The sequence below is a fragment of the Haliotis cracherodii genome, unplaced genomic scaffold (assembly GCF_022045235.1).
Source record: "Haliotis cracherodii isolate W230 unplaced genomic scaffold, xgHalCrac1.p SCAF_4, whole genome shotgun sequence".
In the NCBI taxonomy this organism is placed as follows: domain Eukaryota; kingdom Metazoa; phylum Mollusca; class Gastropoda; order Lepetellida; family Haliotidae; genus Haliotis; species Haliotis cracherodii.
Window position 1 is genome coordinate 17,730,931 of NW_027266297.1, and position 144,179 is coordinate 17,875,109.

Sequence of the window (144,179 nt, forward strand, 5' to 3'; positions counted from 1 at the left end):
TGTAAAACCAGTTGCGAATCTCTATTAGGAATAGTTGCAATACCAGGCAAATAGTTCTTTCGTGTTCTTTTTTTCACACAACGTACATGTATCTCGCTTCTGACTTATGTATACTGAGCGTTGTTAGCACAGGTGGGCATCTTTGTGGGTTCCTGGCAGAAAAGATCCCCCGTTTCATACTCAAGCCGCCGCGACGTGAACTGTGCATGCACTACACTCTCTGATCTTTGAATAGGAAGAAAACCATCATAATGGCATGTCAGCACTCATCTTCCCGAGGCAAGTTGACTCTAAAGGTCCAATTTTTGGGCTCGATCGTAGGGCCACCAGTTGCTATTAAAAGTTATGTCACGTCTATGCCCCTCCTAATGACCTATCAGATTTCACTACTCGTATCACTTGCAATGCTTCAAACAAAATGGCGGCCGCCGGTCAAGACGATCTGAACCACGAACAAGATCTGTATTGTGATATAACGGGTCGTACCTCGGATAGTGCATCAAATCACGTGGGCAGCTTGATTTAAAACATGAAAAGAAAATATCTGGCAACGCCCAGTTGACGGGACACGGGCAAACCCTGCACGCTGAAATCCATTGAAAACCGGATGTCGATTTCGTTACTCGATTTTAATTGGACGATGCAAAGACTCGTTAGTCCAGCCAAAATATAACTCTTTAATCCCCGCCTAATTCGGCAAGGGTGGATACTGGACTTTTACAGTCAGTTAACTCCCTTGCCTCGGGAAGATGGTCAGCGCTGGTCATAAAACAGTATAACATTAATTCTTCAAAGACAAAAAAAATACTTTCAATCATTATTGTAAGGACGTGAGATTCGCTGTACATGAGTAATAGGCTAATAACTGGTGACGTTACATAGCCTGGATTAGAATACCTCCCTTGTGTGCCATGCTTGTCAAAAAAAGCATTTAAAGAGCATCGGAGTGTCAGTTCCTTGACCTGGTTAATTTCATGTCATCGTACCCCGGTAGCGTGGGCCGTTGCTAATATACTAGTTACTTCTGTTGTGTAGTATAATATCAACCACTGGTTTGTCTTGCTCATATACATAGCCCGTCCTCATATTGCCGGAATATAAAACTTCGTGGTGCGCAAAACAGCAAACTACAACGATGTTGACGCCCGATGTTCTTTTTATATTTTGATATGACATGCTTTCATTACGTTACTCGCGTTTTGTTCAGTTACTTCTGTATGTTCAGTTATTTTTGTTTGTGTAGTTTCAGAGATGTTTGTTGATCGCAAACAAACGTAATGTTGTGCCTTTTCGATAATCGTGGTACTTTCATGATCAGCAATAATAACACTCGCATGAAAAACATAGCACGGTATTTGATATGTTGAATTACGCCATGTTTACTTTCTATTTGATTGCTGTTATCACTCAGTTGATCGAAATTATCGTGGCCTTCGAAAATATAGCCCATATCGATTCTGCCCGCAATATTATTTTTTATCGTCACGAACAAGACCATTGTTTTAAAGGAAACTAAATATCCCATTGAGGTATTATGCATCTATCTGCCTCATATGTTCGGAACGAAAACAGGATTCACCAAAAAAACACTCCACTCCTTATGAATTTCAAGCACCGCTGTGGGGACACACGGTGTTCGTTATCAGGGTAAACAATTCCTTCCCTACCGGTAGTACCCTTTGTGTGTTCTGGTTATTTCTACCTTTTAATCAGTATTCCTTTTACTACTCTATAATCATCATCGGTGCTACATGAATTATACAATAACATGAATTACCAAAAATACAGTCATAGATGAACAGTGATATAGTATACATGGTAGACTATGTCACAGTTTAACATTCAAATGACTGAGGAACGTTGACAACGTTGACATATTTTGTTAAAAGCAGATACTTTACCATATGTGGTAATTAATTATATTTGGCCATTTTGACATTCCAATGACTGAGGAACGTTGACAGTTTTTTTAAAGTAGATACTTTGTGGTATTTAATTATACTCTCTTCAAAACCAGAAACGCATAGGTAGTATGTAGTTCATTGAACCTGACTACACGAAAACCCGGTATATAAATTGGTTATATGTTATTGAAAGATATTCGACACACGGTGCGTCAAAACGCAACCATTGTCGATTTGCAATGTCTTAAACGGCATTGTTTTCACACTTCTTAAAAAATGTCATGGAGGAAAACAGTAAAGCAAAATGCACGTGCAAGTAATGGCATTCGAACTCGTGGTAGTGGCTATAAAAGGCAAGAGTAAGCCAATAATTTGTTATTCAATTGTCAACATTTTTCAAATTCGAAAATGCCGAGACTCAGCGCTGCCGATCGGAACATCGCCATAGGACGTATCCAAAGAGGGGAATCGCAGTCTTCTGTTGCCGTCACTTAATCGTGCACCACAGCACCATTTGCCGCCTTTGTGACCGATACACACAGTTTAATTCCACTGTAGACAAAGAGTTACCAACCCTGCACAGGATCGCTACATTCGACTGTTCCACCTACGTCATCGCAATGTCACAGATACGGACACGGCAGGCCGCATCTCTGAGAGATCTGACTTGATTGTGGTACAGGGAAATCGCTAAATGAATTAAATTCTTCAACCTCATCTTCTTCCAATCATTCGACCCGTGATAATCCGAGGTAGACTAGGTCTTCAGCAACCCGTGCTTTCCGTAAAAGGCGACTAACGGGATCGGGTGGTCAGCCTCATTGATTTGGTTGATGCATTGCCATCGATTCCAATTGCGTGCATCAATGCTCATGATATCAATCACAGGATTGTCTGGTCCAGACTTGATTATTTTCAGACAGCCGTCATATAGCTGGAATATTGCTGAGTGCCGTGTTAAACAACAAACCAACCAAAGTAAATCTTCCAATCATTGACCGCCAGAGTGAGTTCTTTCAGCAGGAAAACGCGCCAACGCACACAGCTCGTGTCACGGTAGAGTGCCTTCATAATGCCAACATCAACGCTTTGCCCTGGCCGTCGAGATCTCCAGATCTCAACCCAATCGAACACCTCTGGGATTAACTCGATCGACGTGTACGTCAACGTCAGAACACGCCGCAGACACTCCCACAACTTACTAACGCGTTACAAGCAGAATGGCGCAGAATGACAATGAACAGTTTTCAATGCCTTTGTACAACGACAATGTGACTATCGAGCTCCAAAATTTCATATTTGTATCTATGATATTAAATTAGATATATCGATTTTATTAGATACAATAAATTTACTAAAAATCTACATGCGCGTTTCTTTTTTTGAAGAGTGTATTTGGCCATTTTGTATAGTATTCATTTATATATTCAGTGCGTAAGGTTAAATGTGAATTACATCTAAATATATAGTCACACAATGTACATATACTTTGTTCTCGTTTCGGTAGTTTGTGGTTACCAGTTCTAAAATACATACTGAGTGAAGGTTTAGAAATATGATCAGAAAGAAGCAAATTCGTTTCAAAGTATGGAAATCTTTTAAGACATACCCCACATACCTTAAATATACAGATGGAAGATTGTATCACACGAAGCAACTATGAAAACCCAGTGAATGTAAATATTAGCACTGACGTCACATAGTCAACGCAATCATTCATAATCAATCCAAATAACACTTAAACGAACCACATAACTATTTTCTTACTATTTACGGATCATTAGGTTATTTCAATAAGATGCCTATGTTAAGCTGTTGCAACACAAGTAACATATTTAACAGTATTCTCCATTAGTAAACATTCAGTCAACGTTTCACTTTTCGAAGATTTTATATAAAATGTAGTGACACTCTTTCCCCGTCGGGGTATGTATCCGTTTTTATGCAATAACATTTATGATATGGGCCCATTAGTTCAATTGAAATTTCCTTAATAACGAAAATGTCCAGTTTTTTTACACGTTCTTGTGAAGGTGTATTGTCTGAAACCTTACTTTCTAACGATAAATATTACGCCTTTACAGTCTATTCTACTCAGGAAAACATGATATCTAAAACTGTCCCCAAGCAAATTATACATGATTCACTGAATCTCATATTTCAAGCAATCTCATTTCACATGAATTCAGTTTTACGAAAATGCAGCTAGCGAGAGTCTGCTTACAGGTATGGAATGAGCAATACATTTTTGTCACAGGAATATAACAGCATTATCATGGCAGCCTGAGAATATCGAATTAATGTACAAACCAAATACATGCTAGCGTAAGAAACGATCAAAGGTCTGTTGTTTGTGTCTGACAGCAAACGCTGATCAGCGACACTAGGATAAATGTTAAGTTAAATGTAAGTTGTGCACATCAGACAATGAGTGAGTGAGGATGGTTTAACGCAGCTTTGAACAATATTTCTGTAATATCACGGCGTGTCAACTTGATCAGGGAGGAGACCCATGAGCACGGGTATGGTGCTGACAACCAACGAACTATAAACAGGGCAAAACATGGATTCAAACCCATGGTCATAGATTTCTGGCCCACCTGATCACTGGGCCACATCCAGCAAGTGATTTCAAGCTGTAACCGTCATTTTACATGTAAATATACACATGTGCTAGATTATGAGTGAGTATGGTTTCACGCCGCTTTTAGCAATATTCCAGCAATATGACGGCGGGGGACACCAGAAATGGGCTTCATACATTGTAGCCATGTCGGGAATCGAACCCGGGTCTTCGTCGTGACTAGCGAACGCTTTAACCACGAGGCTACCCGACCGTCCCAGCTAGATTATTAAAATATCAAAAGTGTAACAAACATTAAACCATTCAGAGATGCAATTTTATTTCACAAATGCTTAACTGCGTCCACATATATTGTATACACATTACATATCCACTGACGTATATATGTACACACTCGCTTTTGACCAAGACGGAGTCCGTTGCACCTTTTATATAACATTAGGACAACACTGATACAATGTTGATATGATGATTATCTAGATCGATACATGTTATCAGATATATGGTGTAATTGTGAACTGAATACTCGTTTTGGGAATAAGGTAGGCCTTGGCCACACAAAAATATGTTTCCACCCAAAACTTCAAATGGTCATGTATGTGGCTTGGATGATAAAATGTTATGGCCTTGCAGTTACGTTTCACGATCATTTTAGAATCACTGTTTGTTTACATTCAGACCCGAAACAAGTACGATTCAGCCAAACCCAACCATAAAAGATATTTCTTATGGTAAAATAGTGTCAAAAACAACTAAAGGAGAGTATTGTGAGAAACCTTAAAGTCAGGAAATGCTTCTCGGGAATCTGTGCTTCAAATAAAAATCTGCGCGTTAGCCATTTTTTGTTTTCTTTAGTTTTGAAATGTATCAGAAGTGAAAAAGCGTACTCTGTTATCACAAAAATAATATGCTTGACAACTGATATTGTGTGCCCAATTGTGTTTCTTAAAAAAATACAAAGCTGTTCCTCCCGCATCACTTTTATTTTCAATAAAACATTAAAATAAAAACCAACAGCTCTCCTTACTTTTGAGAAAAATGTGCCCGAGAACCATTTGATCTGAACGGATTTGAGATCTTGAGATTATTGCTTATGCATGTACTTTAGGTCGTGTATTAAGTATACAAGTCTACGCCTAACATATTGCATTTACACGTCAGTACTTAGCAAACTGTGTATGAAATAAATATCTTTGTACCATGATTTGTATCTGTATATTAGGATTATTTGTAGTTATGTCAACATTATTATTCCGTGTCAACCGGGTACTATATATTTGCAGTGACCTTCGTCAACAAGAATGAATTGTTATTATATACATTCTTATTGCGTGAAAAAAGTGATTATTTCTAACAATCGTGGTGATATCAATAACAAGAAAACTGGAAAATCAACATTCACAGTTAACATACATAATGATAACATTACAATAAATAGCACAATATAACAAATAACAATAGATTCCGTAAACAAAAGAAACAAAACATGTTATTATCATAGGCAAATTGTACACTTCTCCACTTATGTTTCCTTTCCATGAGGAAAATAACATTTAAGGACAACTGTATCGATATACAAGAGTTTAAACGCCATTTAAGCTGTGAAAGGACCTCCATATAAACATCACAGTTCAAGGTCTAATGTGGGTTCAACAGAGAAACACAAATACACTGACTGAACTCCCAAGGATCCTCACACATTAGTATTATATGTCAAGGTATACATTGGGATTGATGATATGCAATATTACATTGATAACATCTACTCGTCTTTAAATAAGTCAATGATAGTAGGTGAAACAGCGTAGCATGTAAACATCACAGATATGTATCCTGTTCATTCATAATAACACATCCTGACAACCGGTATATATATTAGCGAGAGAGAGAGAGTATCAACAGTAGTCCAGTTATATTACGGGTGCAGGTAAAGATGCAGGTCTTAGGCGTTGACCATTTTGGTGAAACCCACGAGCAGGGATATGGTGCTGAGAAACCTAGAAATATAATCGGGGCGAACTGGGATTCGAAGCCACGATCATAGGTTCTAGCGTGCCCAAGGGACGCAAATCTGCACAGCGAACCCGTGCCCACATACAATGATTACGAGTGCGAGAAAATATGTATGACTTACTATGCTGTTAAACAAACTTTAGTCACTAAGACAGTCTTTCCCTAATAAATACAGTAATGCAGGACATAATATCTTTTCGCTGGATCAAATTATCTTTAGCTTGCGGGTAGTGTTGTGGACACACTTCGGCCCGTGAAGTTTTGACTAATAAAGAAGGCCGACATATCCAGTTCCCGCAGCTGTTGCCTGTATGTATTCAATATATCAGTACATTGTTAAATATGAAGCTGATCGCGACTTTTTGTCAAAACAAAGAACCTTGTTTGCTTTATTTACATTCATTCCAGAAAAATAGAATCTGTATTGTGAACACCACAATATCTTAGCATGCACAGTAGACGTTGATCATGACATTAAGAACTATTGTAAGGCTGAATTTTTCATTCTGCCCTATGTGAAGCATGTCACTTACATATCCAGACCCGTGAAGATTCCGGGATAGACTAGGTCTTCAGCAACCCATACTTGCCATAAAAGGCGACTATGCTTGTCGTAAAAGGCGACTAACGGGATCGGGTGGTCAGGCTCGCTGACTTGGTTGATGCATGTCATCGATCCCAATTTCGTGGATCGATGCTCATGATATTAATCACTGGATTGTCTGGTCCAGACTCGATTATTTACAGACAACCATCAAACAACAAACCAACCAACCACCCACTTACATATCCCTACATTCATTGAACGCACGCACGCACGCACGCACGCACGCACGCACGCACGCACGCACGCACGCACGCACGCACGCACACACACACAGAGGAAAAAGACTTTTCCAAAACCTTTCAGGCTGTTTCCATTCGTTGGGAATATAGAATTGGTAAAACATTAATTTACATCTTTATGTGTGTGATTTGATACATTACGTAGTAAGAATATAGTCAGTTTTAAACGACTATTCTCCATTAACGCAAACGAAAGTCGGTGATTAAACTATCGCTCACTGACGTTTTACTTAACCCGTCAACATACATTTCTGACCTCTTAACGGCAAGGTATGTGATGCTTCATCAATACAATCAATGGGATCAAGCGTGAATAAAGTCTGTCCAATGAAGTTGAAACCCCAAGACTACACACGTTACTGACCAGGCCTCTAAGGATACTTCGTCACTTTCAATGTTGCTTCTGGCCACTGGTCTTTACCTGTTCATGAATGTAGTAATGAACAGTGACGTGTCTAATTGCGCCCTGACAATACAAGTGATACGGCTCTTGCGTCTATGCCATGTGCAATTAACGATCCTATTACGCGAAATCGACAAAAATACAAAAGTCACCTTGGTTTCACGACATCCCAAACAAAATAAGTTATATCATTCAACTAGCAAGATGTCTGAAATCCCGTTATTTTGAAATCTGATAAGGTCTTTGTGTCACTGGTTTACATTTGGAGTTTCAAGCCATTCAGCAAGCACAGAAGTATTCAGTCTTTAAAGCTTGTGAGTGTGACTTCTTCAGTGTGGCAGTTGCTGTAGTTGCTGTTAGAGAACGTCATAGTGAACGTGCCGTCACGTCGACGTGGGTTGGTTTTATACCAAGGTCTGAGGCAGCAGTAGCAAGCCAACTTGAACTCCTTGCGAAATTTTGCTGAAAGAAAAGAAGTTAATAAATAATGTAAAATAATTGTCAATTGTAAATATCTATTTTCATATTTTCGTTTTCACATTCACATGAAATAGACAATATAAGTTGTAGCAGGGCCACGAGGGGTGCATGGGGTTTCATGCGTCCCGCAGTTGGTTTTATACCACGAGCCGGGAGCGAGTGATATAAAATATAACGAGGGGCGCATAAAACCCCATGTTCGTACCCTAGTGATATTGCTACAACGAATTTATCCCACCGACATGTTTGAATATGACACTGTAAAATAATTAAAGCAAATTTGTATTGTTTGAGGCGGGGTATAAGGGATTTATTCTCCCGCTGAGAAATGTATTTCCCTCCAAGGCGAGGTTGATAGTCTTTTATCAATATCTCGTGGACAAATCCAATCTCATCATTTTGAGGTATGATTCATAGTAAAAATAAAGAAGTGCGTTTTGGGTAAGTGTCCGGAGGTATCCGGAAGGAATCCGGATACCGGAAACTGCATTTTTTTGCTGTGTTATGAACCCGAGAGAAGGTGTGGTCATATAGTTTCCAAGGGAAGGTTCGATATGATGAGTTCTGAGTATTTCCGGAAACACACGATTTAAGTGTAAACTTTTTGAACAGGAACAGACATAAGATAAGTCATTATGTTGCCATTTACAACATCTACGAGGCAAAATATTTCAGAATGCAGAAAAAAGGTTTGTGGAACGATCTTCATCATTAAACATAAAACGTAATCCAATGCCCCATGCACGCTTGTTTATCCACTAATTGGCCATCATAGGGTATTGTGGGAATAGAAATGTACACAGGGGACGAAACTTGAATACAAGTCGGATGTGAAAAAAACCAAAATGACATATCCGATGTCTTCCAATAAAGCCTCAAAATATTTAGGTTCTCCTGGTGCTAAGATGAGGTTACGTCTGATAATACTATTGATCCCGGCTTAATTGCCAGTGTGACGGATTTACGATTTTTTTCATGAGCAAATATCGCATTTGACAATTATTCCCCTATATAAAGAAACTCCTTACCAATAACAAGTTGAAACGAATGTCAAGGATTTGTTAATTTGTGATGAATTCTGGCTTGGTTCAACAATATTTATCAACAGCTCGCTCTTTCATGTTATTATTAAAACATCAGAAACATTCATTCGTTCAAAAAGTTGATTATAACAGTTTTGTCATTCTAATCGATAAAGAAACCAAAGACGTTTCCGATTCATGAAAGAGAGAAGCAAATGCCAAAATGAAATTTACATATTCCTATATCTCATATGCATTAATAAGTGAGTGAGTGAGCTCTGAACAACATTTCAGTTCCAGAGTGCATATGCATTAATAAAAGTATGACGTTGAGTTCTTAATGGTTTTTTTCTCTTTGAATGTGATATCCCTTTTCGGGCAGACACTGACATCTGTACACAGTTTGAAGTAATGGAGTATTGTCAAAAAATACATAAATCCCGTTTTAATCTGAATGTTGTATTCGTTATATTGACTCAATGAAATACACATTTCGTTCCAGCAGAATGTATTTGTTTTGTATGTATCATTATCGCAAGCACAAATGGACTCATAAAATGTTTCAATACACATATATACAATGCAAGTGTAGAACATACCGCTCATGAAGTTGTAGATAACAGGGTTTAGAGCACTGTTGAAGTATGGCAACCAATGCGACAGCTGGCTCTGGACTGCCGCTACATCATTGTTGGTGGATAACAAAATTTTGAAATACCTGAAATAAATGAACAATGCAATACAATTTTGCAAAGATGTGCTAAAAGACCATGGCCAGCCATTTCAAAATGTAACTAAGGGTGACATCTACTTTATATTTTCATTACGCAATACCTCTATCGATTATTTTAGTTCACTACGCTACACAACGTTTAAGACAACTAATTCAGATTTAGGTACGCCTGTACGCACACTTCTTGTTATATGACTACGCGACCCGTGAAGATTCCGGGCTAGAATAGGTCTTCAGCAACCCATGCTTGCCGTAAAAGGTGACTATGCTTGTCGCAAAAGGCGATTAACGGGATCGGGTGGTCAGGCTCGCTGACTTGGTTGATGCATGTCATCGATCCCAAATGCATGGGTCGATGCTCATGACATTAATCACTGGATTGTCTGGTCCAGACTCGATTATTTACAGACCGCCGTCATATAGCTGTAATATTGCTGAGTGCGGCGTTAAACAACAAACCAACCAATTATATGACGCATCGTTGTGATTAAATGAATTATGTAAGATAAGTATAAATATGATAAAAAATGAAGCTGAAGAAGAACATAAATATAACCCACGATTGCTATCAGTGTGTTTGAGTAAATAGGGTTTTACTCATATAGCTGGAATATTGGTGAGTGCGGTGTTAAATAACAAACAAAACGATCAGTTGTATCACGGGGCAGCAGCGTGATGTGGAAGGAAAGCCTTATTGTGATGCAGGTCTTAGGCGTTTACTACTTCGGTGAAACCCAGGAGCAAAGTTGTGTTGTAGACAAATCACGAACCATAAGCAGGGCGAATATGGGATCGACGGTTTCTGAAGGTCCTTTGGGACGCAACTTTGCACTCCGAATTGCGGCGCCAAAGACGATTGGGCCAACGCGCCTCTCGGCTGCTATTAGATATTCATGCCAATAATCATATAAGTACATAAGCTTATACTGTTGTTCCTAAATGGTGACAGATTGGTTATGTAAAACATGTTCTTTGACAAGATATGTGGTATCCATGTATTCCATCCAGTATTGACGAAATAGATATTGGACTTTGAAAATGGAGTATGGAAATTTTCTCAGGAAGTTCATGGTTAAATGCCAGCATGAACAATCACTGCTAGTGTCAAAGCATGTGATATCAAATACAGCAGCCAAAAGCCTCTTCAAGCTGCTTAAAACATAAAATCGATACCAAATCAATCTGAAATAAGACCAGAGATGATTAAATCCATTCAACGAGAAGTTTAAATAATGTCAATAGACGATATGATATTGTATTGATCCACGGATTTCACAATTCCACAGAAACATTCCAATAATATTTGACACTTCGTATTTAAAGTACCCTTGAAAACGGTTATGCAAATTATGATTTCATTTGTTCCACTGTCGGGCTTCCTTCAAAATGTAATAAAATTTGTCAGTAAAATATGAGAATTCGCAAAGATTCATTTACACCTTTATATACGTCATGGAAATCTACTATGGCGGAAGCCTGCTGTTTGCACATCAATAATATCAACAGCACAACAATGAAAGATTGCGCTGCCTTCACGTTCTGAATGAGTTTACTTCACCTTCGTCTATAATTTGTTGACAAAGCTAGTCATAGGCAATCTCTCTTTATTCATTGAATACAGCACTGGTACTACTGTTTCTTGTTAAAGTCTTTCAAACATTATCACATGCATCTAGTCGGGGCGGTCGGGTAGCCTAGTGGTTAAAGCGTTCGCTCGTCACGCCGAAGGCTCGGGTTCGATTCACGACATGTGTACAATGTATGAAGCCCTTTTCTGGTGTCCCCCGCCGTGATATTGCTAGAATATTGCTAAAAGCGGCGTAAAACCAAACTCACTCACTCACTCACTCACTCACTCACATGCTTCTAGTCTCAACATTTGCGTATGCCTCATATGCTACAATTACCCATACAAGTGCAATACCGCTCGTCGTTGTTTAAATTACATAGGTATGCGACATGGCTTTAGCAGTGATATTAGTGTGTATTAGCAAAGACATATATGCTTTAAAATAAGTTCAGTAGAAAACAGCTTAAACCCGGTGTCAACATCGACTTTGTCCTCATTGCGGCGTGAGGGCGCATGTTTCATTTTATCAATTCCGTTTTTATGGACCGCCTTACACGTGATTGGGATACAAATTTGAAACTGTTCTACATTTATGCTAAGATTTCATCACATTGGTCTGACCAGGATTTTCTTTGGGTAATACAAAAGTGTCTGCAGTTTCCAATCCGGAAGATTATTTCATCTCGCATCGTTACCTACTGGGAGAATTAACTTATAAAATGCATGATCGAACAAACATGGCTCACCTTAGAATGTTTAAGATGTGTACAGGCAGGTAGCAGATGGAAAACACGATGACTATTGTGATTAGCATCTTGGCCGCCTTTCTCCGAGACTGGATCTTGTCCTCCTGGCTCTTGCCTTTCCCTTCAATCATCGGTTTCTTGCCTGGCAATATCAAAACACTAACAATACTGATGCGTATGGTACACGTAACTGCATTGTAGTTTCGCAGATACTTTTCAGTGGCTCCGCGGAGTGTTTGTGTAGCTACGCAAAAGTTTTACAAACATTCTGCGGAGTTCCAAAGTAACTACGAAAACGGTTCAGAGAATTCCCGCGGAGTTTCTGCGGAAATTTTGCGGAATAAAGTAAAAAACTTTTGCGATGTAACGTATACCCTAATAATTGTCACACTGTCTCATCATGTGGATATACATCTACTGGTATTTAAATGAGATGTTTAAAGTCCTTAAATGATATGAGAATTTCTTTTATAAACGTTTAATATATTACGTTAATAATACCTCATAAGATATAGAGATTCTACCTCAAGTCTAACAAATTTATCTTGAATGTCGGAAACAAATACTTAAAGTTGAGAATAACATCGAATCTGAAATATATGCTATCACAATATAACGGTATCACATTTACAGCTTACAAATTGGTCTTGTTGGCCTATTGCCTAAAGGAGCATTATGTGCGTTGCATCTAACCTGAGTGGACATTAAAAAAGGCTTTTGTATAATTATTGCTCAGTTTTAGTACTCGTCTTCGACCACAGCATGCATTCAAAACAATCTGAGAAGATGTATTCATACGAAACCTTTTGAGTACTGCCCCATCTCCGCCTGTCCAGGGATGTCATTGCGCCAGAGTACCACTGCTATGTTGGTATACGTTAGTGCCATCAACACTAGCGGACATACGTACATGACAATTACAAGACTGATCTGGTAAATGATCTGCTTCCATTCCAACCAGGCTGGGGCACACGTGGTCAGGTAAATAGTCTGGAAGTCTCCAGGATAGTTATAGGGGTTAGTCGTAACAACGATCATTTCGGGGAGGGCCACGCCTGCAGCGACGACCCAGATGACGATGATGATGTTGCGTGCCCGGGAGAGGGTGCTTTTGAACGCAAGGGGATGGCAGATTGCGTACCATCGCTCTACAGAGATGGCGCTCAGAGTCAGGACAGACACCGATACTGACACGTTCTGAAATAAAGAATTTACTTTATGACCTTTTTCCATATTATTAACGAAGTTTTACTTTACATACGAGACATGCATGTTTGATTTGAGGTACGTGACAGTATAGATTAGATTTTTTAATTGCATTCAATTAACACATTTTACACATTAACTGTACAGTATGTTCAAAAAGTAATTATAACTTGGACGTGTTTCATTTACAAAACTTTACATGTACATTTGGATTTGAGCCAGAGAAAATGTAAAGTCTATTTATGAAAATGCTAGAAACACAACCAACCAAATGTAGCTGGTATTGCATGTCTTTTGCAAGACAAAAGGAATTTTCGAGATAAATTGCTTCAAAGGTCAGATATCCAATCTCATAGTATTGTCAAATACTTAAAGCAATCTTTGCAAGTTGACTGTTTCGATGAGATTTCACCATGTTTCGCCAAGTAAAAATGACGGATGAAGAGCCACTTGAATGCTTGAATCCGGTGCCTCGCTGTGTGACGTCGCCTGTCAATTCAAAGTCCACAGGGACACCATATAGCACGTTATCAACTGCACAAACACGTCAGAAACCTTCCCAGTAATGACCACCCACCCCCAACAACTCCTCGCCAAGTCATATGTGTTCGAACTACGTAGGTTTCAGACAACATCTCTCATAGCCCGTGCAATCCCTGGCAACAGAGGCTTATCTGATATGACTTCCAGCGACGTCTACGCATCTACGGCAACTGCGCGAGGCGCCCAGCCACACGGCAAATCCTGACGGCACAACGTCTCAAGGTCGACGTCTCCAGTTGTGCTGAAAGCACATGTGTGGGACGGCACGTCTGAGGAGAATGATCCTGTTCATTCATCCGATGGCAGGACAGGTATCTGCAGTCGTCACGTTGAGAGTTACGTCATGTATTCTAGAAGGCAATCGCGTTAGAGGCGATGCCGTTGTATGATCTGGGGTGGAATAACGGCTAGAGAAAGGACTGAAATTATTGTGATCGATGGTAATGTGAATGCTGCAACATACCGGGATGCGATTTCGAAAACGTTTTACCGATTTTGCAACTGAAAGACCATGGAGTGACGTTGCAGCACGATAACGCCAGACCACATGTTGTGGAGCAGTATCTGATTTCTTGGTTTGTCACCAATCGAATATGCATGTATGTGATGACATGAATCGATATTTGTGACACCTTCCAAATACTCCAACAGCGTTACAGGAACTTATCCTCCCTCAGATAAGGAATGTCACTCTCCAGGCCTTTTCTCAGCATATTGTGGCCTCGGTAAGGAGAAGGTGTCAGGCACGTATCAATGCATAAAGTCGATAAACTCGCTTGAGCGCTTTTCATACGTTCTTCATTAACTTATCGTTAGACATTGTTCTTTCCATGTCGGAAAATTCCATCAACGGCATTAAAAGTTTTTTAACGATTCTCTTTTTACCTCACAATAATGTGTTCCCTTGATGATATTTGTAAATGCGCATTCAGAAATACGGGTATGGTGCAGTCAATCCTAAAAACCATTTGCAGGATGAAACTGGGATTAGAACCCTCGATTTAGGATTCATGCGCGCTTAAGAGACACTGCACAGCGAGTAGAGGCATCTTAGATGACAGTACCACCAGTGCACCCTTTAAGGTGAGAAAACCTGATACTAATTTGAAGCTATATATTCATTCTAAAAAAAATATAAGCCTTTTTGAACAGAAATATCACGATGAACAGTTACATAATGTAATTGCTTTCAAATTCAGGTAGTCAGGTCTGCTTTAAATTTAATAATTTTAAGTACTGGCGAAAGTGCTGAATAAACATATATATAGTAATATGGATTGATATGAACTATTTATTACTTTGACTTTACTTCCAGACGTATTGGAGTAAAATGGAAAATCCCTGTTTCACACAATTACCACACAGGTCACCAGTGAATGTGCAAAATACCAACATTGCTAGTCAACAGGTGAATTGGAAATATAAAATGTCCTTAAATTCAGAATAAACGAAAATTTAAAATCGTATAAACATACTTCAGATGTCCAGTGTTATTAAAATTAGTTCAGTTATGTGAACATCATAATGCTACATGTAGATCATCGTCCACAGTAAATATGGAACTTGGACCATCATGAGGGTATTTTCATATCCGTGGAGAAAACTTATTTTCAATGTGTAAACATTTTCTGTTAAAATTTCATGGGGAAAACGAACGTTTCTACGTGAATAGAAGTACGAAAACTTTTCTTCCAGCTCGTCAAAAAGGTGCAGAAAACTACACTCCAAAATGGCCCAATTACGTAATACCACATCGTTTTTTATGAGAAGTAATTGTGAATGATCTTCAATGATAACGCCAGCGACTCCTGGCAATGTGAGATCGTGCAGTCCACTAATAAGATCTGGAATGTGAATGACAAACTCACGGAAAGCCGGTCAGTGATGTAAACACTGTCCATTAGCTTCATGATCCCATGGGCAATGGACCAATTGCGACTCAATTGTAATATTTACCCATGATTTAGTACACATCGTACTGTCATATTATCTTACCGAACAAATCTGCCTGGTAATGACTCTTTCATTATCAAAAATGTGTTCGTGATTCCAGTTAGCTCTGTTCAATGGTGATCATTATATGTCCTGCCATATGTTGGACTGTCCTTTAAGTATTATACGACTTGAATACACAGTTTTTTTGTGGCATTTCTACAGTATAAAGTGGTGTTTTATGTAGAGTTAATGTATTATGTTTGAGCATATAAAGAAAAAGTTATCAGCAAGTGAGTGAGTGAGGTTTCACTCCGCATTCAGCAATATCGCAGCAATTTATTGGCAGGGGACTCAAGAAATGGGCTTCACACATTGTACCCATGTGGCGAATCGCACTCGGGCCTTCGGCGTGACGAGCGACAATTTCAACGCATAGCTACAACACCGCCCTCAAATAAAATAGCCATTAATACAGGTAATGCGAGTTAACTTTTACATAATTATCTAGCGTTATATATCTTGATCTTCATGCAAACAAACCGAAGTAATCTTACAACCGTGTATCGTCATGATACATCCCTTATCTCGAGGCGGGTAGGTGGTTTAGGACAAGTGAATCTAGCGCTCGCTTGGATCTGCTCCCCTCACGAGTAGTGTGTATGTAAATTTTGTTATTTTATGTCCCCTTTCTCTACAGGGAGGCGACCGTGGAATACCACACGTGATTAGTACTTTGGGTTTCCTGGCACGACCGGTTGGACTCTGCGGAGCAAATAATACAATTCATATAATAAGTGATGCACCATCACACATACCATTCATGATATCGTTCCGACATTGGTACAATGTCTGAAGCTTATTTCGGGTGTCCCCCGCCGTCATATTGCTGGAATATTGCCAAAGGCGGCGTAAAACCTTACTCACTCACTCACTAATGACATGGTTGTAACATCTCTGAAACCTATTTCGTGACTTCATCAGTAATGTCTTTGTTTGAAAATGACAATATACCAGCTGATTTCATATCACATATTCTCTTAAGAATATCTATTAACAAAAGATTAGTAATATCGTTCCCCTAAGGAATCCCAACAGAGTTCAGACTCTTTGCATCTGAACAGCAGATTGCCATTTGACCTCAGAGACCAAGGCCGCAATAGTAAGAGTCCCAGATATATTTACTGCGGTTTCCCATGGCATTTATCACAATTACTGGCACAGACAGTCCTGTCTAGGATTACTTGTAGGAGCGCATTCCTATGGTAACCAGTCTCTCTCGCGTCTAACGGATATGCATGTGCGGCGGTCTACGAGTCAAGATGCAATCGTGCCTCTTGAAAACAAAGGTAAAGCTTACAGGAAAACCCATACAAATACTTGGAGGTTTTCTGTTATGTATTCGTGGCTTGGAAGTCACAATGCGTAAAATATCTCGTCGAGACAACATGCAAAATAGTCTCAGAAGCATATTGCGTGAAATGATCAGGTTCGGCGTGGTGTTTTTCGTAACTATGTAATGAAGCTAAAAGCGTTACGTATGATTAAGTTCATTTATGTGTTAATTCGTATTGCAGGAGGCATGTGAGACAAAACTAGAACAAACAAGTTGATGATGAGTAGTGGATATGCGTATTAAGAAGTCATTTAAGTTTAAGTTAAGTTAGTGTCCGGTGTAACCTCGCTTTTAACAGTGTTAAACCGTTTTAATGTGAGATGAGGTTTCAAGGGGACGCAGTGTACAGTACCATTGGGATTCGAAAATAAAACCAGACAGTAGACATACCAGCGGGTTGTCCCTTCGTAAGGTGATACCAGGGCGTGATCTTTTCTGAAATGCCTGATCTAGTCAGTCCAGGGTATTTCGTTGACCATTGGAGTTTGTCTCTTCTCGATCACATACAACTTAACCAGTCTTAGGCTTATAGAATGTGGAGCAGAGAACGTGTACGTACCTGGGTGGAGGAGAGACGGGGAAAGGAGAGAGTGTGTACTTGCATGGAGGAGAGACAGGCAAAGGAGAGAGCGTGTACTTGCATGGAAGAGAGACGGGCGAAGGAGAGAGCGTGTACATGGTTGGAGGAGAGAAGGGCGAAGGAGAGAGTGTGTACTTGCATGGAGGAGAGACAGGCAAAGGAGAGAGCTTGTACTTGCATGGAAGAGAGACGGGCGAATGAGAGAGCGTGTACATGGTTGGAGGAGAGAAGGGCAAAGGAAAGAGTGTGTACATGGTTGGAGGAGAGAAGGGCAACGAGAGAACGTGTACTTAGGCGAAGGAGAGACGGTCGAAGGAGAGAGAGTGTACTCGGGTGGAGGAGAGACGGGTGAATGAGAGAGTGTGTACTTGCATGGAGGAGAGACGGACGAAGGAGAGAGCGTGTACTTACATGGAGGAGAGACGGGTGAATGAGAGAGTGTGTACTTGGGTGGAGCAGAGACGGGCGAAGGAGAGAGCGTTTACTTGAATGGAGGAGAGACGGGCGAAGGAGAGAGCGTGTACTTACATGGAGGAGAGACGGGCGAAGGAGACAGTGTGTACTTGGGTGGAGCAGAGACGGGCGAAGGAGAGAGCGAGTACTTGAATGGAGGAGAGACGGGCGAAGGAGAGAGCGTGTACTTGCATGGAGGAGAGACGGGCGAAGGAGAGAGCGTGTACTTGGGTGGAGGAGAGACGGGCGAAGGAGAGAGTGTATACTTGCATGGAGGAGAGACGGGCGAAGGAGAGAGCGTGTACTTGTATGGAGGAGAGACGGGCGAAGGAGAGAGCGTGTACTTGCAGGGAGGAGAGACGGGCGAAGGAGAGAGCGTGTACTTGCATGGAGGAGAGACGGGCGAAGGAGAGAGTGTGTACTTGCATGGAGGAGAGACGGGCGAAGGAGAGAGTGTGTACTTGCATGGAGGAGAGACGGGCGAAGGAGAGAGTGTGTACTTGCATGGAGGAGAGACGGGCGAAGGAGAGAGTGTGTACTTGCATGGAGGAGAGACGGGCGAAGGAGAGAGTGTGTACTTGCATGGAGGAGAGACGGGCGAAGGAGAGAGTGTGTACTTGCATGGAGGAGAGACGGGCCAAGGAGAGAGTGTGTACCTGGGTTGAGGAGACACGGGCGAAGGAGAGAGCGTGTACTTGCATGGAGGAGAGACGGGCCAAGGAGAGAGTGTGTACCTGGGTTGAGGAGACACGGGCGAAGGAGAGAGTGTGTACTTGCATGGAGGAGAGACGGGCGAAGGAGAGAGTGTGTACTTGCATGGAGGAGAGACGGGCGAAGGAGAGAGTGTGTACTTGCATGGAGGAGAGACGGGCGAAGGAGAGAGTGTGTACTTGCATGGAGGAGAGACGGGCGAAGGAGAGAGTGTGTACTTGCATGGAGGAGAGACAGGCAAAGGAGAGAGCTTGTACTTGCATGGAAGAGAGACGGGCGAATGAGAGAGCGTGTACATGGTTGGAGGAGAGAAGGGCAAAGGAAAGAGTGTGTACATGGTTGGAGGAGAGAAGGGCAACGAGAGAACGTGTACTTAGGCGAAGGAGAGACGGTCGAAGGAGAGAGAGTGTACTCGGGTGGAGGAGAGACAGGCAAAGGAGAGAGCGTGTACTTGCATGGAAGAGAGACGGGCGAAGGAGAGAGCGTGTACATGGTTGGAGGAGAGAAGGGCGAAGGAGAGAGTGTGTACTTGCATGGAGGAGAGACAGGCAAAGGAGAGAGCTTGTACTTGCATGGAAGAGAGACGGGCGAATGAGAGAGCGTGTACATGGTTGGAGGAGAGAAGGGCAAAGGAAAGAGTGTGTACATGGTTGGAGGAGAGAAGGGCAACGAGAGAACGTGTACTTAGGCGAAGGAGAGACGGTCGAAGGAGAGAGAGTGTACTCGGGTGGAGGAGAGACGGGTGAATGAGAGAGTGTGTACTTGCATGGAGGAGAGACGGGCGAAGGAGAGAGCGTGTACTTACATGGAGGAGAGACGGGTGAATGAGAGAGTGTGTACTTGGGTGGAGCAGAGACGGGCGAAGGAGAGAGCGTTTACTTGAATGGAGGAGAGACGGGCGAAGGAGAGAGCGTGTACTTACATGGAGGAGAGACGGGCGAAGGAGAGAGTGTGTACTTGCATGGAGGAGAGACGGGCCAAGGAGAGAGTGTGTACCTGGGTTGAGGAGACACGGGCGAAGGAGAGAGCGTGTACTTGCATGGAGGAGAGACGGGCCAAGGAGAGAGTGTGTACCTGGGTTGAGGAGACACGGGCGAAGGAGAGAGCGTGTACTTGCATGGAGGAGAGACGGTCGAAGGAGAGAGTGTGTACTTGCATGGAGGAGAGACGGGCAAAGGAGAGAGTGTATACCTGGTTTGGGGAGAAACGGGCGAAGGAGCGAACGTGTGCCTGGCTGGAGGAGAAACGGGCGAAGGAGAGACAGGTAAAAAACATACCACTGTGGATATTGTAACATATTTGGTATCAGCACATTGTTCAGCTTAGTACATGTGTCTTCATGATTAGGACTATATATGTAAAGCCAAAAGCATTTTATAACAATTAAAGTTTTAATATTAATCTAATATTATCCTTCAAACGGTGACATAAATTCACTTACAGTCTTTTATAGTGAGAGGATGATCTGGGGTTTTCTTGCCGCGTTTAACAGAATTTCATCATATGGTGTGATATCATCTAAATACATGTACAGGCCAAATGTTTGCACATCTGCTTGGGATTATTTGCGTTCATACTCGTGATTTTTTATCATGTATATACATATCACGGTAATGAATGTGCCAACATAATATGAGATATGGCAAACATTTTGTCAGATATTTACTCAAATTAATGTGCTGCATCGGAACCAGGGAGTCGATTAAAAAGTCATCACATTAAGTCTCATTCATACAAACAAATGCCCTCAAATAAAATGCACAATACTCAAGATCGTTACAATAAACACACAAGAAGCTAAATCCATACATCCTTACCATAATTTCTTTCTAAAAATATAGTCTGTATTGAAACTATTAGATAAGCTGGTTACACATACAATTTTATATTGTATGCATCTCTGTGACTGGAACATTTGCTCAAACGACAATTAGAATCATAACTTCGAGGATTGCCTTAAAAAGGGAAAGACAATGCCAAATCAGTACAATCAGCTATGGTCTGTATATCTGGCATTAGAAAGGCGAATGAGTTGAGCAGTCTGGATGAAACGATACACCTATAATAGACGCATATTCCAAAATGATATGCTTTACTTAATGTATACGGTCGCAATATTGTATTATCATGTATATATCCATAGTGATTCGATGACGTCGATTCGGTTTTGAGATATCAAAACGTCCACTTAAGGAACACATCAAATTAGAAAAAATACGTTCGTGTAATATATAGAGGACGAGTCCCAATACTTTGTCGGGAAATTAACGTAGTATCGCGAGAACAAGGGGCGAGGCGTTTATATCCCGATATTGTACTGGCACAAGTTCTTTATTGGAGACCCTTGAAGATATAGGGTAAAGATTAGGTCTTCAGGAACCCATGCTTGCCGTAAGAGGCCACTATACTTCTTGTAAGAGGCGAGTAATGGGATTTTGGCCAGATTCGCTGACTTGGTTGATCTATATCATCGTATCCCAATTGTGTAGATCGTTGCTCATAATGTCAATTAATGGATTGTCTGGTCCAGACCCGATATTTTTACAGACTGCCGTCATTTTTCTGGAATATTGCTGAGTGCGGCGTTAAACAACAAGCAATCAATCAAACAAATCTAAATCTAAGAGCTCAACAAATACGACCTTTACACTGTAGATTGCTCAAACTCCACCATTTCCACTCTCGGAACAGATTGCACGATTTCATGTAAATTGTATGGTTCGTGCAGTCAAGTGCTTCTTGATATGTACAGGTTTCACGATCTAGAGAGCTTCACGAGATAACTGACCATCCACGTGGCATATACCATCAGTGGTGTGATGTATTGAAGCTATCAAAATGAAATGACTCGGTTATGTTTCATGCGCTTTGAGGAAACTCGGGAGTGTTAGTTATTTGTCTTGATCACACTTTGTTTCAATTAAGCGAAAATATATTTCCATAAATAAAAAAATCAAATCCATACAATGATACATGTCAATCATCGACAGTAAAGAGAAATGTTCATATTTGTCTTATCTCTGGCAGAAGTAGGCAATTATCATATTAACATCCACGACTAATCTTCATTATAACATATCGATAGGTTTTCGATACGCTCTTGTGGTTGACCCAATGAACGCACGCGGAGACAAGTGCCCTTTACCTATGCCAGGATACGATGAACATTGGTTCGAATCCCGGATTTGCCCTAATCATGATTCCTTCTCCAAAAGACCTATACCTAAGCTTTTTGGTTTCACTGATGTGCACATCGTCAACGATCAGCGTCACATCACATCGGGCGTAACTGGCAAAATGCCGTGCCTTGATATAACTGAACTACTTTTCAAAGCGGCGTTTAATCCCACTCGCTATATTTTTATGCCACGGGTAGTGAAGATAACGTGTGCTAGATCCTGCGCAGTATATAGATGGGGAGACCTCTGAGCCACTTCGCTGTACATGATCAAAGTGTCTAACAATAACCACCGTATTTAACACAATATGACACGATATCTACAGAGGTCCATGTGACGTGAACTATCCGCTCATCAATATCATCTATGTGCTTGTTCGACTCATAGACCCTTTTAGTCAACGTGTCTGGACAATAATTGCATTTGTGCATCCTTTGCCTAGTCAGTATGATGGATTGGATAGGTCGACATTGAATTATTACAGACAATGATGAGAATACAAGATGTTGGTGACACAGACTTTACTTGTATAGCACTTGACGAGAAAGTAAGGCTATAAATATAGCTGTTTGATGGATCAGTGACTAAATTTCATATTTGAAGTACTTCTTTGGACCATTAGAGATAGCTGAAGATCGAAATGGAAGGGGTGTAAACTACTTTGCTTTTAAAGGAAAGTTATTTAACTATTTATGGAAAGCGGTGTGGAGAATTGAGCACTACCAAAATAATAACACTGATACACGTTTGGCTTTGATGTATACTTTCTTCCTGGGTCAAATGTACATTCTATTAAACAAAATGCTATATTCATATCACAAGCTCTATTTGTAAATTCCAGATGTCATTTACGTTCATTTCATTTCAGCCATAGTATTTATCAAATTTTATATATGATATATATATAATTAGTAAAGTAGATCTACGTTATAATTAATAATATGGATACATACATTTAATCGTTTGATTGCATTGATACCGATTTTAACTTTGTTAAACTGGTCAAGATCTTCTAAAAAAAGTGAGTAAGAATATCAATATTCCAGTTAGAATATTTAAGTTTTGACAAAGCAAGCCTGTGACTGAAAGCATGTGTAGCGATCCAGACAATCACTAAGGCGGACCCTAGGATTTCGTGCAGTGGCCTCTTACGGCGAATATACATGGGACATATTCTTCCTCAAATTTCCCATGGGGGTCTTCTGCATGTATGGACTGTGAGTGTTGACTTAGGTTTCGCCGTAGTTTTAGCCTTAGATCTTTTTTGTACGTCTTCATGAAACTTTCTGAAGAGTTTTGCTGAGATTTTCGTAGCTTTTTGTGGATTGCATTTGTGAAAAAGCAGGTTCTATCTAAGACCAATGTATATTCTTCCGTCACGTACGATGTTCGAAACAGTTATAACGTGAGATGATTACATGACTATGTATAACTTTAACAAATATCAACATTTCCATTCATTTCAAAATCGATGAAAGGTTGAGTACTTCGGCAATTATTTGGTCAGCTTATAATGATGTTTCTTGGAATGGTTGTGGAAACACGCCGCACATAAACCATCAAAGCATGTTTGTCCATGTTATAATTCATACAAACACGTGAAGACTTTGATTCTTTCGAAAGAATTGTAAAATGTATTAAAAGTCCAAGTTCGAAAAACACTTTGTTTGGTATCTGCATACATGGCAGGAGAATGTGCTACTCGTCAAACGTCGTAAAGAACAGTTTGCAAACATGCTGAAAGGTGGAAGTTTCACTTTCGACTTTCTACAACACAGCTGTGAAAAATGAATGTTTACAAAGAACGGTATTATGTTTGGCGTCACTGTAACATGTTATGTTATGATTGAACATGCCTCTGACGTCGAGTCGCGAAGGTTGTCAAAGAGAAAAGATTAACACAGAAATGGGCTCCTCCAGTGAGACTTTCCGAACGTGCTATATACTACACCACTCAAGAAAATTACCCTGCGTCACTGTGAGCAAAATTACGTTAATAACCATCCACTACATCACAGAAAATACAACATCACACGATCGAATTCGTCTTTTAATAACAGATCATGTGCATACAAATTTGAGTTTTGAAGGTCAGACGGAAGGAGTTCGTGTCAGGTCTACTGCACGACGTCAGGTCCGGGTGACTTAATGAGGAAACGGGCAGCCAGAGATACCTGACTGCATAATTGAGACGATCTACCATCACTATACCCTTTCATCTTATAGATAGTATATTCGTATACAGAACTGTTGTGACAGGGGGCTAAGAATAATTTTGTTTCTTATCAATGTTGACGTAGGCTGCATAAAAACGTCGAGAACAATATCGCGGATAACACTAATGCTATACAATAAAAGAAGTTCTTAAGTCTTACCGACACAGTATGTATTAGGTGTCACTGTTGGTGTACAAGTATGCAGATGCTTATGCCGTCCGTGGAAAAAAATGCCTGTTACTTGTGAGTTCGGCAGGAATAAGTTATTCATTAGGCCAAAACAAACTGATTATTTGTTTGTATAATGACATCATGATTTTGTAGCAAATGAACAAAATGTAAGTTAGAAATAGATTATATTGCCAAAACAAGACAGTTTGATTATAAAATAGGCTCAGCTCGTCATTAACGTATAGTATTATCTAAATAGGATATAATTGTGTGAAGTACAAGATTGGTATGGTCGTCATGCATCTTACTACAAGTTATGATACGATAAGCACTTTGTTAAGTAATACAGGAATCATTTGTGTGCATCTCATAAGTGATTGAACAAGTAAGTTGGCTTTTAATTTATACCACGATGTGCTAGCTTGACGAGGGAGAAAGGACCAAAGTGACGCCAATCATAGACGTTTAACACATGCCAAGGTTAAGAATTTCGTCGTATTTTGTATTCGAACTTACCATCAGTTGATACCGTCGTGCGTGGAATTGCCTAAAGGAATTTAAGTCTGCATGGCGAAATGATGAACACATCTGTCATGTGTGTGTGTATGTGTGTGTGTGTGTGTGTGTGTGTGTGTGTGTGTGTGTGTGTGTGTGTGTGTGTGTGTGTGTGTGTGTGTGTGTGTGTGTGTTAGAGAGAGTGTTGGGGGGGGGGGGGGGGGTACTTCATGAGTGTGAATCTAGGAAATTGTCAGCACATGGTTATTTCATACCTAAATGGGAATCAGGTTACACAATGTATATCATTATCTCGTCGAATCAATAACTTAACGGAACATCAGAAACTGATTCAATTGTGCAAATCTAGTGTATGGTGTTAACATTACTCCGATTCAGTTGTGTGAATAACAATGATGTCTGATGCACTTCCCAATGTAGGCTTATACCATACGTTCCTGTGCTTGCAAGCGATCAGGTGAATATTTGACTTGCCTTGGCCTATGTTTGTGACGGGTGCTACCCTTGGAACAGGATGCCTCACCTTTTCGCAAAATACGTGCCATCACTAATAAATAATGATTCATAAACGCATCTATTGCCAAAAATACTTATGATAAAGTAAATTGATTTGCTCGCTTATATTCACAATATACTGTATACTGTACTCAGTTGTGCTTCCATACGTTTATAAAACACATGCGTGAAAACACACCTACACAAAAAAACATACCTGAAACATATTACATGTATCCATACAGATACCCATACCAGTTGTATAAAATGTTTGATCCATTGCTTGTAGAAAACGTCCCAACTGGGCATCGCACATCAGACTTTTGCTAAGTCGTTATGGTTTTAGGGATGTATGAGTTGCACAAAGCGTTGGGAATACAGAATTAGTTCTACATATGTTCAGCGAAAGAGTAAAAGATTGTTCCTTTCAAGATTGACATGCATCTCTGTGCAGCAACACCCTCTAATTCTATAAACTGCTCACATCTTATATCGTTTGCGAAACATGTTTGTCAAATATGAAGCATTGTGAATACTAGTATAGAAGGCTAATAACCAAAATAATTTAGATATGGACAAAATACTCTTGGTATTCAACATGATCGTAGGAGTGTTGCCGTCGTATGTAAACACTGTCATGTAATTGAGGATGAACTTCATGTTATATACAATTGTCTTCTTTTGCAAGTCGGCGGGGAATGTTTATCCCAAAGACAGTTAATCATCATTATTTTGGTTTAGAAAGACTGTCAATTATTCAACAATGATACAATGATAAATGTTGCAAAATTTCTAATGTTTCTGTTCGCAATAAAAGAAAGTATCAATTAGGTAACTCTTAGATAAAAATATATAATGGATTTTGTACTATGGGTCACTGGACCTTTGTACAAATAAATCTGTCTGTCTGTCTGTCTGTCAAATATTAGGTATCACATAATTTATTGATACCTACGAAAGCGACATCCCTCATTAATCAATACCCCGAGGTGACATAAAAATACCATCACTTAAACAACTTAAATGTGTTAATCTGCTAAACCGTCGCCATCAACGTTACTGATATTATGTTTCAGATACATGAATCCTGTAAACGGCCATCGCTTCATGACACCCATACCTGTAGATGATTCAGCTGTGAGTTGATTCAGAGTTGAACTAATCTACGATTCACCTCAAAAGTAAATTTGTAGATCAAATTGTAAGAGTATAGGTTCTTGCATGGAAATGGTTTGGGAGAGTGAAGAGATTAGTTTCAATCTGATTCAAGCAGGCAATCCACACCATTGTAATGGAATTTTGTCTTTTCTTTTCCCGTATCGTTTTTTCAACACATGCTGTAATCCAGTTATCGCAGGCAGTGACAAACGAACTGCACCAAATCTATTTTTTCAGTGGTAAAATATTTGGATTGAAGCCATTTCAGAATCAGCTCATTATTGAACATTTCATTGATGATTAAAAGAAAATTATTATATCTAAAAGTGTAAAATTTAATAATCAAATGAGATCATGGTGTAATACGAGTTCATATAAATTTACATGATATATACGTGTGTATATAATAAAAATAATTCTAAATGAATACACTGTCCTCATCTAAGAAAATATGCAAATACTCCACCCAAAGAAAACAAAATTAGATGAATACGAAACGATTTCTTATGGCAATGTATTTCCGTTAACAACATCTCTCACAGTTCATCCCCAGCACATTCAAAGACTAGTACATTCCCAGTACATTGGTATCAGACTGTTGTAAAGCAACAGGTAAATACAGCGCATCCGGATAAGCATCATGGTCTTCAGTACCACCACAATGTAACTCGATAATGAAACAAATAACGGCCTTTCCCTCATGCCCTACTTAAAGCAACAGCGGTATTTCGCTACCCTACACCTGCATATCACATTACCTTCACTCTTTCCATACGAGAGCTCAATAACCCCTACTAGAGCGTATAATAGGGTAAGGAGCAACTAGCAGTAAGCACTAGAACAGAAGTAAAGCACTGGCTTGGCAGACAAGGGGTAGTTTAGGGCGATATAAAAACTTCCTGTGTACCCGCTTGAACTCTATTCTTAAGAGCGGGGAGATAATTCAATCGATTACGATTCCCGCTAGACGTTATTACAGATGTTAATGGATGTGTGGAAGGCGTTGTGGTCGAGAGGTGTAAATCCGTCATATTCTTTGTGTTTGTGATAGCTATGTCTGGGCTTCTGTGGTTACGGTGACCAAACCATCTATGTAAGGTGTACTCTGGCTAAAGTATCATTCAAGAGTGAGAAAACAACATGTAAAATGCCGGACTTCCTCGTTGATAAATGTCATGTAAAATTTGGGGATATATTTAGGCAAGAAGTAAGCATCCCCATGGACATCAATTGTGCTGCCTTTCCGGTTTCTTTAATTATGCATATGAACCGGTAATGATGTATGTGGAAATAGGTCGGATAGAGCTACCCTGCCCGTCGCGGCGTGTCAGCTTAATGTGGGAGGAAAGCCCGAAGTGATGCAGGTCTCAGACGTTTACCACTTCGGTGAAACCCACAAGCACGGGTATGGTGCTGACACACCTAGAAACATAATCGGGGTGAACAGGGATTCGAACCCACAATCATAGATTTCTGGCGTGCCTAAGGGACGCAACTCTGCACAGCGAATTGCGGCGCCTTAGACGACTGGGCCACCCGTGCCCCCTAGTGATTCAGAAATACATGCAATTGACTGTCCTTTCAGTAGAGATTTCTTATGGTTATAACTTATATGGAAATGTTTTTGTCACTCTTACTTGCATGGTGTGTTATCGTGATATACGGGGACATCAAACAGAACTTCCATTCAGCAGAATCGTAAATCAACTACTTCAATATATGAAATGCCATGAACTGCAAATCTTCCTGTTTTTGTTGGACAACTTATTGGACAACTTTACATTTCCAACGATTTGACAAGCACCGAGCTTTATGAAAGAAACATTACTGGTTCAAGATTTCATTTCTGAAAACGCATCTCTGAATAGTCAATTATGTCATTTCCAATGCAATGCACAACTGTTTATAACAAGAGTTATAATCTAATTACAGTGGAATAGAGAAAGCAAAGGGAATCGAATGTGTTTGTATGATTTATGACACAATGAGCCCGCAGTTACATGGCTTGGGTCATAATCCCAATAAACACTCAGCTAACACACTTGAGCTCCGCATCTGACAAGCCCTAAGTAGCCCAACGGCAGAAAATGTTCCACTGTAACCATATAGCCATGGAGTTTTCGTAGCATTGTGAGTAAATCACGAGGATAAACAGCAGCTCAGCTGGCTTAGGTTGGAGTACGTGTCTTTCAACACAAGGAAACACCGTGTTTTGCAATTAATAAACAGACACACGTCCATTTCTACAAATTTACACGTTTTTTTACACAATTGCTATGAGCATGCACAGATGGAGAGTAAAATTAAAAACCGTTACCTAGCGTCAAATATGACGGACAATTATGATGAATGGAAGATGTTTTCCTCGCCATATGTCAATAATTAGGGAAGTGTTTCTGGATGTTTCGGGTCTTTGCATCTCAAAGAATTCCTCTTCCTTTGAGTCCATGTGCGTACGAGTACTTTATTGGAAAATTCGCAGTATTCTGATATTAGGTCTAACCAAGTTTGACGTAGCAATAGGTTGTGCATTATTACATGTGAAAAGAAAATTGCCTTCTCTCTATGTCCCAGGGAAAATGTGAAAATGAGATCAGAGAGTGTTCGCAGCATGGTTCCTTCTTAGAGCTTGAACATAATAGAGTGAAACATTGGACAATTATTTTGAGATGTGTTTATGTTGTATTCTCCTGGATGGGTATCAGTTTGTGGGCGTTATATTTGGTATTTTTCCAACAGGCTGTAATAAGGCTACATGATATTTTGCTTAGATGACAACATCAGCATGTAAACGAGCAAACGTACCTTCTCGGTAGCCCGGCACTAAGTTTTGATTAGTGTCATGGATGTAAAAACATTTGAATATTTCCTCTGTCTGAAGCAGGATTTTAACGTTTGCTGTGTAACCCCGATGCACAGAGGCAAATCCCCACCTCTTATATACTGGAATTGTGCTCTGAGGTGCAACAATTACCTTATTTAGCTGCCAGGATCGTGGCGTGGGTTCAAACCCCCAAGTGATACAAGTCACCTGCTTGCATTTTGGGTTTTCAAGTATTAAACTCCTAAGCCGTCATGAAACCGATTCGGTGTTCAAATTCGCGTCAGAAATCCGCTCATTTATATCAAACGCAAATGGACACATACATGTAGTGAGACCCCTTTATCATGACGTTGCCAAGTTAGTTGTCCGTAGTGACAAATTTCAGAGAATAAAATAATAATAATCATCTCTGCCTGAAATAACTAATTTGACGGCCGTATGTTTAGAAAGTACTTCTTAAATGATTGTCAATCGGCGTTTAGAAATAAAGATATGCAAACACATTGTTAAAAGAAATGCCATTAATGCAATATACAAAGTACGTGTGGCAATACATTTTGGAAAGAAAACACGATATAGATCGAGTAAGTATATTTCAAACTTACAACAGAGCGCTTGAAATTAGGCGCGTTTCTGTATCAAACTGTCACGTCACCTCTTGTGTTCCAATGAGCGTTGTGACATCATGATAGTGACTCGCAGTGCAGTGCTAAACCTTGCTCGGCTTGATTAGCTCTTTAGGGTGCCCACTTCACAGTGTTTTACGAAGTGGATGCGCTACACGCGTTCAGTACATGTCATAACTTCGAGTACAGTATAAAGGTGTAAAAGAACAAAAACATCGCCAAACTTTGTGTAAACCTTGTGTAAACGCTGTTATCAATGTTTCTAATTTCATAACCGCTTCACGCCAGCACTTCGCTCTTAACGGTTCTAGTTTAATTTTGACATGGCGGCGCGTTTGCTTCCAGAATCAACAATGCGATTACACTTAAAGGTAACCTAGTTCTACATTGAAAACACAGAACGCGTATCTATATTTGATTAAGTGGATATGTCATGTGCGACAAAAAGTAGTTCGACAACTTATACGCTTATTCATGTGTGCCCTATTGTCGCTGCTAGAAATTCTTTCACTGACACGATGTCAGTGACCCTCTGAAAGAAAACGCAAGCCAAGCTTCCACACATTTGTTCGACACTCTCACGAGTTTTCATCTGCAATAGTTCGATATGTCAGCAGTTCAATGTAAGAAGAACGTGAATAGAGATAAAGGTCGCCGATGTTCAGAACTTTGACAAATCACGCTAGGAAAATCTTGTGTCGGCAGACTACGAAGAATTCTTATGTTAATGATCTTAGAATCATTATTAAAATAAGCTTTCGACAGACCACTCATTGTACTTATGTTAGTGATCTTAGAATGTCTAGTAAATTAAGCTTGTACCTCCTGATTTCGACAGACCACGCGCTATTTTTATTGTAAGGATCTTAGAATCACGTTACTATTAAAGTTAGCTTGTACAACCTGATGTCGACAGACCAAACATTATTCTAATGTTAATGATCTTAGAATCACTGTTAAAATAAGCTTGTACGTCCTGATTTCGACAGACCACTCATTGTGCTTATGTTAATGATCTTAGAATGTCTAGTAAAGGAAGCTTGTACGACCTGATGTCGACAGACGAAGCATTATTCTGATGTTCATGATCTTGGATTAACTATTCAAGTAAACTTGTACGATCCGATGTCGACAGACCGCGCGTTATTATTATGTTTATGTTCGTGCAATTACTATTACAGTTACTTACTCATGTGGCTCTAAGGTTGATACGGCATCTTTAACGTAGGATGTCGTGTAACTTCCATCATTGTAATATATAGTGTGTAATCGGATTCCAGAAGTACGAGAAGGCATTGATGAATACCATGGTTGGGAACCACCTCTGTTCTTTACATGTTTATTAACAGAACAATATTTATGTTTGCATACAGATATCGTTAGAAAACGACAAGAAGGAAAGTCATGTCTACAGACTGATGATCGCAGGACTTCAATATCTTAACATAGACTGCGTGCATTGTTGAATAGCATCAGGGAAAGAATGCCCTTCACAGAGGACACATATTGTGGGATTATGAGAAGATGCCCAAGATATATTTTCAGGTTTGGAGCTTGTCATTTGGTGCGCAAATTTAAGAAACCGTGTTTTTATGTGCCGGAAGCCAGCCATGGTGTTCAGCTTGACAAGAGCAAATGCACGAGTGACAGTAAGCTATCCTGCAAGAAATATACTAGCAGAAGCATCGCATATTACATGTCGAACACTGTACCACCATTAGAACGCGCTAGTGTAATGTTACGAGAAGACCACCCTTTCACTGAGGATAAAAGACATAGATCTGATTTTCACAATTTTAGCCTCTATCATGAAGTGCCGATGATAGAACTCTACGTGCGGCGTTGCTTGGGGTTATAGAGGAATAAGGCTCTAAAACTAATAACGTTTATTGCATTGATGGTACTAACAGATTGATAATAGGCAGTAGGAACCCGATCATTTTCTTTGATACTTCATGCTGATTTGTTCACAGAAACTGAACCCAGTGACATGATTGTCGACAATCGTAAGATTATAATTGAAAAAAAGCGAAAAGAATATTTAAAAATGTTTATGATTAATACATCTCATATGAGCCCTTCATGTCAACAGATGGCGAGGGAAGCTCTGAAAATCCTACTAGGTTTTCGTTGTGTCTCACCTTACGGGCACGGGAGTCTCCCCAATTCAATCTTTCACTTAACAACACCGCAGCAGAAACGATCTAGTTTTTCCTCTTCATTCTAACGGTGTAGTGTGTGGTCTGAGAAACCTTACAGCTTCCGTGGAACACACACGAATCAAGGAATGCAACTCTCTCTGTATACTCTCTCTGTATATATATCGACTGAATTTATATGCATCGAACAGCGTTACCTAAAGTTATATCTCCCTAAAAATCCTTTATTGATTGCCACGGATGAACTTGTATGTCAACCATCAACTGGTCTGTCTAAAATATCATAGTTGCTATGTGGGAGACAACATGTGTCGTACTGTTCGAATGGATCTTTTTGCATATTATATGGCTAATTCACACCGTACAACATTTTTGCAAGTATGCTTGATATTATATTATACATTTTCAAAATGCAATGAAAAGGTATTCTTTAAACATCATACATATGATTTATAATTTAGCATGTTATTGTGCGAATATGTCAGCTAAATGGAATTCAAATTTGGTGTTTCCCGTAAACTGTAAACGCTTCCAACGACTCGGTGTTCCATTGAAAAGTGCCGTGACCTTCTCGCGTTGTGTTTTGGCATTGTGATAAAACGTTTTTACTACCACTGTCTACGAATTGTGATGCAAAATGCCTCAGTGGTTTGTATTCGTGTCTCTGCTTGGTAAAAGAGGACGGAGTCAGAATGAAACAGACACTACCAATGAATAAAACCAGCATTTGGTGCAATATTACAACTCTATAACACCAATTATCCGCATGATTTGGGGAAGAATTTGAGGCATCCATCGTACGTCGTGGTCACCTTAGAAGTTAAATGGCAGCTTGAGCCATCGGTCATACATACGATAGATATGGAAGCGTATTAGTGCCACGGTCTAAAAACAAATATCATCTACGTAGATGATACATACACTTACGTAGATGATACTGTACTCTACGTAGATGATTCTTTTTTAGACTGTGGCACTAATGCGCTTCCATAGATAAACGAATGACTCAGGCAAACGGGGTTTCTTTAGCGGTAAGAAACACGCACTCCACGAGGAACGTACACGTAGTGACTGAACAGGCACGACTTTCCTCACGACGCCGAGGAATTGAAGTACTTAAGACACAATCCATAGATGATGTCAATAGTTATAATTTTCTGTTGAAACCTGGCTCATGTTCTATTACGAAAAGTTGCATTAAACATTTTAGTGTCGATAGTAGTAACTACAGTAGTGTTGTGTTTCTGATTGAGAATCCTCATACTGAACTGCTTGTCCTCACTCGAACCTGATTCAAACGTTGTAAAGCGAGACACTTAGCTTGTTAACAGATGCATCAACATACAGACTGCATGCACATCATGTCTTGGTTCTAGTGGTTTACACCCTTCTGATATGCACGTATTCCACTGATTATAAACATAATTTACCCTTTCCTATCTATCAAGCTCTATAGACGAGAACATATATTTTAGATCATATTTAGCATATTTAATGGTGCGCTTACATAATGTGAATAGCATAAAGAAATCGAAGAAAACGTCAAACATGAAGTTCTAAATCTTAAGTGGTTATTAGTTTAATGAAAACGATGAGGTTCGTATTTTAACAGGTGGTAACTCCTTATAATATTTCGTAATATGATTAAAAAAAATAAAGCGTCATATTTAGGTTTCTTATCTAGCAACGTGCCTAAAATGACAAACTTGACTGTTTACTCGCCTACTCGAATTGCAACCATTTGGCTTCCGAAAAAACTACTTGTTATCATGTTATCATATTGTTATCCTGTTATCATATTTTTGTATTTCTGACCAACATTAGAAATCAAGCCGTGAAGACCTGAGGGCTATATGTACGTGAAACACAATTGCTCTCACACGTGTTACCCATGAGAAAGCATCACAGGCACTCAGAGTGTACGAACGTCTGGAATGATTAATATGCGTGTGGTTTTGTAAACGTTATACATTTTACCTTGGCATTCCTTGTACAAGGCGGGAAGGATGTTTATGATAATCCTTTATACTGAATTTTAACGCAGGGTCAGGTGAAGTATACACCGGTGCTTAATGAGTTCAGAGTTAAACATCAAACAAACAGATCAAACTGGAAACTTAAGTACATGTACTTGCTGCAATGAACAATATTACACAGTGTGTAATGATCACAGTTTAATATCATTACAAAAAACTATATTTCCTGTATTCTGTGTATATGATATACAACGTACCTGTGACGATAGTTTACATGTAATGTTAAAACAAATATGCCAAATAAGCACTGTAATACACATTGTGACATTGCCCTCATACATATGCTGAAGATTTGTTTGTTTGTGTGTTGTTTAACGCCGCACTCAGCGATATTCCAGCTATATGACCGCGGTCTATAAATAATCGAGTCTGGACCAGACAATACAGTTATTGACATAATGAGCATCGATCTACGCAATTGGGATACGATGACATGCACCAACCAAATAAGCGAGCCTGACCACCCTATCCCGTTAGTCGCCTCTTACGATAAGCATTATTCCCTTTTATGGGCCGCTGAAGACCAATTCTTACCCGGATCTCTACGGGTAACTTGGGCCTAAGAACCACTGTAATGACAAATGTTCTCGTTGATGCAACGTATAATAATATCATAATCATTATCATTATTACTATTATGATTTACAGATTAAAATAAAAAATGCAGCAAAGAGGGTTTGGGTGATCCTGGCACAGTCAGGCTGGTTAGGCTCATCATCAGCTCAGGGCCCTTGCCCCCTCTACACGCAGCCCAGACAGCGAATGGGACTTCTCCCAGGAGGCGCTGCCTAGTCAAACCCACCCAGAACTTTTCGGAGAATGTGAAGACTCCCCAACACTGCAGCCGTCTGCATTACACAGATTGTCAGAAGGGCTGTATTCCTGGTAGCAAACCCGGGTACTCTCCCGATGTCAGTCAACAGATTGGGAGGTACCAAACCTAAGGCACCGAGAACAATGGGGAGTCGGACAACTTGGTACTTGCGATGCAAGCGTGACATTTCGAAAGTGAGGTCTGCATATTTGCCATGTTTTTCCTCAATTTTGTCAATCACATTACTGTCAAAAGGGACAGAAAATTCAATGATATAAATGATTTCATTGGATTAATAAAAAAGGACAAGATCAGGTTTGTTGGCTTGGATATGTCTGATGCTGTATACGGGCCTATTCCAAAAGATTTCGTATTTATCATTTTCCATGAAACCCTCTACATATTCCGGGTCGTACCATGGATGGACCTCTGTGTCAAAACCACAAGCAAGGCGAAGACTGTAATAAAAGGATCGAGCTAACCCATCATGACGCTTAAGATACTGTGTCTGTGCCAAAGCTGGGCATCCACTCACAATGTGTTGGACAGTCTAACTAAATTCATCACATAATCTACATTTTATATTTACATTTTGATGCAAAATCACACATTGACGGTTTCGATTGGGAAGTGACTGGTCCTAAGCAGCAAACAGAAGGCCTTCTGTTTCACCTTTCAGGCCAGACGACTTCATCCAAGTGAAGGACTCTGCAGGACTCTCAACACACTGCACATAAACTCGACTGCACATAAACTCGATGCAGTGGTCGTTCAGAAAGCCTCTCAGTCTGGGCCGATTTGATATGGCACTTCGCTTAGTTGACAATCATTTCTGTATCGTCCAGCAGTACAAAACCATCAACAAAATCAACCCCGACATTGAGATTATGTCCCACATCCTTGGCTCGTTTTAGAAAACTGTAGAATGCCTTCTTTTCATCATGAGTCTTGACATGCTTCTCGAGAGGATCATCAGACAAATAGATGTGTTCAAAAGTGCACAAAACAATTCTATCATGAAGAGCCTCCACATTTATCAAACCACGCCCTCCCATCATAATTGGTAAATGTAAGCGATTGAGGGAAGAGCGAGTTTGGTGGGATCTATTGTCTGACATGATTCTTCGTGTGAGGGTGTCAATACCCAGATTTTCTTGTTTTGTTTCAACAACACCAAAAGAATATGAAAGGACGGGTACAGCATAAGTATTTGTGGCTTTTACTTTATTGCGAGCATTCTGTCTACATTTGTTTTTCCTTGATATGGGAATTCTGGAGTTTGTCCCCAATCTGCATCCCTAAGTACGTATAGGACTGACCTTCCACGAGATGGTCAATAACTCCCCCTCCACGTAAACTGAATGATCCTCCCTCTTCTACCTTGCCACGTTTCAGATGAAGAACGTTGCATTTGTCGAGTCCAAAGTACATGCCAATATCATTGGAAAAGGACTCGACAAGGAGAATCTGTTTTTTGTGGATCCTCCATTGGCAATAAGTTCAAGGTCATCCTTGTAAAGAATGTGAGTAAGGGGTGTTGGATATCTGTGCTGAGGAGGTCCAGGATGATAACCTTCCTCTTTGCTAAGCAAAATGCTTAAAGGATTTAATGACAAACAGAAAAGCAAAGGACAGAAAGAATCGCCCTGAAATATTCCTCTTCCAATAGAAATTGGTTCCGAAGTCACCACCTGCCCCTGTGAATACATCTCAAGTTGAGTTGACCAGCAATTCATTAAAGACTTGAGTAAAAAAAGTAGTCGCTCGGGGAGGTCAATACATTCCAGTGACTTCAAAATCCATTCGTGAGGTACAGAATCATAAGCTTTTCTGTAGTCTATCCAACACATTGAGAGGTTACGGTGGTAAGTTTTAGCCTCTTCAAGGATCATTTTCTGAACCAGCAGTTGATCCTTACAACCCCAACATCCCTTTCTGACTCCTTTCTGCTCCGTGTAGATAATCTCATTCGAAGTGTAGTACGATGACACGAGATCTGTAAGACACCCTGTAAATAGTTTTCACTGTGTTCAAACAAGTAATTGGGCGGTATTGTTTGCCCTTTGCAGAACCAAGGCGGAACATCGCTCGCTTTTCCAGCATCCATGCCAATCACGAGCTTAGGTTGTCTTCGCGAGCTTCTGACACAGAGGGTATGATTAAAAGTAATCTGCAATATGCCTTTGTCTTGGTCTGTGCTAGGGCTGACGTCTTAGCTCCAAAGGAGACTTGGCATGGGGCACTATTTGTGTATCCGACGGTTCTCGTGGACAGCTATTAGTTGTTATTCTACTATATTTACATTAAGTAGTGCTTCATCAACATAAACTTTGCTAAATATATATCACACATCTTAACACTGCACAATCGTATTTGTTCTGTATTAGAGTCAAGACTTTGTAATCGGAAGAGATTGTTGTCTTAAGATTCTTACATCCGTCTGCAAAAGATAATATCTAACGCAAACCTCCGTATCCTCATCCGCACAAGCAGACATGCAACTAGACAGGTATCACTAAATTGTCACTGGCTGTGTTTTTGCTACAAATAATCCGACGTTTCTCCCTTGCATAAACAATGAAAGCAAATATTATGAAGACCTCACCTAGAACTCTGCTCCGCCAAGACAGAGCGATCGTTGTGAAGATAGCGTGGCAGCCTCACTGACTATAGAGGAGAAACTATCCACAGACAATGTGTCTCGAAAATAGTGCCCTATAGATTAACCATATCAAATCTAGAACGTAACAAGTCTACACATGGTGGCCGGTGGCCAAGAAACTGTTCTAATATTGCCAAAGTTATATTTCAAATTTCAAGTTTGTCGCCACCATAGATTATGGCGTTATTGCATCCCCATAAAGTCGTTATGGTGTACAGATGCATCTTTTATCAATTTAAAAATTATCGAAATCTATTATTTCCTGTTAGTAATTTAATAATCGCTTTTGGAGAGGTGTCGTAGCCAAGTGGTTAAACACGTTTGCTATTATTAAGACGCTTAAGATCCGGATAGCGAAATCAATTTTAGGAGTCAACGTCCGTCATATAACTTGACTAATGTTAAAGGCGCTCTAAAACCTACTCACTCACTTATTATCTCATTTATGTAGTTGCATGGTGCAAATTGAACACCCGCTGACGCAATTATCTCTCAGTGCCCTGGATCCAACGATAATCCATTTCAGGGCATTTGCATAAAACTCAAAAAGTACCTGACATTTTCAATAAATAATAGTGACAAAACCGTTTCTATATTCAATAGAAATCTGCGCTAAAATCAAAAGAAATCTGCGCTGAAAGCAGAATCGATTGAGCGATTCCGACTATATCATGAGCATGTGTTTATCAATTACAATCATACAGTGATGATACCAGGTGTTCGCGAAATGGTTAGCGCATCCTTCCGCATCGGTGGAACCCGTCACAAACACATGCAAAAGTAAGTCAATTGTTCACCTGAAAAAACACGGGAACATATGGTACAAGTCTAAATAGGGAATTGCATCGGACATCATTTTTGTCACTCATGTCTCAGATTTGGAAATGTCCTCTACAGGTTTACCATAAAACATTTTGAAAGCTTTACTGAGGCCGTGACTGTTGTAACCTTGATCAATCAACTTTTGAGAAATAATCGTATGACACTCTTTGAATTCTTCGCAGACGAAGCACACATCTGCCAATGCATAATGTCGTTATCGGTAGAATTCACCAGCGGTTCAATATCGATAGAGCAAAACACTCAAAAGTCGTTGACTGTTCCATTAGGCCAAGCCACCATGAATGGATATACCATCTAAATGGTGTCAGCATGTCGACGGTTTAGCTATTGTTTTGGCTGTTTGATGTTGAAGGTTAGAGCGAGAACGAAACTATACGCCCCACTGTGTGACCTTTCGGTCGCACGTACCCAAACATGTTTCAAGCCTTAAATTAGTCTTGTGCTCTGCATTTATTTGTCGAACACGACAGTCGGAGTTGTCCATAGTTTGGAGATTGCTAACCCATTTCAATCTCACAAGAACTTGATTCCCCTCATAAAATCTGATAAACCAAAAGAAATATGAAAGCAACAGAGATCGGCTTGAACTTAAGAAAGTTAGATTCAAGTACAAGTTCAAAGCTTCTGTCAAAACGTATTTTAACGTAAACGAATGATTCAGGTTGGCCCTAGCCACAACTACAGTAACTGATTGATTGGTTTATGCCATGTACAAGTGGCAGTGTTATATCATTACATTTCAATACATGCATGTATGTGTGACTTAGATGTCCTACATATGATAGAGTCATATTCGTAAGGTAATCATGCAGGTTTTATAGTTAGGAAAGGCTTTTGAAATAAATATGATTCTAGTTTGTTAATAGTGAGTGAGTGAGTTGAACGTCGCCTTGATTAGTATTCGAGTTATATCACGGCGTGTCAGTTTAATGTGGGAGGAAAGTCCGAAATGATGCAGGTCTCAGACGTTTACCACTTTGGTGAAACACACGAGCACAGGTATTGTGCTGACAATCCTAGAAACATAATCGTGACGAATCGGAATTCGAACCCACGATCAAAGGCTTCATGCGTTCCCAAGGGAGGCACAGCGAGTTTGTTATAAGATCACTCACAAACAACTTAAATATTAATGACTATTCTAAATAGTTATTGTTTGTTTGTCGCAAAACGTTGCACTTAGCATAATATAGATGTATGACTGCACCTGTGAAAAACAATAATCGACCCTGGATCAGGCAATCCAGTGATTGATATTATGAGAAACGTCTCACGCCCTTAGGGTACTGTGACATGCATGTCACCGAGTCTGACCACGAGCACGGGTATGGTGCTGACAAACCTAGAAACATAATCCGGGCGAACCGGGATTCGAACCCACAATCATAGGTTTCTGGCGTGCCCAATGGACGCAACTCTGCATAGCGAATCGCGGCGCCTTAGACGACTGGGCCACCCGTGCCCCCTGGGTTCTATTATGAATACATTTTGGTGACATATTAATTTCAGTCAAACTGCGAATTGGCGAGGTGGAGGAGCATACATAACGCGTATGATAGCAGTATGGACAGATTTGTATTGACCTGAAACGGCGCATGTAATGATTTCATCACATACCAGTTAACTATTACCAAATTTCAGTTGTAAGTTCCGGTGTTCTTCCAAGCTATTTTGCGTGTACGGAATATGTACTTCATATCTTAACATACAACTGTGGACTCTTAAACTCAACTTGTTCATCGGTTTGATTAGAAAAGGTGTCATTTATATGTTGAAAATATGTAATGTGGTTACATTCCAAATGGTATCTGGGTAAGTGAAGGGCCAATGGCTGAATACAACAGTTGCTAATATGGTTGTCATGGGAACCAAACATCCTTTTTTTAAAGTATACATTCAAAGTTTTAGATTTACTGCTTCTTTGGTCCAGGAGCAGAAGTATTGCAATCAGTTTACAAAGTTGTATTTCTTTCATTACAAGTATAGAGTAATACTTTCCCCAATTTCATGACTTTGATGAAACAATGCTGTCTGCGCAAACGATTCTGAAGTAGAAAATGCGAACGGCGAAGAAAGATGAATGACTCGCCCCGGCACGGCCACATATGACCCACGAGGCTATAATAATAGAAATAAAGTGCAATTTATTCGAGGCAAAACAGTCCTCGAACTCACAGCAAATGTAGCCAGCGAATGGGGCATGCTTATTAGACTGCCGCCTTCCTAATTTTACCATGATTGAAACGGCAAGAATATTTCTTTAGCAGACTAATTATTTGATACTTAATTTGTCTTTGATCTGCTCATATGTGAATTTTATGCAGACCAGCACTCTGGGCAGATTGGTGGCAGCTACGAATATTTAGTCGTCTAGACCCGCGCCATCGTTTGCATAAAGACATTACATATGTATAGTATATCTGATGCAAATAAGACATTTCTTGAAGGACTCTCCGGACAAGATATTCCATTTATGCCTCTCCAAATACACTCTTAATTACGTTGGTCTGTACCTTGTAGTTATAGTATTAAGGGCAGAGTTTATCTCATTCCCACATTCTATGGCACATGTACAGTTGATGTCATTAAGTTAACATCATGAGCATATATTTTGTTTTACTCCGACAGCAAGCGCACCATCTACATGTACCAAGGACTCTTGTCTGGGACTACTTCAACTACCTAGGCCGGCTGTCTGGGCTACACTGGGATATAAAATATCAGTCGGGAACTATTTTCAGGACATCCACCATGTCAGCTCTTATTTGCTAAACGTGACGGAAAAGTACTTTCCCTAACGAATTGTTGTTTTTCTTTAATAATCCCAGATTATCACCCAATCCCCTTAAGTATTACAGGGTTTCGTACATTGGCATTTTATTTTTTCGAGAGTCTGGCTGAAAAAAAGAGTACATTGTTATACTAGTTAGCTTCTTATCATTAGGTTTAGAGTTCATATTGAGTTGATGTGCACCATCTCTGCGTATATTTGTTTAACACCAAGAACATGACCACATCGTATGTATGTTTCCAATTACTTATGACATATGAAGTGAAGTAAGCATAAATGTCTCAATTGGCCACAACTTTCATTACCCGTTAGACAATGAAAAGGTTTGAAACTATAATTATCTTTTGGGTATTTTTCACGAAAAAAACAAACTTTACGTTATCCGACTGTAATAAAAAGATAAATTACTTGCAACAGTAATTCCGCAACGCATCACAGCTTAATCACAGAAGCACCGCGTTTATTTAAGTACTACAGCTTTCCTTTATCAGAGAAAACCATTCTCCTTGAAATTAAAACGGACGCCGCCCATTAGAAGCATATGGGGCTAATTGCTCAGCAAACTTTGTTTAAAATAACTTCCACCAATTATACGCAGCACGTGGTAGAAAATGCCTAGAAACCCATGGAGCTGGTGGTAACCAAGCGCAGACGACCAAACGACGCCATCTTGAAAAGTCGTTATCTGTTGTGTTCACCGCCTGTCGCAGGTAACCGAAGCACCCTTTTAAATCATTCTTTAAACGGATGTTTCTTGGTGACTGCAACTAAGGGGCTAGTAAAGAAATCATCCGGATGTGCTTATCAGCTGTACGCGAAATAACAATGTTTCAATTTGGCAGAATTGTGTCGGTTGTGTTTGCATAAAATTCCAATGAGAAAGATATATGGGTATTTTTATGTTGTAAACATGGTTGATCAATATACCTGTCTATACAAATGTATTGCTATAACATATAGTCGATTCAAGTATAATATACCATGGCGACATCTTGCACAGCGACAGGCTGGATGCATTGTGTAATGCAAGTCTGCATCTCTATATAGCTGGGACCATCATCCTTCAAACCTACTTACAATTATTAGTCATTTCGAGAAGCGTCCTTGTTAATGGGACTCGAATGGACGGTACATTAATTCACTGTTCCGGTTATCAAGACAGGTTTTGGCATCTCAATGTCGCCGATATATCCCAATCCAAGTAAACATTCCTCGAAAGTTTTCTTTCAGCCTAAAGCCAGAGTCGACCAAAAATTATTTTGGGATTGAAACCGAGGAAGTGTCTTCAAAAGGGACACGAAATGCGCGACAATTTAGGTAATTTTATCATATATTAATTGAATGCCAAATACAACGATCATAACACTTTGTGTCTTGTAACAGACGATCAACCCGGGTTCGCAACTCCACACCAATATCATAACCATCATCAATGTAATTGTCTCCCATACGAGATCGGAATTGTCATAGTGTACACAATGGATTCATTAAGGAATTTAAATGTCTATTCAAATTATTCCGTCACGCCGTTTTGGTGTAAATACGTCATGACATGATTATTCAGGAAACTTACATTACTCACGTTTCGTAATCATCACTTGTTAAATAGTGCAAGTAATTTTCGTAAAAGTCATGGCGTAGAAAGGAGTGAAAGTCGACTCGGGTCGTCTCAAAAATTGGTCTGGGTTGTGTTTACGTACCAATTAGCTTTGTGTTTATAGTCAATGTTAGCCAACCAGATGCACGGCGGGGACAAGCAATTAGCCTCTCTTTTTTGGCTCTCTCTTTCCCCGACAGTCACTTTCATTTGCCTTTTTGTTGGTTTGTTGTTTAACGCCGCACTCAGCCATATTCCAGATATATGACAGCGGTCTGTAGATAATCGAATCTGGACCAGACAATCCAGTGATTAATATCACGATCATCGATCTACGCAATTGGGATCGATGACATGCATCAACCAAGTCAGCGAGCCTGACCACCCGATACCGTTAGTCGCCTTTTACGACAAGCATGGGTTGCTGAAGACCTACTCTACCCCGGAATCTTCACGGGTCTGTCATAGAATAGATATGCGGAGTAGTCATACTTTCATTGCGTCTATTTGAGGCAATGAGTGAGTGAGTGACTGAGTGAGTTGAATAGTATTCAAGTTGTATCAGGCGTGTCAGCCTAATGTAGGAGGAAAGTACGAAGTAGTACAGGTCTCGTGAAAACCCCGAACGTGGGTACAGTGCTGCCATACCAAGACACATAACCGGGGCCAACCGGGATTCGAACCCACTATCATAGGTTTCTCACGTGCCCAACGGAGTCAACTCTGCATAGCGAATTGAGGCGCCTTAGACGACTGGGCCACCCGTGCCCCCTCTATTAGAATGAAGTGTACGCGTTTGGCATGAATGTCCCGACAGAAAGACTGATGCCTAAGTTTTGTGTTTTTGGAAGTTGCTATACACATTGACAAAGTGATAAACGTACAAATAAAAGATAAGTATCCATTAATAGAACCGTTACAGCTAGTCCGACTCGCGTTGTGAAGTGTGTTAAAAGTTTTCGAACTACACTTTACAATAATTGAAGTTATCTTTTGTAATGATTGCAGAAGATTTAAAAGCAAAAACAGAAATGCAATCGAAATTTACAAGAAACGCATCACATCGTGAACTATCTCTTAACACAAAACTATGCAATTATGGAATAGACCTGATCAATGAGTGCACGTGATATGTCCATTTCAGCGTTAATGAATCATGCAAAGAATGAACACATCTCACTTGGGCTGTTTCTGACGGGTAATCATACAATGCATCAACAATTCTGGACGAACATGAACCTTTGTACTTCCCAAATCGTTTGTCCTGTCGCGCCACTGAAGCAGTATATCACCCCAACCGCCACTGAAGTATGAGGGCAGGATGTTTAGGAATGGGGGAACTATCCTGTCTAGAAACGCTAAAGGTATAGCTACACATGTTAATTATGGCCAGAGTGACCGATCTCCGTCAAATAGAGTGATGGTTTTACCATATTTGCGTATTAGTTCGTACTTTTCATCCAAGACGGATGATGTTCCCAATGTTTTGGATGAAAGACTGTGATTTCTAGCATGCCTTTCCGGATTGCTCTGCTGTATATGCCTGAAATCATATTAGAGACAAACACACATTGTTTGGATGTCAGCTTCTATTTTTTGATAGGCACTCAGCTTCATAATATTATCTAGAGTTGTTTTTATTTTTACACACCGCAGTAATACACAAGAATTGTTTATTCGGTAATTTGACGTGCTTTTGTGTAGTCGTAGGTAAACATTGACGGAATCATATGCCTTGCTTAAGCTGTTTCTGCTAGAAACGGTATTAACCTTTTAGGCACGGGCATTTAGAAAACAACTTGAAACAACAAGAACAAAATTCACTTGGTCTCGTATATCAAACCTGAACAAATATAGTAATCTTATTTTTACGATAGAAGTCTTGAAGTATGAACAGGAAAATACGATGTTGCTTTAAAAGAATAATTTTTAATCTAGGATCAATTTGGTCACACTAATTAATAACCGGGATGAAATTTCAAAATGTTTTCAAAATGTCTGGCGCAAAACTTTTTTTTTCAAAAGGTTCAAACTATTAAAACCACGTCTGGACAATCGAGATTCATGTTATCTGTGGGAATATGAGGAATGCTTTTATTATCTTCCGGGACATGTCCCACGCGATTCTATAGATTTTTCTATTGTCTGAGTGACTCCGAGACCAGTGTTTGCTCTCTGCCCATGATAAAATATTGCGAAACAAATATGAAGATATCGGACGTTTCCCCGAAGCGCAGTTGCTGCTGATTTTGATTTAAACAATTTTTTATACGAGACCGACCGAGGATTGAACACTTGTAGAGCACACATCATGGTGTCACGTAACCCACTTGACATGATTTGTGTCTTGTTTAAACTGAATCTGAAATAAAATAATAGCAAAAGACATAAATTGCGCAGTGGATGGACAGAGGGATGAATACATGACACCGTTTATGGACAGAGGGATATTGAGGTAACCTGAGATTCGAGACACAGGAAATGATGTTTATTTAAGTGTTATAACCTTTTCTTACCATATACATGTAAGTGGAAAAGGCTAATGGTATACTTATAAACATATCTACACTCCTCTACTTACATAAATATCAAATTGACGTAAACAAGTTTACAGTAGCGGAAATCCATGTCTAGTTTACGTTTTCGCTCCTAAAATAGTATTTGCAGATACACGCACGCCTACGGACACTCAATGTGCACTCAGACGTTAGCATTGGAAAGCAATTGATACAAGATGCCTTTTAATAAGCATTAACTGTCATCACTGTTATTGTAAATACATATCATCAGCAGTTTTGTATATACTTAAGTATTCATCAACCAACTTCATGACAATCTGATAAATATATTTAATTTAATCATCTTCCGATTAATGACTAGTTCCAGATATTATCAAGGTTTCATGCATCCAAACAAGGTTATCTCTCTGATGCCATTGCATAATTATCAAATGTTATTCTTCGTACGTGTATAAAGAAACCAATTTGACATTCAGCTGAGCAAACATGCATTTAGTTAAAGGTAGTCACGACCTCATTCAGCATTTACTCTTAGTCAGGCAGTATGTAATTGAGCACGTGTTACCCATTACGGGTCTGAAAAAAATCAGCAGCATATACCTTGAGTTCGTCCTTATCTCTTGTAGAGTTAATGATAACCCCGTTCTGAAACGTTTGATCCACTGAAGAGATATTAATGTCGCTCGTGGAGATCACATGATTTCAAATGTTAAGTATTTAACTGACTTAGGTACAATCACATACATGTACGTTACCGATGTAGAGCCATGAATGTGCATAAACGTGCATTTCATTAAATTTGTAAGAGTAGAGATGAGCGCATATTCAAAGAACGAAAACAGTGTAAAATCTTAAATCTCAATCAGGATATTGGTGAGGTGAGGTGAAATGGAGGTTAACGTCGCGTCCAAGATTATTGCACTTAAATAGCGACGTTCATGTGGCTGCTTGTACTCGTCCCGACTGATGCCGATTTATAGTGCTAGCTCACCATGCAGCAGTTTAACATGAATACCCCACATAGACACAGTATACTGACTCCGAGCCGACCAGACCTTGTTTTAACCCCTTAATGCCGAGCGCCAGACAGGGTAACAACAAGTACCATCTTTTAACGTCTTTTGGTATGACGCGGCCGGGGACCTCTACCTCTAGACTAAGAAGGCGGTCATCAGGGTATTGAAAAGAACCCACTGAAATACATTAAAGTGCCGTGATTGTTTACTGATGGGGCAGGCTACCGGTGGGGCAGGGTATTACCGCGAACACCTGGTATTATCACTATTTGAGGTGATAATACGAGGTGATAATAGTGCTAGCCCATTGAGATGCCGCAGTTTAACATGAATACCCCACTCAGACACAGTATACTAACTACAAGCCGACCAGTCCTTATTTTAGCCTCTTAATGCCGAGCGCCAGACAGGGTAACAACAAGAGTGAGTCAGGATGGTTTTACGCCGCTTTTAGCAATATTCCAGCAATATCGCGGCGGGGGACACCGGAAATGGGCTACAAACATTGAACCTATGTCGGGAATCGAACCCGGGTCTTCGGCGTGACAAGCGGACGCTTTAACCACTAGTCTACCCGACCGGCCCTGGTTACAACAAGAACCATCTTTTAACGTCTTTTGGTATGACGCGGACGGGAATCCCGGACCTTTCGCTTTCCGGGCGGACGTTCTACCACTAGACCATGGTCCTTATCAGAAGTAGACTTTAATGTTTTATCAAACACCTGGTGTCATCACTATTTGATTGTGATTCATAGATACATGCTCATGACAATCGTACAATGGACATTGCATTTAGCAGCGATTTCTAAGTATTATAGAAAGGGTTTTGTAGCTTTTATTTTATTCATTGTACGGTTCCGACTACATATGTTTATCACAAGCATGTGTTTATGCATCACTATCAAATAGTGATGACACCAGATGTTTGATAAAACATCAAAGTCTACTTCTGATAAGGGAGGGGGCACGGGTGACCCAGTCGTCTAAGGCGCCGCGATTCGCTATGCAGAGTTGCGTCCATTGGGCACACCAGAAACCTATGATTGTGGGTTCGAATCCCGGTTGGCCCCCATTATGTTTTTAAGTTTGTCAGCACCATACCCGTGCCCGTGGGTTTCACCGAAGTGGTAAACGTCTGAGACCTGCATCACTTAAGGCTTACCTCCCAACATTAAGCTGACACGCCGTGATATGACTGGAATACTGTAAAAAGCGGCGTTAAATCCAACTCACTCACACTCACTCTGATAAGGGAACTGAGAAAACTGACCACACGCTGTATCGTTATACTTGCTTGCATGGGTTCAATAAATATTGGTGCTACTTATCAACAAACAAATGTCAGTGTTAGACCTTAGAACCCGTTGTGTTACAATTAATCTTCTATTATCTTTGATTTGGGTAAGAAATTAGGTCATTGTACCTCAGGCTTGTCGTAAGAGGCAAATAACATTGAGATAGGGTGGATCGGTTCTGACAGCGCTGATTTTGTTCCACCCTACCCTGACAGAATGTGTCGGTGTTCAGTCTTTCAGTCATCGTTTTCCCCCATTAATAACAGGCTGCCGCGACATAGCTGGAATATTGCTGACTGGGGCGTTTAATAAAATCCACCCATTAACAACCAATTAAAGCCATCCGTGGGGTACTTACGGAATATACAGAAAAACAGATGCTTCTATGCTGCATAGCTGCTCTTTTTTCAGCTATCGTTATAGGTGGTGCTATAATCACCAGATAAGGGCATCTGGTGTATTTCATTCAACATACAGTCATACACTTAAATAATGCTCCATTATGAAATTAGACATGTGTAATGAGCCCTTTCCGAACCCTCCTTGAATGCTCACTCGTCATCATGTCCTTGGTTTACGACGTTTTCAACCACTGTAAGGCTGTTTTGATAATAATCTCATTCCAATACCGCCATCTGGTTAATGTTATTCTACAAACATTTCAACAATTTTATTCTTAGTGCAGAGTGTGGGGAACGTTGGCTGTTTAAAGCATTCCTTCGACTTACGGAGGTCCCGTGAAAACTCTTTTTCGTGTCCCCCACAGTAAAAGTACTTGAATAGTACTTACAGCGGCGCACATACATGCCCACATCCTGACATTGCTGACTAATGCTAGCCTGATTATTCGGGCCTTTCTCAGACAATTTTGTCAACACGTAGGATGAGAATGCAAACCCTCCTGGTGTCGAAAGGGAGGCTTGGGTTAGTCTACTCCCTGGGGTGCTGAGAATGAAAATTGAATGCACACTGATCCATTGACCGGGGTATTCTTGCCACGCGCTTTGAGCATCATATTATGTAGTCATGTGCTATATAAGTTACTACAATTAACACTTCACGTCCACGACCTATCCGAGCAACAATGCACTTGTTCGTTGAAGTCATTACACATGACATGATTCAGTTGGATACTTGTAATGTGCTGAAGGTAAAGATTCTTGTATGCTCAAAACGTGCATCCCATTTGAAAGCGATGCCTCCCCTCTGAAGTAATTTACTTAGTGAAGAATGTATTTGCTTCAGTCATGATGAGAAACTGAAGAGCAAACATCAATAATTAGTTGAGATATGGTGGAGAGCGAAAGAACCACACCTCGTGTGGATAGAGGCCCCAAGATGTTCTCTTCAGAGGAATGTTGGTGTGGCGGAAGACTCAACTCAGGTTGTGGCTAATGATTGAGTAGGTCAAATACTATGTTGCAATACACAGCACATCTTTGGGAAATCGTACTTAAACAACTTGCAACCTTTCTATTTCATTTCGTTTTGAACTTATGACTAGAGACATTGTTAAGCTACTGAAAACACTATTTTCGAGAATCTTTAAGTGGGAAAAGTAATGTTCAAATAACATAGAATTGAAATCTTCAGCGTAAAACTCAATTTCCGAATGTAATTGAGGTGGAGCATTTTTGGTGAGTTTTAAGAGCACGCTCACTGCAGGCCTGTGTTGGGAATGGTGAGTTATTGGGAAATAAAGAACTTTCCAATGAACAGTAAAAAGGTCGTTAGAAACAGCACTGTCAACATTGTCAGCGATGAACATCGCAAGAGATATTAATATTCTGTTATTGCCCTATAGCCATATCTGTGTTTCTGAGCTAGGAGATGAATAACTGTTTTAACTGAATGTTACACAACAGTGGGAACATAACAACCATACAGTAACTATTCACAATTGGGGGAAGGTTGCTTTACGCTTATTTCATGTAGGGCGGTCGGGTAGCCTAGTGGTTAAAGCGTTGGCTCGTCACTCCGAAGACCCGGGTTCGATTCCCGACATGGTACAATGTGTGAAACCAATTTCTGGTGTCCCCCGCCGTGATATTTCTGGAATATTGCTAAAAGCGGGGTAAAACCATCCTCACTCATTAACTCATTATTTCATGTAAATCTCATCTGGGCCTTGCCAACCAGCGGCTGACTGCATCAGCAACGATCCACACCGTCTGAGTGTGAAAATACACAGTCGATCAGTTCCTATAGAGTATCCACCCGACTCTATACAACAAGTAGAGGAGACTTTTCTGACCCGAAATCCCGACAAAGCTTCTCGTGATTGGAGTGTAGATGTGGAGTTGTCAAGTGTACCGATGCATGCCATCGAGGCCGATTGGATACAAACAGTCTTGAAACGTCATACTCATATATAACCACTCACACAAGTAGAAAGGGCGGTCGAATAGCCTTGTGGTTAATGCATTCGCTCGTCACGCCGAAGACCCGGGTTCGATTCTCGATAAGGTTACAATGTGTGAAGCCCATTTCTGGTGTTCCCCGCCGTGATATTGCTGGAATATTGCTAATTGCGGCGTTAAACCCAAACACACTCACTCACTCACACGTAGAACTCATCTCAGGGAACCCGTCCGATCCTGTTTTTAATCGTTTCCTACGACAAACATGATGAGCTTAAATCCTCATTTTTTTTAACTTTTGCCTTCTGTTTAAGCCGATCGGTATAATGTACATGACATCTTGCCGCATGTTCAAATGTCCCAATTCATCACGATTGTGTAGTCCATATATCAAACAGTTCACATTCATAGTCTGAGATAAGGGCATTTGCGTTAATTGAAACTTATCCTGTATGTTGCTCGGGGTCAACGCTGTTGCAATCCCGCCCATAGTAGCTGAAGTACCAGATGTCAACTTTGAGTGAAATAACGTGTTCCCATTCCAAACATCGAACATGTTGACTGACAGTGTAATGTAAAGGCTGTTTCCAGGTTGGTAGACAATTTATCACGTATTGACTAACACTTGATCCATGTACTTGTAGCTGGCACAGATTGTATCTTAACTTGTCATTTGCACATGGCACGGAGTCATCATTTTGATAAGAAATTATGACGTTACATATTCAAAAAAATATATTAAAAAAAATGTATCATCGATTTATTACATAAAACATGCCCACTTAAATTCGTTTAGTGGTTACTTCGTCTGGAAATCAATTCACAGATATATACTGCACTTCGTGGCATTCAATTTTACTAACCCACCCCTGGTAGAAGCTGTTGTGTATTATGAACTGAATCCAATAACCATGGTATTTTACCATTTTAATCTCGCACTCGTGCAGAGAATTCTCATTTAAGGACAGATGTTAGTATTTAGTCGTATGCATATATGTGAGCGTGTCCAATGCTGTCGATCAACTCATAGAGCCAGAAACCAAGATGTATCATCAAGATATTCAATTTGAATTCTGTTAAACGGTGTTGTTGAGAAATCGATGAACTTTTTACCCTTGTGCCTTTCTACCATCGTGTCCAGACACGTTCATGGATGTTAACTTAAAGCCATGATCCCCCGAGAAGATTTGTGACATTCCAACCATTATCCTATTCAGTTATAGTGACTGTACTCAGATTTTTTTATTATTGTTTGGGGATAATCGCTCAAGGAATTTCCATAGATGCCCGTATGCGTCAATACTATAAAATAATTTCAAGTGGTTTTATGGAAATGTCAGAATGAATAGGGAAAAGAATCACAAGGTACTTCAAATTGACGAAAAATAGCTAAAATATTATATTGAAGAGAAAATAAGTACAGGATTCATATCCATGTATTTAATTTGTTCATGTCTGTAGGCCTAGCAGAAATCCACAAACGATATTATTCAACTTGTAACATGTCCTTTGTGGATATGGTAGACATATTTTGAATTCATTATTGTGGAAAAGGGGCTTTTGATTCGACTTATGGCTAAAGTCCGGTTTGGAAATGTCACATGAGAAGAATATGAAAAGCTCATTTGAGGTCACCCGCTGTAATACTGCTCGATTATTGGCGTCAAACACAACTCACTCACTCACTATTTCCGGAGATGGTATCATGTTGTTCGATTTGCGTGTTTAGTAATGAATTACTGACTTGATAAGCTGCTGTTAAGGCGTCGGCCAATAAGCAGGTAACCTACATGTATATAATAAAGCATTTGGAAATGGTTAACAGTGAAAGCATCGCAGTGCGACGTAGGGTGACCAAATCTGCCAGGTCCACCCTTATAAGTGATCTTCCCGAATGGTCATACGATGTAGCAATTTTAGTTCAAACCGATCTAACTTGTGTCAAGAAGGTTGTATTAATTGATAACATCTACTTTATACACTAGCACCCTAGGTGAAACTAAGGTTCACATGAATAGTATTGATATAACCATCGTTATTCGTGTAAATTACTTACCTGTAAAAATATCAGTATTTTACAAATCGTTGATCCGAGGAACCAGGTCTGTAACACATCTGATATCAAGGTCGAAGGTAAACACACAAGAATGACCATGAAGTCCCCTAGAGCCAAATTCACTATAAACACATTGGTCACCGTCCTCATGCTGTGATTCTTCCATACTGCGTACACCACCAAGAAATTGCCAACAAGTCCCAATATGAACGTCAATATGAACACAATGATGATAGGCCATTCATAAGCTCTGGGGAACAAATGTTCTTTGATTGCGTCTAGATAGTCTTCTTCATTCAGGCAGTATTCATTCCAGCAGTTAGTTTTATTATCATCCGTGTCATTACCTGTCATATTTCCAGTCAGATAATCAACGGTTTCGTTCATTACATCCATGCTGAACCTAACACAGGTAACCCACGACTGTTAAAGTTCCGCCAACCTTCAAAAGATCCTCGTGTGTTACAAATCGCACTGCTAGATGACTTGTTTGCTTGTACACCTGTAATCCTACTCGCATCTATTTATACTCCTCAATACACCATACCTGTCATAAATGTTTAATTATGAAAACGGATTATTTATTAATTACAGATCTTCTGCAGGGTGTTACCACGTGTCCATATAACTAACAAATATACTTGGTAGAAACTGGAACCTTGTGTTTGAACTGGATACATAAGGTGCCACCGGGATCCCTGTTCATGCAGTAGGTCGGAACAAGACGATGGGTATTCAACGTATTAGTTGAACACAACGACGTGATTATCACAGTCAATTTGCAATGTGTAGAGGCAGAAAATTAGAGAATCATCCTTTACTTGCTAATGCCGGACTTGACGACTATAACATTGACGTATGTACTCAGGTGGGAGGTCTGTTTCCTTCTCATACAGTCGATCATATGCTGACACCATTTATCTGAAAAATCCAAGAAGATGAGATGAGATAATTACTTGTAAAACGATTTGCGTCAGATGCAAATGAATTTTCGGTTAAAGACCTGTCGAACAATAATCAGTCTTGTGGACACTGAACTGAGCATTGCTTACCAGGGTAATGAAGTGTCAGTGAAGATAATACCTTGTCGTTAGTCCACAAGACCCCAGGACACACGAGAGCGATCCGTTCAGATCATTTACAAACACTGTCGGGACCAAGTGGTAAATTATCTCTCTGAATGACTTATCCGTGAGTCCACAATGGAACTGTACATATAAGCTGTATTCAGTGTAGGTAACGCACGAAATTAATAACTCGGCAGGTCGATACATTATATCTATTTGGGTCAGTTAGCGAAATGGCTTGGACCCGAATAGGCTTTACTTGTTTAAGGTGATGATTGGCAGGTTCGCTTAGGAAAGTTCTTGAAGGCTGGTAATGATGACTATTTTCAGGCCGAAATGATAACCATCTTCGAGTCCCGTTAAACTTATCTAGCTGATAGCTGCTACGCTAATGGTGCTCACCCAGCGACTAACATTGTCACTGAAGATTATTTCAACGTTTCATTTAAATAAACCTAAACATGATGAATGTAAATTGTGGGGAATTACTGACAGAGAAATCTATACGTTGCCGTAAATGATAAGCGCGTAACATATACCTGTACCAAGAATCCCATGACGATTTCTTTATTCTGTTGTCAAAACCACACGGTAATTCGTTGACCAGCAATAAGTTTTCAAATTTTGATCGGAATAGTTCAGCTATTTTCGACAGAAAGTACCTGTTCTTTATCTCAACGGCTGATGAAATACAGACTTAAGCCACTTCAGAAATGGATGAGTAAATGGCACTTGTACATGACATGATGAAATTTCAGACTTCAATCTAAATTTCGTAACAACTTCATGCTCATCGTATTTCGCATTACCAGTTACATTGATCATCTATTAAGTGCTTAAGTTGTCCATTCCTGTCAATCATATGGTTATTTTCTCTACACAGACAAAGTACAAACACCAGAGCACTGTTCTGATGCAAATGATCACGAGTATTTTGGCTTTTGTTTCAGAATATGGAACTAATTTGCAGAAGTCGTTCGTGAACTATTTGCACTCATAGTTGTGTGTACGTTTTCGATGAATTGATGGATTGATCAGGTGTGAGGTTGTGAAGATATGAGGATGTGATGGTATCTGGTTGAGGTTGCTATTGGAGGTTGTAGAGGTATGAGCATGAAAGGATGTGAGGTACCCTGTCTTAGGATACGTGAGGGTGTAAAGGCATGATAAGTTTAGAATGCGATGGTGTGATGGTATCTGGTGTTAGGATGCTATGTGAATTTGTAAAGGTATTAAGGTTTAAGGATGCAATAATATAATAAGTCAAGGTGCGAGGATTCTACAGTGTGAGGGTGCGAACATGTAAATAGCGAGGAAGTGAATGTGTGAGGTTCAGTGGATGTGTGTGCGTGTGTGCTAAAGGCATTGTGTGTGGATATGAATATGTTAGGATGGGAAATGGGTAATGCTAAGAGAATTTAAACATGAGAGGTTTGTATAGTCTCCTGAGACGTTTCGCTATATGCTCTGTTATAACTGTATGTAGCGATAAATTGAGAATCATAATTGTGTGGATTAAACTGTATTGATTCTGCTTGTCCATTTTATTTTGACTTATGTTGAATAAACAGAGGTTTTATAATGAATAACATGCATGTTTGCCTGAGTTTGCATAAGCTAGTGAAATTCTTTTCTCACAAGATTTCAAAGAGCGTCATACGAAACTTGCTCAAAAGTTGTTTGATCAGGGTTTCAACATTTAAGGCCTCAGCAACTTCTTTAAACTTTCCAAAAGTGTCTTGGTAGACATGTGAAGGACAAAGCTTAATTTGACGCATCAGTAACAAACATGATATCCGATGCAATGCTCTGTTCTGACATGTTCCATATGTTCCCATATTTTTTAAGATGAACAATTGACTTGCCTTCGTTTGCATGTACTTGTGACAGGTGCCACCAGTCGGGGAGGATACGCTCACTTGGAGACTTGGTATCATCACTGACAGCGATTCATAAACACATGCTTATGATAGAGTCGGAATCGTGCACAAAATATGTATTGTGATTATGGTAGCTTGTTTGTCGCCTTATACTTATGCTTGAAGAATGTTTCCTTCTTTAGGTCCAAACGGCATTGCTATTGTTGATTTGTGTGTTCTGTGGATTTTGCCTTCTAACTACAGAATAGGATTCAGTGAGAAGGTCACACCACATGCATGGAGTGAATGTTTCAATAATTACAAAATATGTCATGCCACAGTATGGTGAGACATCATCTGATAGGTTTCGACTCCCAGAGCTTAAACATAAAGCGTTGTTCTTAAACATGAATATTTTAAAACATTTTAACCAAACTTCTGACAGGAACAAATCCCTGTTTGTTGTTTCACGTATTATCAAGGTTAAGCCTTCAAGACCATCTGGGTTCTGAAAAATCTTTGAAAGATTTTGTAAATGCGTTTTCGTTCATAATAAAATATAACATCTGTGTCCTGTTATGGCTCTAACAATTCTGCTAATGTTTAAGGATCATCTCTTCAACCGAAGAAATCGAAGTTTATGGACTGACAAGGACAGACGGACAACACATGATACGATGCGATCAATTGGCCCGGTGAGCTACACAGTGATGAGAAAAACAAGGAAATAGGCTTAAGAGATGTATTGAAGATAGAAGAAACGCGCTTACAAATAAGCCGGTCCTCTTTCGTTTGACCTTTCTACTGGGCGTATCACAAATTCTAAGGATAAAAACCTTGTAATTCAACTTCTTCGAAGATGCTAATTTTTCGAAATGATTGAATTGGTGTAATTAGCTGGCACGTGAACACAGCATGGTGAAACTTCAAATCTAATCTAAACCTTGAGACGACATCCCAGCCACCATGTTTCAGGGTAGAGGGTCTATATCGAATTATAAAGTGTCCAGCTTGCCGCCTCGATTTGTATAAATGCCCTGCATCTTTAAATAAGATTACTCCCCAACTCACGCAAAGCTATGGCTTTTTCATATGGAAGCGAATTTTGACTAACGCAATTGTAGGACCTTTACTAAACGCAAAATCCTTGAGAGAAATAGTTACTGGGACTTCGTCCAAGTGCTTGCCCGTCCACGTGGCCAATTAGGAATAGCACTTGATTAACGGCGATCAGTATAATTTGACTTCCGTTGCAACAGGCACATTTTGATTGGAAAATACATTCGTCAAACCTTTTTGAAGGAAGCTGTGGAGAAGTGCGGATTGAATCTTTTTTGTGGTTCTCTCATGTTTCATGTTGGCTTTGTAGATAAACTTGACCACGATTTTCGCGCCACAAAGGATTAACAAAAGGATCTCAGGGGTAATATCGCAATAGATATCGATTGTATTGGCCGCGAAAGAAGATCTAATCATTATATCATAAAGAGTCAGCCTTTGAATGATTCAATCATTGATTCTACAGCAAGACATTCACGATTCTTATAATGTTACCGACCATAGGACGTGAACAGATGCCCTTACTTGATTTTCGTAAGGAAAAGGACTACGTTTCATTGAAATAGTTCAGTTACGGCTGTGGTTAGCATGACGGGACATTGGTACATCTATATCAAGCAACTAAAAAAATTCATCATGTGTGTTGATGTTTTGTGATCTAGTATATATTGTGAATGCATCAATAGAGGATGACCTTTGATGCACTTAACGTACATCGTGATTCTATACTGTGTGGCTGATGCCATGTTGATGCCACACTTCTTACTGATCGATGCTGATCGATCTGGATATATCATCATGCCATTTTGTTATAGAAAATATTTATAGATGCATCATGCTGAGAATCGCGGATAGGTGGCAACTCACATACGCTAAGAATCAAAGGGCACATTTGTTAACAGGACAAAGTAGAATAATTGACATGACATGACATGACATGACATGACATAACATAATATGGCATGAGATAGAAGAATGTAATTCCAATACGATATCGATTCAACACATATCCCTTTAAATGCATATACATGCTAATATGTGACAGTGATAAACTATATGCAATAAGTAATTACCACCGTTAGAAATGACAGCTTGAACCGTTCTAAGAAAATACCGACAAATTAAACTGTTTCTATCGGCCGCGTTTGCTGGCCATTGAAATATGAGTGAAACTATTATATTAATCTTTCCTTAAGTAATATGTCTCTGATCATCAAAAATACTATATACAGACATAAAATGAATATAAAATCAATGTATATCTTGTACACTGTCTTACTTCAATTTGCGTGTTACCAGTGATGACAAAACTCCCCCGAAAATATGACACCTCATTTGATGTAGTGCACAGGTAATAGCTTTTTCTCCTAATGCTCGCAAAAGAGCTCGCACAAATTGCTGAAACACTTTTTCTACAGCCCTTTCTTGGCTCCGAGTGAGATCGCATTTCCTACCAAAGACACGGTAAATTGTATGTTGAACACAAACATGTCGGGGCACAGAGATGCAGAGTCGGCAAAATGATGAAGTCTGGTACCTCGATCAATGATGGGAAAACAATGGAAACTGCAGACAAATTGCTAGCATTTAGTCGTCAAATCCTTCGATAGCACAGTGTTTAAGATCCATCTGGATGAAGATATAGTCTACTGAATGGTAAATAGAGATTATTAGCTGAGTGTGTCTGAGCTTCTAATTTACGATGCGTAAACACACGGGTATTATACTGTCATTCATAACTTAATGATATATTTTCATTCACTTAAGCATCTCCATCACATATTAACAACATATTAATATAACACCTCAGCTAAGCGGCCTTTATATTGTGTAGTGACAAATTATTAGCAACCATGTTTCTTTATTGCATCATTTGTGTTAATTCAATCCTTGAACTCTTAATATAGTCCAAACAAGTCAATTAAGTCTAAATAATGACGGAATGTATTTAACATTTGAATTAACAAATGATCCTGGCATTAATACTTGAAATTTAAACTCTAGAATTAGTTTATTCTCATGAGTCAAATTCTGAACTTCGGTAGCTGTAGGGTATGTACATGTACGCCATTGGGTCCACTGTGGAACGTTTGATGGATGCTTTGGTTTTATTAAAAGCATGGCTGTTATGGATCCTGTATGACCGCACTAATGTTCAAATGAAGACAGTAAATTACCGAGTAAAGGTCAAAACTAATTGGTTTGGTACCTGGCGTTCAACGGTTCAAATTGTCTTGCTCTATCGAATTTGCAGTTTCTCTGTTGACTTTGGACTTTGGGATAGCATAAAGTGCCATGCCATACAAAATAATGATGGTTATTTAATATTTTGCGGAGTAAAAAAATCGCAACATTTCGTGTAGGCAGACACAGGTGGTCTATTGGCCTCATATGGACTTAATCGCCGGGTATTTATATTATCATAATTCACTTCCTGCCTTGCCATCTCTTCCTCGTCAGATAATTGACAAGAGTCGGCAGCGGGTCCGACAAGCCAAGAGATACAGCCATGTTTATTCTGGCATCCGTTCCAGATTTTGGCCTGGAGTATACGCTTTTGATGTAACTTACATTATTGCTGCATTTTAGCAGTAGTTGTGCAAATGGATACCAAGATTTAACAAGGGAAATGAAACCAACCACAAAATAAGCAAATTGGTATAATTGAATTTCAAGATATGAGGAATTGCTTTGAGAAAAGTGAAATTAAGTTTTTATGTCATGAGTGTCGAGAACATATGTGGCCACACATGTCGATGGATTGGCATGCGTCGTGTATACACGTACCCCCACACAAATTGCAAGGGTGTGCTTAATTGGTATGACATCATGTTGCACAGAGGTCACAAGTAGATTATAGCGCCAGTCTGTACTATGTTTCGTCCCTTACCCGCGACAAGAGAAGCTTTGAATTAGCCCGATTATAACCTTTTGATTGTCAGCACTATATTGTCATGGGTTTGACTAAAGAGCTAACATCCAGGGCCTGTGTCCCTCTGGGCTTCCCCCTAACTAAGCTTGTACTCAGTGATGAACTAGTAACTGGATCGTGTCCACCGCGATGTTCATGTACAGGTAGAGATGTTTAGACTGATTCCCACTAGTGCTCGTATTGAACATAATTGAGAAACTTCAATTCATGTGTTTTTGATTACCCTAGCCTATTTTAGTAGAGTATAACAATCAACCACATGCCAATGTTTGTACTTTACCAAACACTATAGATACTAACCATACGCCTGCTAAATCCGCGTCGATAGCTCAGCTGAACTCTCACCAATACAATATGATGCACCAACATCTCAGTCGTTACCGAAGTGTTACATGGATTTTCAGGTTGTGTTTTTTATTAAACGCATTAAGTTATCATCAGGAGAGCTCAGCTACCTGCAATTACAGTTTCCAATAATAAAGGATTTTCAACTGTCGACTTTACCGGCATATTGGGAAAATAAATGTGCTTCTTGTAGATATTTAAGCCGATAAAAAGCTTGTGTTGCCACAATTAATTATAAAGGAGATATATTACAAAATTGCACGCAAGAGGTTTACGCCGATGTCAGTAATACTACAACTATGGCGGCACGCATTCATCGCATCTGGACTAGTCTGTAAAAGCATGGGCCACTTGCAAAAACAGCGATACATTTGGCACAGCCATAGTTGTTATGTTACTAATATCTTAACAATATCAGTTATCATGACTCACTAGATGAAGGTTTTATATTAACCCTTCATGACACCATTCATTCATTCAGCTCAGTGAACATTTTGGTCGTCTCATTCAGCGCTTCCTGTAACTTTTCTATAATTGTGTAATACATGGCTGTAGACAGAATTGATCAAGATACTCGCACTTTATGACTTCATCATTACAATATTCAATCAACAATGCTTTTTTTTTTTAAATCCATATGGGATGCCGTGAGACTCTGACGAACTATTACACTCCAGCGTTAACGTTGTGTCATGCAAAAGATTCAATTTATCAAATTTCAGATCGACATAAGATTCAGTACAAACATCAGGAGATTAGTTGAGCCAACAATGGAATTTAAATAGAGTTCAGCGAAGGTTACAGTGAGACATATGGTTACAAATATGTTTTCTGACATTTGCTGAGGTTTGTATTACGAAGTAATCAGCCAATTTATGCATAGCAACAGTCCAGAAAATGATTTTGACATATTTGCGTGAAGAGTAACTCCAGTTAGAAATTACATCACACGCTTGATCATGTTTCATCTGTTTGGAATTTCTTTGAGTCTATTTTACTGCGTATCAAGTATCTTCCAATTCAATATTTGACAAACCTGTAATCCATTCTCGCATCCGATAGCCTTATCGTTTAACGTGAAGGTATCAGAAATGGCATGCATTGAACCCATTCATAATTGACACACGACTATGTGTGTATTCATTGGCTTTTTAAAACCAGGGTTTTCAAAATTCGTATTACAAAATGCACAACATTATGGTGCAGAAACAATATGGACTAGCAACCAAGGCCCATACACACTGTATTTGATACTTAATGAACTATTTGAGAAAATGACGCACCTCAAACATGTAGTTGCTATCTTAATGCCTTAAAACGTTAGTGTACATTAATGCATATCTGCATACACACTGTATTTATGTGTAGGGAGCATATGATTTGAAACATATTTATCAAAAGAACATATCTAAAAACGAGCAGGTACCGTACTATGCCCTAGATAAAAACGAGTACCGGGGATATCAGCCTGTACTTCAAGATTGTTTTATCACTTTCTGAAGCAAACGTATTGCTATTGTTGATTGTCACATTTGGAATGTGTGTATTTACATCATCTGAACGACGACATATACATGACGTTTGGTTCGACAATCGCGAACAACAGATGCTCGTTGTAATTATGAAAATATTTATGAGTTACAGTCATTATCTGTCATCTTTGATTGTTTGTTTGTGGTTCAGTGTCGCAATCAGCAATATTACAGTTATATGACAGCGGTCTGTTAATAATCGAAGGTCGACAAGACAATCCAGTGATTAACATGATGACCATCGATCTACGCAACTGGGATCGATGAAATGCATTAACCAAGTCAGCGAACCTGACCACCCGATCCCGTTAGTCGCCTCTTACGACAAGCATGAGTTGATGGTTGCATATTCCCACCCTATGCCGTTAGCACTCTTACGACAAGCATTGGTTGCTGAAGACCAACTCTAACCCGGATCTCCACCGGTTATCTACGATGTAATGACATTGTAGGTATATATTCAAATTTATAGAATGAATTAACAGATATAATTACAGAATGTTAATGTGCCATGGAATATATAATTATTGGTTGCGACTACCAGGCCAGCTGCGGAGCTAATTATTGCGCTTGATGAAGATTGTAATGGTTTACGAAATAGTTCCTGCACTCATCAAATATATGCAAATACAATCAAGTTATAAGTTTAGCATTCAGGACACATTCACCCTGATTTACTGGTTTAGATATTGGCGTTATGCCATTGCAATCGAGTAAATTAATAGTACAGCAAACACGTTTCGTCATATACGCCTATCCACTACCAAGATACTTACAAGTTTTTACCAAATATATGATCCAGAACAATTATCACTGCACGTAAAATCCAGTTAGTGAATACACATTTCTCCAATAAACACCAAAACAATTGGGCACCCTAGACTCCAGGCGAGAAAACCTTGGTTGCATTTGCCACAGTTCAAGATGCAGGGACGTAAATGTCGATGCTGCTTTCATGCCAGCGATTCTGTACAGATTGTGTGCACATGTATGTGTTCTATTTAGGACGAAAACAAAACATACACGCACGTTCTCAGCATGCATACCGCGTTGTCATCAATGAAAATAACAGCCCCAGAACTAGTCAATGTAAGCTTGCACGCTTGTATCTACCTTGACATTTGCTAATGACTTTTGAGGTAAAGCTATTTAATTTTATTAGTCCTGAAATGTATCCAACATTGTTCCGCTAATTACGTGCTAAGATCGGCATATAAGTATGTTCTGTTTATAAGTGGTATATAGTATAATTTGACTTCCATCGACTCAAACTGAAATAATGATGGGGAAGATGCTATCTGAATACTAAATAATACTGGGTCTTTTGCAATTAGACATGCACGCATATTATTTACATATGTAATCCCAAAGGCAACGATCCAAATTCGTCCCTTATGAAAAGTTAGCTTGTTGTGAAGTGTTGTTGTAACATGCCAAATGATACATAATGTGTGCGAATGATCCATGTCCATGATAAGCCAAACATAGACAATCCCATCCAGATAACTGAACGAAGGAAACTTTGACAGAGGAGGTAATTTCATCGCCAACATAATAAACTCTAACGACCTTATCTGGCTCGGGATCCCGTGGAGAACATGAAACCGTTTTTTAGTTCTTCATGGATATAAATCGTGACGATTTGACGCTGTGCTAGATAAAGAGTCTCAGGTCGACAAAAGTAAGATTTGTAAATGTCATTATGTCAAGCAGGCACCTCACAGATAGAATGTTATGTACAGAGAGTAATGAAATGTAAAGAAATGAATAATGGCGCCTTTAGAGAGCCACGGCGGTTTCATGTTCGAGGAAGCTTCAGACAACATGATTGTTTATTCTTCTTCTTAAGCAGAAATGCAAGGTGACAAACATGCATTTTCAGTCAAGCGTACAGAAGGTATGGCCACTTGAGAAAATATGAATTAAAGGGGCATAACTTCCACCATACTTTCATTTCCTTCAGTATATATGCAAGAAGAATGGTTAACTCGCCTTGCTACAAGAGGTTTGTTGACCATCTGTGGAGACCAACGTTGGCCGATACACACGACCACGAACTGGCTTGTGCAGCATGCGTGTGCTATGTCTTCGGAATTCAATATAATTATACTATATACAGGTGAATACATTCGTCTTATTAAGCGGAATTACAAGGTGACAAACATGCATTTTTCAGTCAAGCGTACAGTAGGTGTGGCCACTCAAAAAATATAGGTTAAAGGGACATAAAATCTACACATCTCCCATTTCCTTCAGCACACATGCAAGAAGAATGGTTACCTCGCCTTGCTACAAGAGGTTTGTTGACCATGTGTGGGGCCAAGGTTGGACCGATACACGCGGCCACGAACTAGCTTGTGCAGCACGTGTGTGCAATGTGATCGAAATTCAATATAATTGTAATATTTAAAGGAAAAGACAGTAAATACATCGAAAATTAGACATAAATGTTTTCTCAATTTATTACGTCATTTCTATAATGGGTACATTTAATTCGACATGTTTTCCTCGAACTGTTTCCTGCCGAAGACATGTACATATCGTTACGACTGAAAACACTTGAGATTTAAGACTTCACTGAAAAGGAAACTTCTCTTGAATAAGTTATTTAAAAAATTATGTGTGTTTTTCATAACGTCATCATCAAGACAAAAGAAACACCAACATGGCAACTTAACGTAAAATATTCAAGGTAAAACACAACGATAAAGCTGATAAAAGCGGTAATATCATTTTTGTTATCTGCACATAACGTAACTCTTCGGTATGATACGATCAGTTTTGAAACACGAGCTACATAGGAAGGAGTACTGACATCGTGTGCAAGTCTCAAGAACCAAAGTTTATTTGCGTTTAGGGATATCCTTGCCATCTGGTTCAGTTCATTGTCAGATACAGTCATAGACAGTAAACGTGATATTACTGATAACCACAGCATGCACGAATAAGTTTAAACCTGCTTCAACTGATAAGTTCTAAACCAAGTACGACTATGTATAGGACACACACCAGAAAACAGGTTGAAGAATCGATTGCAGCAGTAATGCCAATTGTTGACTGACAAGCACGCAGTCATGTCCTCCGGCAGAGTGTGAGAGTCTCACATGCCTCGCCACCACCAGCTAGAGAGGCGTGCGCGGAAGCCATCTCTCAGGCGTAGTTTGGAGAAGACTTCTAGTTGTGGATACGTACACTGCAATGGTCGTATTATCGTAACTCGCACCTGACCTGTATTATATCTGCGTCACTGATTATGAGAAATAATGAAGTCGGGGCCTGCTTTCAAATTTATATCCTTGATGTGGTTTTGCTAGATAACACGTCTGGGTGCGAGTCATGTGTTGAATGGGCCTCGGGAAATGCACACAAAAGCACGTTGGACATACATACACAAGCTAGACAGCATACAGTCATGACAAATGTTCAAACGAATATATTTATGCATCCATATTATGTGGAATTCTTAGCAGAGTTGGCTTGATACTCTTGGTTCGTAATATGATCTGTTTGACGATACTTCTCTGGAGATACGATGTGGCTGATGATACTCACCTTACGATACCATAATTATCCATTACAATGTTTACTTTGTCATTGCATAATTAAGTAGCACGATACTTACTTCAGGATAAAATACATGTATCTATGATGACACCAGGACATACTAGTATTTCAAGACAGTTCCCAATCATGAATGTATCTCGGGTACCCAGTTGTTTCAGTTTCATATTTCATCTTGTATGTATATGATACTAGGTATGAATAATATTTATCACCCAATATACGGTTGAACAGGAGATGAAATTGCATCACAATGTTTTGCAGACCATTGTCACGTTATCAGTAATCATGCTGTCACAATAAATTGACATCGCAAATTTCTGCCACTGACGCTGATAATCTGTCGTTTTTACACTCAAGACACTGGTTGTTATGTAACGTTTACAATGCGTAAATTCGACAGAATGATTTTGGATGATGCACAGATCCCACCTCCGTGTTTATGACATCAAATGTATCGAGTCGTGTTGATACATTTGATATCCGGGTCAGAACGTGTTGCTTATGTAATGCACAGTAACTAAGCAATACATAGGTACAATGACAGCTGCACGCCCTAATGGGGACATAATAATACCAAACTGTCACCAAATGACAAATGAGACACATCTCCCGTATGTTAGCCAGATGCCACTGTTCAAGTTACCAATGACTGTTCTTGTTCACTTGTGTATTTGTGCAAGAGCAAGGCGTTTGACTCTTTCGGCTTCTGTGCAAGAGTTTTTGACAGTTCTGTAAGACAATTATAACCCCAGGGTAGCCTTTGTGTGTAAGTTGATATAGGGGCGCTAGAAAGTAGAAAATTCAGCTGTTACCACTGCAAGCAAAACATGCCGAGAAACCTATGGCGCATCAGTCAGTACACAAGATTTGGGGATGAAGCGGTGAAAGAAAGGACTCATTATGCCTATGTGTATTGAGTAGCTCTGTTGCGTGTTAACGCGATCCAATCTTTCTTCATTATGTTTATGGGTTTCTGTGAAAGCTGCCTCTCACACTCATCAACAGTAAATTTCATGGCAATTGCCTGCATAAAAATAAGCATTTTCCACATGTCTTTTCAACGGGGTATAATTTAAACATACATGTAATACTCTGGTAATAGATTTACCACTGTGCACGAAATGAGCATGTAAGTAGAAATACATTCTTGGTAAATTTACTGTCGGTTACAGTTGTTTCCATTGCATGTTTCCTGCATCTGGGTGCATGGGCACGTCAAGTGGGAGAAGGTGTGTGCATATATCTACATAAACGTAGTATCCTTAAGCTATTGCCTGTATCAGCTGGGTAAAAGGGTAAGGAAAATATGCCATCTATCTACGTAAAATGTGAGCATATGTTAGAATGCGCATCGTATAAAACTACGTCGTACAACGTCCTTCGGTATAGTGGTATCGTTTCGTCAACTAATACTCTGACAATTGAGGCATTTTCTTTTCACATGCAAATTAGAAAGCATGTTTGAAATATTGAATCATGAAAATAAATATATGTGTATGTATATAAATGGCATACTATTGTAATACTATTCTGTTTTGTCTGCACATCTCTGTAACCTATATAATTCTATTGTGCATATCATCCCGTTGTTAATTCGGATCTTGTAACATCGGAGTACTGCAGACGGGCTGAATTAGATCACTAGAAATCCGTTGATACGAAGGCATTAATGGCACAACAGTTTTCTGAGAATCTATCATCATATGCCAGCATGTCTGGGTCAGAATAGAACCAAGTACTCCAGGCTTGCAATAGGAATCGGCGTTCGAATTTTTACGATATGTGATATGGCTGATTTTGCATCCTCGTACTGAGACGGCGTAAAGTGTTGCTGATGCTATCAATCACTGGTTACTTGATTCAGACTCGATTGCTTACAAAGCGCCGAAATGTAGATATTCTATTACTTTGATGAGCAACAGTTAAACATACAAAGATATAAGTACATGTACATATACATAAAATTTCATTTCACGTGAATCCGAAACATTCTTACATGTATACCCCAATTCAATTAGTTCTTATGTGTCTAGAATGATAATGTAAACTTATCCGGGTTTTTTTCATATTGAACCTTTAACCTTGAAGTATTAACACGTTGGTTATGATACCAAGCGTACGTAGTTAATTAACTTTGAATTTATATTTGAATTTGAGGACGCACAGTATACTATCTTACGTATTTACACGACTGAGCTCAACGAATACTTTGCGTGTAATTGCAGAGAATGTTATGGTACACCCCTTCAGTAATAACTGAACAGGTGTGTGTTTTTACCTAAGCCGCTATGGTTATCTTTACATGGGATTTACGCGTCCATGCATCAAAATAATTAAAAAAATATCATTCCGCTGTACGTTCTTTTCAATATTGCTGATATATGCCGTCAGTGTTATTGGTCTTCGTGCAATATGTCCTGGGTATTACGGAACAAGACACCGTGAAATTTTCCTTTTAATATCAAAGCAACGCAGAGTCTTTGAAAAAACATGTAATGCCTCGATCGCAGAAAATTCTTCCCTTCCAATAATGGTTAGACCGATTCTCTCACGAATTCTTCGACCTTCGTCCAAGCCATCGACGTCGAACAAGAAATTATTGCAATAAATCTATCAAACTATAAACACCACGTACCTAATTGACTGCCGCTAAATACGTTTTCAACTCATTTTCCTGTTCTTTTATATTAAGAATGTATTAAGGTTTAACCGGCATGATAGAGTACTATATTGTGGTAGAGCGTCCGTATTATAGGTATTAATAGGATTTGGAAAGGCGTAAAGAATTGGCCTCCACTAAGCGTCATCACTTTCCAGCATTTGGCTTGATGGATGGGGAGGATTACGTAAATATTATACCTTGCAGAGGACTTACGCTTCAAGTTCTGCTTCATTAGTAAGAATGCCACCCATCCGTTTTCTACTCAGACACTTGATTGGTTAATGATTGTGCTTGATATATATTGAAAGATAAGGGGCTTATTGACCCGTGTGTGTCCATCTTTTGATCACGTTAAGAACGAGGAATCGCGGATAAACGAGGAACCTGCAGTCGTCATCACTCTATTTTTACATTCTTTATGATTGCCTTTAGCTCGATATGATTATTGATGGAGCGTCGACATATTATTATCCAGACACGTTGTGCAGGAAAAGATATATTCCTTTAAGGAATCTGTAACTGATCGAATTTGTATCAAAATCATTGGATCATCAGAAAATGTGCCACCGATATTTATTTCAGTCGGTTTGTCGTTTTGGTAAGTGAGTAGGTTAGTTTAGCGCCGACCAACAGTGTTTATAAGTTTAATAACGGCTTTTCAGCCTGATGGAAGTTATGCAGATCTTTGACGTTTACCACGTAAAACCCACGACCACGAGAATGATGCTGACAAGAAACATGGTCAGGGTCAACCTAGGGTTCAATTCTGCACAGCGAATTCCGGCGCCTCAGACAACTAGGCTGTCCAGGCCCCGTTTTTACGTGAAGTTATGTTCATTTGTAGATCACACTAGCATCAATAATTTCATTTTATTACAAAATACGTACATATCTGGAGATACAAGACAATTTAAACACATACTAAGTCATATTGAAGTATATTCTACCCAAAAGAGGATAATGACCCTCTGTCATGATTAACTAATAATAATATGAGTCGTGTTGTCCTTAGCTTCTTTTATATAAATTTGATTATTACCTTACCGCTGATTATAACTGAAAACATATTGACTGGATATTGACGTACAAAATCACTCGTTGAAAAGATTATCTGCTACACTTTCATAATTGATCCGTGATTTTAAGTGTTTAATTGAAATTTGACATGTTGCAGATTTTGTTATTGGCCATGCCAATGCAACGAAAATTGTGTGAGAGGCGGATGCTGCCGATAGAGCTGGACATGCTTACCCTTCTCACGAACAGCTGGTGTCTTTACTGAATTTCAGTGATTTTTATTTTAAGTACACATTTTACCACTCTTTTGCATTTTACGCCCAATCGAATCTGTGTCGACAGATAATTAAGACTGAATATTCTCTGGCGTTTTATAATTGAATCATTGCAAGTCAAAGGGCCACGATCCAGCCAGTGTTTACCTTTATCTTTTTCGCGAACACCTGGTGTCATCACTGTTTTTCAGTGGTCCATTCATATAATTTTCCCAGCTATTTTGTCCTTCACGCCAAATTTAATCTGTTTCGGCGGATAATTTGGGCAAGTTATTCTCTTGCATTGACAATTTCTATTCAAATCTCTTTGCCTTCGATGTGGGGCTATCCACTGACAATGATCCTTGGTGTGCTTGCTCACGATCACAAGTTTCACTTTAGTGGTAAACGTCCACGACCTGATTAACCTCGGGCTGTCCTCCCACACTGATCTCACACACCATGATATAACTGAAATACTGAAACACTAGGCCTTACCAAAATCACCCATCAACACCTAAGGATGGTTACCGTAAAGTTATATACTGTGATAAGGACCATGAACATTGTATTGCTAAGCAATATGTTAAAGCTTCGTGCAACTGTGAAGGAAGAACTAGACACATACGTAATCGACAGCGTGAACACCAACCTGTTACATCAGAGTTTGATGACACCCACACAACTGAAATTTGGTCGTATATGTTATTCACCAATCGAAGTACATGTATTATTTAAATACGTAGACAGTGTGACCACTTATACCAATTTTAATTATCGTACTACAGACAGCGTGACATATATCCTGGGGGTACACTTCAACGACTATGATCACTACGTTAAGCAGTGACGTTTACACGTGGATCTGCTTCGGGCTGTATGTCAGAAGATGGCGCCACCAAACGCTGCAACTTCTTTACAACGTAAGTTACAGCCGGAAATACGCAGCCTTGTAATTAGCACTGGCATCTGTATGATCTTCCCTCTCTAGCCTATTTGCAAACATCATGCTTGAGGTAAGCTCAATGAGTTTTCATCAAGTAGATGAGTGTGTTTGGTGCCATAAATTATGAATTATGTCTTTTCAGTCAAGGTAAGAGGCTAACATGGCAACGCTGCATTGCAACGCTTTCAATGTTTATATGTCTTTTCATTTTTTTCATTTTTTTGTGAAGATTATGTGGAATAATAGGTTTTTGTTTGCAACTGCTTGTTAATGTAATAATATACTGAACCGTAAAAGAAACTTCACTTCATGAATTTAATTCATAAAAGTTTCCCGTTGACATATTAATGCCTTTTTTTTAGGCATCCCGTTTTTTTACATCAGTCTGTATGCACATTTAATATTAACGGCTAAAGAGTGACACAACGCAGCGAAACAAACGACCTAATTGCTTTCCATGAAAATAAAATTGCTTTTGCGTTTCCGTGTTCCTTTCCTGATAAACGGCACCCCAATACTTGGATTCAACATTCTTGTATTGATACTAACGCCATGCCAAGACTTTCGAAGAATCAGAGAAACTTTTTCAACCATGCAGTTTAACAACGTTGATCAGTTAAATATAGAAATAAATTTTATCTCATAACTGATGAAGTCGCATCTTATCCTCTGTGGACCAATCCACAACTCCCCTCCTGTTCCCGTACCTTACATGTATGCATCCACCACGCATTGCATCCCGCATCCATAAATCCAGCAAGACACTCTATCTCTCAACGAACTGATCTCTCTATTCCTGATTGCTACTCCTCTATGCCACTATACATTTGTCTCTGTTGTATAAACCCCTGCCATCTGTACACCGAATATCCCGATATATTCTGTCACACACTGTCGCTACATCCACCCATCAACTTTCTCGTTATTCGTCATGACACCCTGCCCTGCTATCCATATATTCATATATGACTACCACTGTCTCCATTTAACAAATCAATCCTCCGACCTTTTATGTTAATATGCAACAAACTGACGTTGTATTCATTCATTTATCTGTCTGAAATTCTTTGTTTCTATCTAACTCTTCGTCCGTCTGTCCGTATCACAATCCATCATTTTGTCACTCTTTTCGCTCATCTGTCATCTGTCCGTCTTTCTCTCCTTCTGCCTAACTGATCGTGATCTGCTTATTGGCTATCTGCCTGATACATTTTCCCACCAAAAATAACAGTCCGCCAATCCCCTCTATCCTTCTATGCAATAATTAACATCAATCATTGTTCTGTACTTCATTTAGATTTGATTTTATCAATTGTTGTTATACATTTTTGAATAATTATTTTTGGGATTATTGTTTGTCTAAGGTGTGTGACTACACAACCACTTGCCTACTTACAATCTTCCTATCCGTGAACCATCTATTCACCCGTCCATCTAGCTATCACTGTTCAACCTACCTACGCGATCCTCGCTATGTTCCATGATTGTTCTCACGTTCATTATAACACTACTGTTGCAACCTGAATCTATGTCTCATCTCCCAGGAAGAAGTTAATTGCATCATTAAGACATATCGTCCTACCCCGCAACTATGTTCTAAGCAAGTCGTATCAATATATAATGCCATACCTTTGTTCCAGTTTCAGTGGGTGGAAACGCCAGACACTCCTCTCATTATGGAAAGAGAGAGAACATCTCACTCACTGGTGCATTATTGAAGAAATGTTGGGATGGATTCAACATAAAACGACTTGGCCTGGCTCTGATTTCCCAACAAGATGGTTTACATCACTCAGACAGACAGACAGACAGACAGACAGACAGACAGACAGACAGACCGATCGATCGAACGAACGAACGAACGAACGAACGGACGGACGGACGGACGGACGGACGGACAGACAGACAGACAGACAGACAGACAGACAGACAGACAGACAGACAGATTTTAATTCAATATAAAATGTCTTTTAGAAAATGGTCAAAAGTAACAAATGTTATATTTGTGATTACACTTTCTAAGTGAAGGCGAGTGTGTGCTGGTGATTAGGTGCGTTACTCTGAGAGTGTGGGTTCGAATCCCGGATGGGACTCTTGAAATCGTTCGTTACTATGAAAGTTTAATCCAAAAATCTACTTTGTTTTAGATTTAGAGAAATGCCACTTTCAGATTTGGCAGCGCTAGAATATATTTAATAAAGAACTAAAACAGTTAGTTTATCTCATATTTTTATAACCCGTTCAAAGGCGTGACTGTGTCTGTGTCACAACTACGAAATTAAAAAAAATGGAAAAAGGTAGTTTAGGTAGTATACGCTCATAGAGTACACTTAAGAACGGAAATAATGCAATTGTTACTCATAATTAGCAATTATGCTATTTTGGTAATAGCGATGAACAGATTTTTCTTTGGAACGAGGCGGATGAGCCTATATCAAGAACAGGTGCCAATGTGTGGTTCCAACTACCACTGAATTTGAGGCTACTTTCAGGTTAACCTCATGAGTGAGTGAGTTGGGTTTAACGCCGTGTCAGCCTAATGTGGGAGGAAAGCCCAAAGTGATGCAGGTCTCAGACGTTTACCACTTCGGTGAAACCCAGGAGCACGGGTATGGTGCTGACAAACCTTGAAACATAATTTGGGCGAGACGGGATTCGAACTCACAAACATGGCCCAGGGGACGCAACTCTGCACAGCGAATGGCGGCGCCTTAGATGACTGGGCCACCCTTCCCGCCGTTAACATCATGATGATATAGGAATGAACGATGACTCGATTCACAGTAAATACTTAACATAAGTACTTAACTATGAATGGGTGGAACGCACTTTACTTGTATAAGCTCTAACTATAATTACAAGGACATTTGAGCTTGACTGAGTCCATGTTGTACGCCATAGAATATTATTAATATTTATGGCTTGACTGAGCCTTTCCCTTACCCGGATCCCCACTGCTTTTCGTGAATAAGTAACCACGATGATATATGTATGTACGATGGGAATGCCACGACACACACATTTGAAACTATTTATTTTGATTTATTATTGATGTTTGTATAATAATTCGTCTTTATAACCTTTAAGCAGAAGACGGTGTAATAAAGAGAATATTAATTAAGTGTTATCATTTTAGATGTAAGATATAATATTAATTGAATAGAAACTATTTAAACAAACTTCGGTGGTAGGGAGCATGCATGAAAACGTCCAATTAGTTTAATCAGGACAGTAGTTTCATAAGGGGTGTTTCAAAACAACGACTTTGGACGTGGGCCAAACAGGCCACGTCATGAGTTTGATAGGATCTTCGTCGAAACATTTTTTCAAAAATGAAAGCTTCAACAGAACGTGTCACATGGGCTTTGACAAGAGTAGATAACAAAAATATCGGCGATAAGAAAACTGATAGAACGTTCGAAAAAGCCATTCATTAGGGAGGGGCAAACCCGTACATACATCTTTAACAGCATGTCTCAAATTCTTTCTGTGTGCGACGTGGCCAAGCTGCATCGTGTTTCTTGTGTATATAGTACCCATGTTAGATTTGGAAGTGTACCAACACGTTATATATACAGGAATACGTTTGCCATGTGTAGCGTTAGTCGATGGATACCATACACGCATAGTTCTGAAGGTACAGGTAATAGCTTCTAAAATACATTCTCCCTTTTGTATAAGCGTAAGATGAGTTTCAATGCCGTATACATTTCCATGTACAATACACAAACGCAAAGTGTATCCCTGACAATCACCATGTGCAAAACACTAACGCAAAGAGTTTTAATCTTTTGCACCTGAGATCATTTCGTTGAAGGGAACACGAGTGGCCAAGTGATTTAAGGCACCGTAACTCCATTAGTCCTGATATCGAATCCACTATCAGCCCAACTGAGATCCCAAATCAGTCCATACCATAACTCTGACCAGGGGTTTAAGCAAAGTGGTAAGCGCCGCAGACTCATCTCTTTGAGCTGTCCTTCGTGTGTTTATCGAGCTGTGTCCACAACTAAGAAAGTATTTTACTTCAGTATCATAATTTACGTCCTAAAGTCGTTACTTCAGTATCAGATGATGTTAAAATTGACATACGTTATGTGTGTAGCCATTAATGCAGGAAATACATACTTATACTTACCTCCTTTACAGAACAAAAAATGTGTAACTCAGATTCATTTTGCCATGCTTTTATTCATAGTAGGTCATGACACATGTCTGCATCTAAAACATGTACTATCGACGCCTTTAATAACAAGTCCCATTTATATGCAAGCTTAGGAATGGTTGTGGGATCGAATCCGATCAGCCGTGATGCTGACACATGCTATGTCAGGACAATGCCGTCCCTCATGCGTTCCGCCAATGTGAGATTACCAGCGTATCTGAAACGTAACTCCTCACACAGCACTCAACCACCGCAAAGACGAAAGCCACTTTGCAAAATATACTTGACTCCTAAGAAAACATCCCAGTTGTAAGGTCTGGAATGAAACCTTACACCAACAGAGATAGGGACTGATTAAAGCACATTCTCATTCAACAGCGACGATGTTAACCAAGGAATCATTGATCTCTGTGTCCTTCCCACAAAGATGCAGAGCTGAGCCTGACGACTTGAACCCCCAAATAGAATTACTCCTACACTACCAACATCCATCTACAATGTGCCATCTGTCATGTGCAACAGACACGACTAATGTGCTATGCAGTGTGAGACTGTGGCATTTAGTTTCGGGTTTTGATCATTTTCAGAAGGTTTATACATATACATACAGTATGCTTTTTTGGTGAATGTACCCTAGGTTAAGCCCCACGGGAAGGGCCAGTTATACACTCATTATATACCACAAAGCTTTGATAACTATCATAATTGACGGAATAAGTGAAATATGAAACATGTACCAACTCAATACCGGACAGCCTCTGTCTATTAACTGTAACACATCTGACATTCGTTCGACACAAAACACCTTCACAAACAGTATGTGCCAATTAAAAAGCCTGTTGTTTGCAAAGAATGCGGGTCATGGCCATGACTAACAAGGGAATATTGAAACTATATACATATTTCGTATAACAAGAGACAGATTGTTCTATTTTTCACTCTTCCATAATTATGATTTTTATCACACCTTCTCATGCAAGTTTCTTGTATGGTAAAGTATTTGGATGTCGATAGGCTTAACGCTATGGGGAACGGTGTGCGGTTATTAAAGTTTCCCCTGATGCTGAAATCGACAACTGGGGATTTGTAAGCAAACAGACTGAAACTAATGGTACGTGTTTTACATTGATATTTGACTAATCGAATCCAAAGTCGCAGATCTGACCTGGCTGTAATAATATGCCATTGTATCCCTGGAGATATGTATCGATACTTTCACGAGGGCATGGGTTGCCCAGTCGCCTAAGGCACCATAATTCGCTGTGCAGATTTGCGTCCCCTGGGCATACCGGAAATATATGATTTTGGGTTCCCCTGTTCGGTCCAGGGGCGGTCGGGTAGCCTAGTGGTTAAAGCGTTCGCTCGTCACGCCGAAGACCCGGGTTCGATTCCCGACATGGGTACAATTTGTGAAGCCCATTTCTGGTGTCCCCCGCCGTGATATTGCTGGAATATTGCTGAAAGCGGCGTAAACCATACTCACTCACTCACTGTTCGGTCCGACCCGTTTCTAGGTTTGTCAGCACCAAAGCCGTGTTCGTGGTTTCACAAATGTGGTACATGTCTGAGACCTGCATTACTTCGAGTGTTCTTCCTATATTAAGCCGAAGCGCCATGACATAACTGGAATAAGGCGTAAAACCAAACTTACTCACTCAATTTTGCAACTAATACTTATTTTCTTCAAAGCAGTATTCGGACACATATTGTCCATTCTCTACGATTCGATTCCAATTCCTGACTATTCAGGCAACGTTACTGTAACTGTTTTTGACACCTGTTGGATTTAGAAGAACAAATACACTTCAACACAGGAACATATGGGTAACAGAATAATGGTTAAATGGTAAGGCGCATAGGTTACCGAGAGAGGCAAAGTAGACATTACTTCACCACTCACTTATTGCTTGAGAAAGAAATAAGTCTTACCGCACCCTATTCGCAAATTATGGACTGCTTTATAACTTGACTAACTTACACTCCTTGAAATGAAATAATGTAGAGGTTGTATAAACATAAATCTGTCAATCTCTCAAGTCACGAAATGCTAAGAGCTAAAAAGGGGATGACGGTTGGTTGTTGGGGATGAGAAGAGGATAGGAGCGGGTTGTTGGATTTAAGAAGGGATAGGAGCGGGTTGTTGGGGTAATTGGTTATGTATCTTGTTCCTGAAAGAGACACTATTTTAAACCACGCACTGATACAAACGGAAATCGGCTATACATGTACGTTATGAGTATATTAGCGTTTACTCCACGTTTTGCAGGACTGACATAATATCCAAACGTTGTAAACCATGAGTAGCATGGCTATTATAAACTGATACCCATGATGACAAATGAAGAATAATATACCCATTGACAGTTCACCAATCGAACCGCTGACAGGATACAAGTAGTTATTCATTACGTCAGAGGCAGCGATTTGTTACAGCGATACCCTATACCTTGGAGTAGGCTTCATTGCAGGTGACCAGTGCAACAATCATTGTACATGTGACACCAAAACAGAGCAACCAAACCCGTATGTGCAGTGTCCGTCAAAAAGTAAGTGGCGCGTCTTTCATCATGGGACGTGTCAGTGGTATAGATAGCAGTTCATTTGTTGTGTTCCCATTGTTGTGTATATGTGAATAAGTCCCGAGGTGATCATAAGGCACTGACCATTTGATATTCAGGGAGTGGAGTGAGGTGGGAGTGGGTCGGAGAATGGAGGGCAGTTTGTCCCTGAAGGGAAGAGCCAACGATTATATTTACTCACAAAACGTTATTTTCAAATCCTGCATGCTGAGCAAACAATGTCCCTTTTTATAAAACCAAAAAACATATTATCCCATCCCTTGGTCCTCCCTCAAAGGGATACGGTTCGTCCAGGCGCCCAAGGTGCTGCAATGTGCCTTCGATGTGCCAGAAATCTATGATCTAGGGTTCGAATCCCGATGCACCCTGATGCTGTTTCTAGGTTATCACCATACCCGTGCTCGTGGATTTCACCAGAGTGGTATGTGTTTAAAAACTGCATCACTTCGGGTTTTCCTCTCTCATCGAGATGACACTCTCTGAAATAACTGAAATATTCTTCAAAGCGCCTTAAAAGTCCGTCTCATTTATTCACAACGATTTATCATTTATTATCGAAATCATAGAGCAATCATGATATTATCTACACGTCACCATGTGTGTCAATTTACTGATCACGGTTGGGTTTGATATCCAGCATGGACAAAAGTGTGAAGTCTTTTCTTTGCGTCAAATAAAGTGATATAAATTGGTTTAAAGAGGCGTTAAAATCCAGTCACTCACTTGTACCCCCATTTCCTTCAACGAATATATATAGAGAATACTACACTCATTCTCGTTAGATACCATTTTTACGAAACGAGTGGACTTTCTATGGTATCTGACCGAGCGAAAGCGAGGTCAGATACCATAGAAAGTTCACGAGTTTCGTAAAAATGGTATCTAACGAGAATGAGTGTGGTATTTTATTTATTACCCACGTTAAATATATATTTAAGTGTAAATACATAACAACTTTCGTTCATTGACAGACCAAACTGAAACCGGTTGCAAAATCTGGTTGCGCATGAATATTGATATATGACCAAATATGGGCATTGTTGACATGTTTATGCATACGCATTAACAACATGCGCCTGCTGTTCTGTTTGCAAACAAACCAGCATCGACGCTCAAGATCCTTTGGAAGAAAGTCTTCAACTTATGGTAATTCAAGCGCCATGTTGTTAGAACGCAGGACACCGAAAAGAAAATTTGAAATGTAACATTAGCGCCGCGCTTTGAATATCGGATCAACAGTCACACGCATCACACTGCCGGGGTCCCGTCTGTGCATTCAAAATGGTTCGGTTTCCTTGATCTATCAGCTGAATTTATATCATGTCCGTACCATTTTGGAAGAGGGAAATCAGACTGTTCGCCAAAGACATTCATGTTAACTGTACCACACGTGAAAATCAACAAACTCAAATCTGCTTGCATGTCAGTGACAGCTTCGAACGATCGAAGGGCAAGGTCGCCAGCGGAATAAGAAAAGACAACCGCGATCCACTCACAGCGTTTTACGCTAGAGATAGGGAATGTTACTGTTCACATTTGGGATGTTTGGGGCCACAAAATTTGAAGTCAAGCACACTTCCACGGAGTTTTCCAGTGATTTGTATCGGAACTGTGAACTGTAAGTGATCTGGTCGTGCTGTCGTGTTCGTTCATTCATGAACAACACCTCCCGAAACAGCGCCATAAAATACGCTTCAAAGGGGACACCGATGGCACAACCGGATCATCCCAAGTAAGTCTAGATATCTGTCCAGATAGTTTAAACAGACTTCATTTCACCACGCTTATCCTTTTACGTTAAATCAAATTGAAAGTTGCGAAAATGGTCGGGTGCGTCACGCTCAAGGGACGCGCTCGATCGGCAGTCGTACATTGTAAATCGATTTATAGATCTAGCTCGATTATATGTCTGTAGGAGCTCTATGCATAACTTATATAGAATGCAAACCGAATTTGATGCGTGTGACTATCTTGTTTGGTTTATAAAGTGTTTGTAAATATCTCTCGTTCTCATGAATTTCTTCAGTTCTGCCTTGTAATCGCAAAATGAATGACGTCTCGCGATTTTTTCTGAATGAAAAAAGTAGTCCCGGTGTGACAGAGGTCACGGTTATCCAATCAAACCGAATAAAACAAGGTCAACCTTGTACGACACACGTGTGACGTACGGATTTAGCATCTTACCACCTGTATCTTCACCACGTGGGTAATAAAATAGTCGAACCCTAGGTCCAATTCTCTGGTTCACAAAGATTTTTCTCCGCGTTAACGTTGTCAGCTGGGAAATTAACACATGTCATACATAGACTCTTATTTATACATAAATAATGAATAGAGCATATCACTGCACTTCATCTGTTCAATTTCTTCATTTGATTGTGAAGACCCTGTGGGGACCAATATTGTCACCTGGCCGAGTGTTGCGTCGGACACGTTGGCTTATCTTCACATCTCATCATAACATTATACAACCGATGAGGTTAGGTCTACCAGGTGTTGACATGCTATATTTTAGCTATTAAGCATATGTTGCTCCCTTACATTGGGAAAGTGCGTACTCCTTGTACGATAAACCTTATAAAATATGCAATCAAAAGTTATAATTGAAATACAAACTTCAAAACATTCCATAATCATAAGAAATATTTTCCAAAAGCAGAGTCCTTTGCACGATTCCGACTTTATCATAAGCATGAGTTTATGAATCACTATCACATAGTGAGGATACCGGGTGTTCGCGAAAAGGTAAGCAAATCCTGAACCCAAACTGGCACCCGTCACAAACACAGACAAAGGTAAGTAAGTTGTTTAACCGAAACAAACACGGAATCATATGGTACACGTCAAAATAGGGAATTGCATCGCACAACTTTTTTATCACTGATGTGTCAAATTGGGAAATGTCCTCCCAGTGTCTACCATAAAACGTTTGGAAACAACATTTGAAAAAGACAATTTCTCCGGCTTGGAGATCATTATTATTTAGTTGGTCATAATGGTTCTTAAGAAGACATAAATTACTTTTTCACAATGTCCCAGGATGACGCCGTATCAAGACTCTAAATCATTGATCCTGCAGTCATTGGCATTACGTCATTGGCATTATCAAGTACCCTTTTGTAAGGATCTGGCATTGATATGTTTGGTATTCAACTTCGTATTTCATGTTACGTTACAGCCAATTTATTTTGGTTATGTTTTAATATGTACCAGCGCGCTGTTGCCACGGCCATAATGCATTTCTCCTATGTGTCTGGCTCTTATCAAACACGTAAATGCATAGAAATATAAATGAAAACCGCATCCAGGTATCATCAGACACATATTCTGACGGTGTGGTTCGAGTTTGGAAAACAAGCAATAAACCGCAGACATGCCCATCCCTGAGCATGTTTATAATAACAACCGCATCTGTAGCTAGACGTCATACACTCTGTATTGCCTGGTATCTTCAACTCTCTTTAAACTCTTAAAGATCAAATCTATTATATCCGAGGTGTATTTACCAACTGGTTTACCCTCATACAAAGTGCGAACCTCTTGGGAGCATATTGGCCGTGTGTTTCAACTCGGGTAAATGAACCCCAGATTCCTGGTTCGATTTACGTTTGATGAAAAGGCGTGGAAACCATTTAAATAACATATTTAAGCAACACATAATTGATCTTTCGGTTCTACTCGGTCCCTTCATATATCTAACTAGATGTCTCAGTACTCAATATGATCGATGTGAAACGTTATTCAGTAACGTAATACTCGTATCGATTAAATAAATGATTAGTTAGTTAATGATACGGGTATTTGCAGAATGGGTATGAACTGTATTTATAAAACCGTTTGACAACTATCAGCGTGCAGTGAAGTATGTTCATATATTCCGAAATTCGATTCTGATTCTAGAATTAATAACAGAAGTGCCCAGCTTAGTAGTAACAGAACAAGAGATTGCTTCATTAGGAAGAAAGAATCAAGATAAGGTAAAATATTGATACTAGCCTTTATGATGAATTTAACGAGTCTCGGGTCACGCCTTGCTGCCAAATCAAACGGTCAGAAGGACGTTTATGACCTTCGTTTACAACACCTGGACGCTTACACTACTAAACGTCTCTTTGATCACTTCTTCAAGCACTGGAGGAAGGGTAATAACACCACTGATGGGCCACCAAGTATGATTAATGACGAATTTAGTTTAAATCCACAAGAGTAATGAACCGTTAAGCACGTGATGAAATTAACTATCCACGGAGAAAGCGCCATTAGTATTTCAGGATAGTTAGATTTCAATTAGTTCATGGGTATAGCGCCCACATGTATATGAAAAGCCCGTGACTTAAATTTAACATATGCTAGATAATATATCAATCCTTCAAAGGGAAAGATATATTAACTGATATTTACATTTACGTTATTGGTTAAAGAAACGCAGGACACAGATAGAAGTCACCATGTATTTATCTCCGATAGCCCATGAAATGGTTACAATGAATTAAAAAAAATCATAATGATTGTATAAAGAAAATTCATTATGTCGGGTTAATGCATTCTGGTGAGAGTATATACACTGGTATACCCTACATAAGCATGTTTCCGTTGTCTTAATTCCCAGAACCTAATTGAAACTAAGGTAATATTTCTTTTGAAGTTTTCTTTAGAATACAAATTCTTCGTAAAACTGACCATCAACTTCAGTACGCCTGATCATTAAGGGCAGATACGTACATAAAAAAACGACTCAACTTACCTCAGCTTTCAAGAAGTTCTCATCGCGAAGAACACACACTTCACAAAGCAAATGCCTGTAACATGTGTCTTAAGATACGGGATTTCGATCGAACAAGGATAGTGCTGTGAGGCTACGCACGGAAGATGCTCGCTCGCCGATATCTATCCGCCAGAGAAAAATCCACCATACCGTGCACGTGTTTTCTGGTGCTATCCCTACATGCTTTGCAGCTTTACAATGTCTGAGTAACAGCATGCCGTGAATACTATGAAGAGAGACCATACAGCTTAGAATGTTAATCAGAGTTCAGCTATTGGCCAACGAAGTCGCTTGATCTAAACTCCACGTGGAACGGAGCGAATGGGAATTTACTGCTGAGGCGGCGGGTTGAGAGAACTAAGCTAACGTTTGGTGATATTTCCTCCGGCGACAGGCTTTTGTTGATCTGAATGTTTCGGGGCTGTCCATGTGTGATAGCTTTTCAAGTGACAAGTGTTACATCTTGCTAATTAGACAGCATGGTCGGTGGCCCAAATGACGGACTACAGCTGTGGCCTTTTTTGTAAGAGTGGGCGTCCCATCGAGAAGCAGTTCTTTATGCAACTAGTGACCCTATCGGTGTTCTTTTATCACAGCCAATACAGAAATATTGGTACGCCTATCAATCGATACATTACGTTAATATTATTTCTTTCTTAAAGAATTTTTTACAATAACAAGAAGTATTGGTAATGATACGTTGCTGACCTAATAGGAGTATATTCTTGCTCATAACAAATGTCTTCTTCACGATGCTAGTATATTCTTGCTCATAACAAATGTCTTCTTCGCGATGCTGATCACGTAGTGGATGGTCCTATAGTCAACCTTCCGTTTGTGTCGCGCAATATTCCGTCAGCTCATGTCTTTGGTGTCTACGTTTCACAACTTTTTGAGTTGCTGCTTTTTCAAACAGCGTCATATCATTCTTGCTCCAAAGTTGTCCGGGGCGGTCGGGTAGCCTAATGGTTAAAGCGTTCGCTCGTCACGCCGCAGACCCGGGTTCGATTCTCTACATGGGTACAATGTGTGAAGCCCATTTCTGATGCCCCCAACCTTGATATTGATGGAATATTGCTAAAAGCTGCTCACTCATGATCACTCACTCTAAGGTTGTCTGATCAGGGTTACAACACTCAAGGTCACAATAAAGTTTTTAAAAAGCTTTATGGCAGACATGTGGAGGACAGGTCCAAGATACAAAATATATCTGATGACTTGTACCATATGTTTCAAAGTTTTTCAGGTGAACAGATGACTTGCCTTTGCTTGTTTTTGTGACGATTGCCACCGATTGGGAAGAATTCGCTTACCAACCAACACCCGGTATCATCACTTTTTGATAGTACATGCTTATGATATAGTCGGAATCGTACAATGGACTCTACTGTTAGTGAATGTGTGAGTTTTTGTTAAAGCCGCTTTGAACAGTATTCCATTTTATTCACAGCGTGTCCGCTTGATGTGGGAGGAAAGCCCGAAGTGATGCAGCTCTCAGACGTTTACCACTTTTGTGAAACCCTCACGCACGGATGTTGTGCTGTCCTGGAAACATAATCGAGGCGCAACGGGATTCGAACCCAAGATGATAGGTTTCTGGGTGATCTAGGTGATCAGTGGTCGCAACTACGTAATTGCGAGACCTTAGATGAATAAGCCATCCGTTTTCCCGACTAATCATGGAAAGGGTTTCGTTGCTTTTATTTATGTCCATCATTAAAAGACTTAAAGTGAATATATTTGCATACAACATTCGCTATGCGAGTGGACTATTAATCATAGTCAAGAGTGAATGGTGAATGGTCATATAAACAATAATAAAAACTTAATATTTATTCAATTATTGTGGACCTAAGAGCAAATCCATTAATCCGTTGCATTAAAATTGCACAGAGCAGTACTACTGAACCTTTTACGTTATGAAGCTTAAGGCAAATGAACCAATTTTCATATATTTTATTAAATGTGTAACAGTTTGAGGCCTCATCTATCTTAAACAATAACCAACAAAACTTTTCAACAAGCATTGAATTTGTGTGACACGTATACCTCGTAAATTCAACACCAACACTTGTAACCACTCGCAATCGCAATTGATCTAGTAATGTTTCATAGCGTAGTAGTAAATATTGTAACAGACTCAATTACACACGTCTCAGAGGTTTAATTAATGATGGCGGCATCCTGAAGGTCGATGCGAAAGAATCCATTAATCTTCATGTTGTAAGTGTACACACAGCATGTGTGGAAACTAGTCGCCTCTTCTACTACTACTACTACTACTATTACTATTACTGCGCACTTATCATGAGTTTTTGCAGTAGGTTGGTCTGTACTTTCCATGACTAATGGCTGTGATTCAGTGACAAGTGCCGGTAGACAAGATTGTTTCCAGCAAGAAACTAACAAAATCTCTCTCCATAATAGATCATGATTCCTCTTCTGCACCGAGTTAATAGGTTTTAATGCCAATTTCAACTGGATTTCAGTCATATGACGATGTATTAATGAACGAGAAAAGTCAAAGGTGTCTGGTCGGACACGTTTACCTCCTTGCTACCCCAACAACCCTGGTTTTGTACAGACAGATCCGGAATCACAACCAAGGCAACCATTTTTGATTCGAACCAATGACCATCAACTGATCCTGGCATGGCTGAAAGACATAGATAGATTGCTAGAATGTTCCCTTTGACACATTTGACAAATTTGTATATATACGAATGTTTTAAACATGTCCAAATGGTTTATTGAAATTAAAAATGTGTGATTATATGTCAAACACTAACGGTCTTGATGATTATTTCAAAGATGAAAGCAGGTGATATATAAATGCAAAATTTACATTTCTGCGTACATGTGCTTCACATTTTATCCTGCATCAGAACTAATTGTCATATGACTGATTAGAATTCAATAAACTGCAGTGATACGGAATACACTGTGGCGCAGTTACGACACAAACTAATTTGAATGCCACGTGACATTTTTCCAGTTTGTAAACAAATGCTGAACAGAGCAGACATTGCTAATCTCAATGTGAAGTACAGTTGGTGAGCGCAACTGAGTTGAGCTGTCCAACTACAATCGCGACAGTTACGAATGTTACGCAAGTAACATGCAATGACAGAAATGAGCAATAAGAGAGTGAGATACGCATAAAGACAAACAAATATTGCACTGTAGCTTGTTATGACGTAGTTGAAACGAGAAAATATAGTCCTTTTTCACATGCCGATCTATGTAGGGGTAAGGATAATGCAATATACATCGTTAAAACGATACTTATGTTATTCTCGGTCAAGAGAAATGTACAGTGCCATCCATATCAATTAGCCTATACTAAAAGTTTGTTATGGACTGAGATTGGTATATGTTGTTATACATGAAGTAAAGTGTTATTCGGCCAAAGAAGATGAACATTAACCAATGAATGCAGCACTATATTATACGTATTCAAATGGCTTATTGAAATCTAAAGTGTGTTATGCTATCAAAGATGAAAGAATGAGACATAACCAGACATACATTTATATGTATGATTCACATGGAATTATGAACACGTTATTCCCAATTTAGTGGCCTAAATTTATGTAAACTGAAACAGTACAAGCATAAAAACACCATCCATGTTCATTGAGGATACACTATGCACTCAAACTGTTTCATAACCATTACTGACAATTGTTTTCTTCCAACATCCCAGATTGATACGGTTGTCAGCGTGGACAGAATCATGTAAGAACGTTAAACGGAAAGCAATCGACTGACGTGAGCAGGTCCAATGTAATAACTCTAACTTGCCAGTGAATTGTAGTGATCGTCCACGAAACACACCAAAACCACGTTACATAAACAGGGTTTTGGAGCTTTCGTCATGCCAGTCTATATAATATCAATTACAGACAACGATGGACATGAAGCGGATGTTATTTTATATTTAAATATTTGCTTTCAAATCAAAGCAAACGTCTGGCTTCGGTACGATGGTTAAAATCGTGAAGGGAAATCGTTCACAACCTAAAACGAAGATGACTTCTTGTCCATGTCATTCCTTGTGGAAATGGTTATAACTTTCAGGATGTTTCTTTGTCCTGAACGCACAATTATCTTCTACAGCAGGTCATGATGCGAAAAACATGTCACAATCTACCACTGAGATTGCTTTTAAAATGTAAATAGACATAAAGTGTGTAATCCCTTTGAGAAATTGAGCACGCAAAGGCATGCGTATGATTGATTTTAGGTTTGTCACGAAGTGACCGATCCGTGAGATTTAACATGACTCCAAACGTTGTTTTTTTTGTTTTTAACACTTCCGATATACACGATTTGATATGACATTAATTGCAACACACCTTGTATAAATGATAAAAAGAGAGTATGATGAACAAATGGTTTGACAGAAAAATACACTATTTCACATTATGTTATGTTACGGTATGTCATTCCTTTCACCTTATATATTCCGTCTTTACCAAAATTCAAATTATACAATAATGTAATTTAATTGTACAAACAGAAATAATTAGTCTGACGATTGACAGAACGTCACCAATACTGGCATTGTTCACAATGCGAATCATGAAACATCAACATACATTCTTCAAAAACAGAAACGCACAGGTAGATTTTTAGTAATTTCTTTGTTTCTAATAAAGTCGATATTTTTAATTTCATATCACAGATACAAATATGAAGTTTTGGAGCTCGATAGCCACATGTTGTCGTTGTATAAAGGCATTGAAACTGTTCATGTACATGTCACATAAGGCCGTAAGGTTGCGCTGAACTCAGTATCTCGGGTGACCGCCCCGGGCAATCACGGCTCTGCATCTCCCCTGGCACTGACTGGATAAGTGTACGAATTCTGTCCTGCGGAATTCCGTGCCATTCTGCGCCCTTCTGCTTGTAACGCGTTGGCTAGCTGTGGGGGTGTCTGCGGCGTGTTCTGACGTTGACGTACACGATCGCGTTCATCCCAGGGGTGCTCGATTGGGTTGAGATCTGGAGATCTCGACGGCCAGGGCAAGCTGTTGATGTTGGCAAATGAGGCAGTCCACCTTGACACGAGCTGTGTGCGGTGGAGCGTTGTCCTGTTGAAACAGCTCCATCTGGCGGTCAATCATTGGAAGTGGGTGAGGTTGAAGAATTGGATTCATGAAGGGATTTGCTGTCAAATTTCCCTGAACCACAACCAAGTCAGGATTTACACACACACACACACACCCCCCACCCCACCCCCCCCCCCCCCCCCCACATCCCAGACCCATCTCCCCCCCCCCCCCCCCACCCCACCCCCGCACACCCCAAATGTGAAAACATCGTCGTTTAAGACTTTGGAAATCGATAATGGCTGCGTTTGGGCGCACCGTTTGTCGAATACAAGGCCAACAAAATTTTCAGATATCCAATTTATATACTGGATTTTTTGTGTGTCAGGCTCAATGAACTTCATACTACTTGTGCGTTTCTTTTTTTGAAGAGTGCATCTTACATAATCAATTTTGTGTTCATGATTGATGTTGTAATCGTCTTAATATCATTAAGAACCAGTCATATGCAGAAATAATGCTGCAGTTTTGTATTTAGGTTCCTTTCAAGTATAGCAAAATGAAAAAGGCAGGGTCGCGATGTTCCACGTACATGAAAATATTCTTTAAAATATAGTATGTTTAAAACGTTTTCAAAGTATCTTTGCTTCACATCTTCTTGAAACGATATTTGATAGAAGTTGATATATCAAACATTCAAGTAATCGTTATAAATACATGCGACCAAAATATTTCAACAAATTTAAGAAACACAAACCAAAAGTAGAGTCCAATGTACCTTTTGACCAATGAGTCACTATCAAATAGTAATGATACTGGAAGTGCGCGAAGAAGGGAGCGTATCCAGTCCAACAGGTGGCAACCGTTACAAACACATGAAAATGCGAAAATCAATTCTTCACATGAAAAAATCTGATGCATGAGGTACAAGTCAAAATAGGTAATTACATCAGACATCATTTTTGTCACTGATACGTCCAATTTGGAAATGTCCTCCACATGTCTACCATAACACGTTTTTAAAGAGCTTTACTGAAGGTGTGAATGTGGAATCGTGATCAAATAACTTGTGAGCAAGAGTCATGTGACGCTCTTTGAAATCACCGTAGAAATGAGCATGCTTGATCGTGTCTCAAAATTTTGAGATGTAAAGGCTTGAGCTGTTCGATTATTGCACGACATGAAGGGAAAGTTGTCTTTACAAAAGCTAAAGTCATCGCTTTTGACATACAATCTTTTTGTTATTCTTTTTGCATGGGTCTAAATATGAAATAGAGGAGGCGGTTTCACTGGTGTGTTTTATTTCTTGTTCAGGTGGTTAAATCAGTGGAAGGGAATTGGCTATTTGACCGTTATTGAACGATATCAGATAATCGTTATGTCTGAAGCTTAATTTAAACTTCTTGGCCAAATTCCCTTGTTTTGATTTTGCAATTCCGAGCAGAATTTCATAATCATGTGCATATAGAAACAGATCAGCCAGAAGGGGAGCCTAATTTGTGACAAGGAGACGCCTACTTTTATCCTCCATGTACATGTCTTATCCTCAAATTCCACATATATTTTATCAATGAGTGAGTGAGTTGGATTTTACGCCGCTTTTAGCAATATTCCAGCCATATCACGGCGGGGGACACCAGAAATGGGCTTCACACATTGTAACCATGTCGGTAATCGAGCCCGGGTCTTCGGCGTGACGAGCGAACGCTTTAACCACTAGGCTACCCAACCGCCCCTTTAATAAACGAGGAAGTCCAGAATTTCACGTATTGTTTTCTCAGCAAACTTCAGATGACACTTGACGAATTGTACTAACCTCTGAAGATAGACTGACTGACTGACTGAGTATTGTTTTACGCCGCTTTTAGCAATATTCCAGCAATATCACGGCGGGGGACACCAGAAATGGGCTTCACACATTGTACCCATGTCGGGAATCGAACCCGGGTCTTCGGCGTGACGAGCGAACGCTTTAACCACTGGGCTACCCGACCGCCCCCCTGAAGATAGAGATGTAACCATATCTATAGACACCACGCTTAGTACACAATATCAGATAAAATGAAAACAAATGAAGCATGGATCAAGGAATGAAGTTTTCCCTTAAGTTTGTCGTGTGAGATAGTTGTGCACAAAGTTGAAAAATGGAATGGCTTGACATAATTGAACTTGGTGTTTTTCCAAGTTTTTGAAAAATTAATACGCATGGTATTAATTTGACTTGTCTCAAGTACTTACTGTGATAATGAAGAAAGTCCCTCATTGATTGTACTGAGGAGAACGGCTACTCGTTGACACAAGGATTTGGTGGTACGTTTGCTGGACCCAGCAATATATCCTCTCATTGTACATTGTATATCTCTCATTATGGAGCTTTAGAATCCCGTACAAAAGAGAAATGGTAATGATTTCATTTTGTTTTGAGTCAAGTCAAAAGTTGATGGTAGCGATGTATGGTTTTTTTTCTGATTTCTTCCTCAGTGAACATACTTTCGTACATGTGACATTGTTTGTTAGATTATTTATGGCATTAAATGTCACCTTTAGATTTTACATTTAATGGTTATATTTTTATAAAGATAGTAGACAAACATATTTTGTAAACGTTTTCAGTTTTACAGTAGTGTTTTGTTACAAGTGTTGTGCAAGCAAATGTTGAAAAGGATAAACTGCCGATGAAAATAGTATACATTGTAAGATTGTGAATAGGTTTTAATATTTTGGCTAATTAAAGCTGAATGTTAGCTTGAAAACGTTTGCCTAGACACACTCATCATTAGTCACGAGTTGAGCGACATTGGCAACGGAGTGATTCAGCAACGAGAGCATGTTCAATCCTCTCCATCATGATGGTCGGATGCGGGTATATCGACGGAGAGGGTAACGAATTCTCTTGGATGCGTCCAAGAGATTCACCTTTTTAGAGACAATGGCGTCATGGTGTTAGGTGAGATTTGCGATGAATGGAAGTCACAGATAGATCATCTCTGGGAACATCTTGGGCAACAATTTACAGCATCTGGAACGTGCGTTATTAGAGGAGTGGGAGTGCATACCCCATGACGTCATCAGGAGGTCAACCTCATCGATGAGGCGTCATGTCCAAGCAAATATGGACGCCCGAGATATTGATATCATAACCGACGTGCCATGAAAGCACTCGGAAGCACTTTTAACAGACTTTCAACATGTGTTTTTATTGTGAAAAGTGTGACATCCTATGTGTATTTGGATGATTAAACTGCAAAATACACTTTCAAATAGAATGTGTACGTTTTCTGACTTTCCTTTTTTAGAAAATCCTAGTAGGTTATATCTTTTTTACTGCGGGGCAGTTGTCTAGGACAATCTGACACAGCAGCTTGCTAGATATAGATGAGTATGTTAATGAGTACATCCCAGGTAAAACAATGGTACTATCGAGTTGCCCATCTGCTTGCTGCGTATGTGGAATGAGCGATGTTCCTGTCGGCTCCTCGCCGTATTACATAGCTTAGCAGGGAAGCTGCAACAGGAGAAGAGAACAAAGAGGAGAACCTTGAACCATATCGTTGCATCGGAGCATGAGGTATCCTAGAAACACGCGGCACAGTTTCTGCGTGGGTACTTACAAATAAACTGTCTTAACAACCTGTGAGACATCAACAAAACGTCACTGGACTTTAACATGTGATGGACGAGTCAGTAGACAAAACCAAACCGAAGAATGTCAGCGTTAGAAATGATACATCCTTGTGGAGCGGGCCCCGCCTTGGTTTCTATGTATCATCATGGTTGTGTTTAGAAATGAGAAATGCTAGAAAGAGAGAAAGAGTGACTTGGTCTCAACGCTGCTTTGAAGAGTATTTCAGTTAAATATCGACGTGTCAGCTCTGTGTGAGAATAAAGCTCCAAGTCCCACATTTTACTACTTTCGTGCAATACACGAGCAGGGACATGGTACTAACAAACAAAACACAATCAGAGTGAAGCTGAGATTCAAAAGCGCTTTCATCTGATCCTGGCACGTCAAGGGAGGCAACGTTCCACTACGACTTGCGCTGCGTAGTCAAAAAGGACGCCAGTGCCCCCGTTATGACATGTGGGAATTAACATGCGTTAATATTATGACATACTTATATTATTATGCTCTGAAAGCTCTACGCAGTGTTATGACTGAGCTGTATACTACACCATGTAAAATACCATGAGGCGATCGCCTACATCCGTACTGAAAAAATAATTGAACATCGAGTTTCTATTTGATAATGATTCATAGACCCAAGCTCATGATAAAGTCGGAATCGTACATTCGACTCATCGCTGAGATGCCTTATGAATATGGGACTAGGTTTTGCCGCTTTTATTAAACTCACTAACAAGGCTAATGCAACAGCGAATGTGATGATGCCCCAAAAATGAAAGCCACGAATCACTTCATTCACAAGCCATGATATAGTTAAAATGTTCTCATAAGGTGTTGGTCGGGATTGCAAAAGGAGCACTATCACCTGATTCCAGTCAAGGTCTGGCACGGATTGTGAAATTCTATACCCTTGCATCTTGCCTCATGCTGCTTGTTGCGACATTTGACGTCATTTATACTGCAACGACGTCATTGTGAAATGTTTTGATAAAGCATGAATATTATTATTAATAATCATTGAAATATGTGCGTGTCGTGACAGACGAAATACAAACTGCCTGGTTGTGCTGAAAGCTTTCACAGTTGGGTGGTCAAACTATAATTGTTATGTAACAGCATCAAATAGAAAGTGGGATAGCTTCACAACCAGCCTCTTGACTCGAGCTTATGGGTCGCGTCAGCAGGACACAAGTGCCACAATGTTGTGATAAACTAATATTTTGATGAAACCTATGAAGCCTGGGTATGGTGCTTTCAGACCGATAGTAAGAAAAGTGGCGAGGCTGGGTCAACAGTTTCTGGTTGCACTATGACGAACACATTTTGATCCAATGAATCTCCTCCTAATAATACGTTTCAAACTTGTATTACACAGTCTAACGAGTCAACAGGCTGAAATTACAGTTCATTTAAAAGCAATTAATTAACTTTCTATACGTATATTTCAAAAACGGATAGATCGCCTGTCGACTGCAGTTCCTAATTCATTAGGTAGGTGGGTAATTTAAGACTCTACCAGATGAAATATGCATAAATTATCTTTGTTAAAAAGCATAAATAACCTACAATTTATTATGCATTACGTCGTCTTTCCTTCAAAAGACATCCCTCCCAGCGCCTCGTGGGATTCTTCCGTCGATCAAATGTGAATTGCCATCTCCGCTGAGTTATTTCTTTTCCAAGACGACGTTCAATTACGTGTTCATATTGTTGAGCAGGTGTCGGCCCATTCGTTGCACATCTTGAAATAAAAAAGGACACATATATATGTAGGCATATTTTACATGATACATGGCAAACAACAGCCACTAAAACGAATACATTTCAGTATAATGTATACATATTCCAATGTTGTTTTGTCAATGGAGCGTCTTTCCTGACAGTGTACTGATCCATATATGATCTAAAGTGAGTGTTTAATGATTCGTCACCCTTACTTGTACAATATTTCAATACCAGAGGACATATGAGGACACCAGCTTTGAATTGTTCGGCGACGGGTCATAAGGAACACACGTATTCTCAGTTAATGACATGTCAGACGATTGCAATTCGTGTGAGTCCAAAGACTGTCATCAGTAAATTATGGAAACAGGAACACTGTAACTACAGGGTAATTATGAGTGAATGGATTATTCTTTCCCTGTTGTTAGTTGTTGTTTGTTTTGCAGCCACTTTAATATGGCATCCATGATTGAACTATAATATTCATTGTATGTGCTGGAACGTTGTGGTGTCCTTTCTGCGAAATAAACTACCTATCACCTGATCATCTGACCCCGAGGGTATCTGGTTATTCGATTGAAAGGGCACAGGATGTAAATGGTCAGGTTACAATTGCAATTATGCAGGGAATACAACAATGCTTGTCTTTCATCGTATAACTACATGTGTATATTACTAAAGAACGAAATTCAAAACATGAAAATATAATCAGCTTAAGAAAAAACATCTCTCTTTTACGAGGGGTTACTGAAAAGTACTGAGCTTAACTATGGTGGGCTGCTTTGGTGGAGTTTGTTGCTAATTATATTCCACCATAATCCCCTCCCCACGCTTGCCAACGAGGCTGGAGTGCCCGAATCCTACTTCGTGCAAAAGTCTTCCTCCTGGTTGTGTAGTCTTCCACAATGGGCATTACGTCATTATCATTTGCATCCTGCTTGCCAGACACAACGAGTTCATTCTTCAATGTTGGGAAGAGTGGATTCTGACGGTGCCAAATATGGTGAATACTGAAGGTGTTCAAAGCCACAGCAAGGGAGACGCCATACTTGTGCACATGTGCATGGCACAACATAACTTTCCTGACTTTTGCACGACTTTTAGCCTTGATTTTCTCACAAAGTTGCCTAAGCAGATTGGCATAATGTTGGTCATTACTGGTGTGACCTTTCGGGAAGTCCACGAGTAGAATTCCTTCGGAATCCAAGAAATCACCTTGACAGCTGATGGAACAGACTTTGCCTTCTTCAGAGGAAGAGACCGAAGATGTTTCCACTGCTCTGACAAATGGTATTTAGTCGGTGGCCGATAGTGGGGAACCCAAGACTCATCTGTGGTTACAAATCACTCAACAACATCAGCTGGGTTTGTTTCAAAACTACATATATTCTCACGAGAGATGACGAACCTGGAGTGTTTCCGATCAGGAGGCAGGAGCCATGGAATCCAGCGTGCTGAAACTTTGTCATGCTCAGTACATTCCTCATAATGATCCCTCATGAGTGATGTCTACAGTAATTGTTATGTGACGTGTGGTGAGTCGTCGATCATCCAGTTGAAGGTCTTCCTGATCGTGAATTATTCTGAAGGCTTTCTCGTCCGCTCTTGAACTCCGCCGCCTACCTCTTAGTAGTGGTAAAGGAAAGAACTTCATCCTCGACATGGATGGCTGTTAGAGTTAGCCCTTTCAGTTGGAGATCCTCGATGAAAGCCAGTAGCTCATGTTGTCCAACAAATACCTAGTCACTTTAATTCCTCCAGAAATATGCTGCCTGAATGTGAATTTAGTTTAAATGCAGCCTGTAAGCATTGGTAGGTGCAAACTTATAAGAGTGTACGATAGATAATTCATAGTAAGGCTCACACGCGTAAGGCACCACTCATACGTAACAGTAAATGACTATATCTTTCCTTTATATATAAACAATGACGATTACAATGGCAAATACGAAATCGAAACAAATGCCAAAATATCCAATGTTTATCGTATTGGAACTGACGAGAACTGATTGGTTTTTACATAAGACCAGGCTGAGTTGTCCCAGCATGGAGTGTTGTTCATGCTGTCAAACACTGTGTTTCCCGGGCCGGCCAGGATTCTTTACAGCCGCCGACAAATACCTGGAGTACTGCTGACCGCTGTGTGAAACAACATTCCAACTTCGTTACAGTTAGTAGAGGACGGGGTATCCAAAGGAGTGCTTTGTATACAAGTACATGTATGTAGATATATAAATATACGATAATCTCTAACCTAGATATGGGGCATCAATGGGGAATACATGGGTCGAATAGGTCCCATGTACCCTGTGGGTTCTACTGCTATGTGGTGAAAGTGCTCTATTCTTGGTGTTGCATTATAAAGCGTAAACCCTAGTGACCAATCCATCAATGTACGCCAAGATATAATGCCCAGAAGAGCGCTACATACTCTGAACAGCAATGTAACATAATTAAATTACAATGCTAAAGGCACATGTTCTGATGATCTAATAATTGTAATGGTGTACACTTTTACAACCTTATTAACCTATCTGAATAGAAACTTGATATCTGTCTATTTCATTTCTGCTCCAAATTAATGATTTTGTTTGTGAAAATCATGTTTACATATTTGGTGAAGGCGAAACACGAATATTGATACAGTTGGTTATGATTCCTCGTTGAGTGCTATACAATTCGCCCAATATATCTGAAGCGATATTTTCGTCTGAAAATAGCATAGATAGTTCCTTTCCTCTGTACCAGATCTAAAATAATAAAGCCAATTGAATGATTCCGTCTTAAAATAGTATTCACTGCATATAACTACTGGTATCTCGCAGTTAACCTGCGACAATCAATCTACATGTAATCTTGGCGTTAATCAATGAAAGAATAATCGTGAGATATCCCCAAACACGTGTGCACTAAAGAATCTCTTCCTCTCTTCTTCCCCAACGGAACACATGGTTTACAAAACCAGGCACTATTAAGTCATCAGTTTACCCAAGCATACTAGGATAACACACACTTGATTCCATACACTTGCTTCTCATCAACCACTTAATTGGAAGCGTGGTTCCAGATGTGTAGTCTACGTTAAGTCAGCAGCACAGAACAGGTAGAAAACCTCGTAGCTGAGTTACATAAATACGTTGGCCTGTTGAGATGTTTTTTGCTAAAAAGGCAAGGAAAAGGCATTAATTACAGTACCCCACCTTACATTATGTAGATGTTTTTCTTTAATTGATGCTCCATTGATGCAGAATATGTCCACATACTTGTCGTGAAGGCCAACTAGATGGGCATCTGGGAATTACGATGTGTGACCTGTCTGTGTCATTGATGTCGGAGAACGTCACTTATGCTCTCAACAGTGTGCCGGGTACATAGTCAATGATTTATGGGCCGGTGTGATATAGCGGTGACACTGATGACACAAATACAATCATTCCCACTTATTTATCCTTCTTTCGGATCCACTTCGCGAAACTACACCATCTGTGACATAAATCAACTGAAAGTTCGCCATTCACATCGCCATAGCCACTGTCAAGTGTTGTAAAAGTCAACTTAAGTAACCTCGGTTATTAGTTTTCTCGTTTAATGATTCTATTACTCATACGTTTATACTTTTTTCATTCGACTCATTTACCGAAAACTGTTGAAATTTCAAGAGACAAACAACGACGTATTGCCAACATGCTTGTCGATGAGTATCTGTGATGGAACGTGTGTATTGGTATAGGCCTATATGTACATGTTGTGAAGAAACATTGTATGTGTACATTGTTTTGTATCTGTCCTGGAGCATGTTGTACTAGCTGTGCATTCCCTTTTAAGCGAGTCACTATATGGTTGAAATAATGCCAATGCGACGTTGAATTTTAACTCAGTCTTCACTAGTTTTTCATTTAGACCTTCAAGTCTTTGGACTAACACAACCTCGTACTGTTCATACACTGTCTTCATTAAATCATCCTTAGCGTGATCAATACGCTGAAGTCAATGCAATCATTCAGTCTAAACAGAGGAACGTTACCTCCAGTTACGACTGAGAAATTGATGAAGCTGGAAATTGGGCCAAGGTGAACTGGTAGCTTGACTATCCAACTATCCCTATATTTGAGCTTGTAAGCTGTAGGTTTTCTGTTGACGTTTCTAGTGCCTAGTTTATTATTGATTTGTAGACATTGGAAGACGCTCACATCCGACCCAGTGTGAAGGATGTAGGTGTAAGTTGTCACGCAGAGGCACCAGAGGCCAAAGCTCAATGCATTCTGTATATTTCATACAGTCATCAAGTGTTCAACAGAACAACTGTGAAAGTACATGGTCTTTATATTGGCCGTACACGCTCGAAACAGGTGAGCCCGTGTACGTAATGAAGACGTGTATATATTTTCTTTGTAAACTGAGCCACGACAGAGGATAGACCGGCGGTTAAAGACTCGGACACAGTTTTCTTAAAGCACAACAGACTTAGGAACCTGTTGGAAAAGATCACATTGATAATGAAAAACATGAAGGTATTTTTAGATTTAACATTTATTCAATATTGACGTGATTCACACTTGATAGGTTAATTTGGAAATGATTGGCTTCACCACACTGTGTGAACTCATGCAGTTGTGTCATACAATATCTTCTCGGCCTGAACAAATAAACAAATCTGTATCGCAGACCTCACACATGTAACGCAAACCTAAACAGGATTTCTTGTGCGAGATGTTCTGTGTGCTGTTTTATCATGTATGTCTTTCAATTTGTAAAATACAAGCATCAAGCCACGTTTCTCCATTTCATTACTTGTAGAATCCTGCGACTGTTATATGACATCTAAAGTGAATATACAGATTTGTGCAGTTAACGTTTTCTTATAGATACATATGGGCAACTGCCGGGCAAAAGAATGTATACTCTTGAAAATTGAATTTAACCAAAATATTACAAACGTTATCAAAATGTTACTTGGCTGATCTGTATATACAATGCAATGCGTGATTAGCAAAAACAAAGAAAAAACGCTTAAATGGAATTGGTGCCAAGATTCGAACTTTTACTCAGAAGAAATTAATAGAATTTGGCTTCGTCTCTTTAAAAGCCCCGATCATGTATTTGACATTGGAAAAGAACGACACACAAGTGCCTCAGTCAATTTTGTTTCAGGTTGCTTCATCAACCATACTCTTGCATAAGTTTTTCTTCCACATATTTAATAAAGCCATTTTGTATTGTAAAAACCGGGAACAAAGAGTCTGTTAAAGTGTCTAGCCAGTTATTTCAGAAATATGGGTAACTTGTGCGAACATTATTTTCTTTTATTTACTTATAATAATTGTGCTTATTATTTAACCTCGTTTTCACTTTCCTTTATTGACAATCATGAACTAATCTTTTCTCCTAATGGTCGTTTTATTACATAAACCAGAACGTTTATTGCTGAGGTTATTCAGTTCTTTAAAGCTAATGGTTTTCTCCAAGGAAATGGTGGATAAATTCAGTTATGCTAAATAGCCCAATATTTCATCGTCACGTATATGTCATTGACTTAATTGAATCTACTACATAAGTTCCTCTTTAAACTGAACATTTACACCAAAGTATCATCTTATCTGGAAATCTCTGATACTACATATCCTGATCAAAATTGACGGCTATAAACCTAAACCTTTAATTCGTTACCGTAGCTATTAACATACAAATTCTCCTCCTTTACGTTGAATACTAGGTTGAACAGGTCATTGTGTTTGCCCTCACTAATCAATGATTCTGATTGGACGTTGGTCAAGAAAACAACTATTTCTATCCGAGCAGTTTTACTTCGTTAGAAATATTCACATGTCACGCGAGTGGTCTTGTCTCAACGGTTAAATAGACAAACACGTAATAAACATCCCGAAACAATTCTAGCGATAGCACTTGCGCTGTAGAACTCTGATAGTGCCGCTACTAATGTATTCTTCCGGCAGAGCTGCTGGCTGTGTTTATCGCCGACGGAAATTAATAGTATCAAATACAAATTTTCTGCATGGTCGGCTTATTGGCATGGAGAAAGGGATGGTCAGATTTATAGGACAGGCAGCACCATCTGAAGACGATGTCACTCACTGTGATGTATTTAATTTGTAAAAAGCACAAGCTCATTCTGCTGTATATGTCCCATGGTCGTTGACTACTGTGTTTGATGCGGATATTGGTAATCTCGTCATTGGCAATAACTTGTCAAATGATAACCTCGTAAATAGTCTGGACAATGTGCATAGCGTAAGAGGGTTCAAGTCAACAGCTCGGGTCCTAGGCGCCCCCTTCTGGAGGGTTCGCCACTTAAAGTGATAAACGAGTCCGTTTAGGTAATAGAGCCTGTGGATATTTTAGGTGTATTATATCATGGCACCTTTTACTCAAGGATTTAGTGCACTTAGCAATGTGTGGCTCACAGACAGTTCAGTCGAAGTTTCTACTATATGGATATATTGATATAATACTCAACGTATTTGCTGTTGCAAGATAAAGATATATTTTTATTGAAATATTTTTATTTCAGACAACATGTATGTTTCCATGAAGTATAAGGCATAACTGTATAAGGATCGTGAGCTATTTCAACTTGTACCATATGTTCCCAGGTTCTTTTCCAGGTGAACAGTTGACTTGCCTCTGCATGTGTTTGTGACGGGTACCACATATGGGTTTTTTGGGTTTGGTTTGTTGTTTAACGCTGCACTCAGCAGTACTCCAGCTATATGACGGCGGTCTGTAAATAATCGAGTCTGGACCAGACAATCCAGTGATTGACATCATGAGCATCGATCCACGCAATTGGGATCCATGACATGCATCAACCAAGTCAGCGAGCCTGATCACCCGATCCCGTTAGTCGCCTCTTACGGCAAGCATAGTCACCTGCCACCTATGGTACAGGATACCGCCTGGTAACATCACTATTTGATTAATTGTTTGTGTTTTATACACACATGCTCATGATAGGTCGGGGTCGTACAATCAACTCTGCTTTCAGCAGAGATTTCATGTGGCTATGGGAAGGGTTTTGTCGCTTCTGCTTACACTGAATCAGGATAAAAACAAGGGGAAAGTCCGCTCAGTCACCACCACCCCTGTGCTAGCGATCACACGGAGTAAAATAATCTTACAAGGCACATGGACGAATGATATTACAACTGGGAAATTACGCTGGCTTTATCTAATGAAAGCAAATACCGTCTGGACCAGAATCAGATTAAATCTTTGACAAATAATTTGTCAACATATCTCTGAACGGCTAGCACAAAAAGTATTACAAAATCACTGGTTTTAGCATCATGGGCTGAAAGGTGTTTATCTTAATTAAGGGCAAACAAGCGACCAGTACAAACCGCCGAACAACATGCTATTCAATCAAACTGTGAACATTTTTTTCAGATACTTATTTGTTTTTCGATATGGTTTTATGTCGAAGAATATTCAACACTGCTGCCTTTAGTGTCTACATTTCGAATTCATACGTTTTAGGTACAATCGAGCATGTTTCTTTCAACGAGGATTTCAAAGAGCGTCATACGATTCTTGCTCAAACGTTTTTGATGAGGGTTACAACCTTTAGGGCTTTGGTAAAGTTTTCAAGACGTTTAATGGTAGATATGTGGAGGACATTTCCAAGTTTCTGGTAAATATATCTGCGATTCCATTCCCTATTTATACTTGTGCCAAACGTTCCGGTGTTTTTTCAGGTGAACAATTGACTTGTTTGTGACAAATGCCACTTTTGGGACAAGATACACTCATTTTATCGCGAACAACTGGTATTACTATTTGATAGTGATTCATGAACACATGCTCATCACAACGTCGGAGTCGTACAGTGGATTCTGCTTTTCGCAGATATTACTTATAATGAGTGAAACATTTGTCGCTTTCATTTCAGTTTTGTGTAGATACGTGTATGAATATCATCGGATCCCTTGGCGTTTTTGTGTCGTGACAAGTATTGATGCAGGTAGAAGTAGTTCATAAGATGCCCAGGAAAGGGTCAGCAGTTCACAGCCTGGTTTGTGATTTCTGATTACACAAGAAGTCAAAATGTAATTGCAGGGAAACCTCCTCCTACAGAATGTAACTAAGGTTTCTCAAGTTACTGTGGCTAAAATGAATAATATCGTGGGCATATCAATCCGGTAGATGGAATATTCCAAATGCCTAAAGGAAAGAGTGAATACATTTTTCCAATTAACATCTAAATAAATGAAATGTTTTCGGATAAGAATCCTCCAAGAACATGATTTGAAGGTATTTTCGTGAAATTCCGACAAAAAATCAAATAATAACTTCCAGGCGAAAACTTGACAGTAACAGCCTTTGCATGTGTTTGTGGCGGATGCCATCGGTGGGGCATGAGACACTCACCTTTTGCGAACACCCGATGGCATCACTTTCGTGATTCTTAAACACATGCTTATGATATAGGCGGAATCGTACAATGTACATAGTACAAAGATTAGTTGACATGCATTATCTTTTCAACGGTTTTAAGTGTGACTCTGAATTCGAACAGAGGCCCGTCCTAAGAAGTGAAAACCTGGTTTCTAAGCAAATTATAACCACGAGTCAAAGATTATAAATGGCATAAGTCACCACTCAAAGATGAAAGCTATATCCTGTGCATATGTGTTTCTCGTTAATGCAGGGCATTATTTTACTATAAAAATGTATATATCATCTTTCCCTCTTCTTACTTTTGAATGATTTAATATGAAAAAGAAAGAGGTGACAAGTGGTACACATGTAGCCGTTTTTCATAAATTGCAAAAGTTTCTAGCAATGTCACAATTTCTTTATGGCTCAAAGAACGGAGACACAACATCACACTTTATCTCACTCACTGCCTGTTCGCAAAAGGACCACCAAACAGAACGCAGGGACAAAACTCATGGTCCCTGTCATTTATGGCATTACCTCTGCTTCGAATCTCTAAGGATATTGGCATCAGCGTTGTACTACACGCCTTGGTCGGGACAAACATGCACTAATTTCACCAATATACATTTACGTGCATTGTTAAAAACCGTTGAAGTGCTTGCATGAGTGTTCATTTTTCATCTTTAAAAACACTGCAAAAGATGAAACCCTGAAAGTCAAATGTTACACAGGCCGAAACGTTATTAATGCCTTAAGTGAAATTGTCGATCTGATCACTCTAAATTTCTTATGTTGGTGTGATCTGAGGGGTCTGGTTGGTCAGATATACCCCCAGGCGCACACAAGTCTCCGCAGTGCGAAGATCGCAATTATTGATGGTCCAGGAGGAGCACTAGCGTTATTGGAAGCGGGCTTATACTGTAAGATAAAACCCACCGGAATCAATAACAAGAAGAGGGGTTTATGTACCGTAGTTTGTCCATCCTCAGTCTATGTAGATAGATTCGGAAACTGTTTGTATTAATTTGATTATCAATTTATCATTTTTGTCATTGGCTTTATCGTGATTGCTTGCAATGCATTAATGTATAAATGTTGATGTCGGGTTTGTCCTTTGATTGATGCGATGTGGTATCTTTTTACCAATGTTTAACTCCCCTATGTTTGTCATTGATTGTACCGTTTGAAACGTAGTTATTTTAAACACTTGAACTATTTTGACTATTTTGTATTGCGGAACTACAATTTTCTAATTTTCACATGATTTGAGGCGATTTTTCAGACATGTTTACGCTAATATACAAAGTATAGGTAAACACATAATGAACATGATTGGTTTCAGTGTCCGTTTTCAACACTATATAATTGTCATAGTTACATATAAGTTAACACAACACATTACTTGAAAAAACGACATGTAAACATATGACTTTCAATATGCTGCAAAATAAATTAAAAAGACATTGCATTGAAGAATCATGGAGAATACTCATTACCTTATAATTAACAAACATATATAGGTAAACATTATCGAAATTATTATTGTAATTGGACCAGTATCTTGTGAAATCAATCAAAAAATGTCCAGAAGTATTTACAAAGACGTAGACTCTTTCTGTACGGTTTACGGTATACGGTGTACTCACCATACGAACGGAAAGGTCATTTAGTTGTCTGAATTGGTCTTGTATAGCTTCAGTGAACACTTAAAGGGTTTATAATGATAGATTGACTGTAAGGAAAATTGGTTATCATTACTGGCCCTGCATATTGACTAAATTTACAAGAGGTCAGTCTTATTAACAAGTTTTGACGTTCGTGACAGAAATAAAGGGAGTCGGCCGGAATAGTAATTTCATAAGGGTATACAATGAAATTATGTTCCCGACGTTCGTGCCTGGGGTACCTTTGGATGTGTTAAGTAAACGTTCAGGCCTTTATGTTCATCGTGAAAAATTGCTACATTTGATGTGACAGAAATCAGATGAATTGTATATACAAGTACCCCCACAGGCTCGTCTTATGACCGATTTCATTTCTGGTTGGACGTCTTTGAAAGATATGAGAAATTACGCGAGATCGTTACGTCTATTGAGTACAACGGCATCTTGAGACATGAACAGTCATATAATAGGACCTCCTCTGTCCGGGAAATATAATCTATATCACAAGCTACTGAATTATTCGGTGTCTTTTGCATGTTGAAGTGTAATCAGTTTATTTTAACCTTAAATATAGACTTACTGACAGATGTATGAAAGAATGGACGACAAAACCGTTGTGACATTTAATTATGACAATAATGTAGGAAGGTTTTTTATCTAGGTTTGTAGAATAAATGCACCAAATGCATCTTTAGACAGTTACCTCACAAGAACAATATCACCCTATTCCTCTTAGTCTTCATGAGTGAGTGAGTATGGTTTTACGCCGCTTTTAGCATTATTCCAGCAATATCACGGCGGGGGACACCAGAAATGGGCATCACACATTGTACTCATGTCGGGAATCGAACCCGGGTCTTCGGCGTGACGAGCGAACGCTTTAACCACTAGGCTACCCGACCGCCCCTAGTCCTCATGAAGTATATAACATATTACAGTGCGGTGGACAAGTGACGACACTGGCCTACACGAGAGGTCCAAAGACAAAATGTGGACACTTATTATGAATATTTTCAGTAGATACGAATCTAGACCCACATAGTGACAATGGATTCAACATCTGTAGGGTTGTTGCGCTTCAAATACATCCCAATTGTAATGCGCAACAAATATAAGATACTTGACGGAGGCTGAACAGGATAACTGCAGCACAACAAATCCAGGAATAGCGACATAGAGGCGCGCCTTACGTGTACCATGCAATAAACGTACATGTCAGCTTGTGAGGGTAATGGTTTTGGTTTTGTTTAAACGTTGCTGAACTTGCAATCAATCACCAACAGCAAATTAACCATGTAATTAACGGAGAACATGTCAAAGGATACTTCGTTGAAAAGTCTATTTTCGAGTGTTCCAAAACAAGACATTACAGCAATAAATTACTCTTTCTCTTAGTTACGTATTGCTGTAAGTTATTTAGAGAATCATTAGACAAGGCCTAGATACAGTCGCGACAACACATTAATTAAGCAGACAGTACAACAGCAAAACAGTACCGACTGTATAGAAAGTTTGTCGAAAGAGGTGACTGACGGGGTAGAGCGGTCAGGCTCCGCTGACTTGGTTGAAGCATATCATCGTATCCCATTTGCGTAGATCGATGCTCCTGGTGTCAATCACTTGATTGTCTGGTCTAGACTCGATCATTTACAGACCATATAGGTGAAATATTGCTGAATAAGGCGTTAAACAACAAACTATATGCTGAGACACACACGATATCATATAACTGACCTGACCGACTGAGTTTTATTTTTAGCCGCTGTTTGTAATATTCCAGCAACAGAAGGAATGGACTTCATACATTGCACTTATGTGTTGACGAGCCAACGTTTGAACTATGAGGGTATCCAACCACTATTAAAGGATAAAAAAGCATATTTCTGAATGTCTTCAGATCATGTTCTCAGACAACATATGCGGGCCGGCGAAACCCAGTCATCTGAGGCACCGCAATTCGCTGTGCATAGTTGCGTCTAGTGAGCGTGTTAGAGTACCTACAAGTATGATCGTGGGTTCAAATCCCAAATTCTACTTTGTTATCTTTAAAACGTGACATCGTTTTGCCATTGGCGTGTGTGCTTACTTTGTAGTTTGACAACATTTATTTACTTTCGGCACAATCACATATTGTTTCTGTAGAGAGAGATATTGGTATAATGCCAATATCGCCACATGGAGTGGAGTGGAGTGATTCCTTTATCAATAAAACGTGTACAAGCTTTTCAAACTGTCAGATGATAGAATAATGAAATTAAAGGTGAAAATGTGTGGTCTAAATTAAGTCGGGCCTGTAATAATATGTTCTATATAATGAAAATATATGCAATGACCTTATCACGAATAAACGAACTATCAGCTGCTTGTTAGAGTTTGATGTTGATGTATAAGGTTATGATATGATCTTTGTAATGTTAATTAAACCCGTGTAGCTATTTCATCCAATATTACACGTTGCCGTTCGTTCGGTCAATGCTTTGTGTGAGTGAGTTCGGTTTTACGCATCTTTCTATTATAACTCTCACTTTGAACCCAGCTAAAGCGGGGACTTCAAGACGGGTCCTAGGCGAGAGGAACGACCTTTCTAACCACTACGCTACCCCACAGAACCTCTATGCTTAGAATACTGGACGTTGAATTGGTAAAAATTGCAAACACAGTGATCATTTGTGTTGTTTTGATTAGGGTTAAATTCATGTAGCCTGTTTGGCAGTACCATTTGTCGGACCAAACGTAGAACCGTTTTTCGTGTCGAGGGTATTTTAGTGTAAACATATTTTCAGTAGCTAACTGTTTCCTACACCACCATAAAACTATTTTCAGTTCACTCCGCCAAATGAAACCTTCATTGAAGACATGTGCTGAACCCACTGGAACCACATACTATCGTACCTGCTGCCAGAACTACAATGAAGCGCTATTAATGTCATTCGTTATAGTCCACCCTGCCCATCACGGTAAGCAAGTGGAATATATGACCCCAGTCACGTCCATGCTCCCTGAGTATACACATCAGCGTCGTGGGACAGGAATGATTGATTCTGATGATGGCTAGGACTGGCACGCATTAGCACATCAGTCTGCAGAACATGGGTTTGGAGATGCTGCTGTCTAAGTTCAGCGCTCGTGTAACATGCTGTCTATGCACACTTGATGCATGGCCCCAGTCTGTTAGGAGTTTTGATTATGTCTTACACACGCATGTCGGTGTGGTACTGATGGCACAGGGGAAGATGAGTTAACAACAGACGCTGAGCGTGTCCATAAGTCATTAGGTAGACCATGAATCGGAGACTTAGCTTTACAAACGTAAATTTCTCCTTTTCGTGCCATAGTGACATAGTTTATAACATTCCTGGCAAGACATACTCGTATGTACTGTATTATCGATTGGATATGTCCATGATAGATTGATGTTTTTTGCATTGTTTTTATTTATCAGAGTTGTTTATTGCTTGCAATCCCTACCATTCGTGTTTGTAAATGATAGAGAATAAATTTAAAAATCAAGATTCTTTGCATCATAGGGTATTAAATTATTGATAATAATTAGTTGATTAAATAAATTCGAGCAATGTAAACCAATAGCTTCCTTTTGGCTGTAACTGTAAAGTCCCTTAAGTCACGTATGTCATCAGTTACCAATAGAATGGGACAATTTCACCCGTTGTTTTGCGAACATATTTGAGAATACCTGAGTTTTGATAAAACCATATTCAATGGCTTGTAAGAGCTTTGTTCTATAGTTGACGCTTTTCCATTGGATGGTTCCGTTCCATGTGAAAGATATTCCAAATTACTTTAAGACCCAATCTCCATGACCCTGCGGTGTACAAGTTCACAGATCGGGCGATAATAATGTGTGACCTTGTTTACTGTGTGTCAACGTAGGCCGACGGCGTTGATCGTTGTCGTTGTTGATGCTGTCATTCAAGTACTGGTGTGTCTCGCCCCAACTCGATTATTTACAGATCCTAACGATAAAACTGGAATATTGCTGAGCGTGGCGTAAAACAACATTCGCTCACTTACTGTAAGCAGTTCCTTGTTAGGTTTGTGTTTTCTTCAGGGGGAATGTAGCAAATAACATAATGTCATTTATCGTCAGCAGTCAGCATCGTGATGACAATGAATCAATACTGATTCTGAAACAGAAAGAAAACCCAAAGCAGTGCTCGTGTGGCTTTATGCTTATCATTATTCGCTGCACATTCTCAAGCCAAGCAAAGGTCGCAACAGACCCTTTCATCCTTATACAACCTTATATCAGAATACTCATTACTGTCACTTGCACCCACAAGCGTCCCCAAAACGACCAATATTACAGATAGATTGACACACATTCGAACGCCTTGCGAATAGCTATAATGACATTAAATTTCGAAGCTCAAAGGCTTATAGCCAAGGTCACAATGAGTCATGTCCTTTTGATGCGTTGGCCTAAATGTTCACTCTTTGTCTAACCCTATTGATATGGGAGTAGCACGTGGTGGTTAAACTGTACGGAAAGGCGAGTGTGAGTAGAATCTACAGGGCATATCTTTATGACATATCATTGATCATTGAAGGAACGAAATACCTTTAAACTATGAGACTATATCCATGCCGTTTTGTGAAGGCAATACATTGTCCTGAGGTATATGTCTGCCACATTTCATAAAGATTAAACGGACATATGTAAAGGCTTTTGGTTCCATGTCACAAAGCGACATAAAGTCTGGGAGGTACGATGGTCAAAATAAATGACATTCGAGTAATCACATGGCTACTGAATATATGACTCCCTGAATATATTTCTTATGTCACATTCAGGGAGTCAGGGGTAATTTAAAGCTTGTACAATTTATTCCCATCCTTAATTATGCTGTACAAAATGTGGATACCTCGTATAAGAAATCGGGGTCGTTGTGTATAACACCCCTCATGGTTTATTCTCCCTGTGTGTTTTATTGTACGACAAACAACTCCCACTCGTCGTTTATTTCTTACATGAGATATCATATATGAATATATAATTTCTACTAATAATTATTGTCACAGCCTTGATATATGCGTGTTAGTACAGGGATGACTATACCTACATGTATGTGCATGATCATATACATATATGTCAGACTGTTTTGCGAGTTGAGTTTATGTCCACAATGTTGTGACTGATTACTGTTGTGGATATACTCGTTCCACTATTCTGATGAACACACAGAAGGAAACCCAACAACCCTCCAGACATTATGACCTTTCATGTGTGATACATATGTTGTCCTTTGGTGCTTAAGTCCGTCAGTACGAATTCACCTGACGAGAATGAGGCTGATCTCAATAATTTTCCATCCGGGCGGGCCCGACTTCAGTGAACTCTCTTTCTTATCCAGTTCCCACTTTCCTCACTTGGACGTGTCTACACGTCTCGCCCTCAAATGACATATCAATAGATTGTGTTTATTTTAGCCGATACGGTCTTCCGTACATGCAGAATGGAAAACACCCTTGAGCTGTTGCTCGCTCGCAACTTCCATATTGCATTTTCTAGTAGACCGATTATGTTTTCTGGTTCAGAAGACTCATTTATCGTTCTCTGGAGATGTTGCGCCGTTGTAGATGTTGTGGGCCAAGTATCCTTTTTGTAGTCATTCACGATTCACTGGCACATTGCATCTAGTTATCTTTCTTGCATTTGACCGCGCGGAATGACATTGTTAGCCCAATGTTGGCTACAGCTGGAAAAGTGAAACATCAGGATAATGTGTATGTAGTGGCATCATCTTATGGCACTGATTCATGCAGTTGATTATCCACACAGCTGCATTTTCGATGGTGATATCAACGTAATCGTGTGCGCTATAAGATGCTCATTTATTCAAATATTTGGAAGTTTCGGTCCAAAACGAGAAAACGCAAATTAGATAAGCACCATAGATGTAGGGTGAATCTTCAATGCACTCCAAAGGGGAGCACGGGTGGCCCAGTCGTCTAAGGCGATTCTCTGTGCAGAGTTGCGTCCCTTGAGAAACCTATGATTTTGGGTTCGAATCCCGGTTCGACCCGATTATGTTTCTAGGTTTGTCAGCACCATACCCGTGCTCGTTGGTTTCACCAAAGTGAAAAATGTCTGAGACATGCATCACTTCGGGCTTTCCTCACACAGTTGACACGCTACGATATAACTGGAATACTGTTAAAAGCGGCGTTAAACCCAACTCACTCACTCACCCATTGGAAAAGTGTCCATGTAGAGTGTGTCTCCCATTTGTTATTCTTATTCCCTTTACGCCCAGCCCATTATGGTTTCTTTTTTTAAACCTCATTAAGTGAGTTAATTATTTCATATGTCTTTTTTTTTTATGAAGACATGCTTTCTGAGATTATCCTAATTACTAATTGAACACACAATTAAAACCTGATGATGGAGGGTGTCATATTTCCCAAACAAAACCTCTTTATTCCATGAGTCGGATTATGTTGTTCAAAAATGCATTTCCCAGGGAAATGAGCGAAATACCGAGACAATAATGTTTACAAACACCGAGTCGATGCATTTTGAACATACCATCTCTTTACTCACAGCGTTCAATATGAGCAATGTAACCTATGTGCAGAAACATTGCATCTGACAGCTCTGCAAATCCCAAGACGTCGGTCAAAACAAACAGACACAGAGAATAATACTTGTTGTTTATCTTGGCAGGGACCGCCAAGAAAAGTGTTGTGGCTACTGGAGGAATTTGGTAGTAGGGATACGCTCAGGTTTATATAAACACGTATCACAGAGGTAGGATCATGGTACACTGCACTCCCATAGACGGTCGTGCGTTCTTTCTGACATTGTTTTCGGCTGGTACCTGAATGTCATAAAGGGCCAGGTAATGTTAATCATATAAGGATTTTGTTCATGCTTCTGTTCAAATATTTAGGTTATTATTCAAGGGCATTGCACGAACTCGCTGTTAAAGTGCATGTTAGTTTTTTCGCATTAAAGAACCCCTTTGAGCTTCCAAATGAATTCTTGAAGTTTACTCATTCCTGGCGTGCACTCTGTTGCACGAGAAACCCATCTAATGAATAAATCTCTTGCATCTAAATATTATTTAGATTCGAAAATGAATACAAAATCAACACATGACGAACGTTTCTGGTCATGAGTAATATTTACGTAAGATTGTATTGAGATATGTTCGCATTAAACTTTTGGATCATACTTGTCTACACATGTTTAATTAGGGGAATGCTGAAGTACATAAAAAACGAATGTTAAACGTTTTGCATATGATTAATTCTGAACACAAAACACGACCACACACACAATCTAAGCTCAATGTTTCAACCCGCCTAAAACCGCACTCACTCTCCACAATTATTATTCTCTTATGTGTTTATCATCACATACACCAATATCTTCGTCCATCTTATTCATGAAGTAGTGAGTAGTTTTTTTAAAGTCGCTTTGAACAGTATTCCGGTTATATCACGTCGTTTTAGCTTATTATGTGAGGGAAGCCAGAAGTGGTGCGGGTCCAAGGCGTTAACAACTTTGGTGAAAACTAGGACCACGGGTATAGTGCTGACAAACCTATAACATAATCGGGGAGAACCGGGATTCGATACCACAATCATATGAATACACAACGCTGACTTTGTGTGCTGGCGATTAGGTTCCTCACTCTGGGAGTGTGGGTTCGAATCCCAGACGGGACTCATCCCAAACAAGTTCGAGAATCTGTACTTTACAAAGAAAGTGTTATCCCTAATATAACAATTGTTACATTTCACCTCTTTCTGAATGGCATTGTGTATTCATAGCTTTCGGCCATGGGAGCCGTGCCAATTTACACTTGTCAGAGGGGTACTCAAAGTACGTGATCTAGACTACGAGCTGTCGGACTTTCATTTTTGTTGAAGCCTCGGTGGTTGAGTGGGTTAGATCGCTGACTTTGTGTGCTGGCGATTAGGAGGGACTTAACCCAAACAAGTACGAGAATCTGTACTTTCCTTCGAAATTGTTATCCTAAATATAACATTTGTTACCACAATCATAGGTTCCTGACGTGTCAAAGGGGAGCAACTCTGCACCGCGAATTGCAACGCCCTAGACGACAAAATTATTATTGTCTATTAAAAAAAATTATATATTATTGTTAATTGAGCATGGTTTTACACCGCTTCAATCCAAATTCATTAAGTAAATCACATTTATGAGGAAAATCAGATTGTCATTGAGTAAATATTTGAAAGTATATGTTTAACCTCAATATCGTTGTACACTCACAGTAAACGTTAACAGTTACTATAAATATCAACATATGCTAAGGAAATATATCAGGCATTGAATGGAAAAACGATTGTCATAACTTGTATGTGTAACAGGTGTGTAACAGTAAGGTGTGTGTGTGTGTGTGTGAGGTGAAATAGGGTTCTACATCGCGTTTGTCTAGATTGTGAGGCACTACAGGAAGTTTCCAAACATGACATCCAAGCCCACACCATAAATGTCCAGTAGTGTTCAGGACAGGACTTTTACCTGGCCGAGGCGGTTCCGGGAAGTTTCTGTTTCTCAAACAGCAGCTGTCACATTTTAGCGGATGGTGTCCTCTTGGAATTCAAAAGTGTACCACGACTGGCCTTATCACCTGATCACTATAACGAACCCATGCAGCTATAGGTAATGCCAGCACACACCATCACTGAGTCACCACAGTATTCGTCGTGCTTAGATTTGGTACACTATTGGTAAGCGCTCTTGACAACACCTCCAGTCCTTTGTAATGACGCGAAGGAGCACCTATTCCTAAGTGAACATGGTTTGACGCCAGTGACGCAATGACGCCATCTACTGCGCGTTTGTGATTAAGAGCGATCTTGATGCCAATAACTTGTCGGCAACTTTCCATCCTACCGCCGAATGCGTACATTTCGATCACTGTGGTTGATTTATGCCAGCATTTATGAGTGATGCAGATCTGAATCGATCTTCACTGCCTGTCGGTTTTTTTTTATGTCCATCCCGACCATGTCGCATTTTCAAACCGGTTTTACTTGCAATGCCACTAATTGTTTGGTGAGATCATTATCAACCTGTCGGATTGAGTTCCTGGACGTAATCATGCAATTTCCTTGCCATTTATGCACTAGCATGCGTTCAGGGTGCATTTTCTGCGAAGACATTGGGCTTGGTCCACTCAACCGGGAATAATTCCTTGCAAGTATCAGTGTACGTGATCACAATATGAACTGATTCCAATCACTCCTTATCCGAGGATTTATTATTTTCCGTAATTTTTATTGACTAAGTTTTTTTTATAAAGCGACAAAGAATGGATTATTCTTTCATTAGAATTGTCTTATCTCCTTTTCAAAGAGTGGATGATGATTGCATGAACTGCTATTTATTTTTGTTTACAAATTTCTCCCTCCCAAGTTTCGGGAATTCATTTCAGAATATTGTAAAGAATTTTCTTGATGTTTTGTTAAAAACAATCGATGCACCCAAAGGAATGTGGACGTTGAAATGTCCTTAATGTGGAGTTTGTTGAGAAGAATAATTAGATATTTGCCAGCTCCATACTTTTCAGCTCCCAAATCCAACGAAAACCATAAATTGTTACCTTCCAACAGTTTACAATGAATAAATTATTTGGAGGAACTCAACCGAACAGATTGCAGATGGTATGTTTTAGGTTAATCTATTTAACTTCTTTAATACTACGGATCCTGTCAAGCGTTTAATCGCCTGGACTTGAAAACGAAGCAGTATTCCATTTGATTTATTGTTCGCAGAGGGTACTCGATCTTCACTAAACCGCCTGAGTCTTCCTTTAATCTTGCTTGTTTCTTGTTGAAGGAGATGGGAATGTTTGTGTAGTTTGAGACGTGGGTGTTATGAGGTTTTGTGAGAGTTAATGTAATTCCACCCTTGTGGGTTGGGCAGTAATAGTACATGTTCCCCTTTACGAATACATTCATATACGCGTAGTCTTTTTTATATTAATGTTTTGTACATATAAAACTTTACACCCGGTGGCACATTCTTATATGACAAGTACATGTACTTCAAGACTGTAGGAAGTAACCAACTGTTGCTAAATACACAACTTCAAGCTGACCGTAATGTACAACTTGAAACCGTTCGGATAGATCGACTGTGGGTACAACGACAAACTTAGCGGAAAAAAATGCCCCATATATTCGGCAAATGTCCAAACGACAGAAAGGCGCTGACGTATCTAAATGCCATTCCACATCCCCTTCCCCCTGACGATTTGCAGACTCGAACAGCTAAGTTAAAGCTATTATTTGACAATTTATTGTATTCCCATCGAGCAAGTCTCTTGAGACAGGAGTAAGTCTTTGAAATCAATAACGATTTGTTTTCGACACGGTATAGCGCGACTTCTCTGATTACAAGTAGATCTCAGACTCGATAACTATGACTGGATTGTGATCTAATAAGGTTATTGTATCGATTACTGGCAAAGAGACCTGTTGATAAAAGACAATACCACATAATAAGATTATTTCGAAACGGGCTAACACACTCAGAAAAGATGAAGAATATAGTTGATGACTTGTGGCGAGACACATTAAGTGGACTGTAATAAAGCGATACTGCTTTCTGGTTCCACTGAGAAAACCCTAATAATGTTGCATCTTGCTTTACACTTTGAAGTCACGTTTTTGAATGTCGTATCATTAGGAATGTATCTTTGACAAAAGAGGTGTGTTGCCTAAAATGTAATCAGTTATCCAAAGAAGTTTGAAGGAAAACATAGCACTTCATGGAATCTTCGTAAAAACGTACAATTTTAGATGTGTTATTCAGTAACATCTGAAAATACAGCAGGCCATAGATCAATATTAATTTGTCAATTATAGTTACCATGTTCAAGATTGGGGAAGTTTTCACTGATAACCTCCTTCGAGGCAACACATATTTGTCGCCATTGCTTATGGGGCTAAAGGCATTATTGACTCAATAACGATTACAAACAAGGATCTATGAAAGATTGTAACATTTGTGCTGTTGATTAATGATATTAATAATATCGTTATGTACGATGTACGTTTTGAGATATTGGAGGTTGTCAGAAGTATCTGGGTGGTATATCTGTAAACTGGTTTCACTATCGATTCGCGCAGCATGCTTAGCATTTTAAACAAACAAATTGTAATACAAATGTGTAGCATATTTGGTTATAGGTGCGTAGTAGCGTCCTTAGTTACGAACGTGACTTAACATGGACACATTTCTATACCTCAAAGGTTTTTGGAGATAACAATGAAACGGCTCTGCTGACATAATTAATTTTGGTGAAGACGAAGAGAGCGTTTGTATACTAGCCACATAAGGAAACTGTGCACGGAGAAAATATATCAATATAAGTCAATAACGGGTATGACCACCCTGTGCGTGAATAACAGCAGTGCATCGGCGACGCATGGAGTCCACCAAATGGGCATGGAAAGTCTGGGGAATGGCTTGCCATATCCTCCTCAAATCCTGTGCCAAGTCACGGACGTTATCTGGAAGATGTGGAAGACGACGCAGACGGTGCTCCATTTCATCACACACATGCTCTATTGGGGAGAGATCTGGAGAAACTGCAGGCCATGGCAGTAACATGACATTGTTATGGTGAAGGAAATCCATTGCGACCCTAGCCGTGTGAGGACGAGCGTTGTCCTGTTGAAATGTCAATCCCGGGCCATGACGTTGCAGGAAAGGAATGACCACAGGCCTCAGAATCTGATCTCTGTAGCCAACACCGGTGGGATTGCCCTGAACAACCACCAAAGGGGTTCGGTGCCGTGCTGTTATCCCACCCCATCACAGAGCCACCTCCAAAACAATTCCTCTCCACAATACAGTTGCGTGCATAACGTTCTCACAAACGCCGGTAGACACGTTGGCGCCCGTCACTGTGGGAAATGTTGAACCTCGATTCATCTGTAAAGACAACATTTCTCCACCATATTCGAGGTTGGCGAACATGATTTCGACACTATCTTAGACGGTTGACTCGATGACGGTGTGTCAGGATGGGACGTATGGCAGGGCGTCGTGGTCGAATCCCGTACTGACGTAAACGATTCCTGACAGTGTTGGGATGAATACGGCGCAGTCCAGGAATTGTCTGGGACGTCGTTACTGCCGTTTGGAACCTGTGTCGGAGACGTGTAACTCGAATCCATCTGTCCATCTCGGGGACGTTCTGAACGTTGGTGGTCGGCAACGTCATTTGTGTTCTGATAACGCCTCACCAATGCCGAGATCGTGTTACGATGGCATTGGAAATGTGTTGCCACCTGTTGTTGCCTCATTCCCGCTCGGATCATTCAAATGGCTTCATGCCGCTGTGCAGCTGTCAATCTTGGCATGATTTGCTTTTGATATGCTTGTGTCTGCGCCTGAGAAGTTTTGAATTTTTGAATGACCACAGATCATGCTTTCCAAAGTGACAGCGAATTTTGAGTTGCACATGCTGTGTACAGCTGCACAGGATGCACGTGCAGTAACACATTGCACGTCCATAGGCCCCCATAAATGACGTCATATCGCATGGCACGTGCATGAGCGTTTGAATGTCTCCAATAATTGCTGTGTTCAAACCTATATTTCATATATGGACGGTGTGCCCTTATATCTATATTTTCTCCGTGCACAGTTTCTTAATGTGGCTAGTATATATTCCATTCAGAGGAATAACGATGCGATATTTTGTTTCGTCCAATCTTAGTCTACAAGAAGTCAGTCACCGATTAGTCTCCGGAATATTACGTGTCGATGCTGTGATACACAGCTGTATAATATGACAACTTTGCCTCGATACAGCCGAAGCTAATGTACAAACGTTAACTATTGTTGTTTTCAGTGATATAATACTTTGATGACGTTTGTCCATATAAAATGCGAAAATATGAGAAACGTAAATTGATCTTGTAACGTCTCATTTCAAGTTTATTGAAAAATATTCCGACTGGTATATCCAATTAACTTATACCAGGAATATCCATGAATTTCATTCATAACAGCATTTTTCTTTGTGGCTAATCTCCTGTTTCAGTATTCACTTCAAAATACTTGATAATAAAGCGACAAATCCATTTCCGATAGAAATATCTGCATGAAGCAGTCGAGTCGACTGTACAATTCATTGTACAAAGCCATTTTTCCTTTGCGACAATACGCATATTCGTATAATTTGTAAAAAGTCAACGCAAGAGAACACTCCATGATTATCCACCGAAACAAGATTCTATTCGGCGTAAAACACAAAATAATGGTGAAAATTATATGAATAGATCACTGAAAACCAGAGATGACAAGAGGTGTTCGCAAAAGGGGCAAGCATGTCCTGTTTCATCCGCCACTAATATAACCGTGCAATAAAAACGTATTTATTACCTAACGCCTAACAGCAATGTCAATTCCATTAGACTTGATCTGTCAAAAGTAGATTCATATCTTGACTGAAATTTTTTTGATATGCAGCCTTGCCAATCGGATATTGTCTTACATTTCGATGTTTTTATCATTAAAAACAACATTATATAATACAAGTAAATGGCGTTGCTCGAAATCAACATTGGCAAAAAACGTCTGAAAAGCTTACACCCGATTAGTGAGACATCTGCAACGCCTCCAACTATCTGTTCGCCTCGAAAATCTTCTTCTCTCCGTGGACTAAGGGTCTATTACAACATTTTGTTGAATGCAAGCATGATTACCTTCAGCGAAGGCTTTGCTTTTTGTTTCTTTCTTTCTGTTATTCAGCGAATGTGTCAGTCCATAATTTATACAAAATGACGCATTTTATCTACAGCTGTGTTTGAAGCACATATCTCGACCATTTATCGCAGTTATTTATTCATATATGCAGGTGTAGAGAGAATGTCCAAAAAGAGGCTTTTACTGATTGTCGAATTAGGATTTCTGAATCATCTTCCAACACGGCAGCCACAAGTAGATATATTTTCGGAGCTCGCGTTATTTTCCATGAAACGTAATTGCCTGTTCATCCACGTGGATGACACTCAATGTAGTTCACGTTTAAAACGTACAACACTGTCACAAACCAATCTTTGTTTTCATGAGAGAGACAATTGTAAATAAATGATCGTTTGTTCATCGTATGGTTTCATAGTTGAAGCAAGTATAAAGTGGTACTCTATTAATGCATTTTAATGTAAATCAATTACAGTGAGTGGGTTAGTGAGTTGGTTTAACGCCAGTTAAATTACGGCGTGTCAGCTTAATGTGGGAGGAAAGCCCGAAGTGATGCAGGTCTCAGATATATACCACCTCGGTGAAACCCACGAGCACGTGTATGGTGCTGACAAACCTAGAAACATCATCGGGGCGAACCGGGATTCGAATGCACAATCATAGGTTACTGGCGTGACAAAGGGACGCAACTCTGCACAGCAAATCACGGCGCCTTAGACGACTAGACCACCCATGCCCCCAAATCAATTAAACAAAACCGTAATCTTTAAGATGATAAGGAGAAGAAAAAGAAGAAATATCTACTTAACACTATTGTTCATTTTGACAGTAACACCGGTCGCAAACACATGCAAAGGGGTGCATATTGTTCACCTGAAAAAAATAGGTATCATACAAGTCAAAATAGGGAAACACTGACTAAACACAATTTGAGCAAGAGTTATGTGACGCTCTTTGAAATCTTCTAAGAAAGAGCATGCTCGATTGTACCTCAACAGTTGTGGAAGAAATGCAGTCACTGCAGGCTGGAGCTGCTGCGCTATTGCTCAACTTCGTGGGAAGTGCATGCTTGTTTGGACCGTCGTAACATGTAATCTCCACATCGTATTTTTAACACGGTCGGGGCAATGTTACTCTGGTAGAGGACACAACAAGATCGGGAAGAGGAAGAGCAAACGTCCATAACTAATGACAGGTGTAATAACATCCCAACACTCTGATATATGCACCTCCACTGCCGGTTTAACTCATCCTATCGCCCCTGTTAGAGTTCGTCTCATCACTGTCGGCTTAAACCTAAATCGCCAGCTTTGACGTACGGCCTTCGTCTTTCGTTTCATCGCTGGTCTAGTGGTGTTTATCTTCGACCGAAGCCGGTCAATTTCCTTCTAACGTACTCCAGTTAGAAAGAAGGGCTGCAATTACTTGGCGTGTATATGTCAAATATGTCTGCTATTTGTAAAGATGGGTGATGGAATCATTACCGTTTCTGCTGCAAAGCTGACAACTGGGGCTTGTGTAAATGACCTAGAATTTGAATAATGCATGATCAATCTTTGTCACATTGTCTCATTCCTGGCTACAGAACGCGTCATTTATACTACGTAAACAAATACTTAACTGTTTTTCTTTTGGTCGTTAATGAGGTATGAAGTCCAGAATTCTTGGAATGTACATGGCTGAAAATGCAATTATGACAAGACATGAGGATATTTACCCCCACTTACACGTCTGTGTACCAGCATATAGCTAACAGCCGCTGTTCTGGTGCACTGTGGCCTTAGGAGTCGTGGATCTAAATGATGTAAATTAATTATTTTGAAGTAGACTGAGCCAAATTTAGTGCTTGGTGTTGTGAGAATCTCTAATGTCTCACATCAAGGGAAAGTCTGGAAGACCATTGATATCACTCATCACTATCATATTATTATCCAATTTTTGTCTTACCACCTTGCTACTAAGTACTTCTGTGATACTGCTTAATACACATAGAGACAAGCTAACCCACATCCTACTGAATACGAATATTGTTATGTACTTTACAAAACACTGGACCATATGCATACCTTAGGCAACAGGGGACACAGGTGGATCATTCTTTACCCTGTGGTCGTAGATTCCTATCGCTAATTCGCCCTGATTGTGAGTATAGGTTTCTCTCATCACCATACCAGCTAGACTTCCTCTGATGCAGTAATTATTAGTTTCAATCATATGTTCTAGTTTATATAAATAATAAGAACATGTTGTCCCTATAAGAGACTCATGTGTACAGTCTGTTTATTTAGACTTGCTTATTATAAGGATATAATTACCATACACCCACGGACTTGTTATTCAGTACAACCTTGGAGCAATGCTACACACCAGTACGCATGCTCTTTTTGTGTTTTACCAAAGTGGTAAATCCGAAAGGCCAACATCAGTGTCAGGTTTCCACCAACATTAAGCAGATAATTCTTACTATATACCTGAAATAGTGCCCAGACTCACTCGCTCGCACTGTGACACTATATTTCGTTACGTTGTTTCTGTTTATTTGTGACTCATTACTGTCGGCTTAAACGATGAGATTCAGCTGGAAGTTGAGCCGATGGGACAGTTGTGAGTTGTAGTGTAGACTAACGAGTGTTTAAACATTATTAACCGACCATTCTATAATTTTCAGGGGGTGGGAGTTGGAGTGGGGTTTTTTTAACAAATAAATTGTCCCGGAGTTGATTAAAACAAGAAATTATGTGCCTAAAAGATACATTGTTGTAAGTTGTTGTTTTAAAAAAATAGTTAGGCTCATGGTTTTTCTTTACTTTACTAATTTATCTTGCTTTGCAGATGAAAAGTATCTTGTCTAGATCTCCATACAAAATCCGGGAATCCCCAAATATCGTAGGTCATAACCAGTAACAAGCTCAAGTGAGACTCGAATGTAGAATTACGTTGGTGGCATACAAAAGACATAAATCTTGATTAAAATCTACGCATATACATCTAAATATAGTTTTATATATACACCTCGTCTAAAGTGTCGCACCACCAAGATGTTTTTATTGAAAAGAGATGGGTACGGAAAGAACTGAAAAACAAAAGCAAATAAAAGCTTTACTTAAGGACAAATGTCAAGTTCATGAATAATAGGAAAAATTAGCATTTCCAAAAATTAATAACAACTTTATTCACCAGCCACTACAAGGACTGAAATTAGGGAATCTGTCAGAAATAAGAGTGACAGATCAACACGTTGGTGTCTTGATAACTTTGTACCCATGTATCAGTGTATGTGTACGCCTGATCGTCAACTGAGGGATGTGTTGTCATTCCCGATGGAATGTCTGGGTCAATTCTTAAAAGATTCTGTACTTGAGGGTCACCCGACGTCCCAACTGATCCCAGGATGCTCGTTGTATTCAGGTTGGGCTTCGAGAAGGCCATGGCAGAGTCTCAACTGCGTTGTTCTAGAGATGGTCAGTCACATCAGGTGATCGGTGGGGTCGGACATTGTCGTCTATGAAGTCAGAACCTGTGGCAAGTGCATGGTTATCAAAATGAGGCACAACAAAACCGTCCAATATAGTATCTTGGTATATGTGTCAATTTAATGTCCCCTGAACAGTGACCAACTCAAATCTACAATCGATATCATCACTGAGCCGCCACCCCATGCCACTGTTTCCTGGATGTTGCGCTGATGATAAGATGTTCCCCTTTGCCCCCACACGCGAATCCTACCATCAGCGTGGCGCAATGAAAACCGACTCTCGTCAGACCAACGAATCCTCTTCCATGACCTTAAGTTTAAGTGTACTCAAGCCTGACACCATGGCTAGACTTAAAGGACCCGCATCTGTTGGGGTGAGAGTAGTGGACGTCTTATTGGTCTTCTGCTGCGTTGATGGTGCTAAGGGACACTATTGTGGGTATGCCAGTGATGACGAAGAACGGTGCACGTTGAAGTTGGCTAGAGCCTTGCCTGGCGTACAAGGAACCATTTTTCTCTGACACAAGTCCTCGGTAGACGTCCTAATCTCGGCAGATCCCCCACATGTCAAGTCAATAAGTCGACTGATTACAGTATGATTAATGTTCAACACGGTGATTATATATAGTTAAAATCACAAAAATACCAATATCTTTGTCATCTGTCGAAATTAAGGAAATCGTTTTCTCCCACTTCATCCTATAATAAACCTATGTTGTCCCCTCAACACCTGAAATGAAACACGCCGGCCACATTCTGGAACATCATTCATCTTTGACCGCACACTTTCAGTTGCAACTTTAAACATAATTATGAATATTTATAGCACTAACAACTGTGACGTTGACAGGAGCCTTCAGGTTTAAGCATGACATAAGCGAAAAACCTGAGCGGTGTGAAAAGAAGCCATGTTGATGAGATCTCAGATAAAACACGACAAAGAAATTCAATTCGTGCCAAGTTGCTCTCGATTCTCCTAGACGCCGAACAAGCACGGAGTCGGAAATGGGTCCAGTGAAAATTTGATTGCAGTAAAGGGCTTGCATTTACTAAACATGTCTGCTACTATCTTTAGTAGAATTTTATTAGCTTGTCAGGCAGGCTATGAAATTTGGGGCCTGGTGGAGAGGGAGTATACTATGGTTTACGTCACATGTAACGCCCATGGCAAATCCAGTGCATGAAAGCAAGTATTTACGCTCAGCTTACAATCTCAGAAATCAGATGGTTATGTCGGCCAATGTTGACTTTCATTTGAACCTTATCAAAGAATGGTTACAGAATAAGTGTGAGGACCACGTACCTCCCAGTTGTAGCACAAACTTCATGTATCCAGTATGATCAAGGAGAACAAATTATGGAAGGTGTAAGAAAAAAGCATTGATTCCTATGGAGCCAGGTTGTGATGAGTATATGGGTTGTCCCGGGCTTAACTTTGGCAAGACACCATGACTTTTGTATAATCTTTATCTCCAACTCTTAGTTCCTGTATTAGAGGATCACATTTAAATTATAATGTATGTTGTATGTCTCTTGAAATATTGATCTATAGCCATAATGTACCATTAAGACCAACAAATACTCACAAATTAATTTGAAGGGTTCATGTATACTTTCAGAAACAAAAGGTCAGACGTCCAGTAATCATTTCAATTTCAAATGAATTAAGTCTCAAATATCCGTGATAAAATACGTTTCCACAATCATCATAATAAAAGCAACAAAACCCTTTCCATATTCATTAGAAGTCTCTAATAAAAGCAGAGTGCATTGTACAGTTCCGATTATATCATGCACATGTATTTTAAATCACTATCAAATAGTGATGATACCAGGTGGTCGAAAAAAGGTAAGCGTATCCTGCCAATCGGTTGCACCCGTCACAATCACATGCAAATTCAAGTTCACCTGAATAAAACTCGGGAACATATGGTATTAGTAAAAATAGGTATTTGCATCGGACATAATTTGTGTCACAAAGGCATCAAATTAGGAAATGTCCTCCACATGTCTACCATAACACGTTTTTAAAGAGCTTTGCTGAGGACTTTAAGAGCTTCACTCCAGCCTTGAATGTTATGTGGGTCATGATACGCGTGATTTATACACACATGTAGCCAACACTGAATAACGCTTATCTGTTATAACGTGGTACCCAATTATTCTAACCGTCGCACATCTGACACTTGCGAAATGTCCACAGGCTGATACAAATTTTTAATGATAACAGTCACACGCTATCAGTGCCGTGTATCAGAGGGAACAAAGGTAAAAGTACCTCCCACAAAGTTCTTTGAATTAGTCATGATTGAATGAAATGTTAACTGTGCACATACAGGTCTTATTCCTCAGGGGAAAATTTGAAACGAAACGCTTCACATCTCCTAGCGTAATGTTTCCATTCACAATCCACGTCGTATTTTACAAACCCGTGACGACCAGGGCTAGAATCGGTCTTCGGCAACTCATGCTTGTCCTAAGAGGCGACTAACGGGATCGGTTGGTCAGGATCGCTGACTTGGATGATTCATGTCATGATCGCATCCCAATTTCGTAGATAGATGCTCATGATGTCAATCACTGGATTGCCTGGTCCCGACTCGATTATTAACAGGCGGTCGCCATATAGGTGGAATATTGCTGAGTGCTACGTGAAACTACAAACAAACATTACGTATACATTTACATCCGGAGATGTTTTGTATTTACCGTGCAGTTTCGTACATTGTTTAATAAGTCGCGTGATAACAAATACTTTTTCACTTTTTTTGCCTGTTAACTATCGTTTACGTCACATGTAACGCCCATGGCAAATCCAGTGCATGAAAGCAAGTATTTACGCTCAGCTTACAATCTCAGAAATCAGATGGTTATGTCGGCCAATGTTGACTTTCATTTGAACCTTATCAAAGAATGGTTACAGAATAAGTGTGAGGACCACGTACCTCCCAGTTGTAGCACAAACTTCATGTATCCAGTATGATCAAGGAGAACAAATTATGGAAGGTGTAAGAAAAAAGCATTGATTCCTATGGAGCCAGGTTGTGATGAGTATATGGGTTGTCCCGGGCTTAACTTTGGCAAGACACCATGACTTTTGTATAATCTTTATCTCCAACTCTTAGTTCCTGTATTAGAGGATCACATTTAAATTATAATGTATGTTGTATGTCTCTTGAAATATTGATCTATAGCCATAATGTACCATTAAGACCAACAAATACTCACAAATTAATTTGAAGGGTTCATGTATACTTTCAGAAACAAAAGGTCAGACGTCCAGTAATCATTTTAATTTCAAATGAATTAAGTCTCAAATATCCGTGATAAAATACGTTTCCACAATCATCATAATAAAAGCAACAAAACCCTTTCCATATTCATTAGAAGTCTCTAATAAAAGCAGAGTGCATTGTACAGTTCCGATTATATCATGCACATGTATTTTAAATCACTATCAAATAGTGATGATACCAGGTGGTCGAAAAAAGGTAAGCGTATCCTGCCAATCGGTTGCACCCGTCACAATCACATGCAAATTCAAGTTCACCTGAATAAAACTCGGGAACATATGGTATTAGTAAAAATAGGTATTTGCATCGGACATAATTTGTGTCACAAAGGCATCAAATTAGGAAATGTCCTCCACATGTCTACCATAACACGTTTTTAAAGAGCTTTGCTGAGGACTTTAAGAGCTTCACTCCAGCCTTGAATGTTATGTGGGTCATGATACGCGTGATTTATACACACATGTAGCCAACACTGAATAACGCTTATCTGTTATAACGTGGTACCCAATTATTCTAACCGTCGCACATCTGACACTTGCGAAATGTCCACAGGCTGATACAAATTTTTAATGATAACAGTCACACGCTATCAGTGCCGTGTATCAGAGGGAACAAAGGTAAAAGTACCTCCCACAAAGTTCTTTGAATTAGTCATGATTGAATGAAATGTTAACTGTGCACATACAGGTCTTATTCCTCAGGGGAAAATTTGAAACGAAACGCTTCACATCTCCTAGCGTAATGTTTCCATTCACAATCCACGTCGTATTTTACAAACCCGTGACGACCAGGGCTAGAATCGGTCTTCGGCAACTCATGCTTGTCCTAAGAGGCGACTAACGGGATCGGTTGGTCAGGATCGCTGACTTGGATGATTCATGTCATGATCGCATCCCAATTTCGTAGATAGATGCTCATGATGTCAATCACTGGATTGCCTGGTCCCGACTCGATTATTAACAGGCGGTCGCCATATAGGTGGAATATTGCTGAGTGCTACGTGAAACTACAAACAAACATTACGTATACATTTACATCCGGAGATGTTTTGTATTTACCGTGCAGTTTCGTACATTGTTTAATAAGTCGCGTGATAACAAATACTTTTTCACTTTTTTTGCCTGTTAAGGTAACTGATTTTTAGACTTAATCAATTTGAAATTGTGATAATATTTTGTTCTATTATTATTACTTCTGCACGTTTACATGATACACTTAAGTTAATTAGTGAGTTGTTTATTTTTTTATGATTCATTATTGATAGTAACCTAATATTCGACACATGGCGAACTGCGACACATGTCTTTGGGGTTAGAGCAAGAAGAAGTCATTCCACACCGTGTTATACATAACATTGTGTATTTCAGGCTTGTCATTTCCGTCCAAGACGTTACTATTCAAGGTCTTACCATCAAGCAGACTATCGTTTACTTTCGATTTATCATCGGAACGCTGATTGGCATCTTCATTCCTCTTTAAATTACCCTCTCGTTCATCAATGTCTGCATGTCTACATTCTATCTACTACAACTCAAGTTTATAATCCCAGTGATAAGCAATCTTATAAAGCTATACACACAGTTATCATTCAAGAGATTCAAGAATAGCTGTATGGGTAAACAAGTCACCGCCCACCAGAACCGTTGTGATAGGTTCGGAGAGTTTGTGTTCCTCTGTCAATGTGTGTGATAATTGTTAACTTTTGATGCCTATGTACATACTGATGCGGAAAACAGTTATACGCATCCGTATAACGTATCTCATTAAACAATTGTCCTGCCTTAATGATAGGACAATAATGAATTTAATGGAGACTCTATAAATTTGCCTTAAAACATTGTAATTGTCAAGTGGTTCAATTTTGTTTGTCTGCCACCTCATTGTATCATGTGTATCAGTCTTATAACAACCGTATAAAGAGACAAAGTCTCTGTTTCAAACAAAGCTATAATTACCACAGACATTTACTGAGAAGTAGCAAACTGATCTTTGAGCGCTGTGGCAAATTCGCCAGCGATTGCACGTCGACGTTCAGAAAGTGTTTGCTGGCAAGAACCGTAGTAATAAAGACTTAGTAAATATTCATAAAAAATACAAGTGCCCTAATTACATATTGTATACAAAGTAATAACACACACACACACACACACACACACACACACACACACACACACACACACACACACACACACACACTGTAGAGATATCATTAGCGATCTACGACGTGATGATGCTCCCTCATTAAGGTAATAAGACATTTTTTATGTTGGTAAATAAGTACGATCAGACGTTAAATGACAATTGTCAGACTCTCTTAGTTTGATATGGAAATGTTGAATGTGAGTCAACCATAATATGCTTTTGTGACTATTAACAGGGAACAATAGTTTAACAAACATAAAAAAACATAAAATTGATTGATATAACGCAAACAAGGTTGAAATATCTTTTACAAGAAATAGACAGAAAACGTCCACATGTTTGTGTGTTTGTCAGTTGTAATTCAAAGTATTATTTATTTTTATTTGAGTAATATAGTGACAGGTTCTCGCCAACCTTTGTCTCAACAACCTTTTAACTCAGAAAGCAAAATACTTCTTTTTCTGCAGCCCACATGTGTGAATGAAGGCGCCCAGTACAAACAGGAACTTGTCTAGTATCATTTAACTGCCATTACTAACAATACCCTTATCCTCAGATGGGATGTTAATCCTCATCTCCATCGCAATATACATTTACTGCCAGTTATTCAAAACAAGCTGTGCAACCAATGAAATTTTTCATCATTATTTTTGTTTATATTTGTTACTTAGTCCTTGTCAGAGCCTTCGCCCAGAGCTGAGAAGAAAGAAGGAAGTCTCACCCCTATCCAAGTATTGATTTTTCACAGATTTTGTTAATGTAAAACGTAAAAAGGATCCGGTGCAGTATATTACAAATTTAAAATAGTCTCTCCAGTGTTATGTCCAAGTAGATGCAGTGGCGGTAGAAATTGTTCTCTTTTCTGTTTCTTACATGTCGAATTAGAGTTAGATTTGTGTTATTGTTAACAATGCATTGCTCTGGGGCACCAACAGAACCACCATTTTCTCTTTGAGCTGACCTGGCACAGTGTTCTTTTTGTAGGGATGTGTGTCTATTTGCATAAACTAAAACTATATATTTAGCAAGATACCACACACCAAACCCCAGCCCAGACGCATTTGCAGACGCGAGGATAATACCAAGAAAGATTCCAAATATATCAAAGTTTCCAGCAGGTTTGAAAGTTAGGTAACGTTATTGCTAACGTTATTGATTGCCTCGGATAGAAGATGTTTACGGAAAGGTTACCCGTAGGATCAGTCTTTAGTGTCTGATCCTTCTTTTCTTCACCTTCAGTTAAGGCTAGCCTACTTCAGAGTGACAGCCAAGCTTACACATTGACTATATCTATTTGTTCGCTTCAAGCCACATAGGGACCTTGTAATTGGAACCTAACTTGATCTAAATAGAATCTTGCAATGTATTGACGAATAGAACAGTTGGGTGTGAAAATATTTAGGTTGAGCCCGGTTCAATACGATGTAAATGTGGACTTTGGTTCGTTTGGGAATCATGAATAGCAAATTGTCGGAACCTTTCATCTCGCGACGTTTCGTGGGATATTTCATTACACGTTTCTTTTTGTGCAGTACATGTTCGAATGAGGCGAACAAAGACGCTCTCGAACCATTAGAAAACAGACCATGTTATACTGCTCTTGAAATCCGCCTTGAACAAGGCTAAAGTTATAGTGGAAGTGGACTTTTATTCAGGTTAGATTGCCCACGCTCAAGTACAGGACTGTGTTTTGTAGTCTTTAAAGGACCCAACATAGTTTTATAAGATCTGTGCGTTTTCCCTTTTTATTCAAAGCAAATTCGCTTCGTTCTTAAATGTTTATACCATTGCGGACTACGGTCTCTCAGCCTCCGTTTTTTTCTGTTTCTCGAGACGCATAGTTGTGATAAAACTTTATTATATAAGCACCGTGGATTTTTTAATAGGAAGCCTGAAATTGAAGACCCCCCTACTATTCATCTTATCATACCACTTACACAGCTGAACAAAACATGAAGTTAAAACTCATATCACGTACATGCGTTTGAAATGTTTAGTAAAGAAGAATAAGAGCCATTCTGAATATTTAAATGTGCGACATGGGCGAAGATAAATCAATGACGGACCGTTTTCATGTACGTGAATATATTTTCTAGTATGCTCTATATAACTTTTTTTTATTACATCTGAATAAAAAGCCAAAACTTTGCAGTTGTTGACAAAGTTACTGAGCGTCAATCCGAAATATTCAGATGTCTTGAAACCGATGCATGTACAGTGATCCACAGCGCCCGTATTGTAGTCTCCAACTTGCCATTCTATCTTTATAAGTGTTCCTTGTGACTAATACTGTTCAAAGTGAAATATAATATAGGCCACTCCAAACTGACAAGTCTTCAACAATAATTATCATTGACGCCAACAGTTTCATTTGTTATATATTGAATAGCAAATTGTTCCTATCTACCCGGCTATTTCACATAATCACACATGTAAACGTTTATCGACAAGTGTTGTTGATATGCTTGATGTCTAAATACACGAGGGTGACATTCTGTACAGCACCAAAATAAATATTACAATGTTCTATTTCTAAACAATAAAAAACTGTATCTACGGTGTACAAAGTGCAGCTAATCAGCTTAGAGACAGATAGATTATCGACGTCTTTGAACTCTGACGTATTATAATAATGTCGTTACAACGGTCTGCAAAATATTGTAATGCAATTTCATCTCCTAGAAGATATCGCTCTCACCCAAGCGATATATCCTGTGGAAGTTTTGGATATTAAACGTAATAGCTACCTTTTTACGTCTAGTGAAGGTCACTTGGGTGCGTGTACGCCCATGTAACGTACATTATGTAAGTAATGCACGAAGGATTATATCCTGGTGGGTATATACGAGAATCTCTGTGAATTATCAAGGACCGAAAATCTTCTTGAATCTGTTTTAATATAACAACACCGGGAACATGAGTATCCATCAACAAACATGTTCATCGACCTGTCTCCTTTGAAATTAGAAATATTAAAACACCACAATACTCATTGCCTTAAGGACATTAAGCACACGGGTGATTGATACACTTCTAAAGCCAAACGAGACACAAAGAGATAGATTCTTGCTTTAAAGACAATGCGCCAGACCTTATCTGATAACGAAAATGTATGGCTAAACGGTAATTCAATCTATATGTCTTAATCTCAGACAACAGTCAGCTGAAAGTTTGCAACTTAGGATATCAAAAAACAATCTTGTTTAATTTGTTTATGACTTGGCTAGCTCATGTGATGCGAAATAACCATTTCTCACATGTTGCTAAAACCGTACCGACCTTAATTATATTAGTGTTCCGTAAAAAGGGTACGTATACATTACAGTTAGTTTATTATGTTAAGTTGTAAAACTTGATATGTGTATGATACCCATTTTCCATATGCATGTCATTCGTGTTTTCTAACGTAATTTATTCGGAGACTCTGCCAAATGGCTTCCAGTGATTCTGCGAGTCCCACTGAGATTGTGACATTCCATGACAGAAACAATTTCCATCTCTGTCATTAACAATATGATAAAAAACAATATTCGTTGCAAACACTGGACAAATCTATTTCCGTGTTATTTGGCCACCAGCAATATGTGTTAAACAAACGTTTTCTTATTACAAGACATATCGTACATTACAACTTCTTTCATAAGTACACAGTCACTGAAAGCAATGTTTTTTTAAATCTATAATTGGAAAATGTGCCTTGAAGGACTGATATGTAATTGCATATTAAAAACATTCCGACGGTGTTAACTAGACTACCTTGATGTGAAATGTGAACGTCTAGCTACATTGAAGGTCTGATGGGTTGAGAACAGCTGAAACACATGGAGAACACTGGAAACATAAAAACACCGGAAATATGTATTTGTGAGTGACTCAGAAATCTTTTCGCCACCCTCAACCAATAAAAGTGAGGGCACCAATACATAAGTTACAAATTCCACGTGGATTGCAGCATCCATTTTGTTTATATATTGTTGTGATTTAAAGAATAATGAGTGAGTGATTGAAGTCGTGTATCATAGCATGAGGAACGACCCAAGTATCGTGCAGAGTTTTTCGTATCTCAGAGGTGGAAACATGGCGGCCTGCACCACAGCTATCTATAGTGGATTGACAACTGCGCTGTGTATCTACTGGAAGTGTGTAAAAGCTGCATGCAACGGCAACTTATCTACCGTTAGCCATTCAACCAGGACCGTCACCGCCAACCACGACCAACCTAAAGAAACAAAATTGAATGTTGAATGGTACTGCTACTTAATAATAGCAGTTGGAATGTTGAGGAAAACAAATAAATATTAATTACTGTAACTTTAATTTCCATTGACCCAAATAACAGCACGGATGATAGGTGGTAATTAGAAATCACTGTACCACGAAGTACGTTGAGTAAGGAGCTGTGAAAATGAAAGAGTGAGTGTGTTTTTTAGCCGCCTTTAGCGATACTACAGCAATTTCACGACGGGGGTCACCAGAAATAGGGTTCACATCATAATAAGAAGATACCACAATTACGAAAAAGCAGCTAGTACACACACCGCGACCTGATCTTCACTTGTCGGCGTTCATGACAAACATTGGAAGTTGGGGGACCTATTTAACCCCCGGAATCCTTACGGAAAATAAAGAAAAGGAAAGAAACATGAACTGCATGACTACGTTGTATTGTCTCGTAATGGGTAATAGTGAGTGAGTGAGTTGGGTTTAACGCCGCTTTTAACAGTATTCCAGTTATATCACGACGTGTCAGCTTAATGTGGGAGGAAGCCCGAAGTGATGCAAGTCTTAGACGTTTACCACTTCGGTGAAACCCACGAGCACGGGTATGGTGCTGACAAAACTAGACACATAATCGGAGCGAACCGGGATTCGAACCCACAATCATAGGTTTCTGGTGTGTCCAAGGGACGCAACTCTGCACAGCGAATCGCGGCGCCTTAGACGACTGGGCCACCCGTGCTCCCTAATGGGTACTACATTGATGAACGAACAAACAAATGAATAAACAAATGGATGGAGGATTGATGAAATAAAGAATGGATGGAAGGGTGAAGGAATGAAAGAGTGAAGATCGGATGGATAAGGAACAAACGAACGAAATGTACGAACTCCTGAATTTTACAACCGAAAGTAATAACCAAAATGGATTAGGAGAATGGTCGATTTGTAACATTGTATCGTCAAACATAGTTCATGTTTGTTTAACATGAGTAAGTGTTTACGAGTAAGTTTGAACCTAATATAAATGTGTCTGAATATCATTTTGTAATATACATGTTCTCATCCAGCGACACACAATAAATGTCATGTACGTTAACAATCTCTTGTAATGCGGATCCCATATTCAGTAAATACACCATAGCCGACGACAAGGAACCGAGCTTTTCAAATCTCATGGGGAGTAGCAATTTTAATTTTAAGCAAAATTATTTTCCGAGTAATGAGTTTTACTCATCATTGATAACATTTCAGAGGCTCTGATATTCTCAAGACACATAGTGTTCAGATAGTTTCTTATCTTTGGCCACAAATCATAATTATGTCCCTTTGTTTCCTTTGAAATCATGACATTCTATCGGAGAATCAATGTAATGCATTGTTGTAATTATATCAGCTGCAACATGGACCAGCATAAATGCCTTGTTTAGCCATCGCGCTTCTCGGTTAATTTGCAGATGGCGACAAACCTGATCCAGCCTATAAATCAACTACAGCCGTTTGAAATGGAGGTTGCATACAAATAGAAGTGTATGTGATATAATTGCCATGTGTTCCGTACACTATTAACACAAATGTGGTACATATATTGAGAAATGAAGCTGTTTGGCGTGAAAGGTACTTAGTACACACTGGCTCAGTTTCAACATCAATTAGTTTTATATTTTGCTGATGTTGTTTTAGTACGCAATAAATTCATATTTATCCTTAAAAAGGCCGAACATTTCTGAATGCATAAAATTGAATTCATCCTTGAAAAAAATAGTAGCTAACTAACTTCTGATGATGATTGTTTCAAATGTGTTTGTGTATTTTCTATGAAAACGAAATCTAGAAAATTAGTGATCCGTTAATCTTATCAAAAAGTTCACTTGATTAAGGTTAGGGTTTTCCAGTTAAGATAAGGACCCTTCTTGGGTCCACATACACGTGCTGTAATGAACAAGGCAAATGAAGTCAAATTTTCATTCATATGAACACATGTGATGAAAATTGGATAAACAGAATTCTTTGTTTGCCCACACCTGCAGGATGTTTTATTGTTCGTAGGTCATTGATTTATGAAAGAAAATGAAAACATATAATGACGATATGACGTTCTGATTCTAACAACTTAACCTAAAAATCTCCAGCTCACAAATGAAGTCATCCTTGTTTGTGAACATGTTTTTTTCTGTTGTACGTCACCGTGGCATGCTCAAATATACTTCACATGTTGTGATGTAACTTTTTATATACATAAATAAGTCAAGATATATCCAGGCTTACTTGAATCTTGATTACTCTTTCTGGAAAAGGATTGGTTCGCAGCTACAGCAAAGCCCTCTTGTCAGTAAATCAAGACAATTGACATGCGTAAACCCATTCATTATTCTACAGAGACATATGGGTTCATCCAACCAATAATGTGCTTACAAGCAATGAGGAATGTCTGAGGAAAGAGACACCTGCCCTTACCAAATTAATTAAATTTTGTGAAGTCTTAGAATCAACAGATTTAAATACACAAATGTCATGCATTTCCTGGAAAAACACAAATCGTTCATTGCGTACCAATGCTTTCTAAGAATGATCGACGGAGCACACAAATAAACTGCATGAATGACATACAACGTCATAAGTGTCATATAGTATACGTATCATCATGATTTACGACGAGGTTAGAGATTCCCTATCCCCTGATAAGGTAACCGCGGCTTCTGTTGGTAAGGAAACACGACATTGATGAATTGTTCGGAACTATCACCAAGGACTCCCTATTATACACTGAGCACGTCGGCGGTAGGAATTTATATCGAGTAAAAGGGAAAATGACTCCATTTAAAAATATATATATATTCACAGACGACTGAGGTTTTGCGGCAATAAAAACAAACTCGGGACAGTTAGCTATCCTGGAAGGTGTGGTTCAGGTCATTCAAAACTCATGCGTTTTCCTGTTAACGCAAAGGTATCTGGAAGTGCATCATTGTTCGTCAAAAGTTTTGATTTCCGGAAAAAGTCTCGGTCCCATTTTCGTTAAAGTAGTGAGTGAGTGAGTATGGTTTTACGCCGCTTTTAGCAATATTCCAGCAATATCACGGCGGGGGACACCAGAAATGGGCTTCACACATTGTACCCATGTCGGGAATCGAACCCGGGTCTTCGGCGTGACGAGCGAACGCTTTAACCACTAGGCTACCCGACCGCCCCTTCGTTAAAGTAACCTTTTTGACATCTATCATTATGATTTAAAGGCATTTCATGATTCTCACATGGAAGTCCCTTCTTTAGGCACACTTATAGATAGTTTGAGTCATATCTATTACATTCGGCATATCTGGCCCCGAGAAAAAATGTATCTTTCCTAGAGGCAGTTCAGTTCTCATGTGCAACTGCACAAGTATACCCATGCCATTGTGTCTCTCTGACGAACCCAATATACTGATGTCAGTCGTCACAGCTAACAGGCGGATTTAACGACCTACGCTATTCAACGGCAGGTTTCTTGACAAGAATTACACTAATCCTAGCTTGTTGAGGATACAGAACAGACATCATTAAACTGATCACTATAATCTGCCTTTGACATGGACTGGATCCAGAAGAACTATTCTATTACAGGGATGTGTTTGATGTAATAATACCAGGATTTGACTGTTGATTTGACTAGGTCTCACTTCTTCCTTTTTTTATTGAATCCATAATATGGGAAAACAAAATAATTCTGGATCCTCAACGAATCCTGCTTGTTGCTACTCTAAGGTTTCAGTGCTACCATTTCATGAGCATCTGCGTCTAAATGTAACAATGTTTTTTCACAAGAAATAGCTTTAAAATAGTGAATTTGATTTGTCGATCAGAGGTTTCAAATCACACTAACACGACTGACTCACTTAATGTGATAGGACGACCATATCACATCGGAAGAAATAATTTATGGAAAGAATATATGTTCTGATCATGACCAATAAGCAGATTTGAGTTATGATGTTTGCAAAAATAGCCTTTAAGGTTTTAAAATGAGTTGGTTTGTGAGACTCTTCGAAGTGGGTATTGCAGTACATTTTGGGGAGAAAACAAGACACAAATCGACATATAGAGTGTATTAGAGAGTATATTTCACAAAATACAATAATTAGGTCTCACTATGAAAGCAATTTAGAACGTTGTGACGTCATACTAATGTTGTGCCGTTCAGAACTAAACCTTGCATGGATCACTTCTCTGTTTTCAACCTTTCGTTTGTTTGTGATCTCTCCCAATCGTGGGAGCAAAACGTATTGATACAAAAATATTTGTAAGTAGCTACAGCGAAAAACTATCACATATATATATATACATACATATATATATATATATATATATATATATATATATATATATATATATATATATATGCACACTCGGTGTTTAATGTGCCTGTAAATTTTACAACGCCAAGCTAAAGGTAGAGCTAGGATAAACGCCGCATTTTAATACAATTTAAGCGTCAGCTACGTGTACATGTTGGTTTAGGGGCACAGTGGCTATTATAGGGAGCCAGCAACGTTATGGTGCCAACAAAACACATTTCCTTGTTCGTGGGTATCTGTGGTTCGAACCATCAACTAGCTGGTAGCTAGGGGTAAGCATCTGCAAATTTGCAGTAACGCCTACAACAACAAAGCCATTGGGAGAAGAGAAACCACGGAAAGACACAATTTCTGTTCGCTAAAATGCTATCACGTTGTTAGACACAGATTAAAAGTCTCGTCGTGACGAAAGGTTGTATGTGTGGCAGCATGTCCGCAGGCTAAGCAACCTGGTACCAATTTGGAATCCAACTTTTAAATCATTTGGTGCTGTCGAAGGTATGCCAAAATGGCTAAAAAAGACGATGAAGCAGTTGGATTTCTTTCATATTGGATAAAGTCGTGTTGTCATTGATAGAATAAACAAACAAAAAACGAGGAAAGAGAATTGGAATCTACCACTTCTGTCCCAATCAACTGTCATCCAAAGTCTGACTGCCATACATGAACAGTTTGTAGTTCCGACTTACAAGGTCTCGTATACCATAACCAATTTAACTATTGTTTGTAAGCGTCACTATATTAACTGTTCAAACAAAGAAATGCCGCATATACATGTAAGGCCTGTACGTTAACTGAGGAAGAACTCAAAACCACGTATCAGTACCATCAACTTTTGGCTTGACGCTAAACCTTGAAGACAAGTCAGTTCCTTTTTTGCACTTGATTCCAAAACTCCGTACAACGAGAGATATATTGATGTGGACAATAAATGCACCACCAAATCACCACAGTCCTTAATACAATCCTGGGAGAATTTCTCCATGTTCACATCAAGTATGTGAGACAAGAGGAATTAATACGAAGCGGATTCTCAAACACTCAACGGATTTCCCTGAAAAGTTGCAATCTTATGTCAGCTGAAGGATACTGACAAAACAACATGTGAAATGCTGGACTTTCTCATTGATAACATTTATATGAAGTTTGGTGACAATCGTTCCATTACCCCCACCTTTCTGATATGTTTCTTTATGCATACGAGTCAAATTCAAAACAAGTTATGTTTGGCCACGAAGTTTAACTTTGGCTTCACGTACACGTATATTGATGATCAGATAGAGTTCAATAATGGTCAAATAGCCATTTTCTTTCACTGATTTTACACACCTGAGACGGAAATAACAGAGACCAGTGCAACTGTCTCATCTGTTGTACATTTAGATCTATGTATAAAGAGTGACATAAACTATCCACAAGACTGTAGGACAAGAGTGATGACTTCAACTTTCAAATTATCATTATTCCTTTATGTCGAGAAAACATCCAGCAGCACAAGCTTTTGCTTTGTACATTTAAGATGTTTAGGTTAAATCGAGTATTCAAATTCAAATTTGAAATTTGACGAATCTGTCGACAAAATTATGTGCGATGCAATTTTCTGAGTTGGCTTGTGATATAAGTTACCGTCTTGCCTTGTCTGTGTTTGTGACGAGTGCCAGGGGAAGGGTAACAGGAATCCTCACGATTTGACAGTTATTGATACACGCATGCTCATGATATATCTCTATGTTTCGGTTCTTACACGTGAAGGCTTTTTTTTACGAATTCTCATTCGCCTCATTGTTGTTAAGCATAAACTGCGAAAGTAAAACAAAAATGACGTTCACCCAGGTTTGCCATCAGAACTGTTGAAGGTCTTTTGAGTGCACATCTGAATTTTGTACAGTGATACGTAATATCGACTTGTAGTTTATCCAACCAACCTTATTGATTCTTTCTCCCATCGTGCATTATTACAAAAAGGTGCCGTGAAGTCATTCAAATTTTATCAATTTGTACAGAATTCTTAAACCGCGCGAATAATTTTGAATGCACAGTTAAGTCACCATTCATTTTGATTTCAATAATACACGCTTCAATAATTTCATTAAGATATGAAAAAGGGGAAAACACGGGATTTTAGGAAAGAAAAGAAATGCCAACGAAGGTAAGAACTCTATTTTCCCTCAATATCTGACATTTGATGGATATGTATGTTTCTTTTCACGCCTTTCCTAACATCTGACTGACAGGGGCAACCCAGTTTGAGAAATTACGCATGTTATAATCTCATACGATCACTGGCGCTTAGAGGTGCATTTTTACAGTATTGCAATTACGATTGCCGGTCACTGACACAACCTTCAGGCCACAAACCTCCTGAATGTATAGTAATTAATTAACAATTATAATGGTACGGTTTGAAAAGATGGTTAAAATGGCTTACTGAGAACATCTCAAGAACCTTTGCTACGACCATGTGTCGTTGTAGTACATAAACATAACGTGTTCACATACATGTAGGTTGCTTGACCTCATTCTACATGGAAATCATTTTGTGGCATCGAGTTTTAAAGTCGAAATTAAAGCAATAAGTTACTTAATATCTCCCAGAATATACTGGAGCAAGAGAACGGAAAAGTTCCTGAGCTACATTTATCAATGGTAGTTTCACCTTTCTTAGATGCTTCTCAATTACGTTTGAATCCCCATAAAGTTTAAACTAGTTCAATGCATACATGTATGGTACAGTGTTCAAACATATATATTTACATTAATATGTAAAATGACCAGGGGACGAAGTAATTAATGTAACCATTTTCTTCCCTGAAACATTATTCTTCTCAACAATTATTCATATTAATATTTTACGTTGTTTGTAGTTGACAATCAAGACAGTATGGTGTCATAACTGACAACGAGCTCCTCTTTGGCACCTCTGATGTATTAATTAACCATTTGATTGTAGCTGCTAAAAGATTTATCTTTGTCCAGTGTATTAAGAATGAAAACGTTGACTTTGTTGCTTTTAAGAACACAATAAGAAGTATCTATGACGTTGAATATCATATTGCACGTAGAAATAACGACTTCTCTGCCTTTAATAGAAAATGGGCTTTGTTTACTCAAACTGCAAAATAACTTATTCACTTGATGCTTGCAACATAATTTGATGTACCATAAATAACGCATCTTCTCATCTTCTCAATTGTATACATAAATATGCCTACATCTGCACCATGATGTGGATTATGCCTTAGGCCTCCTCTGTACCACATCGTCTTGAGAAGTACCTTTATACTTGAAGCTGTACTGTTTTTCGATTACATATGTATCCTGTGTATATGACTGAATAAAAATGTATTAAAAAAAAGAAGACAGCATGGTGTTGGACATGGATGTAACTGTTAAGTGACACGTGTTTGTAATCAAACCTTTACAAGGGTAATCCAAACCTACATCACAACCGGTGACATTGCAAAGAATTTTCAATTCAATAATGTCAGTGTGCTTCACCTATGTCGGACTCCTTTCCTCCATCATATAAGTATCGCCTTCCCGTTTACTGTTTAAGGTGGCGTTAAACCCAACCGACTGACTGACTCAGTAGATTAGGTCTTAAATAAATTCAGACATTATACATAATGTGCATGAAGGACACATGAGGCGTTTTGATAGCTGTTTGATCACTTGTTAATGGGCTTGTAATATCGCTCGGGCACGTCGCTGTCCGGTTATCGTTGGATCGCTGAGTGTGGAAAGTGTGTGTAATTGGGTACGCGTGAAGTGAATCACATTGTGAACTTTCAATCTCGTTTAGAAACTAACCAGAACACACGTAAATTGTAAACAACCACCTCATTTCACATTCTATATCCCCACCTTATGTGTCAGGTTACCAGGCTTACCATCTATCTCAGACAGCATGAGATAGGTAAATGAGACTTATACAAGCTACTGTCTGCTTTCCCCTGACTTCCACTGACTCTTGTACAAGAAAAGGCACCATACTTCAATTTGCCAATACAAAAAGCCAGTAAATTGTAGATTCCTTTTAATCATTTGTCAGCGTTTGAATATCCGACTGTCAAGAAGATATATGTTTGGCGAAGTCATAAACTACAGTCCTATGCACATCTGTCTTACAAAAGAAAGCTCGTACTCTCCTCGAGAAAGATAAAAACGGTCGAAAGACGCTCATAACATTTCTCGATGTAATGCATCATTGATTTTCTAATATTACGAAACCGTTCGCTTCAGTCGAGATTTTCCAGTCTAGTGCTCTATTGATGAAATAACGAAAAGGATTGCGGCAAGAAAAGGCACTGTGCCTTTTTATGTGGGTTTTATAGTTTATCTTTGAAGTTAATCATGGGGCAGTGTTGATACCGTATATAACTTCTGAACTTTGACCTGAGGCGAGTGATGAAGATGCAGACAGAAGCCACTTTTCAACCACGTTTCCAATCAAGCTACTTTGGAGGTTCTTTATTGCAAATATCATCGCATCATATTAATTTAGGACGAAAGCATTGTGAGGAACGCTGAATTGAACACGCGTTAATTACCCACGCATGAAAGGTGTCATGGTCATAATTTTCTTTGCGGTACATTTCATCAAAATACTTCAATAACACAAATGAATTAAAACGATTTTTCCCAGATTTAGAAGTTCGGGTTAAGCGATAAAAGATAAAACAGTTTAACATCCAGGAGGGCAAAGTCATCTTCATCTCTTATTAAATGAGTAACATTAAAGGAAGGTGCCCAAATCTTAACACATTCAACTATCATTAAGTTCAACAATCACATATTCATATACATGTACGTCATAAACACAACAAAACGCAATTCTGTAAAAGTAAACCACTTAATAAATTATTTGAATCCATTCGCGCTTATGAAGAAAATATTTTTAAGTGGTAGCACTGACTAACAGATATTGAAGAGTTAAAATACTGAAAAACGTGCATATCAGAATTAACCTAATGGCAATGGAGCATCAGTTGTAGCTGAAATGACAATCTAAAAAACCTCTTGATCTATCACGAGGGGTATGCTCGCGGAAAAATACGATCATCAGCATATTTTAGCCTACATTATTCTTTTATTTGTAATTGCAACAGGCGTCCATTTGTAGACAGGACCAGGTGGTGTTCATAACTACACATTTTGAACATTTCACGATCGATACAATTTCCAACAAATATCTGTTACCCAGAGCCTTTGGCGTACCTGTAGCGATACCATTCTTCCTTGAGCATTCTATGATTGTGACTGGGATTTTGTGATGCGTAATGTGTGAGAGGACTTTAGATCCCTTAATTTAGCCAAACGTGCTATTGGCGAGTGCGACTGTGGCAGGCGTGACCCGTCAAGCGTTGAGTGCTGGTGGGCTGAGGTAGGTCACTCGACTCTTGAAGGGCTCCCATCCTAAGGCAGCCATTCAGCATGATGAGAGACAGGTTAACATGTGTTCGTGTTGCTTGTAATATACACCTGCCTGTCAAGTTACAGCAGTCTACTGGGAATTCTTAATTCTGAAACCGGACCTGCTAAATAGTATGTGTAGCATAAGATCTTATCAAACAGATTTTCAAATAACAAGGTTAACGTGAGGTCGATTTAATATTATGTATTAGTTTTGACTAGTAATCGCAGTCAGCCAAAACACAACTTAAAATTTAAACTTTATTAATATTGAAATAAAAAAATAAACTTTAATAAGCATTAGAAACATTGAACCTCAGAATACCAGCATCAATGCAGGAAACGAGACAAGGCGAGTGAGTGTTGATTTACTATTGAGAAGTCAGCAATATTCCAGCTACATGACTATCATGACGCCTTGTGAATGATCATTCCGGGTGCCGACAACCAGTGGTTGATAGAATGAGTAACCACCCGATCCTCAATTCAGTCGATGCTCTGAAATAAGGATAGATACATTATATGGGAATTTATTGGCATTCCACGGGTTCTGTTTTGTATCAAGACCAGTCCAAGAGGGAGATTATTTTCGTTTTGTGGATATGTCTTTTATAATAGTAGGAATATAGCGTCATTTACACATAAACACCGCCATAGTTTCATATGATCCACAGTTGGTACCGGCTCACAGACATGTTTGATGCCCTAATCATCACCGTCTCTATATCTTACTGGTCAATTTCTTCACACGCATGCGCATGTGCTGTCACACTAATGAGTTCGGACAATGAAAGATGGTGTCGCCCAGCAGCCAGCCAATATAAGCCAATGCACTGGGGACCTTTATAAGGAGCTTGTCCTCCAGATGCACCCCGCCCATCGTCTTCATTCAAGATACTTCATGATTGATATAGATGTTTAGCTGGAATTGTTTGTCAAGGAGTGAAAACGTACGGCCAAAGTGTTGCATTGTTTCAGAAGCCGGTAGAAGTTACGCACGTGTATCTATTTAATGAGCTCTGGTGGCTAAGTGGTTGTAAGCGCCACTTTTTATTTTGCATAGTTGCGTCCCTTATTTGTTCCAGGATCGTCGTTGATCGTCGGTTTGAATCCCAAATTTACTCTGATAATAGACATTTGTTTGTCAGTATCATACGTGTACATGTACCTATGGTCGCAAAGCGATAAATGCCTATGATTTGCGTAACTTCCCTTCTTCGGCTTTCCTCCTCCGTGAAGCTGATACGCTTTAATGTACGTGAAATACTGTTCAAAGTAGCGTAGGGGCACGGGTGGCCCAGTCGTCTAAGGCGCCACTATTCGCTGTGCAGAGTTGCGTCCCTTGAACACACCAGATACCTATGATTGTGGGTTCGAATCCCGGTTCGCCCCGATTATGTGTCTAGGTTTGTCAGCACCATACCCGTGCTCGTGGGTTTCACCGAAGTGGTAAACGTCTAAGACCTGCATCACTTCGGGCTTTCCTCCCACATTAAGCTAACATATATAACTGGAATAATGTTAAAGGCGGCGATGGACCCAACTCACTCACCCAAAGTAGCGTATGAACTATTCAATCACTGGGTCAGTAGTATAATACTGCATCCCACACAGGACTACTTTTGATTGCACCGTTATATATTTGTTCTGTATATATGTTCTGACGATTTACACCATTTTGTAATAAAAACATTGAAGGATTACTCAAAATGATGCTTTCTGTAAATTACACATCGTGTTTGGCCGAGATGCAATGCAAATCTGAAAGTATATCTCCTTAATATCGAAGATTTTAAGGAAAGTAAACAATTTTACGCGTCCTTAATACATTGTAATTAAAATACATGTTTTCATCTGGTGATGAATTAATTCATCCCAAAGAAGATAAATATATTTTTCCGTGTCGAAACTAATTTGTTTCCTCTGAAAATGGTCGATTCCTTATGTAATCTATCTTGAAGTTTAAAGGTTTAAGAGGTTATGGCCAAATTGCCAAGCATGCCTCACATGTATACATTTGCAGTGCTAAATAGAGGCTTCTCGAAACACATATTATGTAAGATGAATGTGTTTAAACAAGCCCGAGTTCAGTCAATCCATGGCTTACACAGACTCAATCTCGTAGTAACATAGACCTATCGGAAAGTCCCATTGTTATAAGGAATGCTGCTGTTTCAAATGGAAATTCTTGATTGCGCCGAAACGGTGGGCAAACATCTTCAGATCTTAAAGTTTAGCAGCGAATCGATTATTCTTGGCAGTGAACAACGCCATGACGGAAACGATTACACCCAACGATTCAACCTGAGTTCAAATTTATCCATACAGCTTCCAGAGGCGAGAAACTGTCCATGAGAGCTAGAATAACAACAAAGAGATTCGTGTCCGTTTTGACCAAGCACGCTTTATGCACGTAATCAGCATCAACGATGATGCCCCTTCGTGATAAGCATTTATGTTCACTATGGTCAGCGAAAGCAGGATGCTCGTGTGTGCGAATAAGGTCCTAAAGACCAATGCTGTAGCAGTAATACATGCACTGTTGGTTGTAGTGCTTCGTTAACTGCAACATTCTCACAATAACCCCTTCCGTCTCACAGTGCCCCTTCCGACTATAAATAAATCAGATGTGTTTGGCCGAATTTGCGTCCATTACTGAGACCAAAGACACATTTTAGACCTTTGACTCGATGGTTTGGCCAGCGTCCTCTTGGAGTCCCTGCTTCATCAAGCAGCCTGATCAGGCAGTACAGATCAACACATACTTTAGTCAATCAGCATAGGTACTGTTCGCAGCTCTATATATGTGCAGTGGACAACATTGTACGCTTTGAGGCTAATATACTGGTGCTCTTCAGGGAGACATTTAAGTGCAAGCACTACATCGCAATATATTGAGTTAGGAACTGGCCGGGAATCCGATTGTCTGACTAGTTTTGTTAGGTCCCAATACATTTCCACACACCTAATTTCATATAAGAGGGCGGAAACGTGAATTGGATGGAAACTATTTTGTAATGTTTATAACTGTATACATGGAGCTCTCGTCACTCAGAAGCATTCAGTCAGTGGCATTCGGTGCTGCATTCGAATCGAATCGTCTTCATTATTGAATGCATTCGATTGTTTACTTGTTATAGCGGTCTCTCGATCAGATTCATGCTGTGTATCAATAAAGTAACGCTATGCAATTGCCCCACATGGCAGTTCAGACATGTAATGTTTCGATCTGAGACACTGCTACAGACATCAAAGGGTGTTGTCAAGCGACACGACCGCAGGAGCAATGAGCAGTGGGGCAAACAATGCTATGAGGGTTTATGGGTGGAATAACACCATTATGCGCTAAATAAACCAATTCTCACTTCAGTGAAACATTACATTTCCCAAATCAATGAATAATGTCAAAATGACCTCAAACCAAGATAACATCAATGGTAAATTATTTAGGAATAACCTGCTTCTTGTCAAAACCAATTTCCGCACAGCGGGGTTCAGATTTCAACCCAATCACCCAGACAAAAACTTATCAGCAGCCTAACAATCTGATGCATGTGATTACACAACTTGAGAAAAGAAATGAATTAATTTTTTCACTGGTGTCTGCTCTTCCTTAGCGGTGGTCAACTGACGACTTATGATGAGATTTATCAGGAATCTGGGTGGCCCTTCCCAGTGCAAATTCATGATGACTGCAAAGTGCATTGCACCAGACACACGAGTGCAAATGTGCCTGCTGTCACCGGAAAGACGTGATCTCACTACTTCAGATTAATTGGTTACACCAGCAATGAGGTACTGGAAAGGTTGAAAGAGGGGCTGGGGAGAAAACCGTTGGTTGATACGCTGAGCATCAATTCATTGTGTCGAGTATGAAGACAAATGATATCAGTTGAGAGTCTGACGTTATAGCTCCAAATACACTGTATACAGTTTGCGTTCATTTCGATCCTATTTTAGTTTTTCAAATCACCCAATCCGTATAATCTCTTTTTTTCGGCAAATTATATTTGCGTGAATTTGCTCATGCTTGAGTAGTCTGTCACAGCCTGAAATAAATATATCGAATACAGCCCACGCAAATCTATAATAAACTGACGTCCAAAAGTAACTTTACCAACTGAAAATATAAATTTCAGACAAAGTATAAAATTGTTTTCAATGAAGTCTATCTAAAACACATAACCTAAATACAACAATAGTGTATGCAGAAAATGTTAACCGTCTGTTACATGTTTGCGAGATAACACGCGAAAAAATGAGAAACACGTGCACCATGGACAACTGCAAATTCACGTGCGGGTAAGGGTATAAAACGATAGCAACGGCAAGTCAGACATCCACAGTGATAAAAAAGCACAAAAGAAATCCCACAATTCACAGTCGAACAACGTGAACGAGCCTTGGGTACGGTACAGATGGGAGCCACCCACGCCCATATTGCACGAACCTTCGGTTGCTCCCGTGTTGCCGTTACCAACTTGATGCAACGGTACAGACAGACAGGGCGGACCGCTGACAGGCCAAGAACAGGCAGACCCAGGGTGACCACGCCCCATGATGACCGGTACTTGCGTACCTTGCACCTCCGAAATCGCTTCCTGACAGTGACGTCATCGGCGACGAATGCCTTAGGTCACAGGGTTAGTCGACAGACGGTGGCCAGGAGACTCAGGGCTCATGGAATCAGGGCTTTTAGACCATACAGAGGACAGCTATTGACAGCGCAACATCGTCGTCTGCGATTGAGATGGGCCCCGACTGTACGAGGTTGGCAACGACGTGACTGGCAGAAGGTTGTCTTCCCTGACGAAAGTCGATTCTGTATGTTTAGGGCTGATGGAAGACAACGTGTTTACCGTCGAAGGGGTGAACGAACGGCGGCGTGTTGCGTGCAGGAGGTCGTACCATATGGTGGAGGGAGTGTCGTGCTGTGGGGAGGGATCTGTGGGCAGGAGAGGACAACGCTGGTCATCGTTGACGGAAACATGACAGCTCAGCATTAAATGGATAACATTCTTCGTCCAGTTGTCCTACCATTTCACCAACAGCAGCCACGTGGTGTCATTTATCAGCATGACAACCCTAGAGCCCATACAGCCTGAATTGTCACTAACTTCCTCGCAGCCAACAACGTCAACGTCCTGCCGTGGCCTGCACGCTCACCCGACATGTCCCCCATAGAACATCTCTAGGACTTTGATGGATCGTCGTGTTCGACAACGACCACACTCTCCAGCCTTGGCCTCCAAGAAGAATGGCGTCAAATCCCACGTGACCTCATCAGACGACTGACATTTTCTGTGCGTCGAATTGAGGCATTTGGTGGTCACACACGCTACTAACGACTTGTTATTGAACGTGAGCGATTGTGTATGCCTATTGTCCATGATTCTGAAAGCTCGAGTTTTGTACCATACACAACTTTGCGTCGCTCTGATGTCATTCTCGGTCGCGGTATGATTGTCATTTTCAGTATTGATTATGTTGATATATTTATCTTCTCTATACACTTTACTTCATGCATGTATGTTTTGTTGTTTTTGAGCAAGAATGATTTCAAACTCTGGTAAAGTTTCTTTTGGACGTCGGTTTATTTGGTAAGACACGATTACTGCAGTTTGAAGGGGGTCTCTGGGCTCCTTTTTATTATCAACAATAATTAACAACTGTTATTATCTGTCAAATATGTTCATTTCAGAGACTATGTGTTTGTCTAATGCGGGAGGTACTGATTCGTATCGTAAAATGGCTCAGTTAGGTAATTCCTGGCAATGCCTTCAATTTTAGATGATCATTATTTGAGCATGTTTATGATCCTGAATGGGGATGGTCTGTATAATTTAGCAATATCTATGAGGAACGAATTCGATTTAGCTATATCTATGAGGAACGACTTCGATTCACACAGTAAAGATAA

At 39.5% G+C, this 144,179-nt stretch overlaps 1 protein-coding gene across 4 annotated transcripts; it reads right to left on the reverse strand.

Annotated features, from left to right (window-relative positions):
* Positions 1–4,830: 4,830 nt before the first annotated feature.
* Positions 4,831–91,527, reverse strand: LOC139479774 (orexin receptor type 2-like). Of its 4 annotated transcripts, none has more exons than XM_071262644.1 (6): positions 91,449–91,527; positions 52,458–53,378; positions 13,105–13,498; positions 12,302–12,443; positions 9,852–9,970; positions 4,831–8,212 (listed from the first exon to the last, which is right to left on the reverse strand). In XM_071262644.1, the coding sequence occupies exons 2-6, from the start codon at positions 52,851–52,853 to the stop codon at positions 8,049–8,051; spliced, it is 1,215 nt and encodes a 404-aa protein (XP_071118745.1). In that variant the 5' UTR covers positions 52,854–53,378; positions 91,449–91,527; the 3' UTR covers positions 4,831–8,048. The 4 variants fall into 4 exon arrangements, with proteins under 4 accessions (XP_071118745.1, XP_071118743.1, XP_071118746.1 ...); XM_071262642.1 differs by lacking the exon at positions 91,449–91,527 and adding an exon at positions 81,183–81,450; XM_071262645.1 differs by lacking the exon at positions 91,449–91,527 and adding an exon at positions 71,324–71,360.
* Between the last annotated feature and the right edge of the window lie 52,652 nt (positions 91,528–144,179).

Bases quoted from the DNA above. Each gene is read 5' to 3' on its own strand.
- LOC139479774 (XM_071262644.1), bottom strand. From the start codon at position 52,853: ATGGATGTAATGAACGAAACCGTTGATTATCTGACTGGAAATATGACA. The intron at 13,499-52,457 runs GTAAGTAATTTA...TCTTTATTTCAG, and splicing joins AAATACTGATATTTTTACAG to AACGTGTCAGTATCGGTGTC. The intron at 12,444-13,104 runs GTTTCGTATGAA...TGATATTGCCAG, and splicing joins GATGGGGCAGTACTCAAAAG to GCAAGAAACCGATGATTGAA.